Below are 134,848 nucleotides of genomic sequence, written 5' to 3'. Positions count from 1 at the left end.
CATTCTGTTAAGAGCGCACTAGCGTTAGCCCACAGGTGCCAAACAGGCGGCCCGCGGGCCAGATCAGGCCCGCTAAGGGATTGAATCCGGCCCGCGAGACAACACTCAGAGAAGCGCAAGAGAAAAACAAGCTGCAGGTTGAAATATGTCAACTCGATGTTGCCAAAGCCAGGTGCCTCGAACAAAGACACCATACTTGTATTTATTTGTATTTATTTATCTCTCTCTCTCTCTCTCTCTCTCTCTCTCTCTCTCTCTCTCTCTCTCTCTCTCTCTCTCTCTCTCTCTCTCTCTCTCTCTCTCTCTCTCTTACTTTTCTACCCCTTTTCTCCCACTCTGTCTCTGTCTCTTTCACTCTGTGTCTCTCTTTTTCTCTTCCTTTGTTGCTCTGTCTCTTTCTTTATCTGTGTCTTCTAACCTCTTTTGCTCTAACTTCCTTTTTTCCTTTTCTCTCTTTTCTCTTTCTCTCTTCATACCCTTCGTGCTTTCTTTTCTCTTTTCTCTCCTGTCTTTCTATTTCTCTTTGGATTTCTTTCTTCCTCTCCCTTTCTTTTCCCCCTCTCTCACGACTTTTTATCTTTTTTTTCTCACGCTCTCTCCCTCTCTCTCTTTTTCTTTCTTTGTCCCGCCCTCTCTCCTTTTCCCTCCCTCTTTCTCTTGTTTCTTTATCGCTCTTTTTCTTTCTCTTTAATCTACTAGTCCGGCCCCCGACAGAATGTTTGTTCGATCGAGTGGCCCTCGAGTTCAAATGAGTTTGACACCTCTGCGTTAGCCTAACCTTAGAGATGCTAAGGTTTAAATTAACCAATTTAAACCGTGGCTAAATCAGGTACAAATAACCCCCCCCCCATCGCCCAGCCTCTCAGGATACCTCGTATTAGATTTGCATATACCCCATGCACAGTTATAAAATACGAAATGTAAGAAAAAAACACACAAAAAAAAAAAAACAACACTCAAAAACTGCAATGCCATTGAATGGACAAGCCATTAGAGCATGTATAGAGTCTGCTATGCGGACTGTGATTGGCTTATGGTATTTGAGGGCGGGGCTTAGCCATATCGTCTCTAGAGATGATTGACTACTGCAAGCAACCACTCACAACTGGGAGATACTGGGAATTTTGGTATCGATCCGAACCGAGTAAAAACAGCATAGTATCGTTCAATACTGATATTTTTTTATATGATTGAACTATTTAACATCTCCCCTCGTGATGTCATTTAAATGAAAGCACTCACTTTTAACTACTCAAAAAATAGTTTCTTTTAGATTCATTACTAGGATACAAACTTCAACAAAAGGCAAGAAATGTCACGGACCAGGAACGGAACAGGAACCGATTGCGTTTGTTTTACTCAGCTTTAGTTAGAAGGAGGAAAGGACGGTCACAGGTAGCAGATAGCTGGGCAGTGTCGAGAGCGAGAAAAAACAGGTCGGTGGCCGGGGCGGAAGAGAAGAAAGATAAACGAGTCCAGAAACAGGTCGGGGACGGGAATCAGACAGAAAACAGGGCAGGATACAATCAGGAGTCACAAAAGTTTGCCTAGCGTGTAGCGAAGGTTCACAGACAATCTGACAAATGTTGACAGGAAGGCGGGGGTTTAAAAAGAGAGGGGCAGCCAATCGGCGTCCGAGGCAGGTGCCATGATTCAGTAATCATGACCAGGAAGTCAAACCAAAATAAGCTACAATGTAACAAAAATGCTCACGAACAAAAACTTTTCCCATGACGACTTGAGCTGCTACAAATGATATGGGAAATGTTGTATCGATCCGATCCAAGTAAAAACAGCACGTTATCTATGAATACCGATCCAATATCGATACTTTTTGATTCGTAATGTCTTGATGATCGAATCATTGAACCCCTCCCCCATTATTTTGTATAAACTTACCAAGAACAAAGATATTAGGCACTAAAAATGTTCTGGTTTTATTATGAAATGACTACAATACTGTAACAGGATACAAATACTTCTATTACAACTGTTTCTGAACAAAAATAATCTGCAATGTCATGAAAGTACGAATACTGTATAATACAATACCTTCGATTGCACAATATTTTGAAAATCAAGACAATAGTATCAATCCGATCCAAGTACTCATTCAGTATCGACGATATCAATATTTGGATCGATTCTCCCACTATTACCACCACGAGTTCCAGAAAACAACAAGTGAACACTAACAAATCACACGTGACCGCTAACGGCTAGCGGCTAACGGCTAGCGGCTAACGGCTAGCGGCTAACGGCTAACGGCTGCTTCTGCGGGTTAACGAGCAATTGTGGCTGCAAAAAACTGGTCAGAATTATGAAGACTAGCAATACTATTCATTTATCAACGATCGCATCGGTTACAGACCGCTAGTTACGATAAATTATCTACCACAACTGCTAGCAACTACAAAGACCATTAGTCACCGCTACAGCATAACACTAAAACACTAACTGTTTTTTACCAGTGTTGGGAAGAATGCCGTTATAGATAACAAATGATTGATTCTGTCACGACCAGCACACAGGGTGAACCCAATCGCATAACGTTTTCTCACAATTTCATCCGATGCTCGTTGGACGTGGGAAGCAAGTCGCTCTCGTACTCAGTTTGTGATCCGAACACGGAAATGGATCTTCCGTAGAGGGCGGTGGCAGGAATGGGAAAAAAGGTCGATAGTTGGGACAGGAGACAAAAATGTGGTCGTGAACCGGGACGGGAGAGTAGACGTAGTCGGGATCAAGAACGGGCCGTAAGTCGGGAAGGGAGAGCAGACGTGGTCGGGATCAAAACGGGTCGTAGCCGGAGACGAACGGGAGCAAAAACAGGACAGGTGGGAGTCACGGTTGAAAAAGGTTTGCTTAGTATACACAGAGGTTCGCAGACGGACTGACCAAAGGGGACGGATAGGAGAGGGTATAAATAGGGACAGGGAGCCAATCAGAGCCCGCAGCGGTTGGCGCTGACGGTCAAGATCGGTACGGGACTTTGCACGCCAAGTTACCCTGCAAACCATTTTCAGGTTTTTCGAGTTGTTTATGTCGCATCTTTTCTTATCGTTTCAGCATTCAAACAAGCCACTACTACGTAGTTGTTTAATGATGACGAATATAGTAGTTATTGGGGTTCTCTAACGTAGTGCCCACTAAGGACATTTGGGGTGCATGCGGACCTGTTCTGAAAATAGTTCATTAGTGCTGGGTCAATGTAATTTCCTAGTAAAATTATTTTGTATTAATTGACAAAGGTTGATTTAATCAAAAAATGAATAAATAGATAAAATAATTAACCTGATGGTAAATTGTTAATCTAGAAACTCAGATAAATGAGTTCATGGGTTTCATGCATTGATCATTTTGATTTGTATTTATTTATTCATCTTTTTATTGATTCATTTGACAGGAAATACAACAAACTAAATTCCAATTGATGGGTTTCATGTCAGAACCAGAACAGGATCAGGACCCAAACGCGTGACATTTCTCACAAAAGCCTACTATTTTACGGGAAATGGGGAGTCATGCACGTTAGACAGCGGTCTGGCGTGGAACGACAGGAAGCCAGAGACCAACAAGATCGATACCAATTGCCGAAGCAGATATCGGACAGATGGGGTCGATACCAGGCAGGACAGGACAGACAGGGTTGACACTGGAGATCGATATCAAACAGGAAAAAATAGACGGGAACGATACCAGACACTGGAGATCGATATCAAACAGGACAAAATAGACGGGAACGATACAAGACACTGGAGGTCGATATCAAACAGGAAAAAAATAGACAGGAACGATACCAGAAACTGGAGACTGATATCAAACAGGAAGAAAATAGACAGGAGCGATACAAGACACTGGAGGTCGATATCAAACAGGACAAAATAGACAGGAACGATACCAGACAATGGAGGTTGATATCAGACAGTACAAAATAGACGGGAACGATACAAGACACTAAAGGTTGATATCAGACAGTACAAAATAGACGGGAACGATACCAGACACTGGAGGCTGATATCAGACAGTACAAAAATAGACGGGAACGATACAAGACACTGGAGGTCGATATCAAACAGGACAAAATAGACAGGAACGATACCAGACACTGGAGATTGATATCAAACAGGAAGAAAATAGACAGGAACGATACAAGACACTGGAGCTCGATATCAAACAGGACAAAATAGACAGGAACGATACCAGACACTGGCGGTTGATATCAGACAGTACAAAAATAGACGGGAACAATACAAGACACTGGAGGTTGATATCAGACAGTAAAAAATAGACGGGAACGATACCAGACACTGGAGATCGATATCAAACAGGACAAAATGGACAGGAACGATACCAAACAGGAAACACAAGCAGGAAACCGGACAGAGTCAAAACACACGTTTTGCGGGTGCAGAGGTTTGTTGACGGACTGACAAAGGGTGAGTGAGAGCACTGAGCCTAAATAGGAGGGAAGCCAATCAGTCAACAAGTGAATGAGCAAAAAATGGGATTTTTTTTTCACAACATATTTTAGCGATTTTAAACATGAAAAATGCTCCAAATAGCTGAGGAATAATATCAAAATAAAATATAATTACAAAAAATATTGATTATATTATCATATTTGTAACAGAAGTCCTATTATCATGAAGGCAATACAGGCAATTCAGTTTTTCCTCTTAAATTTGTAACAAGTCATTCAAACATGACTGGTGAAATTTTAGCGGATTCAGAGGAATTTCTTTCAAAGGAATATTAGCATATTAGCACGCACAATGGTAGAGGGAAGCTAAGCATACAAGAATGAAGTATAGGCCCATATTTACACAAAATGTACCATTTGATGTCCCTGGAACTCAAGTGGGACCAGGAGTGACCCATAAATACATACATAAGCGAGTATATTTCCCCATCCGAGTATTCTCCAGTCTGCTTCGGGTACCTTGAATCAAAATACAGGATAGCTCGCTTCACACTGGCAGTTGGCGAAAATAGAGTCAGATTTGGCTTTTGTTGCATACGTCGTTTGAAGCCGAGTCAATTAATACATGAGAGACGAGCGGAAGATTGAAATTCCCTTTTAACCCGTAGAGGGGGAACGGAATCCAGAACGGGAATCGCCACGTTTGATGTCACTCGTTTCACGAAAGGCATTTAGAAGGTCGCTGTTAATTTCAGATTCTAGTTCCGTGTTTTTAACCGCTGTGCCGGGGCACAATAGTGTGCCGTCAACAATTGTCCGGTGCCGGGGTCTACGACCTTTCTTACTATTAGCGCAAAGGGCATCCACCTTAATATACATTTCTTAAATAGCAACTTAGCTCAAAGGCTTGCTAAAAAGCTAAAAAAGTCAGCTTGATAATTGGCTAGAAAGGTAAACAGGTAAAAACAAATCAGACAAGAGGGCCAAAATTTAGCTTGATAACTGGCAAAAAAAGATATAATGTTAGCTCGATAGCATAGAAGAAAATAAAAAAGTCTAGCTAGATAACTTGCTAGATAGCCAAAAAGGCAGGACAATAACTAGCTTCAAAGCTAAAAATATAGCCAGATAACTAGCTAGCAAACCTGCACATTTTAGCTCATTTGTGTCACGGTTGCCAGGGCGCCCAATTGGCCCCGCCCGTGTGGCGCCAGCTGCGGCTCATTGACGGATTGGCTTTCCGTCTATTTAACCTCAGTGCTCTCATTTTTTCTTTGTCAGTCCGTCAACTTCTGCACCGCAAGACATGTGATTCGACTCAGTCCTGTTCCTGTTGGTATTTCCTGTCCGGTATTGTTCCCGTTTATTTTGTCAAATGGTAAATGGTCTGCATTTCTATAGCGCTTTTCAAGTCAATGAAGACCTCCCAAAGCGCTTTACAATGTGCTTCACACTCCACCATTCTCCCACACACACTCACACACCCAAAGCGGCCATGCAGCCCTGCAAGGCGCCAACCTGCTTATTTGGGGCATTAGGGGTTCAGTGTCTTATTAGTTTACATTATATTCATTTTTTCACAGTTTTGTGCGTAGTTTAGGGTTGTGATGGCCCTGGGGAACAATCAGATGTGTACTGTCAATTCAGTCATAGTTTAAGCTTTAAAACCATAAAACTGGTGCCGGGAATACCTTTTCAAAATAAGTTTGATAGAAAGTGTGTCAGGAAGGAGACAGGACCCACTTGCGTGCGTTTCTCTTAGTTTCATTGGGAAGAAGGGATGGGATTGCACACATGACCCGGTGATCGCTAGTTGCGGGGAGCAGGTTGCGATGGCGATGTCGAGAGCGCAAAAAAACAGATCAGAAGCCGGGACAGGGGAGCTAAAATCGTGGTCGAGATCGGAAAAAGGGTCAGAGACAGACGGGAACCGGAACAGGAGAGAGTCAGGGTCGAAAAGCTTGCCTAGCGTGAGCTGAGGTTCGCAGACGGACTGACAACTGGTGACAGGAAGGTTCGAAAAAGTGTGTTAATCCCTTTTCCAGTCGGTCTCCTTGAAATATTCTTCGGAATGTCCTCCTCTCTTCTATCGGACTCTCTCGCTTCACTTTATGTTTTCGCCGTGGCTTTCATTCGTCTCCGTATCCCCTCCGGGATGGAATCGACTCCGTGCAGCTGCATAATCCGGCGGAGTCGCTCGTTTATTTGCGGAAAAACAAGCGCCCCGCGGCCCTGTTGTCGCATTCAAACAGTCCCCCGCGCCACAGAAGCGACACTCTCCTTCGCCGCGGGCGGCCAGTAAATGCTCAAAACAAACATTTTAATTATCCGCGTGGGCCAAATGCCAATAAGCGCCTGTCACCACTTATAGCTTGGAGCAAAAGTAACTGTTTAAATGACTCGAAAATGCAACTAGTAACAGCTAGTGACTGACAACCGATGCTAACCTCGGCTATTACCTAGTTAGTTTCCTCAATCTATTCAAAGTAAAGAACCATTTGTGACTGTCAGTAACGATAACGGCGTTGTAAGGGCAAAAAATCGTGAATTTGATGACCCCATTACTGAAAAAACAGAGTTTCTTATAACAATGCTATTCCTAACATTGCTGCTAACCAATGCTAACTAAAATCACTGATACCCAACCTCATGTGACTGCCATTGACTACAAGTACCGACTACTGGCCCATCATGACCTCTAATCACCACTAATGACAGCCAATGACTGGAAAAAAATATATAAATCACGAAAGATCTTGTTTCCCTCAAATGAATGCTAGCTAGCTGTAGAAACGTGTTATTCCCAACACTACTACTGCTAACCAATGCTAACAAATAACGGAACTAAATCACTGACATCCAACTCCCTGTGACTGCCATTGACTACAAGTACCGACTACTAGCCCATCATGACCTCTAATCACCGCTAATGACAGCCAATGACTGAAAAAAACTATATATTTTTAAATATTGAATCTTGTTTTCACTCAAATGAGTGCTAGCTAGCTGTAGAATGGTGTTAGTCCCAACACTAGTGCTGCTAACCAATGCTAACAAATAACGGTACTAAATCACTGATACCCAACCTCCTGTGACTGCCATTGACTACAAGTACCGACTACTAGCCCATCATGACCTCTAATCACCACTAATGAATGCAAATGACTGAAAAAAACTATATATTTTTAAATATTGAATCTTGTTTTCACTCAAATGAGTGCTAGCTAGCTGTAGAATGGTGTTAGTCCCAACACTAGTGCTGCTAACCAATGCTAACAAATAACGGTACTAAATCACTGATACCCAACCTCCTGTGACTGCCATTGACTACAAGTACCGACTACTAGCCCATCATGACCTCTAATCACCACTAATGAATGCAAATGACTGAAAAAAACTATAAATCACGAAAGATCTTGTTTCCCTCAAATGAATGCTAGCTAGCTGTAGAAATGTGTTACTGTATTCCCAACACTACTGCTGCTAACCAATGCTAACAAATAACGGTACAAAATCACTGCTATCCAACTCCCTGTGACTGCCATTGACTACAAGTACCGGCTACTTTCCCATAATGACATCTAATCACCACTAATGACAGACAATGACTGAAAAAAACTATACATTTTCAAATGTCTAATTTGTTTTCCCTCAAATGAGTGCTAGCTAGCTGTAGAATGGTGTTATTCCCAACACTAGCGATGCTAACCAATGCTAACCAATGCTAACAAATAACGATACCAAGTCACTGATACCCAACCTCCTGTGACTGCCATTGACTACAATTACCGACTACTAGCCCATCATGACCTCTAATCACCACTAATGACAGCCAACGATTGAAAAAAAAAACTATAAATTACTAAAGATCTTGTTTCCCCGCAAATGAATGCTAGCTAGCTGTAGAAATGTGTTACTGTATTCCCAACACTACTGCTGCTAACTAATGCTAACAAATAACCGTACCAAATCACTGATACCCAACTCCCTGTGGCTGCCATTGACTACAAGTACCGACTACTTTCCCATAATGACCTCTAATCACCACTAATGAATGCAAATGACTGAATTTTTTTTTTATAAATCACTAAACAACTTCTTTCCCCTCAAATGAGTGCTAGCTAGCTGTAGCCTAAGCATCCGTCAAGCATGCCAGGGAGAGAAAAATGTTACACTGTGAGATGTTTTCTGGAGGTTTAGTGCTTGCAATAAACACAAAGTCTGTGTTTGGAGGTTTTATGCTAATTTATTATCGTTCTCGGCATAAAAGTGGCGTGCATGAGATTGTTTGGTGGTTTTTGCATGTGTTTACATAACTGCTAGCATGCTAGGTCCAAACATATCCTACTAGAATTTGGATGAAACGTCCGCTAACGTGATATGAGGCCTAACATCTGTTAGCATTTCAAGTCCATTCAGAACATATCCCCTCAATCGACGCTAGGTTTTTTCACAACCGACATTAATCGAAGTATTTACTTGGATACCTTTAGTAGGCGCTATTTCTTCCTTGTGGTTTCGTTAGCGGTTAGCTTATCCAGTCAAACAATTAAGTGTAGGAAATAAATGTGTTTTCTAATGCTTTGCTAAACCACAGTGTAAAATTGAAATGCTATGTCGGTAAGTATATGGTATATAAAGTGTTCCGTCAGCCCAAATGTCAATGATTTCCTGACAGAACAGCCACTAGAGGGCTCTTTAACGGAACAGTGCGTATTATTTAGCGCTTCTCGAGGTAAAAACGTAATTCATTCTAAAAAATAAACAATACTGCTTTACGCGATAAGCATAATACACTGGAGGTCATCATTGGAGAACAATTTACAAACAATTGAGTAATTCTGAAAAAATACCATCTTCTCTGCTCAACAGGACATTTTGTGTCAGGACCAGAACGGAAACAGAACCCACTCGCATAACGTTACAGTTTTATTGGAGGGAAGGGAAAGGATTGCACACACGATCTGGAGATCGTGGGGAGCGGGTTGGTCGGGAGCGGAAAAAACGGGTCAGTTGCCGGAATAGAAGAGTGAAAACAGAATCGGAAACAAGTCGAAAGCCAGGAGAGGAGAGTAGACGTGGTCGAGATCAAAACAGGTCGTAATTCGGGACGGGAGAGCAGACGCGGTCGAGATCAAAACAGGTCGTAATTCGGGAAAGGAAAGCAGACGTGGTCGTCACAGGAGACAAACAGGAGCAAAAACACGGGACAGGCGAAAAAGGGCTTGCCGTGTAAAAACAGATTTGTGGACGGACCGGCAAAAGGGGACTGACAAGACAGTTTAAATACTGACAGGGAGCCGATCTGTCAACAAGCTGCAGCTGGCACCACATGGGCGGGGCCAATTGGGCGCCATGGCAACCGTGACACACAGGGGCGTGGCCAATTGGGCGCGATGGCAACCATGACATTTTGTGGTATATATACCATTGGATTACAACACTTTTTCACAAAATGGATAAAGGCATTTCAACAAATACCCTGTATTCAGCCACACTACAACTTGAATTGCTCACCAGTTCAGTGCTGAACGTGGTCAAGAACTTTCTCGCCATAGAGTGCCTCGTTATTTAAGAGCATTTGGACCGAATTCTCACACTGCGGTGACCAAACCTCGTGTTAGCAAAAAAATATTCTAAAAAAGCTAGGCTAAGCTTTGCTGAGGAGCACGTTGTGTGGACAGGAGAACTGGTCCGGAGTTCACTTCAGTGATGAAAGCAAATTTTACGTCAGGACCAGAACAGAGACAGGACCCACTTGGGTACGTTTCTCTCGGTTTTACTGATCGCTGGTTGCGGGGAGCAGGTTGCTCTGAACACGGAAGTGGTATTTCCAGGGCGAGCGATGGCGGTGTCGGGAACGGAAAAACGAGTCAATAGCCGGGACAGGGGAGCAAAAATCCGGGAGCCGGGAAAACAGACGGGAGCCAAAACAGGAGTGAGTCAGGGTTGAAAAGCTTGCCTAGCGTAAACTGAGGTTTGCAGACGGACTGACAACAGGTGACAGAAAGATGGGGGTTTAAATAGTGACAGGGAGCCAATCAGAGTCCGAGGCAGTTGGCGCCAAAGGAGCGTTGTCAAAACTATGGTCAGGAAACCGACTACAATTAACGAACTGTGGAGGAGGCTGGAAGAAGAATGGGCCAAAATCACACCAGAGCAGTGCCAAAATAATTCATATTTTGGTCTGTTTTCTGAAAAACAGTTTTGTTGTAAAATGCCATTAGTCATTTTGTAAAAAAAAAAAAAAGGGTTACTGTACCATGATATATAGACACAGTAAATTACAATTTAACCATGGAACAGTGAAGATGGTATAGTTTCCAAATTATTCCATTTATTTGTAAGTTGGTCTCTAATTTTCATCTCGAGTGTACATAAACTGTTGGAAAAACGTGCCTTTTAAAATACTTACGGGACATACCACCATTGTCTGCCATTTTGCTACTGCGAGTACCCCAAAAAACAAAAAAACTTGAAAGGTGCAACAAAAAAATCGTCCGGTTTTGTCACTTTGAACCTTCATAGTTTGTATTTTTCCTTCTGCTTTTTAGCATTTGTACTACGCAATACAGCGGCATCAAATAATACACACTGTTTCTTTAAATATAGGTGGCTGGTATGGTCATACTTCACCAATACCTGCCATATCAATAGAAATCATAAATGATACCAATAAATTATAAATATGCAAAAAAAATCTACATTAATACTTAGAATATCTAAAAATAACTTATTTTAAAACATATTTGTAACATTTGATGGCTCCAAAAAATCCGGTTAGGTGAGAAATAGTGCTACGCAAATGAGTTGGATTTCGGATAGCATGCTAGCTCAACGCAATATTTTATGAATGCTCGTGTCGTGTGAAAAGATACCCAGACATTTTTAATGACTTCTACCGTGATGTGATACTGTAAGATAGAAATCCTGCTAGCATTTTAGGATGGGATGTTTTGGATGTGAACATTAGCCTTTGCTAGCATGCTAGGTCCAAAACATCTGTTAGCATTTTAGGTTATATGCTATGCTACAAGAAGTCTGCTAGCAAAGTGTTTTGCTAGTTTGACATGCAAGTATTTCAAAGCACAATGTGATATACACATACATGTATATATATATATATATATATATATATATATATATATATATATATATATATATATATATATATGAAATGTTATGTTTGATGTGTTAGGATATTTTGTCTTCCTGGTGGCCATTTTGAAGCCTCGCTGACGTGTGCCTGTTTGATACAAAATGGCGGACGGGTCATGTGACCTGAGGATTTTATTACTGTCAATGTGAAGCAAACTTTGTGTCTCAGTCACACTTTTCACTTCATAAACTGATATTAAAACTTGTGTATTCTTTTAATTGAAATGCGTACTTAGATGAAGTACCGAAGCAGTAACAACCACATTCAAGTAAAAGTCAAAAGTATTCATCCAAATTATTACTTCAATGAAAGTTAAAAAAAGTACTTGAGAAAAACACTACAATACTCAAGAAGCAATGTCTTATTTATTGATTTCTTTTTTAAGCAACCATTCAATCAGGTCATCAAATCAATCAATCATTTACATTCAATTTCAAATTAAAACTGTCACAGCCAGAACAGACTGTAGACCCAAACGCGTAACGTTTCACACCAAGCTTTATTGCGGAAGCAGAGAAGTCAGTCGCGGGAAAACCAACGCCAGCGATTCGGTGATCGCCGGGCAGGAGAAGCAGGAAGCCCTCGCGAACGAAGCATGGACGAATATCGGAACGAGAACGACAGGAGAACACAGCGTGGATCGATACCGGAAACGGAATCAGGATACGGGTAGCCGGGACAGGAGAACGGAGTTTGAATCGGGGATTAATAGAGGAAACAGAATCAGGATACGGGTAGCTGGGACAGTAGAAAGGAGCTCTGATCGATACAGAAAACAGAATCAGGATACGGGTAGCCGGGACAGGAGAACGGAGCTTGGATCGGTGATGGATGCAGAAAACGACAGGGAAACAAACGCCAACGATTCTGTGATCGCTGGGCAGAAGAAGCAGGAAGCCCTCGCGAACGAAGCGTGGTTGGAGATCGGAATGAGTCGGGCAGCCGGGACGGGAGAATGGAGCTTGGATCTGGGGTCGATACAGAAAACGAAATCAGGATACAGGAGAACGGAGCTTGGATTGGGGATCGATACAGGAAACGGAATCAGGATACGGGTAGCCGGGACGGGAGAACAGAGCTTGGAACGGTGATTGATACCGGAAATGGAATCAGGATATGGGTTTTATTCTGAGGATTGAAAAAAAAAAAACAACAAAGGTGCATGATGTGCCCTTTACCTGGGCAACAAAAGGTGTGCAATAAAACGCCGGATGCATTTATAAAAATTAAATAGCAACCTGTCTAAAAAGTATAGTGAATAAAATCAAATGAATACGGTTTGATTTTGATTTGTGTGCAGTGCAGTTATTATTCTCTTTTTACCTTTGAGGTACTTGGCCAATCACACACACACACATGCCAGTTTGCTACCAAGGAGAAATGCGCGTACTGACGTGGACGGGATTTAAGTATCAGGTTCAAGGTAGCCTAATGTAGCGGAGAAGAGTACATTTTCTTTACAAAGCTAAAGGTCTAATGATTTAAAACACTCATAGAAGTACAGAATCTCCCAAAACATACTCCAGTAAATGTAACTCGTTCCTACGCACCTCTGCTTCATAGCGTAGGTTCAAATCTGCGGTCTCCAAGGTGAAGCCCGCGGGCACCAGGGTGTCCCCGCAAGGACAGCTGATATGAACGCGGACCTGTTCTAAAAATAGAAACAAAATGTTTGAAAAAGCTTGGAGACCCCTAATTTAAATCGTCTTAGCTAGTGATGTGTCTTTTGCAAACGTAACGGCATTTTGAGCAGACTCTTTAGAGTGAACGACGGGAGCCGGCTCCCCACCAATCGGGAAGGTGTTTTCTACTGAAGGTGCACGTGATTGGTCGATATGTGTGGATCTTACTACGGAAGAGGATATAAAGTCAATGAAAAACAATACGAGGAAAAGTGTAACGAGATGTCTGACGGACCCAAATGCAGAACGCAAGGAGACATAAAGAAGGGATGTGAACAAACCCAATAAAAAAGACTTCACTAATGATAAGGGAGAACGGTACCGGCACTGCTGAGGAGGGAAGACTTGAGAAGGAGACTAGGGAATACCTTTAAGAAGATGGTTAAAGTGGCAGTTCGTGGAGTGATCTTGGAACGAGGGAGGAAGAATTGGGAGGAAACGCTTGTCATTTTTTATAGTGGATTTCTTCATTTCTCATCTCATCTCATCAGCTGCACCGCTTATCCTCAGTAGGGTCGCGGGGATGCTGGAGCCCATCCCAGCAATCATCGGGCAGTGGGCAGGGGACACCCTGAACTGGTTGCCAGCCAATCGCAGGGCACACAGAGACAGAAAACTCACTCGCTCATTCACACCTAGGGACAATTTGGACCGGCCAATTCACCTGACATGCATGTTTTTGGAATGTGGGAGGAAACCGGAGTGCCTGGAGGAAACCCACGCAAGCACGGGGAGAACATACAAACTCCGCACAGTAAGGCAGGAAGCTGGATTTGAACCCACTCAGGAGGTTCTCACGAGCTCATAACTGTGCCGCACACGGGCTAACCACTGTGACGCCGTGCTGCCTAGTGGATTTCTTTAGGGATTCAAAACGATTCAGCAAGGTGAAGTGGGAGCCTGGAGTATTTAAGGTAGAGGTCGGCTTTGTGAGGAGGAGTAGAAAACAGGGTAAAGCTGCCATCTCTTGGAGAAAGAGAAAAACTGCTGCTGATTTTTTTTATTGTAAAATGTTTTAGGGAGCTATTAAAGTTTTATTTGAATCCATAACAAATATTTATTGTTTCTTCTTTGATGTTTCTTACGGCAATCGACAGCAAGTGAATATCGGCCCCAAATATGGGTTATCGGCCTCTTCTTAGCACTAATAACGGATATCGGACCTGAAGAACCCGTATCGGTCGATCCCTACTTTAAAAAAGCAAACCTACCCGCATCTTGACCTTTCACAATAAAAGCGGGCGGTGAAGGTGAAAAGAGAGGGAGGCGAACGGGAAGGTTTTTGTCTTCTGCGTCTCGGGAATAAAGGAGCGGGGTTCAAAGTTCATCTCCATCGCGCCGTCTTTCTGCTGCTTCGCAGACGTGGAAGCTAATTGGATGAAAACAGACGCACATGCTACCTTGCTAGCGGCCAGGTCACGCCCAAGGCACCTCGAAGCTACCTTGACACGCTTTCTCCTTCGCTTCATCAAATTGGAAAATAAATCACTTCACCCCCAAAAAAATGGACAAATATATGTTATTAAAGATACTCTTTTTCTAGAACCTTATTAAAAAAAACTATTATATCTAGACTTGTCAGACAAAACAAAAAAGAAAGATTTTTATTTTATGTGTCATAAAATATTCAATACTCAAAAAATTTTAGGTCGAAAATGTGAACCCACATTTAAAAATGTTGTCGACAAATTTGTTTTTTGGGTTAAATCTTTGAATAAGATAAACATTTCCGATATAAAAATGATATCGAATTTGTCAGAAGCGGAACAGGCGGTGGACCCAAACGCGTAACGTTTCACACAAAGCTTTATCGGGAAATCCAGGAAGTAAAACGTGGGGAAACAAACAACAGCGATCCGGTGCTCGCTGGGCAGGAGGAGCAGGAGACCCTTGAGAACAGAACGTGGTCGGAAGACGGAAGCAAGTCGGGCAGCCGGGACGGGAGATCAGAGCGTGGTCGGAGATCGGGACAAGTCCGGTAACCGGAGACGATCGGGAATCTAGGGACGGACGAGCGAGAAACGGGACAGGACGGAAGAGACGGGACCCAAGTCAAAGAGCCAGAGTCAAAAAGTGCTTACCTTGCATATGCGGAGGTTTGCTGACGGACTGACAAAGAGTGAATGAGAATGACGTGTTTAAACGGGAGGAGAACTGATAAGGGAACGAGTGGCAACTGGGGCTGAACGAGTGAGCGCAGGTGAGAGCAATTAGCAACTCATGACAGAATATGCCCTCGTGTCGGGTTTAGCATGTCATTAATATCCCCCCCGGTGTCAAACAGGCGGCCCGCGGGCCAGATCGGCCTGCTAAGGGATTGAATCCAGCCTGCGAGACAACACTCAGAGAAGCACAAGAGAAAAACAAGCTGCAGGTTGAAATATGTCAACTTGATGTTGCCAAAGAATGGTGCCTCGAACAAAGACACTGTACCTCTCTCTCTCTCTCTCTCTCTCTCTCTCTCTCTCTCTCTCTCTCCCTCCCCCTTTTCCACCCCTTTTCTCCCACTCTTTATCTCTGTCTCTTTCACTCTCTGTGTCTCTCTTATTCTCTTCCTTTGTTGCTCTAACTTCCTTTTTTCCTTTTCTCTCTTTTCTCTTTCTCTCTTTGCGCTTTCTTTTCTCTTTTCTCTCATTCTGTCTTTCTATTTCTTTTTGGATTTCTTTCTTCCGCTCCCTTTCTTTTCCCCCACTCTCACAACTTTTGATCTCTTTTGTTTCTCACGCTCTCTCCCTCTCGCTCTTTCTTTGTCCCACCCTCTCTCCTTTTCCCTCCCTCTTTCTCTTATTTCTTTCTCTCTCTTTTTCTTTCTCTTTAATCCACTAGTCCGGCCCCCGACAGAATGATTGTTCTATGGTGTGGCCCCCTAGTTCAAATGAGTTTGACACCACTGATCTAATAAGTGGCCAACGCTCTAAATAAATAATTTTGATCGAACTTTGACGATAAGTTGTTGCAGCCCTGAATCGGACTGTATTTACATAGCAATTTACCAAACACTGAGGACCTTTAAAGCACTTTACGATACTCTTCACATTTTACCCATTCACACACACACACACTCACACATAGGGGGAATTAGGGGTTTAGTGTCTTGCCCAAGGACCATGGGCATGGCCAGTCCATTTTGGGGGGAGCTCAAGATGGAATGTAAACAACGCAGTTTGGGAAATACTCCACTATTTTGAAATGGTTCAGTCCATTTGATTCCTAGCATTGCTCGGCCAGTGTCACTTGCAGCATGGCCGAGGAGTCTGTGGAGGCTCCGGCGTATTACGGTGAGAGCAGTGTTCCCTCTAAGCTGCGCGCGTGCAAAATCTAGCCGGCTCACAAAAATCAGGGCTCCAAATTGCTCATTAAGAAGCCAATTAAGTCAAAGTGACAGTGCATGAAGGTCAAAATACACAGGTTCCCCTGACGTTGTGTCCTAAATGCGGTATTTTGAAGTCGAGTCAGAGTAGTTGAGTAAAGTTTGTCAAGAACCGGCTTCTTCGGCTCGGCTCACTAAAAGGAACCGGCTCTTTCGGGTCCTAAACGGCTCTTCAGGTTGTTTTTGCTTCTTTCGTCCCTACACGACCAAATATGATGTAAAATTGTGCACAAAATGCCTTAAAGGAAGGGGGGATTGAACAAAAAAGAAAAAAATAACAAAATGAAAAAGGAGTGAAAAGCTGAGAAAAAAAGAAACAAAAGGAAGAGAAAAAAAAGAAGGAGAAATTCAGAAAAAAGCCAGAAAAAAAGAAAAGAAAGAAACAAAGGAAAAAAAGTAAACGGAGAACAAAAAGAAAAAAGTAACAGCTAGGAAAAAATAAACACAATGACGAAGTGGAGTAAAGTGAGTGGAGTTTGTCGAGAACCGGCTTCTTTGGCTCGGCTCACTAAAAGAAACCGGCTCTTTCGGGTCCTAAACAGCTCTTTGGGTTGTTTTTGCTTCTTTCATCCCAACATGACCAAATAGTATGTAAAACTATGCACAAAATGACTTAAAGTAAGGGGGGAATAGAACAAAAAAGAAAAAAATACCAAAATGAAAAAGGAGTGAAAAGCTGAAAAAAAGAAACAAAAGGAAGAGAAAAAAAGATGGAAAAATTTAGAAAAAAGCCAGAAAAAAAGAAAAGGAAGAAACTAAGGAAAAAAAGTAAACGGAGAACAAAAAGAAAAAAGTAACAGCTCGGAAAAAATAAACACAATAACGAAGTGGAGTAAAGTGAATAGAGTTTGTCGAGAACCGGCTTCTTCGGCTCGGCTCACTCAAAGGAACCGGCTCTTTCGGGTCCTAAACGGCTCTTCAGGTTGTTTTTGCTTCTTTCATCCCTACACGACCAAATATTATGTAAAATTGTGCACAAAATGCCTTAAAGGAAGGAGAGAATAGAACAAAAAAGAAAAAAATACCAAAATGAAAAAGGAGTGAAAAGCTGAGGAAAAAAGAAACAAAAGGAAGAGAAAAAAGAAGGAAAATTTCAGAAAAAAAAGCCAGAAAAAAAGAAAAGAAAGAAACATAGGAAAAAAGTAAACAGAGAACAAAAAGAAAAAAGTAACAGCTAGGAAAAAATAAACACAATGACGAAGTGGAGTAAAGTGAGTAGAGTTTGTCAAGAACCGGCTTCTTCGGCTCGGCTCACTAAAAGGAACCGGCTCTTTCGGGTCCTTAACGGCTCTTCAGGTTGTTTTTGCTTCTTAAATCCCAACATGACCAAATATTATGTAAAACTATGCACAAAATGACTTAAAAGAAGGGGGGAGTAGAACAAAAAAGAAAAAAATACCAAAATGAAAAAGGAGTGAAAAGCTGAGAAAAAAAGAAACAAAAGGAAGAGAAAAAAAAGAAGGAAAAATTTAGAAAAAAGCCAGAAAAAAAGAAAAGAAAGAAACATAGGAAGAAAGTAAATAGAGAAGAAAAAGAAAAAAGTAACAGCTCGGAAAAAATAAACATAATGAGATTTTTTTCAAAGGAATTAAAAAAAAACTAGAAAAAAAACAGGGAGAGTTTGTCTTTCGAGTTGTTTACATCACGTCTTTTCGGATGATGTCACCTTTCAAAATAGCAACGAGCATATCGTTAAATAACCATGACCGATACAGTGTACCGATACAGGCGTCGAAAACAAAGTGATACCAGTTTCAGTATCAATGTGGCGAACCGCTGTTGCTAATTCAATGGAAGAAATCGTTTTATCTCGGTCACAGCATCGAGTCATCACGGCCCCGAGGGTTCGACGGAACTTTTTCCGTTACGGTTGGGGGACGAAATATCTTTGAAGAATTTTTTTCTCATTTTCTTCTCTAGCCAATCTCTCTCTTGGCCGAGTGACTCGCTGATGCAAGTGACTGCAAGCGTTGGACACGCAACCGTAATAATGGAGACGTCCGTTTCCCGTTCAACTTTAATATTTAAAACTTTGCAGTTTTATTTTCTCCTCTTTACTACCGATTACCGTAATTTTACGACTATAGGGCCCACATAAAAGTCTTGGGTCTTCTTTAACCGAGGCCCCCTATGGGTGTTGTGAGGCGGACGTAAAGCATGAGACTGCTAAAGGGTGAAGCGGTTGTTCAAAAGTAAGAACGAAAGTGGCGTGAGATTGATGGACATGTAGGGTTTTTTTTCTAGCTTTAATTTTGAAAATCGGATTGAGACAAATGATTCTTTGCTGCAATCAATAAATAAATTTGCCTCTAGATATTTCTTGTGCTCCACCATATATCTTTTTTTCTCTGAAGGATGCTAGAATTTCCTACACTGATAAAAAAATACGTTATTACCTTGAGTTCTTTGAGTTCTGATATGAATTACTAATCCCACGAAAATGGATTCAATGAACCGGGCCGATTGAAATAGGACACACGATTTATTAACACGGAGAATTAATGATAGGGGAAAAAAAGGGGAGGGGGAGGTGCCAGAGATTATGGGAGTTTTTGACCTCTGAAAGTAGTTACTAGCATAAAAAGAACGTTTCCTGCTATAATGCTCGTCAACTGGGGGGGGAATTCCCTTGTGCGGAAAAAAACGCTCATTCCCAAAAGCCAGCAAACATGGTGTTCAATTTGAAACCATCCTCTTACTTGTAGTGGAGAGATTTGTTCTCGTGCTCCAGCTAGTCTCAACACGTGGCCCACGTGCTGAGCTCAAGGCCGCAGAGCAGGCTACGCGGCCATCACGCGAGGCAGTAGAAAAGAGAACGAGTTATCGATCAGTTCCTTTTTTTTTAATATGAACCAGGTCCGCCAGATCATGCCTCTATGGGCCCGGTCTTAGATATCTGATACTCGCAGTATCAGGTGACGATGTTTCAAATTGCTAAACTTGTTGTAAAGCCAAAGATCTGAGAAATTTTGCATAGTAGAATAGAATAGAATAGAATAGAGAATAGAATGTACTGTTCTGAGAATAGAATGTAATTGTCGTGTCCAGCATGGTCGCCGTGGCAACCGGCTGGCCCCGCCCCCTGGGCAACAGCTGAAGAAGATCGCCTAATTTGCGCGTTTGCTTCTTAAGGGGGGTTTGGGGTTTTGCGGGGGCTGGCTCATTGCATTTTCTGTCTGCATCTCCCTGTTTTGCTCTGTCCTGTTTTGTTTGAGTCGGAAGAAACCTGTGTTTGCACGTTTTTTGTTAAAGCCTGTTTGTTCTGTCTTGTCCCTGAGTTTTGGACGACTTTTATTTTGGTAAATAAAAGTTTTGATCGTCAACGCAATTGAGTTCTCCCTTCCTGCCTCCTGCCTCCGTTCTGGTCCGGTCTCCTCGTGACAGTAATGTTCTTTACTTGCCCCCGAGTCGCCATAATTGTGTACGGTGAGAACATTATTTTTTCAATCCATAGCCTTGGATGTTTTAATTAGATTTCATCATGGTATATGGTGAAATGGTACGTTCGGGAACTGTCCAAAAGGGGACGCCGTCGTTCCATCCATTCCAGAGCGACCCGAAAGAAAGAAAGTGGAACTCATGTTTTTGCTGGGCTCTTTTGCTCGACAGATGACTGAAGGAGACCACTATTTTACTAAAATTCGATGACGTCACGGTTACGCTTGTGTTTGGCTAATAAGGATAAACATGTGAGTACCAATCTCAGTTTTGTTTTCTGTAGTGTTCCAGGTGCAGTCTTTTAAAGTCAACGTTAGCACAAGATTGAGTAAATGGAAGCCAGCCTAGACTAGGGTTATTGTGGGAGAGAGGCGGCGAGTGGAGAGGGTAGGAGGGGTTGATAGTTTGTTTAAAAAATCTATATATTGTATTATTATTATGAATGAATGAATGAAAACTTTATTCGAACGTCAAAATAAAAACAGAACAAAAACAATAACTCAACAACAAAGTCATTTTACATAATATGTTCGAAAAGGGGTAGTAAGAAGCAAATGCTTCTATTCCCTACCCATTCATCTTTCCTATTAAATACATTAATGATAATAACAACAATAGCAATAATAACAGTTATGATATAATAGTAACAATAACAAAAAAGTTAACTATAGTTGTAAACACAGTATTTCCAATCTCTCGTATCACTCCTACGCCATTTTCTTCATCTCTGTATTCTGCCAGGAATGTTTTTTCGTATTTTTATCTGAATAGTTGGACATTGTTTGATCTGGTCTTGTAACTTGTTCCAAAGTTTGACTCCACACACAGACACACACATACTTTTCCTGGTGGTTCTCACCTTTGGGATTAGGAATTGACTACAGCCCCTCAAATTATAATTTCCCTCTTTCCGAACGAATCATTTTTGGATTTTTTTCTGGCACTTTGTTTTTGTTGACCTTCAATAGCAGTTGTGCAGTGAAAAAGAAAAAAAATACCAAAATGAAAAAGTAGTGAAAAGCTGAGAAAAAAAGAAACAAAAGGAAGAGAAAAAAAGAAGGAAAAATTCAGAAAAAAGCCAGAAAAAAAGAAAAGGAAGAAACAAAGGAAAAAAAGTAAACGGAGAACAAAAAGAAATTTGACTAAATCTTCCAATTTTAATCATTTGAACTGCAGGAATAAAATATGAGTACTATTATCATCACTAAGAGATTAGAATATAGAGGGACAAGAGTGGTTTACTTTAATTATCGTTCTGGAAGCGTGGGCTGAACATTGCTCCCCACCCTTGTTTCAAATCCATCTTTAAGAGCGCTTGGAAACGAGGCCTCAAAACAACGGCTCTTTACAAACGGCGAGTCGCTCGACGGCGAACTTTCGGACTTCGGGGCGTAAAGATCTGAGCACGAGAGCGGAAAGTACAGTGAGTAAAGACGTATCGATCCCCCTAAAAGCGCCGCTAAACCGGAGAGCACGGGCGCTCGGAATCGGCCGATCGTAACGCGTCGGAAAGGCCCCTCGGCCGCTCGTCGTGATTAATGACGGCGGATGGAAGCCATGTTCCGAAACAAAACAAGGAAAGAAAGTGTGGCGGCTAAATGCCTCCTCCTTAATATTGGCTCACACACACTTTAATTACTGCTCATGCCAACACTCTGGCTCGTGCGTACCCGACGGTGTGTACCGGGTACTGGTGTGTATTGGGCGGATGAGGTTGCTATGACGACGGGAGCGGAGACACTTCTACACTCTGTTTGCCGTCCGACCGACCTGAAAAACAGGACCAAAACGTCGATGGAGCCTTCTTTCCTTTCTCTCCGATACGTCGAAAACTACCGCTGCGGTTCATGTCACAGAGGGACGAACACACCGAGAGAGAGGGAGACGGAGGGACAGAAAGACGGAGCGACAAACACAGGGAGACAGAGAGACAGAGAGGCAAAAAAAACGACAGATGAGAGAGACAGAACGAAAGAGGGACAGAGAGAAAGGCTGACAGAAAGACAGATAGACAGAGAGAGGCAGAGAGAAACAGAGACAGAGAGAACGACAGATAGAAAGAGACAGAGAGAAAGAGAGACAGAAAGAAAGACAGAGAGACAGAGAGACAGAGAGACAGAGAGAAAGACAGTTAGACAGAGAGAGGCGGAGAGAGACAGAGAGACAAGGAGATAGAGATCGAGTGACAGAGAGACAGAGGGAAAGACAAAGAGACAGAGAGAGGCGGAGAAAGACAGAGAGACAGGGAGACAGAGAGACACAGAGAGAGAGGGACAACGAGACAGAGAGTCACAAAGAAAGAGAGACAAAGAGAAAGATGGAGAATCAGAGAGAAAGACAGATAGACAGAGAGAAGTGGAGAGAGACAGAGAGACAGATATAGAGAGACAGAGGGACAAAAAGACAGAGAGAAAGAGAGAAAGACAAAGAGACAGAGAGAAAGACAGAAAGACAGAGACACAGAGAGACAGAGAAACAGAGCGACAAATTGACAGACCAACAAGGAGACAGAGGGACAGAGAAACAGCAACAAAGAGACAGAGGGACAGCGAGACAGAGCAACAAAGAGAAGGAGAGACAGAGAGAGAAAAAGAGAGAAAGAGAGATAGGGAGATAGAGATAGAGAGAGAAATAGAGACAGAGACAGAGAGAGAGTGATAAAGAGAAAGAGAGAGAAAAAGAAATAAATTAAGAAAGAAAGAAAGAAAGAGAAATAGATGATAGATAGATGTCTAGATAGAAAGATGGATAGATAGATAGATGTCTAGATAGATGTCTAGATAGATGTCTAGATAGATAGATAGATGTCTAGATAGATAGATAGATAGATGTCTAGATAGATAGATAGATAGATAGATGTCTAGATAGATAGATAGATAGATGTCTAGATAGATAGATAGATAGATGGATAGATAGATAGATAGATGATAGATGGATAAAGCGATAGGGAGATTATCAATGAATGAGCGAATGCATAAAACGCGACTATTGTCCATTGAAAAGATGTCCTCTTGCGTTTGTCTCTGCATCAAAGAGAGAAAAAGGAACGGATACAAATATAACACGGTTGAGTTTCTGTTTTTTTTAGCGTGAAATCAGCCTTTGATGTTTTGTTTACTTTCCATTCTCACGCGGATTTATTTGCATATATTTACACGAGAGCGTCCGCTAAAATTCTTCTCGGGGCGGCAGTAGCTCAGGAGGTAGAGCGATCGTTTTAGGATTAAGGGATCCCAGTTCGAATCCCGGCTTGTCCGTGTTACATGTCGAAGTGTCCTTGGGTAAGACACTGAACCCCTAATACCCCCAATAAGCAGGTTAGCGCCTTACATGGCTGCAAGGCCGCTATTGGGAAATGTGAAGCACACTGTAAAGCGCTTTGGGAAGTCATTGACTTGAAAAGCGCTATATAAATGCAGATCATTTCATTTCATTTCATTCTCTTAATGATGGCAAAACGCGACATCGCTGATTATTTTCATCCTTCGCTTCTCATAACAAGCCGGTCATTTTTCCGTTGGAAAGGAAGAAAGAGAGAAGGCTTAAGTACAAAGTCAAATCTAGAAATGTATTTTATTATTATTTAGAATCAGAGGTGGGTACTAACGAGTTCCATGACTGCGTACATCTGAGACCTTTTCTAGGAGTATTTTTCCGTTAACTTTGACTCGAGTCCATTGGTGAAGAAGAAACTGTACTCTTACTCCGCTACGGGAGGCTACCTCGAAGCCGTTACTTAAATCCGCTTGGCGTAAGTACGCGCATTTCTCCGAGTTCTCCGCTGGTTTTCTTCTTTCCTGCGTCTGCTGCGTGAGAGCCGCAGTGTCACATGCCACACTGGTTGTTCTGGGGCTTTAAATCTGCTATTTGTGCTTCATTTATTTCTTTGGTTTATACAATTTTTGTTGTACTGTTTATTAAAGTATTTCAGAGATTGGATGGACGACGATTTAATGATTTGATTAAATAGGACATTTAACAGTTACATAGTACTTGAGTTGTTTTTTCACCAAGTACTTTTTTAGTTGTTGTCATGATTGCCGCTCATTTGGCCCCAGCTGCTGTTCGTTTCCCGATTGTTTCCCCTCCTATTTAAACCCAGTACTCTCAATCACTCTGAGTCAGTCCGTCAGCGAACCTCTGCACTTTCAAGGCAAGCATTTTTCGACTCCTGTGCTGTTCCTGGGCAGCCGGGACAGGATATTTGAGCGTGGTCAGAATCGGGACAAGTCAGGTCACCGGAGACGATCAGTAAGCGAGGGACAGACGAGCAGGGAAACAGGACAGGACGTAACAGACGGGAGTCAAAAAGTGCTCGGCTTGCGTGTGCGGAGGTTCCCTGACGGATTGACGAGGAGTGAGTGAGAATGACGTGCTTGAATAGGAGGTGAACTAATTAGGAACCGAGTGGCAGCTGGGGCTGAACAAGTGAGCGGAGGTAAGAGCAATTGGCAAATCATGACAAAAACACGTGAAGCCTTGCAGGAGGTGTTCAGGGACATCAAGTAGAAACATCAGCCATCATTTCCAAATCTACACTGAAGAAAAATTCAATTGTCTTATCAGTGTGATTCGATAGCTGAATGAATTTGGCTTCATGCTGTCTGCTGCCAACCAATTTAACATAGCAAGCACATTGGTTTTTTTGCTTGTCCCCTCCAAGATGGCAGTGATGCGCAACGGGAGACTTTTGTTTATCTCTTTACCCCCTTCTCTCTTTGCCCGTCTCTGCATCCGTGTTAAATATTTTTTCCATGGGGTCACTCGACGGCCTGCTATACTTGGAGTCTACGGATCATACTCAATGCTTATACTTTTTTTAAAAAACACAATTTCAATCTCCTCCTCTTTATTCAAATATTGAAATTTTAGACAGAAATAAAAATAGCGCGCGAAACAACTGAAGATTTTCTTTTTAAAAAACTTTATAGGTAGGGTATGTCGTTTGAGGTGTCCTTAAAACGTTAAAATGAAATATTATCTCCATTAAGTGTGTGTTCATAATGACCAACTGAGTTTAAAGAGCCTTTATATTTTTTATTGCGACTATCTGCTTTTATCTTACTTTTACCATGGGTGTTTTGACCACTCAGAGCATTAGGCTGCATGAAAGAGAGCGATTTGACAGGCATGCTGTTTAATTGAATTTGAGATGAGATGAAAATGGTGGAAGCAAGAAAAGGACTGTTTCAAATACATGCCAAGTACCAACCCAAACCCTCAAAAAGATGAAAGAAAAAGAGTTTATTCTGGCGGGTCTAAGAGTGACACGTACGTGCACGCGACACACAGGCAGCTTGACACAGGCTGCAATCATGATTTCAGCCAGAAGATGGCGTCAGCAAGTACAAATGTATGCTATACACTCGCAAATAAGTAAGTTTTCCTAAAAAAAGGCGCCCTCTGTTGGACCAAAGGGCTACTAGAAGTTCATCGCAGAACCAGATGTGGTCTCAAGTAGCCCACTGCTGGATCAAAGTGGTACTGCAAGCTCTCCCCTAAATGTCACTAATATTTTAACCGATTTGTTGTATTAATTGATTGTTGCAGCCCTAAATCCATTATTACCATGATATCTCAGAATCAATCAAAGCATTGTCAGAATATTATTTCTGTATCAACAAATCCCTCCAAAAGTATCATTCTATCATAAATTCAACACGATATCACAATATTGCATATCATGGTATCACTCCAGTATCATCTAATACTCGTGTATCATAGTTTTACTCCAAACCCAGAAGGAAAATTGAAATTCTATGGTTTTTTTTATGCTGTTTTTTTCAATTCTCTTTAATCTTTATATTTGGTGCACCGTTATTTTTTTTTTCTTTCTTTATAGAATATTTTGTCACGGTTGCCAGGGCGCCCCATTGGCCCCGCCCGTGTGGCACCAGCTGCGGCTCATTAACAGATTGTCTTTCCATCTATTTAAGCTCAGTGCGCTCTCTCTTACTTTGTCAGTCCGTCAACGAACCTCTGCCTTGCAAGACGTGGGTTTCGCCTCGGTCCTGTTTTCCTGTTGCTATTTCCTGTCCGGTATTGTTCCTGTTTATTTTGTCCTGTTTAATTTCGGTTTCCAGTTTTGTTTCCGTCTATTTTTGTCCTGTCTTATATTTTCTCCAGTTTTTGTACCTGTCTAGTTTGTCCTGTTTATTTTCGATATCCGGCTTTGATATCTATCCTGTCTGTCCTGTCCTGTCCGGTATCGACCCCATCTGTCTGATATCTGCTCAGGCAAATGGAATCCATCTCGTCTGTCTCTGGCTTCCTGTCTTTCCACGCCAGACCGCTTGTGTGAGAACGTCACGCGTTTGGGTCCTGTTCCGGTTCCCGACATATTTAAGTCTTCTTACTCAGTGTTCTTTGGTTGTCGTTTTCCTCGTTCATTTTGTGTTTTCCTTTTTTACATTTGTATCTTTTTGTTTGTTATATTTCCTTAGCATTGATTTCTTTTCGATTTCTTTTTGAGCTTCAGTTGTGTTTTATCGGTCTGATATAATCTTATGGAATTTTTACAGGAACAGAGTTTATTTAGCGCCTTCTAGTGGTAAGGAAAACGAAAAAAAAAAATACATGAATTATTATATAAAAGTGCGTTTTTTAAAATACTCCTAGGTCGAGAAAAGTATTTATTTTACATAACGGCGACTAACTAGAGAGAGCTGACATACTGCTCCACCGTCGTGCTGCTACGGGTGGCTGGGCAAGAAAATGAGAGGAAAAAGGCTGCAGTTTGATCACTTTGAGTTAGCTTAATTTGTGTTTTTCCTTGCGCCCGGTAGCCCATGTTTTACAGTTGTCACTGGAGCACGTGAAATGCAAAACAAGATGAACATGAGTCTCTGGTACCATGACTAAAAATAGAGTGACGAGGAGATAAAACTCAATGCCGTTTCATATGTCATCTATATCATTGATGGTTCAGTGTGTGGAGGTGATCGCTTTAATCTTAATTTTTGGGGTTTTACACTCAACAAGCAGAGTGCGCTAGTGGTCTACCACAAAACCACGAATCTCATATGAATCTGAAGGGCATATCCTCAATACACATTTGTCATTTTATTTTTAAGTCATGCATTTTTAAATTTAGAATTATTGAGCCTGTCACGGTTGTCATGGCGCCCAATCGGCCCCGCCCGTGTGGCGCCAGCTGCAGCTTGTTGTCGGATTAGCTTCCCTGCTATTTCAACCCAGTCCTGTCAGTCTGTTAACAAACTTCTGCCTGGTAAGACATGGGTTTTGACTCTGTTCTCCTGTCCTGTATTGTTCCCGTTTATTTTGTCCTTTTTAATTTCGGTTACCAGTTTTGTTTCCATCTATTTTTGTCCTGTTTATTATTTCTCTAGTTTTTGTTCCCATCTAGTTTCTCCTGTTTATTTTCAATATCCCGATTCATTATCTATCCTGTCTGTCCCGTCTTGCCCGGTATCGGCCCCATCTGTCCGATATCAACTCGGGCAATCGAAATCGATCTCGGCGGTCTCTGGCTTCCTGTCTTTCCACGCCAGACCGCTGCCTAACGTGCATGAGTCCCCATTTCCCGTCAAATAAAAGGCTTGTGTGAGAAATGTCACGCGTTTGGGTCGTGATCCGGTTCCAGTTCTTGACGGATCCGAAAGAAAATATGGGCACAGACAGAAGAACACACGGTTTGAATCTAACAACTACGATTTGTCATACAAGGCAAGAAAGTCAATTAACAAAGAAAATGTTGCATCAACAAACGGTAACATATGGTAAAGGGGAAGCGTTAGGGGGGCGGCAGTCCGAAGTCAGAAGGTGGTTGTTGTGTACTGAGGTTTTTTCAAGGTTTTGTAGTGAGTCATGGAGTTTTGGCCAACCACAATTGTTACCGTTCGAGTTTTAAAAGCGCCGACCAATCGGAGGCAAGTTTTAATAATAGTACAAGCCAATCAACGCAATTCAAAGTTTGCAAGCCCCACACTATGCCAAACCCACCGTGTGAGCTCATTGAGTGTCATGGCGGACTCCATAAACATAGTCCAAGAGTCAACAAACGAGGGGGGCGCTTGTAATACTGTCACGAACCAAGACAGGGGACAGGAATGGAGAACCCAATCGCGTAACGTACTCATAGTTCATTAGGGAGAGTAGGAATGCGCGCAAGTGTATTAAAATACGAACCAAAAGAGTGGTCAAAATCAAACAGATCAGGCCAAAAATAAAACGCCAGATACCAAATGAAAAAGTAGTGAAGAGCTAGGAAAAAAAAGAAACAAAAGGAGAGAAAATGAAAAAAAAAGAGGACAAATTCAGAAAAACGCCAGAAAAAAAGAAAAGAAAGAAACAAAGGAAAAAAGTAATTAGAGAACAAAAATGAAAAAGTAACAGCTCGGAAAAAATAAACACAATGAGATTTTTTTTAAAGTTTTGGACATGTTTGATAATGATTTAGTCGCCACACTTGGGATTGCCGTTGCTCACTGCTGTTTCAAGCGTTGCTCACCGACTTTGTGTCAACGCCCGGACCCCTAAGGAAAATGACAGGGAACATTGTTCAGGGGCCCGTCCTAAATGTGAATATTGGCCGTATCGTACAGTGGAACCTGGGTTTTCGAACGCCTCTCAGTTCGAACAAATCGGTTCTCGACCAAAAATTTTGAGAAATTCTTGCTTGGCTTTTCGTTCAAAAAAATCGGAGTTCCAACGCCGGTACGCTAGGGGGCGACGCTGAGCGGTGTACGAGTGTAGATTGCCCCCACCCCTCCTGAAGAACCGTTGTCACGGCAACGCGCACTCCTTTTCTGTTTTTGTTTTTCAAAAGCGGGTAAGGGAGTGTTTTAACAGTTTTTACTCGAGTGCTGTCTGAATTTTTAATCATTGTAAATTATAATTTCTGTTTTTTTTTATATTCGGAATGTTGAATGTTGTTACATTTTAAAATTCGCACTGAGCCGAGACCACGAGACAATTTCCGATGATTTTGATGTGAAGATTATTGGTTGAATAAACTAACAAACAAAACTAACCCCTAATTATGCCTCGGAAGGAGATCGGTGCAAGCAGCAAAGTTGCTACAGATGAAAAAAGAGGAGTAGTGCGTACGACTATTGCATTTAAGAAAAGAAATAATAGCAAAATATGAAGAAGGTGTGCAAGTTTCCCTTCTTTCAGGAATACAGCATGGCTTCTGCCGACCGGTGAGAAATCCTATTCATAAATCTTGTCTTTATCCTTTAACCGCTCACCACTTGTCGCGGAAACCCGGGTGCTAAATGACGTGTAAACGACCTGATTTTTTTATTTTGACACGTTGACGTTAGCGTCATCTTTCGTACGAAAGATGACGCTAACGCGAACGTACGATTAGCCTGGGTTAGCTTCATGTTTACTTTCGTGGTAAACATTTAGGGTGTTGGAACGGATTAAAACAATTTGACATTACTTTTAATGGGAAAAAACGTACAAATCGGTTTTCGTACAAAGAAATGGAACGGATTATGGTCGAGAACCCAGGTTCCACTGTAGTTTGAAGTACCGTATTTTCCGCACTATAGGGCGCACCGGGTTATAGGGCGCACCCCCAAAAAATAGTTTTTGGTCCTATATCTTCCATAGATAAGGCGCATCGGATTATAAGGCGCTACAATGAGAATGTGGACAAAACAGTTAGATAGTTCAGTCCAATTTATTACCCCCTTAACATTCCCAAAGCTTGCAAAGAAGCAAATACGTGTCGTAGACACGTGCGGATGCGATGTCTGTACCATGTCACTCAAATGCATCGTTCCAAATATCATTCGGAAGGTTAAAGTCTTGGGATTCGAGAAATGCCAACCATTCCTTAGTTTCTATTTTCTTTTTCGCTCGCAACTTTACCGTGCATATGACAATAAACACTTGGAATTGAGTTGAATTCAATCAACGCATCACAGCAACATCAAGATCGTTCTAAAACAAGATACCGGGAAAATAGAAAGCCGCATAGCTCACCTCAGTTCTCACGTTCTATGATGATACGTAATCATGGTCTTTTTACAACCGTGAGTGAAGTAAATCCAGGAGAGTAAAATGTTTACAAATACAGACTAATGAAACATGTTTCTTTATGGCGTACTTTAGCAAGCTTGCTAAGCTTGCTACGCCATTGCTAAACTCGGCCAATTGCTGGGTTTGTTTCGGCCATCTAGCCAATCCGAGGCTCCGAATAACTTCAGCCAATAGCGATCGATTTAACGGATGATTGACACAATTTTTTCGGCCAATTGCAGGGTTTGTTTCGGCCCTCTAGCCTATCCGAGGCTCCGAATAACTTTAGCCAATAGCGATCGATTTAACGGATGATTGACACATTGGTTAGCCAATGAAACGCCGGTAAATAAATCCCAGCATACACCGCAGACGACTTGGCGTTCGGGGGAAAATCTAGTCGGTGGCTGCAAGTTAGTTGGAAAACTTTGCAATTTTAAAATTGATCCATATATAAGGCGCACTGTATTATAAGGCGCATGGTCAGCTTTTGAAAAAAGTAAAGGCTTTTAGGTGCGCCTTATAGTGCGGAAAATACGGTAGTTTTGGGTAGTTTTAATGAAGAGTTAAAACACCTTCGAAGCTTTTCCGAACTGTCATTGTTGCGAGCACAGATATAAAGTGTAGCGATTAAAAGGAAAGTCACGATGACGTCGCATAAATCCTACCCAGCGGTTTCCATCCGATGGTAAATCCGCCCTGCCGGGATGTCGCAGGAATCCCGTGAAGCGTATCTCGCCGGTTACCACGGCAACGTGTCAGCGCCAAAAAAAACAACGCGATATCTATCGCGCCGGCCGGTGCTTGGCGGTACGACGCCGAGTCCCGACCGATGACCCCGTTTGTCACACTCTCGCTTGTGTTTGCAACTGCAGATTTTTTTGTTAGATTCTTGCCTGGAATGGGCCCAGCTAGCATCCATGTTCACTTGACTTATGGTAGAAACGTTATGCAAATCAAACAAATTGTTGTGATATCCAAATGTGACACTTCATAAACACAACGCATTAGTCAATCCTTCATCACAAAAAGTCTCATAGGGCTGTAAAGACTACAGACTTACCACATAGAATAGAATAGAATATCCCTTTATTGTCATTGTTACAAACTGGGTTGAACATATTGTGATAACGAAATTGGACGTGGCACTCCAGTTTCACAAATTAACAGTGATGATAAAAGAAAACAACAAGATAAAGGAACAGAGAAGATAAGGTTATACCGTAAATTCTTGACTATAGAGCGCACCTGATGATAAGCCGCACCCACCACATTTTAAGAGGATTACCGCTTTTGTACTTACACAAGCCGCACCTGTACATAAGCCGCATGCGCCCACATTAAAACATGTAACACAATCACCAAATCAACAGAAACCCGACCCGCGATTCTAACTGAATATAAAGTACACAGTCCAAAATCCACAGCCGGCAAAATGAACGGAAAATGATACCGGTACTTAAGGTTTGCCGCAGACCTGCAGAGTCCGGGTCCCGTTGAAAATAATCCAAGGAAAAAAAAATGTATATTTCCAAAGGTAAGGGTGGGAAAAATATTTATCCACTATTGTCCGCTGCGTCCACAAACACGTCTCACCTTTACTCCACTTCCCATCAGCCCCCGTTTTTGATTCCCCGTGGAAAACATATCAGAATAAGTCTCTAAAATAAATACATGACAAAAATATACAGTTGCAAATACATATTATACATGGTTAAACATATTTACAAAGAAAGACGGTACACCGAGAGAGTTTTCAAAGCTTTAATAATAATATTATGACTTTCATCCCAATCCGTGCCTGTGAAGGGTAGCAAAACGCTACGAGCAACACGCTCGCTAGACAGTAAACGGCTCTGTTAAAAAAACATAGCGTATTTGTAGTAATCACGGTTAACCATCCTCATCTTCCTCCTTTAAACTGACGTCATCAAAGTTGTCTTCCCCAGTATGGGAAAGAGACTTCGTCGTCCCACGCTCTGTTATTCCAAAACAAGCTAGCAAAGCAAAGTTTACGTGCAGTAGCTCTGTTTCCTTCTTTATCGGACTGTTCGTTTGCTTTTAGCTTGAAAGCTACGTCGTGTGCCTTTCTTTTTGCAATTTGCATGATGAGGATATGTCTACGCTCATTTAATTTGTGCACAAGCTAAGAAGTTGCAGTCTTCCTCGGCGCATATATTCCACCGGTCTAAATCTTACCTTTTGTACTGGAGCGCCGCTGGCGGCCGTTAGAAAAATGACATCAATTGGCCGCATCACTGAATAAGCCGCAGGGTTGAACGTTTGGAAAAAAAGTAGCGGCTTATAGTCCGTAATTTACGGTAATTTACACAATATAAAGGAACCAAGAAGATAAAGGTTGTAATTGACACAAAGAGTTTCAGTTTTTTGTGCGGTGTGTGTTAAGGGTGCTAATGGCTCTGGGGAAGAAGCTGTCTCTGAGTCTCTTTGATTTTGTTTTGCGTGACCTGTAGCGCTTGCAGGAAGGCAGCAGGTCAAAGAGGAGGTGGCCGGGGTGAGAAAAGTCCTTGATGATGTTTTCTGCTCTGCTGAGGTAGCGAGAGCAGGCCATGTGCTCCAGACTGGGCAGAGAGCAACCGACGATTCTCTGGGCTGTGTTGATGACCTTCTGAAGTGTTTTCCTGTCTGCTGTCGTGCACCCAGCATACCACACCGTAATGCAGTATGTTAGAATGCTCTCCACTGTGGCTTTGTAAAAGGACACCTGCAGCTGCCGTTTCAGATGATTTTTCCTGAGTACTCTCAGGAAATGGAGTCGCTGCTGGGCCTTCCCTACCACCGCTCTGGTGTTTGCAGACCAGGACAGGTCATCCGAGATGTGCACACCCAGGAATTTGAAAGAGTGGACTCTCTCTACACAGTCTCCTTTTATAATGAGTGGTGCTGGGTTCCTGCCTTTCCTCCTGACGTCCAGTATGTTTGTATATATATATATACAGGGAGTGCAGAATTATTAGGCAAGTTGTATTTTTGAGGATGAATTTTATTATTGAACAACAAGCATGTTCTTAATGAAGCCAAAAGTCTCATTAATATCAAAGCTGAATATTTTGGAAGTTGGAGTGGGGCTTTTTTAGTTTGAGCTATTTTAGGAGGATATCTGTGAGTGCAGGTGACTATTACTGTGCATAATTATTAGGCAACTTAACAAAAAACAAATGTATACCCATTTCAATGATTTTTTTTCATCAGGGAAACCAATATAACAGCTCAACATTCACAAATATACATTTCTGACATTCAAAAACAAAACAAAAACAAATCAGTGACCAATATAGCCACCTTTCTTTGCAAGGACACTCAAAAGCCTGCCATCCATGGATTCTGTCAGTGCTTTGATCTGTTCACGATCAACATTGCGTGCAGCAGCAACCACAGCCTCCCAGACACTGTTCAGAGAGGTGTACTGTTTTCCCTCCTTGTAAATCTCACATTTGATGAGGGACCACAGGTTCTCTATGGGGTTCAGATCAGGTGAACAAGGAGGCCATGTCATTAGTTTTTCTTCTTTTAGACCCTTTCTTGCCAGCCACGCTGTGGAGTACTTGGATGCGTGTGATGGAGCGTTGTCCTGCATGAAAATCATGTTTTTCTTGAAGGATGCGGACTTCTTCCTGTACCACTGCTTGAAGAAGGTGTCTTCCAGAAACTGGCAGTAGGACTGGGAGTTGAGCTTGAGTCCATCCTCAACCCGAAAAGGCCCCACAAGCTCATCTTTGATGATACCGGCCCATACCAGTACCCCACCTCCACCTTGCTGGCGTCTGAGGCGGACTGGAGCTCTCTGCCCTTTACCGATCCAGCCACGGGCCCATCCATCTGGCCCATCAAGACTCACTCTCATTTCATCAGTCCATAAAACCTTAGAAAAATCCGTCTTGAGATTTTTCTTGGCCCGGTCTTGACGTTTCAGCTTGTGTGTCTTGTTCAGTGGTGGTCGTTTTTCAGCCTTTCTTACCTTGGCCATGTCTCTGAGTATTGCACACCTTGTGCTTTTGGGCACTCCAGTGATGTTGCAGCTCTGAAATATGGCTAAACTGGTGGCAAGTGGCATCTTGGCAGCTGTACGCTTGACTTTTCTCAGTTCACGGGCAGTTATTTTGCGCCTTGGTTTTTCTACACGCTTCTTGCGACCCTGTTGACTATTTTGAATGTAACGCTTGATTGTTCGATGATCACGCTTCAGAAGCTTGGCAATTTTAAGAGTGCTGCATCCCTCTGCAAGATATCTCACTATTTTTGACTTTTCAGAGCCTGTCAAGTCCCTCTTCCGACCCATTTTGCCAAAGGAAAGGAAGTTGCCTAATAATTATGCACACCTTATATAGGGTGTTGATGTCATTAGACCACACCCCTTCTCATTACAGAGATGCACATCACCCGATGTGCTTAATTGGTAGTAGGCTTTCGAGCCTATACAGCTTGGAGTAAGACAACATGCATAAAGAGGATGATGTGGTCAAAATACTCATTTGCCTAATAATTCTGCACTCCCTGTATATATATATATATATATATATATATATATATATATGCATATATTTTAGTTGAGGCTCATTTAATGTAACATAACATGTCCAGGTGCAGCTAATTTCTATCTATATTTTCTCCAACAATTTAACTCCGTGGACTCCATCGCAAACGGCTGAATTAGTGTCGTTGGCGTCTCTGGGAAGCCCTCTTCTGAAGTCCTTTAGTTCTCTCCTATTGGCCATCTCCTCCCCGCACAGTGGTGTGCCGACTCCTCCCATGGGCGTGCCAATGAAGCCCCCTGGGCTTCACCATCTCAGAGAAGAGCGTCGCAATGTCTGGAATACTCAAAACAACACCGACCGTTTCCACATAATCAGGGCCTTGTTCTCCAAACAAGGCCTGCTGTCCTCCGTCTGGATTTGCTGATTATCTTTTCAGCAGTATGTCCCGTTCTGTAAACATCTTCCACCACTCATGCCTGCCCTGAACTTTCACTGCTCATTGAATAAAGGCCCAGTCAGTAAGTAACTACAGCATTTAACTCAATAAATGTAACTTGTATTCAATCATCTAAAATCCTTTAGAGTCAAATGTATAAAATCCTTCAATGCAATCAAACGTTAAACGAGCTTCTTTCTCGGATCGAAATTTCGAACGTCCCGTTTTTGATTCCCGTACCCTTCGAAAGGCTCTCAACTGCGTTCTCACTGAAGCGTCCCGCCCGGATAGCGCGCTAGCACGTCGAGCTGAAATGCGGTCGGGAGCTGTCGAGTTTGCCGCCTTCGTTAGCGAGATGCCGCCGCTAATGATCCACTAACGGCAATCATAACTTTTGGGCGGCAAAGTTAACAAGCGGCAACGCCGGCCTCGTCATCCTCATCATCTCTCGCTAATTGCGACGTCTGGCCTTTGTGTGTCAACACGCGTGTCGCTGCGTGCTATCGGTGTGTCCGACTTTCCGCCTCGTTAAAAATCTGCACAAAGGGAAACCTTAAGACTTGTGCCGAAGTGTGATAACCCCTTAACGGTGCTGTCAAATTGGCCTTAAGTCTATTGAATGCTGTTCTTGAACCCTTTTACTCTCTCAGTCTGAAGTCTAGTCCCAAACTGAAATCATCGCTACAAGTGCTAGCAACATCCATTCATCTGAGTCGGAACAAAGAGTACCGTATTTTCCACACTATAAGGCGCACCTAAAAGCCTTTATCTTTTTCAAAAGCTGACCATGCGCCTTATAATACAGTGCGCCTTATATATGGATCAATATTAAATCGCAAAGTTTTCCAACTAAAGGAAGCAGCCGTCGACTCGATTTTCCCCCGAACGCCAAGTGTATGCTGGGATTTATTTACCGGCGTTTCATTTCCTAACCAATGTGTCAATCATCATTTGAATCAGTCTCTATTAACTAAAGTTATTCGGAGGTAAAGGGGGCGGATCCTTTTGATCATTGAGAGGCTCGCATTGGCTAAAGGGGCGAAACAAAGCCTGCAATTGGCCGAAAAAGATGAATGTGAATCACACGTCGGGTTGCGCTATGGCATAGAGAAAACATGTTTTACTATTCTGTATTTGTAAATATTTGACTCTCCTGGATTTACTACACTCACAAATGTAAGAAGACCATGGTTACGTATCATTATTGAATGTGATGGCTGCAAGAGAACTTAGGTGAGCTACTCCGGCTATATATTTTCCCGGTATCTTGTTTCAGAACGATCTTGATTTTTCTGTGATGAGTCTATTTTTAAACTAAATTCAATTCAAAGTGTTTATTGTCATATGCACAGTAAAGAACCCCGTTTCTCTGCACAATCAAATTCTTACTTTGCTGTCCACACAGTTGCCAGCAAAAAATAAAATGGAAACTAAGAAAGGTTTGTTTGGTGACATCGTACGGACACCGCATCCGCACGTGTCTATGACACGTATTTGCTTCTTTGCAAGCTTTGGGAATGTTAAGGGGGTAAGAAGTTTGCACGATCTGACTGTTTTGTCCACGTTCCCATTGGAGCGCCTTATAATCCGGTGCGCCTTATGTATGGAAAATATAGGACCAAAAACTACTTTTGGGGGGGCGCCCTATAACTCGGCGCGCCTTATAGTGCGGAAAATACGGTAACAGATTTTTATTTCAGTTTTGCAATCACTTGCCTTTAGATGAGTGTAGCGTGATCATCTTAGCTAAAAAGGCAGGTGAGACAATAGCTTGAAGCCTTACCTGTCACGACCGGTAATAGCAGCGGACCGTTTTCAAACGAAAAGACGTTTTTCCTCTCCAATCTTTTTCAACGTGTAAAGAACCGCATCCGACTCCAGAGCCGCGTGTTGCCGACCCTCGCACCTTTATACAATGAAGTTGAAAGTGGAAAGATAAGCATGCAATTATACTTAGCGGGACGCTCAGGGAGTGCATGTTGCCATAGCAACCACTCTCCTCACCTGTCATTTTTGCAGCAGAGGCCAAAGGGCTCCTCGAACAGCCAATCAGAAAGCATCTTTTTTTAGGGGGGGAGGGGTTGTCAGGTGAAGGGGTGGGACTCATGGGCCTTTGTCACTTCCTGATGGACATATATGTTGAGCTATGGCTAAGCCCCGCCCCCTTTATTCACTGGGACAAAGATTGAATATTGAGTGAAGAGCGCGATGTGTGTCGCTAAGCTGCATATTTTACCAAGACATGTCTAGACCAGAACGGAGACAGGACCCACTTGCGTGCGTTCCTCTCAGTTTTATTGGGAAGAAGGGAAAGGATCGTAGACATGATCCGTAGATCGCTGGTTGCGGGGAGCAGGTTGCTCAGAGGCGGAAGTGGTATTTCCGTGGCGAGCGATGGCGGTGTCGAGAGCAGGAAAAAAGCAGATCAGTACCCGGGACGGGGGGGGGGGGGGGGGGGGGGGGTGGCTTAATTGTGGTCGAGATCAGAAAAGGGGCGGGGAAACAGACGGGAATCGAAACAGGAGAGAGTCAGGGTCAAAAAGCTGTCATGATTGCTGATTCAGGGCACCTGTAACTGCCAAATTGGCACCAACAGCCCTGAGCGCTGATTGGTTCAAAGACTCTTTTTAAACCCCCGGCTTCCAAGAGGAAGCTGTCAGATTGTTTGCGGATCTATGCTCCCAGCTAGGCAAGCTTCATACCTTCTGACATTTTTCTGCCCTGTTTTCTCCCGCCTGATACCTGGTGCTAACCTGTTTCTGGACCTGTTTCTACCCTGCTCTTCCATCCCGACCATCGACCTGTATAGATAGATAGATAGATGTCTAGATGTCTAGATGTCTAGATAGATAGATAGATAGATAGATAGATAGATAGATAGATAACCTCAAGATGGCGGCTGCGCATGGATACATGCTCGCGGCTAGCTCTCCAGCTAATCTTCTATTTATTGCCGTTCTCTTGTCTTTTTTGCTTTCACTTTTGGACACATGTGTGGCCAAAAACACTTACAGTAGGGACGAACTTATTCGGTTGGGTGGGCGTCTAAATTTCGATTTTTCGGGCACTTTTTATACCGCCCATGATATACCGAGCGAACTTCAAAGAGACCCGGCATCCTCGTGGACAACTATTCCTCTTAATAAACGTCGCCGACGGCGCCGTAAAGAAAGGACAAAGAAGCGTGGTTGCCGTGCAGGTAGATGTGTGAAACGTGTGAAGTCCAAGCAGCAAGATGGACGCGAGGATGGACGCGAGGATGTAACTAATTCCACCATTTATTCCTCGCCGGACAACCGACGCTTTAAACTCAGCGCTCACGAGCGGCCACAACGCCGGGAGCTTTTGAAGATCTCGACAAAGACTACAAAGAGTTCAGCTAAGTCAAATGATTCAGCAAAGCTGAAATTTGGTCTGTTAAATATTAGATCGCTTGCTCCAAAAGCTTTACTTGTTGATAACATTATTCGTGATTATAAACTTAACTGTATGGGTCTTTGTGAAACGTGGTTACGCCCGGATGAGCACTTAGCTCTAAATTATGCCTCTCCCCCAGACTACGAGAGTAGTCATATAGCACGCACGCTGAAAAGAGGTGGTGGTGTTGCGCTAATCTCTGAAAAATCGCTCAAATTTAATACACGTACCTCTAATAATTACAAAACGTTTGAGGCTCTTGTGATGCGGTCCCCTCAATTGTCAATTGATGTAATAACTATCTATCGTGCACCTGGGCCATACACAACTTTCTTAGACGAATTTGCTGAACTTTTGTCTGAACTAGTAACCTATGCAGACAAAATTATAATTATGGGAGACTTTAACATTCATATGAACTCCCCACACAGTTCACTTACTATTGCGTTTAGTTCTCTAATTGATGCATTTGGTTTTACCCAACTGGTTGACTTGCCAACCCATAAAAATGGGAACACGCTAGATTTGATTCTGACTCGAGGAGTTTTAACCTCAAACATTATGGTTCTACCGTGTACTACTGTTATCTCTGATCATTATTTAGTGACATTTGAGGTGCTAACTAAATGTAGACTTAATATAGCTGAGGGATTTAGCGGACGCAATATAAGCACTGGCACAGTTTCTGAGCTCTTTGAACTCCTTCCTGGAGCAGTTGCGTCCTTTCCTAAATACAATGGCTCGATTGACTCACTCATGAATGAGTTCAATACCACCCTGACTAGTGTGCTGGATTCAATAGCGCCCATAAAACTAAAATCACGTCCTAAAAGACGCACACCTTGGTTTACTGATGAAACTAGAGCCCTTAAAAAAGAATGCAGGAAATGGGAGAGAAAATGGCGCGCTACCAAGCTTGAGGTTTTCCATCAAACCTGGTGTGACAGCTTGTTAAAGTATAAAGCGGCCCTTGCCTCTGCAAAATCGGCCTACCTTTCGAAGGTGATTGCGTCTCAAAAGAACAACCCCAAAGCCCTTTTTGACACTGTAGCATCGCTTACAAGGCAACAGGCTATCGCAGACAGTTCGACACACTCTGCTCAGGACTTAATGGTCTTCTTCACTAAGAAGATTCAATGCATACAGGAAGAAATTGCAAAAGATATTGTTAGTACCACACGTATTAAAGGACTGAAATTTACAGATGCACGACAGGGTGGCTGCCCTGGGAAAATGGCCGGTTTTAGTGAACTGTCACTTGATGATCTCAAACAAGTGGTGAATGCGGCCAAACCGACAACTTGCCAGTTCGACCCTCTCCCAGGTTCACTTATTAAAAGTCTTTTTAGCGTCCTTGGGCCTTCAGTTCTAAATATTATAAATACATCACTCTCCTCAGGTGTAGTTCCAGCAGCTTTTAAGTCCGCCGTTATTAAACCCACACTGAAACGACCCAACCTTGATCCAGAAATATTAAGTAATTACAGACCTGTGTCAAACCTACCTTTCCTCTCTAAAGTACTCGAAAGAGTAGTGGCACAGCAGCTGAATGCTTTCATATCGGAGAATAACCTTTTTGAATCCATGCAATCTGGATTCAGGGCTAACCACTCTACTGAGACAGCTCTGATCAAGGTAACAAATGATCTCCTAATGTCAATGGATTCTGGCGCTTCATCACTTTTGCTGCTACTGGATCTTAGTGCTGCTTTTGACACAGTGCGCCACAATATCCTACTAGAACGGTTGGAAAAATGGATTGGTCTCTCAGGAGCCGTCCTCTCGTGGTTCAAATCTTACCTCTCAGATAGGACGCACTGTGTTAAATATGGTGAAACGACATCTGAGCCCTTTAATGTTACCTGCGGTGTTCCGCAGGGTTCAGTGCTCGGCCCCCTACTTTTCAACATTTACATGCTTCCATGAGGTGACATTATTCGCAAGTACAATATCAGCTTCCACTGCTACGCAGACGACACTCAACTATATCTTCCGTTGGAGGAATCTTCCACACTAAACTGTGGAAATTTGGAGGCCTGTCTCACTGAGATAAAAGAGTGGATGTCACTCAATTTCTTGCGTCTTAACTCTGAAAAGACCGAAATGTTAGTCATTGGTCCTTCTAAATGCCGGGACTTATTCGCAAAAACTGCTGTGAACATTGACAAATGTCACATCACACAGAGTGACTCAGTTAAAAATTTAGGTGTCATATTTGACCCTGAACTATCCTTTGAGATGCATGTAAAGCAAATTACTAGAACTGCCTTCTTCCATCTTCGCAACATTGCTAAAATCCGTTCAATACTGTCTCAGTCTGATGCGGAAACAATAATTCATGCATTTGTTACCTCCCGTCTCGATTACTGCAATGCACTACTCTCCGGTCTCCCGAAGTCCAGAATCAAGTCTCTTCAGCTAGTACAAAATGCCGCAGCGAGGCTTTTAACTAGGACAAAAAAGTACGATCACATAACACCGATTTTGGCTAACCTGCATTGGCTCCCAGTTAGCCAAAGATGTGACTTCAAAGTTCTCTTAGTATTGTACAAAATCATACATGGACTTGCTCCCTCTTATCTTTCAGATCTGATTTGCCCCTATGTCCCGGTCCGAAGCCTACGATCTGAGAGTGCTGGTCTTCTGGTGATCCCGAGAGCAAAGAAGTCTTCTGCTGGTTCGAGAGCGTTCTCCATCCGGGCACCGGTGCTGTGGAATGCTCTTCCCCCTGAGATTCGATCTGCAACCTCAGTGGAAATGTTTAAATCTAAACTTAAAACTCACTTCTACTCCATTGCATACGAATAACCTACTCCTCTTGTCGGTTGAAAATAGTTTGTGTAATATAGTGTAACAATCTGTGAAGCCCTTTGAGACTCTTCGTGATTTAGGGCGTCACAAATAAAAATGACTTGACTTGACATAGATAGATAGATAGATAGATAGATAGATAGATAGATAGATAGATAGATAGATACTTTATTCCTGCCTGATACCTGTTGCCGACCTCTTTTCTGGACTCGATACCGCCCTTGCTCTCCCGCCCCGGCTAGCGACGCAGAAGTGCCACTTTCGCGTTCCTGCCACCTGATACCTGTGTCTGTTGATCATCGGATCGTGAAATCAAACACTGCTCTCTCTCTCTTTATCGATAAAACGGAGTAAACGAACGCTACTGGGTCCTGTCTCTGTTTCTGGCATGTGACAAAAGCTTGCCTAGCGTAAGCTGAGGTTCGCAGACGGACTGACAACCAGGACAGGAAGACGAGGGTATAAAAAGTGGTAGCCAATCAGCGTCCGAGGCCAAAGGAGCAGGCTCAGTTGCCTCACATCAGTAATCATGACAAGACAAGCAATTTTACCGCCTGTAGGCTACCAGTTTGACGAAAACCCTTTGGACAACAGCTAACAATCTGTCGTGTCCAGCATGGTCGCCGTGGCGACCGGCTGGCCCCACCCCCTGGGCATGGCTGCAGTAGATCAGCTAATTTGCGTATGTGCTACTTAAGGGTGGGTTGTGGGTTTTGCGGGTGCTGGCTCATTGCATTTTCTGTCTGCATCTCCGTTCTGTTTTGCTCTGTCCTGTTTTGTTTGAGTCGGAAGAAACCTGTGTTTGCACGTTTTTTGTTAAAGCCTGTTTGTTCTGTCTTGTCCCTGAGTTTAGGACGACTTTTATTTTACTAAATAAAAGTTTTGATCGTCAATGCAATTGAGTTCTCCCTTCCTGCCTCCTGCCTCCGTTCTGGTCCGGTCCCCGTGACACAATCATCATTTGCAAAATACAAAAACTAACATAAAACAGGCCACTCAACTCTCAGTAAACAAAGTGAGCCAAGCGCTAACGTTAGCTAACGTCAACATTATGAATCATTTGATATTTCTCCCTAGCAAAGTTATCCACCTTGAGTTGGTGCCGCGGTCTACCTGTCCTGATTTTGTTCTGGCTATAGAAATGGTAAAAGATACCCCCCATCGCCAGTCTCACGGGATATCAGATTTGCATGTACCCGTATTTTCCGCACTATAAGGCGCACCGGGTTATAGGGCGCATTCCCAAAAAATAGTGCTTGGTCCTATATTTTCCATACATAAGGCGCACCGGATAATAAGGCGCTACAATGGGAACGTCGCCAAAACAGTCAGATGATTCAGTCCAACTTCTTACCCCCTTAACAATAGGTGCGCCTTATAGTGCGGAAAATACGGTACCCCGAGGAAAAAAAAAAAACGAAAACGAAACGAAAACTGGCGGACAGTGATGCATTTCAATCGAGTCGGCTGGACGCACTGCGATTGGCTCGTCGCGTTTGAGGGCGGGGCTTAACCCTAACTTAATGTGAAGTGATGCCGAACGGCGAGCGCTACAGAAATCAATAGCAATCGGCTACTTCCTGTTTGGCGATCCAGTTATGTTGTCATGGCAACAGCCCGAAGAAATCCCAGTGCAGGTTTGATTTCCGGACTTCTTTTTCGGTCTACTCGGTGGTAAAGGTTAACGCTCATTTGGGAAAGTACACCATGTCAGAGTCAATCAGTGTGGGATCGTGGGAGTTTGCGCGTGTATGCGTGTCGACCCACAGAGTGCCTCTTTGTTTTTTGCCGTGTGTGCGAGTGTGTTTGTGTGTATAATATTCTGGGATGTCGAGTGGGGAGGGTTTTTTTTCTTGTTTTACATCGAATGCTTGTATACAGCGCTTTAGGCAGGGCTGCTCAAATGGTGGGGCGCGTCCCTCCTGGGACCCTGTCAAGGGGTAGTGCGGGCATTTAAAGGAAGTTTTCTTTCTTGATTTACTTTTTTTAATCAAGTGCAATTACATCTTCAACACACTAGGGAGCAGTGTAGAGCTGCGTATTGCCAAATGTACATATTCGACGATATCATCCTTCATTTAAAAGATATATAATAATAATAATAATAATAATTTCCTTGTATTGTCATTCTGTGTAACAATGTACACAGAACGAAATGTCGATTGCACCTGACCCGTTGTAGCGAGCCGATGCAGCCGCAGCCAACAGAGGGCGCCGCCGACCACTTTTTAAGTCTTAGGAATGACTCGGCCGGGGCGCGAACCACCGACCTCCCAGTCTCAAAGCGGGCGCCTTACCATCTAGGCTACTGAGCTGGTTAATATTTGTTTTGCAGTTTTTTTTGTGAAGTGCTAAAGTGCCATAACATATAAATATGTTTCCAGAAGCATTGTTCCAAGTGCCAAAATGTAAAAATATGTTTTTTTGGGAGTATTTTAAAGGCTTTGGTGCAACTCTTTCGTAAGTATCAAGCCTCTGGGAATCACATCAGTATGATAAATCCTCCCTGTCACTATTTGAACTCAGTCCTGTCAATCCCCTGGTGTCAGTCCGTCTGCGAACCTCAGTGTATACTAGGCAAGCCTTTTTCGACCCTGACTCCCACCTGTCCTGATTTTGCTCCCATCTGTATCCGGCTACGACCTGTTTTTGCTCCTGACCACGTCTGTTCTCCCGTCCCGGCTTATTACCTCTTTTTGTCCCCGACTACGTCTACGCTAACGTTCTGGCTTACGACTCGTTTCCGACCCCGACCACGCCTTGCTCTCCCGGTCCCGGCTACCGACCCGTTTTATCCGTCCCTGACACCGCCATCGCTCACTACGGAAGATCCACTTTGGAGCACAATTTGAGTACGAGAGCGACTTGCTTCCCACACCCAGCGAACACCGAATCGTGGGCGCAGCCCTTCCTCTCTCTTTCAATAAAACTCGTGGTAAACGTCACGCAAGTGGGTCCTGTTTCCGTTCTGGTCCTGACATTGAGGGCATGAGTAGCTATGATAAAATCAATCAATCATATGAGTACAGACTGCTAACGCTTCGAAGCCTTTTTAAAATAAAATAAAAAAGGATGAGGGGGTGCCTTCATCATTGTCGAGACAGAGAGGGATGACGTTTTGTGCGCGTCCGCAATCGTCATGACAACCCGAATCATGTGATCACGTCACTGGAAACATCGAGAAATCCATAGTTCTGGTAAAATCCACGCATAGGTTTAGCATTCTTGCAAAAAAAAATGTTGTTTTGAAGGAAAGTGCCCGTGTGTTTATGGAAAATGTTGTTTAGATATTGGAGGTATCACAAATATATATTAAAAACGTTCTGCAGAGAGCAATTTTTCTCAGAAGTTTACTTGAAAACAAGTATTTTTCATGGAACGCCATTTGCTGTGGTGTGTCTTGGGCGCCCTCTCCAGGCCAATATACGTTTCCAACCCGGGATCTTTCAACCGTTGCACCACAATACTTAAAGCAAGAAGAATATTTTTTTTTTCCTGATGAAAGATGAAAAGATTCATGCTTTCTTTTGGTGTGTCCTGTGCCTATTAATAGCATTGTTTATGTTTTCATCAAATATTATCAATTTATTTGATGTCATTTCATTTTTCAGTACAGGGTTTGACATGGTCGGTCAAAAATGTTTAGAGTTTAAGGAGTTTCATTTTATTTTTGAATTTCAGATGCTTTTTATATGTTTTCTGGTACAATAAATAAAGCTGTTCTTTAAGTTGGTTCATATTTCTCTCTTTTTTTAATTCTCTTTTGCGTTCATCAGAACGGCCGTGTACTTTGTACTGCAACGCGGCGTCTGTCATTACAATTAAAGTTGCGCATTTCTCAAGCATTGGCAAAAGTCGGCAATAGCAGATGTCGTTGGATCGGTTTTTCAAACAGGGAAATGAATATTTTTGTTTTTTTTCTTTATTCTTTGTTCTTTTTACATCATGTGCCTCTCACAGCATATCCCATGTTGTACAATGACAATAAAGGCATATTCTATTCTATTCTATTCTATTTTGTATTTATTGTGTGCTTATCTCATTTTAATATGTGTTTGTTTCATGTTCTGTTGCTCGTTTATAATTCATCCCAAAAATATAGTGTTCTTTTGCAGGGTTTGGAACGGATTAGCGAATTTACATCCAACTTGCGTCTCTACTTACAAAGTCCTTTTCGGGTAACCGTAGCAGCAAGATGGCTGAAAATGATGTCATCTCTGTCTGGCTGAGGCCTATGTCATGTAAAATTAGAAATTCTAGAACTACGAGTATTTTCTAAAAATGCTCTTTTATATTTTTGCTAATTACTCCAATCCAGGGGTGTCAAACTCATTTCAACTCGGGGGCCACACGATAGAATAAACATTCTGTCGGGGGCCGGACTGGTAGATTCAAGAGAAAGAAAAAGAGAGATAAAGAAAGAAGAGAAAGAGGGAGGGAAAAGGAGAAGAGAGGGCGGGACAAAGAAAGAGAAAGAGAAAGAGGGAGAGAGCGTGAGAAACAAAAGATAAAAAGTCGTGAGAGAAGGGGAAAAGAAAGGGAGAGGAAGAAAGAAATCCAAAAAGAAATAAAAAGACAGAAGGAGAGAAAAGAGAAAAGAAAGCACGAAGGGTATAAAGAGAGAAAAGGAAAAAAGGAAGTTAGAGCAAAATAGGTTAAAATAGAGAAAAGAGACAAAGAGCGACAAAGGAAGAGAAAAAGAGAGACACAGAGAGTGAAAGAGACAGAGTGGGAGAAAAGGGGTGGAAAAGAAAGAGAGAAAGAGAGAGAGAGAGAGAGAGAGAGAGAGAGAGAGAGAGAGAGAGAGAGAGAGAGAGAGAGAGAGAGAGAGAGAGAGAGAGAGAGAGAGAGAGAGAGAGAGAGAGAGAAATACAAGTACAGTGTCTTTGTTGGAGGCACCTGGCTTTGGCAACATCAAGTTGACATATTTCAACCTGCAGCTTGTTTTTCTCTTGCGCTTCTCTGGGTGTTGTCCCATGGGCCCGATTCAATCCCTTAGCGGGCCTGATCTGGCCCGCGGGCCGCCTGTTTGACACCGGTGCTCCAATCCATTTTCTTTAAAGACATTTCTTCCCACTAGGAACAACTGAGTCATACACACTGTCCCTTTAATCTCAGTCCTACCGGATGACGGTTGAATTCCTGGATGAGTCATTTTTCATCCATATTTATTCTTCATGTTTTGTATTTGTAGGGAATTAAAAAGCGATATTTGAGAATGTTTTAATGAAAAGTGTTTTTGGGCCCACCTCACCAAGACCCTAGCTCCTGTGGCCCCTCGATAAAATGAGTTTGAGACCCCAACATTTTCATTTAACACAACCGGATGTTGAATTGAAAGCTTATTCAACAGTGACCTCTGTCGTTAGATAGTTGCTATTGCAGGTGAATCGATTGGGCTTCTATTCTTTCGAATCGAGAAGCGATTTAGCGATGTCGTAAACATTGTACAAAACGAGATTAGACATGGCACTCCACGGTAAAACATGTAAACAATTTGGAGACAAAAAAAAGATAGAAAAAAATCATGATAGATAGGTAAAAATAATAATAATAATTGCAATGTAGCGTTTAGGCTTATAATGATTATGATGCAGGGGTATCCAACCTCTCCAGAGTGCCCCCTAAAGGACAGTTGAGGTACTTGCAGACTCGTCCTGAAAATGGCTCACCAGTGCTGGGTCATTGTGATTTTCTAGTACAGTACTTTGATTTTTATATTGGTTGACTGAGTCTATTTAACCCTACGTCCAAAAATTAACCTGGTTACAACATAGTAATAACATAATAGTATTACTGTAGTAATACTATAAGACAAAATACAACTTCAGTGATACTGCAGATATACTACAAACATAAAGTATTAATATGGAAACAATACCACAGATTTTTTGCCAAAATACTAAAAATAGTAAAAATGTACGACTGCAATAATACTACCCAAAAAATACTACAGAAATATGTTGAAAATCAAACCGCACAATTACTCCAAAATTACTAAATAAATGCAACTACAGTAATACCACAAAACATCTACAATTATACTACAAAATACTACCATGGAAATACTACAAAAAACTGCAAAAAATCAAATTGCAATGATTTGATAAAACTACTACCAAAATATAAAAAATCCAACTGCAGAAATATGACCAAAAATACTAAAAAATTATAAATGAGTAATGCTACAAAGAAATACTACAATAATAAAATTAAAGTGATCCTACAAAAATACTACAGAAATAATACAAAAAACTGACTGCAGAAAAACTACGAAAATACTACAAAAATACCACAAAAATGCAACTGGCCTTATACTACCAAAACTACAAAAAAAATGTATAAATGACAACAACATACTAACGACTACTTGCTAACTGCTACATGCTAATTGAGAATGAGCAGCCCCACTCGTTTCCATTCATTTTATTATTATTGTGTTATTCCACAGTGTTTATCTTGTAGCTAACTCCTGCAAGCTAACAAATATATGCTAACGACGACGTGCTAACAGCTACATGCTAATAACTCCCTGCTAACCGCAAGCCAAGTCATCTTTATTTGTTTGGCCCTCAAAAGGCTGCACAGACTACAGATTATTTTGACACCATTCCCTGATCTAAAACCTACATGAGGGCAAGAGAAAACTCAAAACCTCAGCATGAGGAAAATAAGAAACGGGGGTTGCACATGGCATGCTAATAACAACAACATGCTAAAGACTACATGCTAATGACAACATGCTAATTGAAAATGAGCCGGCCCACTCCATTCCATTCATTTTATTATTACCGTGTTATTCCACAGTGTTTATCTTGTAGCTAACGACTGCAAGCTAACAAGTAGATGCTAACAACTACATGCTAACAGCTACATGTTAATGACTACATGCTAACCGCAAGCAAAGTCATCTTTATTTATTAGGCCCTCAAAAGGCTGCACAGACCACAGACTATTGTGACACCATCCCCTGATCTAAAGCCAACATGAGGGCAAGAAAAACTCAAAACCTCAGCATGAGGAAAATAAGAAACAGGGGTTGCACATGGCATGCTAATAACAACAATATGCTAACGACTACATGCTAACGACTACATGCTAATTGACAATGAGCCGGCCCACTCGATTACATTCATTTTATTATTACCGTGTTATTCCACAGTGTTTATCTTGTAGCTAACGACTGCAAGCTAACAAATAGATGCTAATGACTACTTGCTAACTGCTACGTGCTAATGACTACATGCTAATTGAAAATGAGCAGGCCCACTCGTATCCATTCAATTTGTTATTACTGTGTTATTACTGTGTTATTACTGTGTCATTACAGAGTGTTTATCTTGTAGCTAACGACTGCAAGCTAACAAAGAGATACTAACGACTAGGTGCTAACTGCTACATGCTAATGACTACCTGCTAACCGCAAGCCAAGTCATTTTTATTTGTTTGTCCCTCAAAGGGCTGCACAGACTACAGACTATTTCGACACCATTTCCTGATCTAAAACCGACATGAGGGCAAGGGAAAACTCAAAAACCTCAACATGAGGAAGAAACCCACTTCCGGGATGACCGGGCCAAAATGGATGCTTGTACCAAGGACAGAATAGCAGCCCAGCTTCCCAAGTAGTGCATATGTTCAACTTCCAAAAGCAGCGCTTGCATTTCTCGTGAATTTCAGAGAAAGCGGAACAAACCACGTCACACTTTCCTATTTTGAATTCGTAGACTGTGAAGCAAAAGTCCTCACCCCCCTCCCCCACCTTTTTTCATTTTCGCCTCGTCAACAGGAAGCCGGGCCGAGCGGCGCGGCAGGCTGTCACAAGACCCCGACTTGCGAGTCTCCACTCGCCCGCCCGACTGCCTCGCGCCGCTTTCGTCCCTGTTCGGAACGAGACGGAAGGAGACGGACTCCGGCCCACCCGAGGGTCCCGCCCGTAACCTCCGACCGCCAGGTAAGATTTTTGCCACAAACGGGCAAGCGACCTCTGTCGGACCCTCCGTCTTCTTCTTCCTTCGCCAAAACCCTCGGGCCCCCGCCCACCCGGTCGTGACCCGGCGTGGCCGGAATGCCGATCCCCGAACCAAAAAAATGAAGATTTATCGACAGGAAAGGATTTAATACACAGAAACACAACAAGAAAGTTTACTCGGTTCTTCAAAATCAGAAGATGTCGAAGCGATGAGAGACTACAAAAGACGAAGCCGGATAGGTCGGAATCCCGGGTGATCCTAACCAAACAAAACATAAAAGTAGGAATTCAAACAAGGCTCTAACTGAACAAAACATGAAAAGATGCAGCATAGGGTGGACTACCGACTGATTTTAACTTCACAAACCTGAAAGAATTCAACACAAGAAACATTCTCGTGCATGGACAGGAAAAACCAGAGTGCTACGAGGACAAGACCATGAGATATGACGTTGGAAAAGGTACTGAGCGAAACATTAAAGTAAGGTGACTCAGGGTCTACAAACTCAAGTCAACATGAAAAATGATAAAAGATATATTGGAACACTTACTAGCTCTTACTGAACAAAACATAGAACAAAGACAAAGCAGGACATGTACTCTCAAGTGCATCTAACAATGACAAGAGTGCCGAGGTGACAAGATCATGAAACAACGTTGGAACGCTCACTAACTCTAACTGAACAAAACATGAAAGTGGGCAACACAAGATATATTCTCACACGTGACAGCAAAACTAGGGTGCTACGAGGACGAGGCCGTGAGATATGACGTTGGAAAAGGAACTGAGCGAAACATTAAAGGAAGATGACTCAGGGTATACAAACTCAAGTCAACATGAAAAAAGACAAAAGATATATTGGAAGACCTTACTGAACAAAACATGGAATAAAGAGAAAGCAGGACATGTACTCTCAAGTGTATATAACAAGAGCGCCGAGATGAAGAGATCATGAAATAACATTGCAACACTCACTGGCTCCAACTGAACAAAACATGAAAGGATGGAGAAAACACAGCAAAGGGTGGACTACCGACCGGTTTTAATTTAACAAAACCTTAAAGTAGGCAACACAAGAAACATTCTCACAAGTGGACAGGAAAACTAGGGTGTTACGAGGACGATGAGAAATGACGTTGGAAAAGGTACTGAGCAAAACATTAAAGGAAGGTGACTCAGGGAATACAAACTCAAGTCAACATTAAAAAAGACAAAAGATATATTGGAAGACTTACTAGCTCTTACTGAACAAAACATGGAACAAAGCCATAGCAGGACATGTACTCTCAAGTGCATATAACAAGAGCGCCGAGATGACGAGATCATGAAATAACATTGCAACATTCACTGGCTCCAACTGAACAAAACATGAAAAATAGCATAGGGTGGACTACTGACTGGTTTTAACTTAACAAAACCTGAAAGTGGGCAACACAAGAAATATTCTCACACATGGACAGAAAAAATTCGGGTGCTATGAGGACGAGACCGTGAGTAATGACGTTGGAAAAGGCACTGAGCGAAATATTAAAGGAAGACGACTCAGGGTATACAAAACATGGAAAAATGACAAAAGCCCTTACTGAACAAAACATGAAACAAAGACAAAGCAGGACATGTACTCTCAAGTGCATATAACAATAACAAGAGCGCCGAGATGACAAGATCATGAAACATTATCAGAACGCTCACTGGCCTTAACTGAACAAAACATAATAGTAGGAACTCAAATGAGCTCTAACTAAACAAAACATTAAAAGATGGAGAAAACGCCGCATAGGGTGGACTGGTTTTTACTTAACAAAACCTGAAAGGAGGCAACACAAGAAACATTCTCACGCGTGGACAGGAAAAACTAGAGTGCTATGAGGACGAGGAGATACGACGTTGGAAAAGGCACTGAACGAAACATTAAAGTAAGACGACTCAGTGTATACATGAAAAAAGACAAAAGATATATTGGAAGACCTTACTGAACAAAACATGGAATAAAGACAAAGCAGGACATGTACTCTCAAGTGCATATAACAAGAGCGCCGAGATAACAAGATCATGAAACAACGTTGGAACATTCACTAATTCTAACTGAACAAAACATGAAAAGATGGAGAAAACGCCGGATAGGGTGGACTATCGCCTGTTTTTGACTTAACAAAACCTGAAAGGAGGCAACACAAGAAACATTCTCACGCATGGACAGGAAAAACTAGAGTTCTACGAGGACGAGGAGATATGACGCTGGAAAAGGTACTGAGCAAAACATTAAAGTAAGACGACTCAGTGTATACATGAAAAAAGACAAAAGATAAATTGGAACACTTACTAGCCCTTACTGAACAAAACATGGAATAAAGACAAAGCAGGACATGTACTTTAAAGTGCATATAACAAGAGCGCCGAGATGACAAGATCATGAAACAACGTTGGAACGCTCACTAACTCCAACTGAACAAAACATGAAAAGATGGAGGAAAATGCAGCATAGGGTGGACTGGTTTTAACTTAACAAAACCTGAAAGGAGGAAACACAAGAAACACTCTCACACGTGGACAGGAAAAACTAGAATGCTACGAGGACGAGGAGATATGACGTTGGAAAAAGTACGGAGCGAAACATTAAAGGTAGACGACTCAGGGCATACAAACTCAAATCAATATGAAAAAAGGCAAAAGCCCTTACTGAACAAAACATGGAATAAAGTCAAAGCAGGACATGTACTCTCAAGTGCACATAACAATAACAAGAGCGCCGAGATGACAAGATCACGAAACAACGTTGGAACGCTCACTAACTCTAACTGAACAAAACATGAAAGAAGTCAACACAGGATATGTACTCACCTGTCAAAATAATTCTCTTTTTCCACTTTCAGACTTGTCGGGGTGGCAGGGGCCCCCGTTCCCCCCCTTCAGCCAGATATTAGTGGCGTGATGGAGAGTGCCGAGGGGGTCACACGCTCCCTGCTGGACGCCGACGGCACCGCCCGTGGAGAGACGGATCAGAACGCTTTCCAAATACAGGTGAGGGTTCAGTTCCAAGTTGACGTCTTCAGGTAAAATCCCAGTGACTTCTTAGTGCTTACTTCCCGTCAAAAATCAGGCTTTCAAAATAAAAGCAGAACTCTCTCAGACTTTGAGGACAGAGGATGGTCAATTGCGGAAGATTCTGCGTTTTTGGGCGTCTTCAGCTAACATTTGGATGAGTTCTGCCTGGATAAAAGTGCTGACTTCCTCGCTCAGGCCTTCAAAATGAAAGCCAGTCGATGAGGCGTGACTAGAAAGGGAAACCAAAAACAAAAACCGCCAAATCAATGAAAAGTAGGCATTTTGGGTGTCTTCAAAGAACACATGATTGACTTTCACCCGGATATTAGCGCTCACTTCCTGTCGGGGAATCAGGACTTCAAATTAAAAAGCACCGCGCTTCAAAAGAGTATCAAAAACTGTCAAAATGCAGGAGAATTTTGTGTCAAAGATAAGGACTTCTAAATAAAAGTCTTTGAGGATAGTTAATGAGTCTTGTTTCAAAAGAAAACCAAAGCGGCCATATTGAGATAAACTTGGCGTTTTGGCACCTTCAGGTAATACTCAGGTGACTTCTTCCTGGATTTTAAGATTTCACTTCCTGTCATACGTCAGACCTTCAAAATAAAAGTCTCAAAGGACAGCTGATGAACACATTGAGGCAACAATTTACGTTTTAGCGTCTTCATATAACACTGACTTTTAACGTTGAGCCTTCAAAATAAAAGCTTTTTAGGACAGCTGAATTGTGTCTGTCATGAGAACCAAAAATGCCAGATTAAGGTAAATTTGGGGTAACAATTGATTGACTTCCATCAAGTTATTAGCTTTCACTTCCCATCAAACGTCAGGCTTTCAAAATAAAGGCCTTTCAGGACGGCGAGTAAGGCACTATCCATAAGAGAATCAAAAAGGGCCATCTTGAGGCGAATTTGAATTAACGCTCGGAGTACTTTTGACTGCGTGTTAGCTCTCACTTCCTGTCGGGGAAACGGAACTTCAAATTAAAAAGCCCCGAGCCTCAAAAGAGTAGCAAAAACTGTCAAAACGAGGAGAATTTTGTGTCAAAGATAAGGCCTTCAAAATAAAAGTATTTGAGGACAGTTAGCGAGTCTTGTTTCAAAAGATGAACTTGGCGTTTGGGCACCTTCAGGTAAAACTCAGGTGACTTCTTCCTGGATTTTAAGATTTCACTTCCTGTCATACGTCAGACCTTCAAAATAAAAGTCTCAAAGTACAGCTGATGAACTCATTTGAGGGAAAATTTGACGTTTTAGCGTCTTCATATAACATTCCGATGACTTTTAACTGGATGTCAGCGCTCATTTCTTGGCAAACATCAAGCCTTCAAAACAAAAGTCTTTTAGTACGGAGAATGAGGCAATATTCATAAGAGAAACAATAAGGGCCAACTTGAGGCAAAATTGCACATTTTCAGGTAACGCTCAAAGTATTTTTGCCTCCTTGTTTAATGCACACTTCCTGTCAAATGTCGGGCTTTCAAAATAAAAGCCTTAGAGCACAGCCGCTGAGACAAGACTCAAAAAAGAATTTTGCATTTCTAAGTCTTCATCTAAAACTCTTACGTGTTCAAACTGGACTTTAGCACTCACTTCCCGTCAAACGTCAGACTTTCAAAATAAAGTCTTCATTTTCCGCAGGCCAATCTGACGCCAACGTCGGACTTCCCCGATTGGTTGTACGAACTCCTGTGCACGCTGCAGGAAGGCCGACGCCTCAATGACCAGCGCTGCTCTTTTATTGTGGAGGGCGCCAGCAGGAGGCGCTGTTACTCCGAGCCCAACAACACCAAGCTTGCACGTGCAGGTGAGCGTGACGAGAATTGCTTTTCTTGTTTTTCTGGATAATAATAATAGGTCACTTTGAGTCTCTGCCGTTTGCATTCTCCTTTGTGCTTTTTAGCACTCCTTTTCAGTTGCACAATACATGACAGTGGCCTCTGGTAAGGTTGAAAAAAAATCACACTGTCCCTTTAAGTCGTTGGAGTGACCAAACTTTGTCTTTAAGTCTTCTCTTCCTTTCTTTCTTTCTTTCTTTGTTTTTCTGCTCTTCTTCCTTTCTTCATGAATATTTTGTCTTCCATTTTCTCCCTTGCCTCCTTTCTTTATTTTTTTTATTTTTTATCTTCCTTCTTTAGTTTCACACTTCTTTTTTTCCTTTCTTTCTTCCTTCATTTCCTCATACACTCTTTTTTTCTTCACTTCTTTTTGTATTTTCTCTTTTCTTTATTTCTTTCTTCCTACTTGTCTACCTTCCTTCTTTTTTGTCTTCCTTTCTTCCTTCCTTCCCCCTTACTCCTTTCTTTGTAGTTTGTATTCTTCCTTGTGCTTTGTAGCACTCGTTTTCGGTTGCAACATCACGTGGTCCAATACTGCACTCTGTCCCTTTAAGAAATTAAGAAAGTCTGAACATTTGAGTTTGGTCGCCAATGATCTCCTCCATGACGTACTTTTCCCCCCTTTTCTTTCTCTTTCTTTCTTTCTTTCCTTCTTTCTGTCTTTCTTTCTTTCTCTTTTTTTCTTTCTTTCTTTCTTGCTTTGTCTTTCTTTCTTTCTTTCTTTCTTGCTCTGTCTTTCTCTCTTTGTTTCTTTCTTTCTCTTTCTTTCTTTCTTTCTTTCTTTCTCTTTTCTGCCTTCTCTTTGTTTCTTTCTTTCTCATTCTCTCTTTCTTTCTTTCTGTGTTTCTTTGTCTTTGTTTCTTTTTCTTTCTCTCTCTCTTTCTTTCTTTCTTTCTTTCTCTGTTTCTTTGTTTCTTTATCTTTCTTTTTTTCTTTCTATTTCTTTCTTTCCTTCTATTTCTTTCTTTCCTTCTATTTCTTTCTTTCTCTTTCTCTCTTTCTTTCTCTTTCTTTATTTATTTATTTCTCTTTCTTTTCTTCTATTTCTTTCTTTCTCTCTTTTTTTCTCTCTTTGTTTGTTTCTTTCTTTCTTTCTGCTTCTTTCTTTCCTTCCTTTCTTTTTCTCTTTCTTTTTGTTCTTTTTTCTTTCTTTCTCTGTTTCTTTGTCTTTGTTTCTTTGTTTCTTTCTCTTTTTTTCTTTCTTTCTTTCCTTCTTTCTTTCTTTCTTACTTTGTCTTTCTTTCTTTCTTTCTTGCTCTGTCTTTCTCTCTTTGTTTCTTTGTTTCTTTGTTTCTTTGTTTCTTTCTTTCTTTCTTTCTTTCTCTTTTCTGCCTTCTCTTTGTTTCTTTCTTTCTCGTTCTCTCTTTCTTTCTTTCTGTGTTTCTTTGTCTTTGTTTCTTTCTCTTTCTCTCTCTCTCTCTCTCTTTCTTTCTTTCTTTCTTTCTCTGTTTCTTTGTTTCTTTATCTTTCTTTATTTCTTTCTATTTCTTTCTTTCCTTCTATTTCTTTCTTTCCTTCTATTTCTTTCTTTCTCTTTCTCTCTTTCTTTCTCTTTCTTTATTTATTTATTTCTCTTTCTTTTCTTCTATTTCTTTCTTTCTCTCTTTCTTTCTCTCTTTGTTTGTTTCTTTCTTTCTGCTTCTTTCTTTCCTTCCTTTCTTTTTCTCTTTCTTTTTGTTCTTTTTTCTTTCTATCTCTGTTTCTTTGTCTTTGTTTCTTTGTTTCTTTCTCTTTTTTTCTTTCTTTCTTTCCTTCTTTCTTTCTTGCTTTGTCTTTCTTTCTTTCTTTCTTGCTCTGTCTTTCTCTCTTTGTTTCTTTGTTTCTTTGTTTGTTTCTTTCTTTCTTTCTTTCTTTCCTTCTTTCTTTCTTTCTTTCTTTCTCTTTTCTGCCTTCTCTTTGTTTCTTTCTTTCTCATTCTCTCTTTCTTTCTTTCTGTGTTTCTTTGTCTTTGTTTCTTTCTCTTTCTCTCTTTCTTTCTTTCTCTGTTTCTTTATCTTTCTTTATTTCTTTCTATTTCTTTCTTTCCTTCTATTTCTTTCTTTCCTTCTATTTCTTTCTTTCTTTCTTTCTTTCTTTCTCTTTATTTATTTATTTATTTCTCTTTCTTTTCTTCTATTTCTTTCTTTCTCTTTCTCTCTTTCTCTCTCTCTTTGTTTGTTTGTTTGTTTGTTTCTTTCTTTCTGCTTCTTTCTTTCCTTCCTTTCTTTTTCTCTTTCTTTTTGTTCTTTTGTCTTTCTTTCTCTGTTTCTTTGTCTTTGTTTCTTTGTTTCTTTCTCTTTTTTTCTTTCTTTCTCTGTTTCTTTCTCTATTTCATTTTCTTTCTCTTTCTCTCTTTCTTTCTCGTTCTTTGTTTCTTTATCTTTCTTTCCTTCTCTTTCTTTCTTTCTTTGTTTCTTTATCTTTCTTTCCTTCTCTTTCTTTCTTTCTTTCTTTTTTCTTCCTTCTTTCTTTCTTTCTCTTTTTTAATTTCTTTCGCTCTCTTTCTTTCTCTCTCCCTCCCAGTGATCTTCTCGTCGATGACGTCGCTGCAGCGAGAAGAATTTTTCGAACTGGTGGCCCGAGCGCAGGGCCGCCGCCTGGACGGGCAGCGGGCCACTTTTGGGCAGGCGGAGCCGAGGGGGGCGGAGCCAATAGGGGTGGCGCCAAGAGGGGAGGAGCCAAGAGGGGCGGAGCCAAGAGAAGCGTCGCCGGCCACTAAACCCAAGGGCCGCAGCATCCGAGGGAGCCTCAGGCAGCTCTCGTTGGCCAGGAGGCCGACCAAGATGGCCGCCCGGGACCACCTCTACCGCATGATCTTCACCTCGCAGGTGAGAATTTTCCCAGAATCCTCGGGGGGAAAAAAACTGTTTGAAATGGCGATAGCGCCGATAAGTGCAGGCTCGGACGAATGACAATCTCATAGGATGCTTCAGCTGGCTCAAGGGGTGGGCAAACTAGGGCCCGTGTGCCGTATCCGTTTAAATCCAACCCCTTGAATAAAAAGTAAGAAAAACGATACAGTGGTACCCTACTTGCGAATTGAATTCGATCTAGGAGAAGTTTGTAACCTGAAAACTTCATAAGGTGAGACGCCTTTTGAATGTAAATGCGCTAATCCGTTCCAAACCCCGCAAAAATAGATGTTTTTAACAAATCGTAAAAGAGCATCGGAACATAAAGCAAATACGTGTGAAAACCAGATTACCGCACATCATGTAAAAAAAAAGAAAGAATTAAGGGTATGTTCAGAATTTATATTATTAAAAATGTAGCGTTGACCGAATGTAATTATTTATCTGACTCCATGAACCAAACACAACCCGCATTCTCCTAAAAATGCGTGCTCACTTCTTGATGTGAAAAGATGGACAAGAGACCAGCATTTCCACACGGGGGAAGATTTAAGTTTTTAAACAATTTAACTAAGTGAACTCCATCGAATTAGCCAAATTAGTGTCGCTCCAGTCTCCGTCAAGCCTCCTCTTTCGATTCTCCCTCTCGATCTTCTGAAGTTCTTGAAATGAAATGAAATGATCTGCATTTCTATAGCGCTTTTCAAGTCAATGACTTCCCAAAGCGCTTTACATTGTGCTTCACATTTCCCAATAGCGGCCGTGATCTGTGCAGCCATGTAAGGCGCTAACCTGCTTATTGGGGGTAATTGGGGGTTCAATGTCTTACCCAAGGACACTTCGACAAGTAACACGGACAAGCCGGGATTCGAACTGGGATCCCTTAATCCTAAAACGATCGCTCTACCTCCTGAGCTACTGCCGGCCCACGTTTTTTTCCACAAGCTGGTGTGCCGGCTCCTCCCATGGGCACGCCCGGAAAGCCCCCCACGTGGGCTCCACCATCCCGGAGAAGAGCGTCACGATGTCTGTCCTTGTGCGTCTGGCCTTCTCCGTCAGAGGCCTGTTATCAAAATTCCCCAGCCAAAACATCCCGCATTTGGAACGGCGTGACCTGAAGCTCACTCAGTGAAAATATTCATTGCACTTGATAAATGTAACTTGTATTTAATAAAATATTTTATAGTAAGATGTATAAAATCCTTCAGGTATAACAAAAATATTCATTTTTCTTTTAACTGACCTCTTTGTTCACTGGTCCCCAGCAGTGTTTTTATACCTTGCGTTTCTTAAAAAACTGATCCAAAGACGTCTGCTTCTGGTCGATTATCGTTGTGATATAGATATAGATATATTACAGCCGTATTCTTTTGCGAGATCGCACAAACGCTTCCCCTTTTCATACCTTTCTATTATGCTTTCCTTTGTTTGATGGCCAGAAAAAGTCTCTTCCTCTTTTTTTCTCCTTGTCTTTGGAGGAGTCCATTGCAAATGATAGCTCTCTGTCGCAGATCATACAGTAGACCGTTTACCGAGCTGGAAAGGGGACACGAAGAGCATGCTGGGATTTACGCATATAGAACGGGTGGCCAGGTAGAACTACGAGAGCGGCGAATGGCGACGCGTATCGTACTGTATTTTTGACTTTTGTTAGGAAATAATATCAAAAATGTATCCTAGACCAAATAGTATGAATGAGTTATCTGACTCCATTAACCAAACACAACATACATTCTGTCCTAACAATGCGTGCTCGTTTATTTTTGTGAAAAGACAGACAAGAGACCGGCATTTCCACACGGGGCAGATTTAATTTCTTAAACAAATTAACTAAGTGAACTCCATCGAATTAGCTGAATTAACTGAATTTGTGTCGCTCGAGTCTTTGTGAAGCCTCTCTCTCGTTCTCCCTCGATCTTCTCTCTCTTCCTCTGCCCACTCCCTCCTCTATGAGCGGGCCAGAGAAAAGCCCCCACGTGGCCCTACCATCTCAGAGAAGAGCGTCGGGATGTCTGTCCTTGTACGTCTGGCCTTCTGCGTCAGAATCCTGTTATCAACAGAACGCAACAAAACATTCGCGTTCGGAACGGCGTGACCTGAAGCTCACTCAGTGAAACTCTTCATTGCACTCGATAAATGTAACTTGTACTTGATCGTATGAAATATAAAATCCTTCACTTTGTATCCTGAATCGCCTTTGTAACTAGGGGCAATATTATCGCATTCATGTACTTTGTAACTTGAAACTTTCATAGGTAGAGACATTTGTAAGTAGAGGTACCACTGTAGTAGGAGCGAAAACAAAAGTTGTTTTGGTGCGGAACACGTGTCCCCTTTCTGTCCCCTCCCCCGTCAAAACGTATTCCCTTTTTTTGGGAATTTGAATGTCGGAGCCGAGCTGAGGCAACGCGTGTGCTCGCCTCGCAGGCCCAGGGTCGGCTGGAGGATCAACGAAGCCGGGCCCCGGGCCCCACCGAGGACGACGGCTTCCTGTCGCTGCTGATGAGGGTCCAGGGGACCCGCATGGACGAGCAGAGGACATCCCTACCGCGCCTGCTGCAAACGTGACCCGGAAAAGAAAAAGACAAAACGTCATCCCTCTTTACGGACATGTATTAAAAGACATTGATCAGTTTTTCATTTCTATATCCATCATCAGGGGGTCTCAAACTGAATTGAGTCGGGGGCCTTGGGAGCTAGGACCTGGGTGAGGTTGGGCCCCTTTTTCACAAAAACATTCCGCTCTTCTTAAAAAGTCAGTTTCTGATATTTGTCCACAAAGACAAAATGAAGTGAAAACAAGAAAGGAAAATGGAAACATAGAAAAGTAAGAGATAAGAAAGCAAGAAAAGGGAAAGAAAGGAGACAAAGAGAAAAAAAGACAAAAACGGGTGGGGAATGCAGTTTTCTCCTTTTCTATTATCTTTTTCATGTTTCTCTTTTTAATTTTGTTTCATTTTTATTTTTCTTTGTTCTCGAAGACCAATTTTTGTCTTATTTACTTTATTTACGTCAGTGCTGTTGGCGATCTTTTCGGTCGCCGTTTTACGTTGCCAAATATTGCGTGAAACTCAGAGTAATGTGAGAGAGGAGCAATAGGCAACGCAAGATGGCTGCCGGTGGAGTGTCCTTTCTATACGGCGTCGCCCTCATGAGAAAAACAACATAAAAACAACTAAAACAGAAGTAAAAATGTTATGTAACAGGAAAGTGTCAGTTTTTGTGGACCTGAAGCTAAATAAAACAAGAAGGAAAACAAAAACCCGTAGAATCCACTTTCACTTCCGTATTGACAAGTGTACTGACGTCAGCCCTGTTGACCAAAACGTTTCGTCGCCATTTTACGTTGCCCAACATTTGCTTGAGACGAAGCGTGATGCGAGGGAGGAGCAATGAGGCAACGCAAGATGGCTGCCAGTGAAGTGTCCTTTCTTACGTCGCCTTTATGAGAAAAACAAAATAAAAACAACAAAAACTGGTGTGAAAATGTTCTGTAACAATAAAGAGTCACTTTTTGGAGACAAGAAGCTAAATAAAACAAGAAGTAAAACAAACGCCCGTAGAATCCACTTTCACTTCCGTATTGACAAGTTTAGTGACGTCAGTACATGTGACCAATTTTTATCACTCGTCATTTTACGTTGCCAAAATTTATGTGAAACGAAGTGTGATGCGAGAGAGAAGCAATAAGGCAACACAAGATGGCTGCCATGGAGCGTCATTTCTCTACGGTGTCGCCTTTATGAGAAAAATAACATAAGAACAACAAAATACTGAAGTAAAAATGTTCTCTAACAAGAAATAGTCACCTTTTGTTGACCAGAAGCTAAATAAAAGGAAAACAAACAAACGTCCGTAGAATTCACTTTTACTTCCGTGTAGACAAGTGAACTGACATCGCCGTTTTACGTTGCCAACATTACCTTAAAACTCAGTGTGATGCGAGGGAGGAGCAATGAGGCAACGCAAGATGGCCGCCAGTGGAGTTAACTTGTCGCCTTGATGAGAAAAAACAAAAAGTGGAACCAAAAAATTGAGCAACATAACTTATCTGGGAAAAATGCGCCTTTCGAAAACAGGAAATAAAAGACGTCAAACGACAACTCCATTGAGGACAAAACAACAAGTTTGAAGGCAAGTAACACGTTCATTTCTTGTCTGAGTGTGATTAACAAGAGAGAGTAGTAACTTATGATTGTAATTTAAGTACGATTAGTATTATTTTAGTTTGCACTAAAATACAAACAGTATTATGACGAGTACCGGTACAAAGAACTAAAAACAGTTCTTTCGACTACTTTTAGGCTAGAATGTACGAAAAGCAAAACATTTACGGAAGCCCACGAGTGCCATCATATGCTCAGATATAAACAACCGAACGAATTCCATCCATCTATTATCTGCACCGCTTATACTCAGTAGGGTCGCGGGGCCGATCGAAATACATTTCGTAATATATATTGGCATTTCGTGTTTTTACTACAAACATACTGATACACTATAAATAATACTACGAAATTACTACAAACTAAATACAGTGCTTAAAAAAACGAATTCATACCCTATTTGGTTTGCACTCTGAAAAAAACAAATACTATAAAATACTACTACAGTAGTATTGAAAATGTACATTGCTGAAATACTGCAAAAATACAACTTCAAAAACAGTACTACAAAAACACTCCTACAGAAATGCCACAATATTACTACAGAAATACTATCAACATAAAACTACAGTAGTACTACAGAAGTACTGCAAAAATCTCACGACAGTAACGCTATAATACAAAAATACTACAAAAATACTACTAAGGAAATACTACAAATACAAACTACAAAAACACAGCAAAATACAACTACAGAGGTGCTGAAGGAGTCCTATTGTGGAAATACTACAGGAAAACACCGACTGTACTGCAGTATTTTAAAAAATCCGACAGAAATACTGCAAAAGTATTCCTGAAGTCCTGCGGCAGTGGTACTACAAAATGTTGCAGAAATACCGCAAAAAATGCTACAAGACTAATACTCGAAAATCCTACTAGGTCGCAGGTTCGATTCCCAGCTCCTCTGAGATAAATGCCGAAGTGTCCTTGGCAAGACACCGAACGCCTGATTTTCCTAATAAGCTAATGTCGCCGCTATTGGTGCGTGAGTGTGTGTGTGCGAATGGGTAAAGTGTGAAGCGCATTATAGAGTGCTGGTCTTGGGTCCCAGGTTGGATTCCTGGCTCCTCTAAAGTCAATGTTGATGTGTCCTTGGGCAAGACATTGAACCCCTAATGCCGCTATTGGTGTGTGAGCGAGTGTGTGTAGGGGTAAAGTGTGAAGCGCATTGCAAAGTGCTCGTCTTGGGACTAAGAGGTCCTAGGTTTGATTTCTGGCTCCTCTAGATTTAATGTCGAAGTGTCCTTGAGCAAGTCACTGATCTCTTAATACCTCTGAGAAACAGGTTGCATGGCTGAGGCCGCTATCGGTGTGTGTGTGTGTGTGTGTGTGTGAATGGGTAAAGTGTGAAACGCATCGTAATGGGTACATTGTAGAATGCTTGTCTTGGTACCAAAAGGTCGCAGGTTTGATTCCCTTCGAGTTAAATGTGGAATTGTCCTTAAGCAAGGCACTGATCACCTAATGCCTCCGATAAGCAGGTTGCATGGCTGTCGCTGCTATCGGTGTGTGAGCGTGTGTGCGTACGGGTAAAGTGTCAAACGCATTGTAGAGTGCTCGTCTTGGGACTAACAGGTCCTAGGTTCGATTCCTGGCTCCTCTAGATTTCATGTCCATTATGTTATCGTATTCATGTATTTTGGATTCAAACCTTCTCCGGATGACAGAAAAACTGTCATAAAGAGCCCAGGGGCCGGAGCTACAGGACAAATGACAAACTTCTGGGAAAAAAAACCATCGATCTTAAAGAGACAGTGCGTATTATCCAAATGCTAGATGTTGCCGTATCGTGCGATGCAACAGAAATCCAGCGCCTAAAAACACTAAAATATAAACTAGGGAGACTCAAAGAGACGTTTTTCAATTTTTAGCCCTTTCACGTGTTAGCAGCAAGATGACGGACAAATAGGTCAGCTCCGTCCAGGTGAGCCTGCTTTTATATCCTAAAAAAGAAATACATCCCTTGATTTTTGAGTTTCTATATAATGCCCGTTGATATGGTAAAAAAGAGATTATTATTCAACACAAGGAGGCGCTAAATCAAGGGTTTCCAACTCACAGCCCAGGTGCCAAATGCGGCCCTCACGATGATAGTATGAGACAACCCCCACCCCCAATTGATTGAAAAGTTACAGTGACAATGTGTACGATTTAACCACTAGATGCCGCTGTATTATTTTGTGCAACCGAAGAAGAGTGCTACAGGGCACAGGGAAAAATACAGACTACAGGGACTCAAAAGATCCATAAAGCAGATTTTTTTATTTTTTTTTTTGCTCAACCTTCCGCAAAGAAAAGATCAAAAAAAGAGAGAAGGAAAAAAATCTTGAGAAAAATACAGAATTTTACACCATTCCTGAGTTTTTTTATTGTATTTTGGCACCTTCGAGTTTCCGTACTCTTTGATATCAAAAACGTCCCATCTTTCTTGTTAAAGACGTCGGCCATTTTGTTTTGCAGATGTTTCGCCTGCTGCCGTCGCTACTGTTTTTGGTCCTGCCACAAGGGGGCGACGCGTCTCCCATCAGTTGCTATGACGACCAGGGAAAGCCCACTGACTGGTAATCTTCGTTTTTGATGCCTAACTGAGAAAATATCAACCAGGTAATCCCTAGTAAGGGTAGCATCTTCAGAATTCATCGTTGTGTTCTTCTTGGGTTTGTGCGGGTGCTTGAAATCCTTAAAATGCTTGAATTTTAATATTGTGTTTTCTAGGATTGAAAAGTGCTTGGATTTGGGGTGAAGTGCATGAAATTGTTGCCGTGTTTCTCAACAACACTGTATTTTCCTAGTATATCTGTAGTATTCCCGTAGTTTATTGTGGTAGTGTTTTTATAGTACAGTATTTCTGTAGCATTTCTTTGTATTTGTGTTGCAGTATTTCTCTAGTAGTGATTTTGTTGTAATATTTTTGTGTTATAATAGTACTGTCGTAGTATTTTGTAGTATTTCTGTCGATTTTTTGTTATATTTCTGTTGTAGTATTTTTGTAGTATTTATTTGCATTTCTGTAGTAGGATTTTTTTCTTTTTTCTTCTTTTTCTGGAAATTTGGTATTAAAAGTCCTTCAAAAGTGCCTGAATTCGCCATGAATAACCCTATCTTTTATTCTTGAGTGGTCCTGATTTCCACAGTTTCCTTTTCCAGCGTTTTATTGGTTACATGAAGTCTTTGTGCCACGCCCCCTTCCGCGATTCGTCGGCCTTTCTATTTTGCCGCGCCGGCCGCCGCCCACAAGCTCACGAGAGGGCGCTGTTTTTTTTCCAGGTTTCACATGTACAAGCTACCCAAGGTTCATGGCTCCGCCTCCTCCGGTCTCAATTATTTATTTCTGGGCGTGGACAGCAGCGATTGGACAGCCGGCCGGCAGAACATCAACAGCACCGCCGGCGCGCTCGGAAAGACTCTCGCGCAGCTCTATTCGCAGATTTCGGTGGGTCTGGCGATCATTTTTGTGGAAATAAAATCTCCTTCCAACCTTCTTTAGCTGAGTCAACGAAGCCTACTTTCATCTCCAGCCAGTATGTCTTTTTTCCTTCCAGAGGGCTCGTTACCAACTTTTGCCATGCATCCCATAACCCTACACTAGCGTTATTATCACTAATCCTTAAAAAAAACTTTAGACGGGTGCCAGTTTTCTTGGAGGCTTCAGCCCATTGGCTCTGGTATCCTTTTGTAGCGAAATAAAATCTCCTTCTAACCTTCTTTAGCTGAGTCAACCAAGCCTATTTTCATCTCCAGCCAGTATGTCTTTTTTCCTTCCAGAAGGCTCGTTACCAACTTTTGCCATGCATCCCATAACACTACACTAGCGTTATTATCACTATTCCTTAAGAAACTTTAGACGGGTGCCAGTTTTCTTAGAGGCTATTGCTCATTGGCTCTGGCATCCTTTTGTAGCAAAATAAAATCTCTTTCCAACTTTCTTTAGCTGAGTCAACTAAGCCTACTTTCATCTCCAGCCAGCATGCCCTGTTTCCTTTCAGAAGGCTCGTTATCAACTTTTGCTATACATCACATTACAATACACTGGCCAATGGAACAAGATTAAAATTATAGTTTGAGAATTACTTATTTATATTTGATTATATATTGTTATGACATGTAAATCATGCAACCAGACCATACAAAAATGAGCCTTCCAAATTATCTGCTGTGTCAAAAAATGCACAGGACATCACTTTGTTTGCATTCTGAAACATTATTTTGCATACAAAATGGTGTCGTTTATTTCTTATTCTTCTTGTGCATTCCAAAATAAGCCAATTATTCATGAAAAGCGTACCCTAAATAACCACACATATCCAAAATATGACGAAAAAGTGTACCCCAACAACCATAACTACCTGACAGCAAAACGGAAGCAAATTTTGGGGTCAAACCCTGATTGTTTGACTACAGATTTATGACCGTACCTCAATTTTTGGCCAGAGCGAGCGATCGGCATTCGTGCTCTACAACGACCAGGCCAAACCCGGAGACAACCACCAAAGCGGTCACACCAAAGGTGCCGACTCACCAAAAAACCTCACGAAAACCCCAGACGATGTCTGAAATGGACATGTTGGTCTTGTGTCTGGATGCCGCAGGCGTGGTCCTTCTGGACCGGACTCGGGGATTCTGGCTGATCCACAGCACGCCCGCCTTCCCTCCTCGCCGGCAGGACGGCCGCTACCTGTTCCCGGCCAGCGGCGCCATCTACGGACAGAATTTCTTGTGCGTCACTTTCCCTCTAGAGCGCTTCCGGACCATCGGTAAGGCTCACCGGGACTCAAATACTGTAAATGACGGACTACAAGCCGCTACGTTTTAAACACTGTTGCTTTAAATCCAGAGCAGTCTATTCAAATTTTTTTTGTGGCTGCACTGGAAAAAACAGCGAGATGCTCTTGTTCACCACGGTGACATCAGGAAACATTTATGATGCCCTTCTAGAGAAATAAGTCTAGGTTTTTGCTCTCTTTATTTATAATACATAACGGGAGTAAAATCGGAAGGATTGACTGTACTTTAAGGTTTTTACTTGTTTACCTTGTAATTATTTTTGCCTAATTATCATGACAAAAAAATGAAAACATGAACATCCCCCCCCCAAAAAAACCCAGAAAAAAACTAAAGAAAATCAATAAAAAAACACATTTAAAAAAAAAAAAGTAAAAGGCCAAAACGACCAAAAGAATATGATTAAAAAATGGCCCAAAAATTACCCCCCAAAAATGGACAAAATAGGACCAAAAAAGACCTAAAACACAACCAAAAACAACCAGAAGTAAATGAAAAAAGGACAAAAAAAAATCAATCACAAAAAACACACCCAAAAATGACAAAAAATATATTTAAAAACAAGAAAAGAGGCCAAAAGACAAAATTGTCAAAAAAGAAAATGAACAAAAACATGATCAAAAAAGATAGATGACAGAAAAAAACTAAAAAATGTATTTAAAAAGAGAAATAACCCCGACCAAAAACACAACCAAAAACATGACCAGAAAGAAGCCAAAAATGATCAAAAACATGACCAACAAAAAGAACTAAAAAATGACCTAAAAGACAACCCCCAAAAACAAATGACCTAAAAAAGCTAATGAAAGTCGACCAAAAACAACCAATAAAAGCCCAAAAGTCGACATAGGCAAAACAAATAAACTATTACAAAACATAAAAATGGGGAAAAAAACAAACGGACCCCCCCAAAAATGGACTAAAAATAGATGTAAAAAAAGGAAAAACCTTGACCAAAACACAACCAAAAAAATGACCACTAAAAGGCTCAACACGACCAAAAACGAATGAAAAAAAGGCCAAAAGAGACCAATAATGGACCCGAAAAAAATAACGATAAGCAATAACCCAAAAACAAGACTGGAAAAACAGCCCAATCGAAAAAGGTCCAAAAACGACCATGTCTCATCTCCTGGTCAACAATGTCCACAACGTCATCAATGACCATAAAAACAATTCAATCCTGGCCGAGACACCATTTCCTCTGGTGTGTCTTGGGCAAGTACAGCCTGGTGGGGCCCATCCCAAATGCTCACCATAAATTTCAACTTTTTCAATCAGTCCTCAATTTCTCCATCTGAATGGAACAGCGGTGGAGGTTCTCTCTCATCAACGCTAAACTTCTCTTTCTTCCGTATCATTCTCAAGTGGCCGGTGATTTCCTTTAATCCACCGGGATCGATGACAAGCAAATGCAATTCGGTGCATATCTGACTTTCACATCTGTGTTGCAATCTGGCACTGTTCTCCACAGCATGGCTATAGAAATATAGGGCTCCAGTGTTACTCTTATATGGTTTTCTTTCGGCGCAGTAGTAAATACGTGCTCGCCGGGAATTTTCAGTCATCGATGTGCGATTTTAGTGACCGGCGCCGATTTTTTTTTTCAGGCGAGCAGCTGCGGATCAATCAACCTCACGTTTACGACTGCGACGTCCCTGCATCCTTTGTGGCGGCGGTGCCGTCTTTGGCAGCCGTGTGCAACAAGAGCCGCACTCCGGCTCCGCCCACCAACCGCAGTGTCACACTGACGTCTTTAGGCGGCGCCGTTTTTGTCAGCTTCGCCAAAGGCGCCGCTTTTTGCGACGGTACGTTTACTGAAAACCGGCTCGAAGGACCAAAAGAGCAAGTAAAAATGAAAATATAACAAATATCTTTCAGAAATTAAAATATACATGAAAAAAAATCTATATTTGCCTAAATAAATATATGAGAAACAAATAAAATGGACTCAAAGGACAGAAATGCATGATTAAAAATAAAAGTGAAGATAAAATTGTCATAAATAAAATTCCTAAATTAAAATGTATATGAAAATAACATTATGCCAAAAAAAAAGAAAAATGAAATTCCAAATAACAGCTTCTTCTAAATCTTCAATGTGTAATATTGGACCACTAGATGGCACCGCGTGGTCTGGTAAGAGCGAGGGCCAGTAATAGACGGCAGAGTGGCAGCAAAATGCCGGACAAACGTGGCACCAACTAAAGTGGGGATTCCACAGTGTAAATGAAATACAAAGTTCTCTACTTATAATCAGGGTTCGTACGGGTGCTTGAAATCGTTAAATGATGGGTTTTCATGGCCGGTAAAACGCTTACAAAGTCCTTGAAAGTGCTTGAAATTGTTGCCATTGCTGTGTTTCCTGGCAGTCTCAGTCGATCGACCGCACCTTAAAATAAAGAAAAATCAAAAAGTTTGTAAAAACAACGCTGATAGTGGTTCCAGTTCTCCTTCTCAAGTTGTCATGGGAAGCATTACTGCCCCCTACTGTCGCATCCAAGAAGACGGCTTTATCAGACGCGTCATCGGGAAATCGGTCTCTATTTCAAGAAGCGGCTCTTTCGGCTCAGCTCACTGTCACTGAGAAGAGGCTCTTTTGGCTCCCGGATAACTCCTATATTAAAATATGAACTTTTCATAAGTGATAGGATTTTTATTGTTTTTGCATTTTATTTGAACCAATTTGGACAATATCCTCTGAAAAACATGCAAAAAATACAATATGTTTGATATTGGAGGAAACAATATCATTAAAATGAGTCCAAATTAGACTCATTTTGGGGTTTTTTATGCATATAGTTCTTTCTTTTTGTCCTACCTATTAAACTAAATTGTTAGCCACCACCTATAGAGCCCTTTCCCAGAGGCAGAATTCCTGTCAGTTTACAGCAGCCCACTGACACAAAAGATCCTAGAAAAGTACAAATGATGTGCTAGCAGCAAGATAGCAACTTTATTTTAAAGTTCACAAAAAACGTTCTTCATGTATTTTTGCTAGTAAGTCTTTGTTTACCACTAGGAGGCACTCAATATTACACGCTGTCCCTTTAAAAAATAACAGGCAAAAAGAGCATCATCTAAATGTTGACGTAACGTGATGAAGGGAGTTGACATGGTTGTCGGCCATCTTGGCAGCTGAAAGTCTGAAAACACGCCACTAGTGATGGGTCATTGTGATTTTCTAGGAAATAGGATCCATTTATTTCTATTTAACCCTAATTCTTTATCGTTTTCTCTCTTACTCTCTCTCACTTTTTTCTTTCACTTTTCCTTTTTTCTTCTTTCTTACTCCTCCCCCCTTTATTTTCCACTCTTTCTTTCTCCCTTTCCTTCTCTTGGTCTCCTTTTTTCTCCTTCCGTCTTTCTTTCCGCTTTTGTTTCCCCTTTCTTTACTTTCTTTCACTCTTCCTTCCTCTGTATTTTTTATTTACACTTTTCTTTCTCTGTTCCTCTTTCTTTTACCCTTTTTTTTGTTTTTGTTTTTTCCTCTCTCTTTCTTTTCTATTTACTTCCAATGATTTTTCCGGTAACAACATCGTAGGTTGTACAAGAAACGTTGGTATTTTAGAAGCGCATATGAAAGTGGGTGCTTCTCTCAGCTTGAAAACCCCCTGACACACTATAGCGGCCTCTAGTGGTCAATATACTGTATGGCAGTGTCTCTTTAAATAGTGATCATTTTGGGGGAAGTTTTGGTTAGGAAAAGGCCGACTGAAAGTCCGTTATTTTATCTGGCGGCCATGTTTTAAAACCCTTCTCTTTTTGAAAATATTGGCAAGGTGCAACAAACTGTCTGGAGGTGGGGACAAGTGGCAAGCGCCTGGCGGCCGGACCCAGGGGTCTGGTTTTTGGGACAGCTCATGTCACTTTCCTGGCGACCAAGGAGCCTGAGCTCTGGTTGAGAGTCCAAGACGAGATACAGATGGACTCTGGTTCCGGTCCTCTCGAGAGAGGTTGGACTCTCTGCCGCTTTGGGGTGGCGAGAGACACAGGGTTACTGTGGGTACGGTGTATTACAGGGTTCGTAGACCTCTTTCGTGGCCTAATTCAAGCACGTTCAAGGCCATTTTTGTATTTTTCCACTACCTTCAAAGGAAGAAATCCAGCGGCGCTCAAAATACCATAATTTTTGTTGGCTTTAATGACCAAAAAGAAGTGGCTATCGAGCCGCCAGCAGATATTTGATGCTCTTTTGTGCTGTTCTTATCTAGGATGGGCTGCTGTAAACTGAGAGGAATTCTGCCTCAAAAATGCTTGCGCGGCTTGGCTATGTGACACTTGTTTAGAAACAAGGAAAGGACTCTATATCATTCAATATGGACAAAAAAATAAGAAATGGATGCATAATAAGCAGAAAAATCTCTACTCATTTCAAGGATATTGGTTGCTCCAAAGAGTAATAGGTTTTTGCATGTTCTAATTATAGCACTGAAGAGTTAATGGTTTTAATTTATGTACCGTATTTTCCGCACTATAAGGCGCACCTAACAGTCTTCATTTTTTTCAAAAGCTGACCATAATACAATGCGCCTTATATATGGCTCAACATTAAATCGCAAGGTCTCGCAACTTACGCAACAGCCGCCGACTCGATTTTCCCCCGAACGTGGAGTAGTCCGCGGTGTACGCTGGGATTTATATACCGGCGTTTCATTGGCTAACCAATGTGTCAATCATCATTTGAATCGATCGCTATTGGCTGAAGTTATTCGGAGCCTCGGATTGGCTAGAGGGCCAAAACAAACCCTGCAATTAATTGGCCGAAAAAGATGACTGAATAGCAAGCTTGCTAAAGTACGCCATAAAGAAACATGTTTCATTAGTCTGTATTTGTAAATATTTGACTCTCCTGGATTTACTTCACTCACAGTTGTAAGAAGACCATGGTTGCGTATCATTATTGAACGTGAGAACTTAGGTGAGTTATGCGGCTTTCTATTTTCCCGGTATCTTGTTTTAGAACGATCTTGATGTTGCTGTGATGAGTTGAGTGAATTCAACTCAATTCCGAGTGTTTATTGTCATATGCACGGTAAAGTTGCGAGCGAAAAAGAAAATAGAAACTAAGGAATGGTTGGCATTTCTTGAATCCCAAGACTTTAACCTTCCGAATGATGGAACGATGCATTTGAGTGACACCGCATCCGCACGTGTCTACGACAAGAATTTGCTTCTTTGCAAGCTTTGGGAATGTTAAGGGGGTAAGAAGTTGGACTGAACAATCTGACTGTTTTGTCCACGTTCCCATTGGAGCGCCTTATAATCCGGTGCGCCTTATCTATGGAAGATATAGGACCATAAAGTATTTTTTTGGGGGTGCGCCCTATAACCCGGTGCGCCCTATAGTGCGGAAAATACGGTAAATTGAAAATATTACTTCAGAATCTAATTCGGTGGTTTTCTGATTCGGCCAGCAGGTAGTGCTAGAGGTTTCCCACGCGAATTCGTTTAACATAGCCTCATATTCTCTAGCATTTTTTACGAAAGAAGCAATACTTATTTCAATCGTAGCTTTAAATGATCCATTTTCAGTTCATTGACATAGATAATGATCAGGGTTGGGTAGGGTTACTTGAACTGGATTACTTTCAATGACTTTTGGATGACTCCAATAGCAAATATGCTCATAAAAGACAAAAGAAACTAAATAGGAATCAAATGATGACTCACAACACGTGGTAAGCTTTCTCTCCTGGCTTTGATCTCTGGCAAAACTAAATAAATAAAATAATAAAAACTAAAATAAATCCAAACAGCTTTTTGCCGTTCCATGAATTCCGTTACTCCCCAAGCTTGCACAAAATGGAGTCATTTTATTCCTATTTCGTTTCTTTTGTCTTTTATTAGCATATTTGCTATTGGAGTCATCCAAAAGTAATCCAGTTCAAGTAACCCTACCCAACCCTGATAATGATGGACCAGTCCAGAAGGAGAATAGACACACAAATAATGAATGCATGTGTTTGATACTAACAGTGAAAAAAAAGATAAGAAAGAAAAAAGGGACGTTGTTGACACAAGCTCTTGCATTCTTAGAAAACAGGAACAGAAATTGGGTAGCAATAATGAAATCATTCAACCATAAACTGTGTTAAAACGCTCAATCTAGCTAAGGAAGTATCATAGCATTTCTGAAAAGTAAGACTGTTTGCCCCCGCAGCAAAACACTCTATTGTGAAACATTTTCTTAGTTTACCTCAAGGGAACCCAAAGGTGTCTTGTTTTTCTGAAGAAACAAAGCCCAGTCTGTGTTCTCCCAAGCCTCCTCGAGGATGTGGCTTCAACTTCCGGAGCAGCCTGTGAAATATGCCCCAGAAATATGCACAAAGAGTAGTTTTGACGGGAGAGGGAGAAGTTTATCGATATTTGTCAGCGTTCAAGACAGCGTTCTCATTCGTCTAAGAGTCAATCAGCTTTCTTATACCCTCCGGAGTAAAAACATCACGTCAGAAATATCACATGTTGCTAAGTGGGTCCTTCGCGATGACGCGCTTGTTTTTCTCAAAGGGTATGCTCCCAGGAATTGACAATGTTTTTCCCAGAATGTTTTCGTCCTCTTTTGATTCTCCAAAATGACGCCGATTTCCAAGAAAACCGTTGGAGTCGGCCCGACCCAGCCAAATTCCGGTCAGCTTGCAAGCTGTTCCAGACCAAGGCGAGTGTTATTATTAATAACACTTGCTGACATTTAAAGTCGGGAGAAACAAGCCTGGAATTTCCTGTCCAAACCAATGTGTCCTCATTATGTCGATAAGCTCTGACTCCATTAATCCACAACACAACATGATTGGTTGACCTCAGACCAACGCATCCCTTGGGGAGTTCAGTCACTTCCTGGAATTGGAGTCGGCGGGTGGCATTTCTTCTACATTTCTATTTTATTGTGATGCTTTTCCAGCGATTTTGTGATATTGTTCGACTTTAAATCTGTTCAGTTGCATAAAGCTTCAATTGCTTTTTATTTCACAATTTGTTTTGTAGATCTGTGAATATTTTACTTTATATTTAATGCGCTTTTCAGGATACCCTGTAAAACACATGAAATTACCAAATACTAAATCATTTGGTGCATAATGTTTTATTATTATTGATAATAGATCACAAAAAACAAAATCTAAGGATCTGTTTGGGATCCGGGAGTCTGCTCTTCTCAGTGAGCCAAACCAAAAGAGGTTTTCTAAATAGTGCTGTCCTCCTGAGTGCAGCCAATAGGGGGCAGTGACGCTTGACATGAAAACACCACAATGACAAGCCACCAGGGTAGGCATGTCACTGTCAATTTCACGCGCTTTTTAAAAATCTTTTTCCATTTATTGCACGGTCAATAGAGTCAGACTGCCAAGAAACATGGTCTTGGCAACAATTTCAAGCACTTCACCCAAAATTCAAGTGACTTCCTGACACTGAACGTGCAACATTAAATTCAAGGATTTCAAGCATCTGTACGAACCCTGCCTGCTGAGGCTGCTGCTTCCATGACCTGATCCTAAATAAGTGCTAGATAATGGATGGATGAAAACAAACTAAACCTTGGGCTGACCCAAAAAAAACGTATCGGGTCCAAACCAAAGGTTCCACACCAGACCCAAAAACCGTGATGCAAAGGAACTCACTTCCGTTCTTTTCTCTGTAGACTTGTACCACTCTTGGGTGGCCCCCGTCCTGCAGTCGGACCTTCTGGTCCAGTTCTGGATCCACTCGGGCGGCATCCTGCCCTCCAACTGCAGCCTGGAGCGCCAAGTCCTGGACGTGACCCGGATTTCCCCGGGCGAGCGCTCGCCCTTCGACGCCAGCAGGGACCACTCCAAGTGGGCCGTCAGCCTGCAGGGGGCGCCACAGGGCGGCTGGATCTGCGTCGCCGACATCAACCGCAACATGGCCGAAGAAAAACGAGGCGGCGGGGCACTCTGCCGGCGTCACCCCGCCGTCTGGAAAGCCTACCGGAGCGCCGTGCTGGACTGGAAGCCGTGCGGGGGCTCGGGAGGTGAGGCGTTGTAGTGTCTTGCCTCAAATCGGGAATCATGCAAAAAAAAGGGTCTGCATTGACTTCAGTGTCATTTTGACTAGAAATGAAATCTCCTTCCAATCTACTTGAGCTGAGTCAACAGAGTCTTCTTTCATCTCTGTCCAACATGTCTCATTTCTATGTAGAAAATGGTGCATTGACTTCAGCATCATTCTGACTAGAAATAAAATCTCCTTCCAACATACTTGACCTGAGTCAACCGAGTCTTCTTTCATCTCTGTCCGACGTGTCTCATTTTCATACAGAAGATGGTGCGTTGACCTCAGCATCATTCTGACTATAAAGAAAATCTCCTTCCAACCTAATAAGAGTCTTCTTTCATCTTTGTCCAACGTGTCTCATTTCCACACAGAAGATGGAGAGTTGACTTCAAATCTCCTTCCAACCTACTTGACCTGAGTCAACAGAGTCTTCTTTCATCTACGGCCAGCGTGTCCCATTTATTTTAAAGATCTTGTATCGACTTTAGCATCAATCTGACTTGAAATGAAATCTCCTTCCAACCTACTTGACCTGAGTCAACCGAGTCTTCTTTCATCTACAGCCAGCGTGTCCCATTTTTTTTTAAAGATCTTGAATCTACTTTAGCTTCAATCTGACTAGAAATGAAATCTCCTTCCAACCTACTTGAGCTGAGTCAACCGAGTCTTCTTTTATCGCTGTCCAACGCGTCTCATTTCCCTACATAAGATTGTGCGTTGACTTCAGTATCATTTTGACTAGAAATAAAATCTTCTTTCAACCCACTTGAGCCCAGTCTTCTTTTATCGGTCAGTCGGATTTCCTTCCAGGGGACATCCGACCAACTTTTGCTATGCATAAAAAGACATTTCCAAAAGTATAATTGACTCGGAATGATGAAACTTTGGAAAATATAAAACATTTCAATGAAATCTTGTCATCAAACAATGACTTTACAGAATGTTTTAAAAACATAAAAGCACATTCGGTAGGAGCTGTCCAAAATATTAACAATCTCGAAAGACACAAAAAGGGCGGGGACGGACGGTCAAAACAGGAAGGAAGCATCAGAAGAGACTCCCGGCCAATCTTCGGCCCCTGGCCTTGACACGGGGGTAAGTGGCGGCCCCGCCCTCGGAGGCGGCGTCCTGGCCCGCCTTCCTTCGAAGCAGGAAGTCCACGCTGCACGGCGTCATGGCGTAGAAGACGTTACCCGTGGCCGGGATCAGCAACTCTGTCGGAGGGAGCGCGCCGTTTAGCTCGGTGCCGCGCCGCCGGGTGGCGCTAAAGGGGAGCCGGCTCACCTTTCCCTTCCGGCAGAAGTTGGACCAGCTCGTAGGCCGAGGCCCTCCCCGGGTCCTGGTTGTGCTTTTCCAGCGCCGCGCTGATGGCCGCCGGCGTCTTGTCGTCGCTTGTCACCTGGGCGAAGGCACCCGATTCGACGCCGTACCCGGAGGAAGATTTTTAACAACGTGCCGATAACAAAAATCATTTTTGACATATTTCGCTATTTTAAAAGACATCGAAAACGTTCATCTCATCTCATTAGCTGCACCGCTTATCCTCATTCGGGTCGCGGGGGTGCTGGAGCCCATCCCAGCAATCATCGGGCAGGGGGCAGGGGAAACCTAAACCGGTTGCCAGCCAATCGCAGGGCACACTGGGACAGACAACTCACTCGCTCATTCACACCTAGGGACAATTTGGACCGGCCAATTCACCTGAAATGCATGTTTTTTTTGGAATGTGGGAGGAAACCGGAGTGCCCGGAGGAATCCCACGCAAGCACGGGGAGAACATACAAACTCCGCACAGGAAGTCTGGAGCTGGATTTGAACCCACGCAGGAGGTTCCCAAGACATGAACTGTGCCGCACATGCGCTAAGCACTGCCCATCGAAAACGTTACATTTCATTATTTCCAATTTTAAAAAACAAAACGAAAGCTCTTTTAATGTGTATTTAAATAAGTATGTCCTAAAACGGTTGCCATGGCGCCCAATTGGCCCCACCCGTGTGGCGCCAGCTGCGGCTCGTTGACAGATTGGCTTTCCGTCTATTTAACCTCAGTGCTCTCACTCTTCGTTTGTCAGTCCGTCAACGAACCTCTGCCCCGCAAGACGTGGGTTTTGACTTGGTCCTGTTTCCTGTTGAATATTGTTCCAGTTTATTATTTGTCCTGTTTAATATCGGTTTCCATTTTCGTTCCCTTCTAGTTTGTCCTGTTTAATTTCAATATCCTGTTTTGATATCGATACTGTCTGATATCCGCTCGGGAAATTGGTATCAATCTTGTCGGCCTCTGGCTTCCTATCCTTCCACGCCAGACTACTGCCTAACGTGCACGACTGCCCATTTCCCGTAAAATAAAAGGCTTGTGTGAGAAATGTCACGCATTTGGGTCCTGATCCTGTTACGGGTCATGACATGGTCTGATGATTTTTAATATATGTACAAATGCTGTTGTTAAGATAAAACTTTGACTAAGTGGCATGCCCCCAAAAAATCAAAGGAAACTTTAAATGTAAATTTATGTAAATAATAAATGTAAATTGATCAGAAAACCGTGAATGGAAGCCATTGAGTCATTTATTCGGCCATATTGACAAAACAGTCCATCATAAAGCTTTGACTGAAATGAAATGATCTGCATTTCCAAGTCAAGACTTCCCAAAGCGCTTTACAGTGTGCTTCACATTTCCCAATAGCGGCCGTGCAGCCATGTAAGGCGCTAACCTGCTTATTGGGGGCATTAGGGGTTCAGTGTATTACCCAAGGACACTTCCACATGTAACACGGAGGAGCCGGGATTCGAACTGCGATCTCTTGATCCCGAGACGAGCGCTCTACCTCCTGAGCTACTGCCGCCCTATGGTCTCATTTCTTCAACTTTCTGTCATGATTACCAATGTGAATCAGCTGTGCCCGCTCCTTTGGCACCAATTGCCCTGTCACTATTCAAACCCACTCCTGTCTGTCCCCTTTTGTTAGTCCGTCTGCAAACCTCAGTGAACACTAGGGCAAGCCTTTTTCGACCCTGACTCCCACCTGTTTTTTTACTCCTGTCTGTCCCCCGGCTTCGACCCGTTTTTGATCCTGACCACGTCTTCTCTCCCGTCCCGGCTTTGACCTCTTTTTGTCCCCGACCACGTCCACTCCCCTTTCCAGGCTTACGACGTTTCTGACCCTGACCATGTTTGTGCTCTCCTGTCCCGGCTATCGACCCGTTTTTCCGTCCGCCAGCGCTCGCTAGATCCACTCCCGTGCTCGGATCACAATCCGAGTACGAGAGTGACAGTTTACAAGGGTGCAGCACGGCAGCGCAGTGGTTAGCGCGTGTGCGGCACAGTTCTGAGGTCATGAGATCGAACCTCCTGTGCGGAGTTTGCATGTTCTCCCCGTGCTTGCGTGGGTTTCCTCCGGGCACGCCGGTTTCCTTCCACATTCCAAAAACATGCAGGTTAGGTTAAATGGCCAGTCCAAATTGTCCCTAGGTGTGAATGAGCGAGCGAGTTGTCTGTCCCTGTGTGTTCTGTGTGCAACCAGTTGAGGGTGTCCCCTGCCCACTGCCCGAAGATAGCTGGGATGGGCTCCAGCAACCCCGCGACCCTACTGAGGATACGTGGTGCAGATAATGGATGGATGGATAGCTTACAAGGACACGGATTCATCATCGATCTAGAATCTTGATTTTACTCTAAAAATGTACCCGAAAGATCCATACCTTTCCATTTAAAATGTATAAAAACAATTAGGGGATCATGACCCCCCGTGCCGCCTAGACTAGGGTCTCACAAAATTGTACGGGAAATGGCAGCGGGCGAGCAGGGTGTCAAATCTCTCACCAGGATGCTGCGGTACAAGTTTCCGTCGTGCAGGTCCATGCGGATCCTGACGATGCGCATGTCGGGCCCCTGGCGCTGCCGGGCCCCCGCGCCCGCCGCCCCGTTGCCGCAGGAAGCCGACCGGCGGTGAGATTTGGACGGCGTCTCCGGAAGCAGTTGGGGGGCCGCGCACCCGTCCGCGGCCGGCGGCGAAGACGACTCCACGTCCAGGCACGACACGGACGGGGATCTCATGTGCTGCGCGCAGGAAGAGAGAAAATGTTACGGCTGCAACAACTCATCGATGGCATCTATGGACAACGAATTCGATTTGTGATTCGTTGCTTCGTGTGAATTATGAGCCGCTAAGTACATAAAATCGATGCAAATAAGAGTGCACACCATTCGGTTGTGATGCTACAAGGTGTAGTACCAGTTAGGTCCGGCAGAGGGCGCCTAGACTGTTTTTATAGAACAGTTGTTTCATTTTTTAAAAATCTTTTTTCATTTAGCATTGCATCATAACAAACAAATAGGCATGAAACTTTTTAGTGTTGTGTTGTTGAAAATAAATATCATTTTTCGAAGGAAATGATGTTACTTAATTTGAATTCAACTCTATGGAATCATTAGTTTTGATGATAAACCCTGAAAAGAATCAATATCTGTAGGCGGTCCTGATGCTACAAAGTGTAGTACCAGCTTGGTCCAGCAGAGGGCGCCTAGACTGTTTTTATTGAACAGTTGTTTCATTTTTTAAAATCTTTTTTCATTTAGCATTGCATCATAACAAATAAATAGGCATGAAACTTTTTAGTGTTGTGTTGTTGAAAATATATAATTTTTCGAAGGAAATGATGTTACTTAATTTGAATTCAACTCTATGGAATAAACCCTGAAAAAAATCAATATCTGTGTGCAATTTCAAAATGTTGTTTTCTCAACAGTATAACTGTTTTGTGCACCCCAAAAATAGATTTATCAGAAAACGTATTTTTTTATTATGTACCTTTAAAGGAATCGGATCGTGTACAGAACAGAACAAGGAAGGAAGTTTATTAGGACCTCCGAAAGATTCAAAGCTACTCAAACACAGGCGAGACTGCTAGATCGTGTTGAAACACTAGGTCGAACAAAACTCACAAAACATGAAAGGAGACAAAGGATATGTAGGAACACGAGCTAGCATAACTGAGTAAAACATGAAAGAAGGAGGACGCAGGGAAACATTCTCACACAAGGACAAAACAATTACATAAGGTTTGACTGCCAACCGTCTCTACGTTAGATAACATACGATAGATTGAATGAAAACATGAAAGAAAGAAGATATGGACATAGTGTTTGGACACCAAGTAGCTCTACCTGAACAAAACATAAAAGAAAGACGCTACAGGATGTGTTGGAATACCAACTATCTCTAATTGGAAAAAAAAAAAAGAAAAACATAAAAGGAAGACGATGCAGGATATGTAGAGATACCAACGAATGCTAACTGAACAAAACATGAAAGGACGATGACAAGAAACATTCGGACACATGGACAAAACCAACGACTGACCTTTGTGAGCCGAGAAAGCAAGCTATTGACGGGCGAAGACCAGTCGGGGGCGCTGTCCGAGGCCAGGCTTCCGGCAGAACCGGAGCTGCTTCTGTCGGAAACAAACGAACGCGAAAAGTTTTGATATCGGGTGAGAGGGAAACATAGTCTAAAACTGGGGGTCTAACCGCCAATATAGTCTTTTGGCACTACAATTCCCACAATTCAATCCGGCCTTTTCAAATAGTGCTGAGCTGCAGCCCGAGTTGCCGACTTACTCGGGGCAGTGCGTGACGACGACCGTGGGCATGTGGTGCGGCGCCTCGGAAGGGGCTTCGATCTCGTTGGACAGTCTGTAACTGAGACACAAGGACGGATTCAATATTTCGGACTATTATTTTCACGTCCTTTTCCGGGAAGTAGCGTCAACCTCTGTTCCTCGCTGAGCGTGGGAACGCTGCGGTACCAGTGCAGGAAAGCTGCGTCGGGCACCAGGTTGCAGTTTTTACAAGAGGACTGCAGCAAGCGGATCTGCGCCAAGACCTCAAACTCCTGCCGGGGGATAAAGAAGATCCGTTCGAGGTGGAAAATCCGGGAGCGTTTTCGAGGAAGGGCACTGACCCGTCGGCGCTTGTCGAAGTTGACGTAGCCGCTGTCCAGGCGGTCCTTGACGGCGGTGTCCAGCATGGTCAAGTCGGTGAGGAACAGGCCCAGGTAAGGAACCGTGCCCTGGCAGGTGCCCCACTCGCCCGGGCGCTGTGATAAAAAGTCTCGTGCTAACAACGCCACGCGCCGAGCTTTCGGATCAGCGGTTTAGATGGTTACTCACCCCGGCGTTGTGTTTCCCGGCCAGGCGCTCGTCCATGTTGGCGTACTTGGAGGTGCCCTCCTGCACAAATATCATTATCAGTGCGCTCCGTACAGAGATCAAGAAGATCCCGACGTCTCCTCACCTCCTTGAGCAACTCTCGGCTGTGGGAGTAGTTGTCCTTGTCTGAGAAGATCTCGGAAAGTTCCTCGTACTTCCTTATGGCCTCCCTGAACACATATGCCATTTTCTATCAAAATATCTATCCATCTACTTTGGTCATATCCCTCAAGAGGGGTGACCGACAGCAAGACAAACACATACAATACCAAAGAAAATAAAAGGGGAAAAAATAGCAAAAAACACACACAAAGATTTTTGGACCATGGCCAACCCAAATGCCCAAACAAGTTAGGCACCTCGGCACCCAAGTCGGTCATGCTTTCGTCCCTCCAGATGAAACAGGACATGGGAAAGCAGCCATGTCACTCGGGTCAGGGTGACACAACACACTCTTCTGTTCAACAGCAGGGCCCGACAGCTTTCACTGGTTTACCCCTGCTGCATCATGCAGGTGCCCTGCCCATCCCTTAGAACGTGCCCAAACATCCCACTATCAAAATAAATATCTCATAAATTGTAAAATACAGAAAGGCCTGAAAATATTTGGAAAGTGACACAAGTTCTGTTATTTTAGCTGTTCACGAAACAAAAATATAAATAATACGGGCTTATCAAGGTCAGGTAGCAGGGACAGCAGCCTCACCAGGAAAGCCCAGACCTCCCTATCCCCAGCTCATCTGACGGGATCCCGAGGCCTTCCCAGGCCAGCCTGGAGACGTAGTTGTCCCCGGGACCTCCGGCCGGTGGGACATGCTTGGAACACCTCTTGAGGGAGCCATCCTTATGAGATGCTTGAGCCACCTCAGCTGGTCCCTCTCAATGCGCAGGAACAGCGGCTCTAAAATGAGTCCCTCCCGGATGACCGAGCTTCTCACCTTATCTCTAAGGTAGAGCACAGCCACACTGGGGAGGTAAAACATTTTAGTCGCTTGTATCGGGAATCTAGTTCCTTGACCATAGGTGAGGGTAGGAACGTAGATGGACCGGTGCATTTCGGCTCAGCTCCAAAGACTGACCGCAACAGGGTCCGCGTGACGGCAGACGCTGCACTAATCTGACTATCGAGCTTAATCTAGCTTGTGAACAAGACCCTAAGATACTTGAACTCCTTAATTGCGACAGGACTTCGTCCCCGACCCGGAGAGGGCATCTGACCCTTCCCCGCTGGGAACCACGGTCAACTGAAGATCAGCTGAAGATCAGGGCTTGAGTAAGGCAAGAGGACCGCGCAGAGACTTCCCTGACAATAGTGTTTATTGGTGTACCTGTCGGTGTCCTGCCAGGTCCTCCGGAGACGGTGTAGGGGGTTGCTCTGCAGCGCCGACACAATGGCGTACAGCGAAGAGAAGTTCTTCTGGATGCGGCAGGCCTGGGCACAGACCGGGTCAGGTGGGCACGATGCCCGACGCGAGAATACGCCCGGCCGCCGGTGCTCACCTGCGCCACCGCGATCCATTTCTCCAGCAGTCGCGCCGTCCGGCGCCCGCCGGCACCGGCCATCAGGCAGGAAGCGGTGACGGCGTTGGCCAGACGGTTAAACTGCCGGACGGTCGCCCGCACCGAACGGCAAGCGTCCTCGCGGCCTTTCTTGTCCCGCTGAGACCACAGCGAACCCAGACAGTGGTACGGAACCAGACGCAAAAAAAGGTCCTGGCGGACAAATGGACAATCAAACGGCAAGTATTTTGTGGCGTATTCGACCGCGTATTTTGTCCTTTGTGTTGCCGTTTTGAGGAACAACGAGAGGCTCATGAAATGGGGCATGGAGGAAATGGCTTCCGGTACATAGAGGCGCAATCCTGCCATCTGTAATGAAATGAAATGATCTGCATTTCTATAGCGCTTTTCAAGTCAATGACTTCCCAAAGCGCTTTACAATGTGCTCCACATTTCCCAATAGCGGCCTTGTATTGCAGCCATGTAAGACGCTAACCTGCTTATTGGGGGTATTAGGGGTTCAGTGTCTTACCCAAGGACACTTCCACATGTAACACGGACGAGCCGGGATTCGAACTGGGATCCCTTGATCCTAAGACGAGCGCTCTACCTCCTGAGCTACTGCCGCCCCTCATCCGTAGAAATGAATGTCAAGTCAAATCAAGTCATTTTTATTTGTATAGCCCTTATTCACAAAGAGTCTCAAATGTCGAGATACATAAACAGCTATGAATATATGCCATATAAAAACGTCAATAGATCATGTACTATTAAATGTATAATATATGATGACTGTAATGCACTACTCTCCGGTCTCCGAAGTCCAAAATCAAGAGCCCTCAGCTGGTACAAAATGCTGCAGCCAGGCTTTTAACTAAGACAAGAAAGTTTGATCACATGACCCCGATTTGAGCTAACCTGCATCGGCTCAAGGTTAGCTTAAGATGTGATTTGAAGGTTCTGTTGGTAGTATATAAAATCATGCATGGACTTGCTCCCTCATATCTTTCAGATTTACTTTCCCCCTATGTTCCGGTCAGGAGCCTTCACTGGTCTACTTGTGATCCCAAGAGCCAAGAAGAAATCCGCAGGTTGGAGAGCGTATTCCATTCGGGCCCGGTCCTGTGGAATGCTCTTCCCCCTCTTCTATTCTATAGCATACGAATAACCTATATTTTATGTTGACAATATCTGTGTATTATTTGCCCTCATGTAGGTTTTAGATCAGGGGATGGTGTCATCATAATCTGTGGTTCACAATCTGTGGTCTGTGCAGCCCTTTGAGACTCTTTGTGATTAAGGGCCAAACAAATAAACAGGACTTGACTTGACTAAAGAAATGCAAACGAAATGCAGACCGTCAGTAATTATTTTGCGTAATTGTCATGTATTTTCTCGTGTATTACTTTGTGTGTTGTTTTCTTTGTTTATTTTGACAAGTATTTTGTCATTTATCTATTTTGGTATTTATTTTGTCATGTATTTTGTTGTGTATTCTGGTGTGTATCACTTTGTGTATTTTGTTCTGTATGTTGTTATGTTTTGTCATGTATTTTTGGCACTACAAACATTTTTCAAATAAGGGGGCAGGTCCAAGTGGCTGAACTTTTCACCCAAGGAAATGAACGTTCAGTGTGCTCGTTGATCAACCAATAGGTGAAAAGCCCAGCCAGTTTGACCTGCCCCTTTATTTGAATAACATTTAATCGTGACAAAATACGTAAAACAATAAAGAAATAAATGACAAGATGAATAAATAAAGGAATAAATTGCATGTATGCCCCCAGATTTGTTGATATGTATTTTTATGATATCTCATCTCATCTCTAGCTTATCCTTATTAGGGTCGCAGAGGGGCTGGAGCCCATCCCAGTCATCTCCAGGCATTGGGCAGGGGACACCCTGAACTGGTTGCCAGCCAATTGCAGGGCACACGGGGACAGACAACTCACTCGCTCAGTCACACCTAGGGACAATTTGGACCGGCCAATTCACCTGAAATGCATGTCTTTGGATTGTGGGAGGAAACCGGAGTGCCCGGAGGAAACCCACGCAAGCACGGGGAGAACATACAAACTCCGCACAGTAAGGTCGGTAGCTGGATTTGAACCCACGCAGAAGGTTCCCACGACCTCAGAACTGTGCCGCGCACCCGCTAACCACTGCGCCGCCATATCTATTTGCAGCTATTTATCTATTTCTCCTATCGGTTCTAAAAGACGGCAGGATCAGTCCTCCACACCTCTCGGGGGCGCCACTCACCGTCTCGATAAGAGTCAGCTGCTCGGCAACGACAATGGAGGGGAATCCCAGGACGGCGGCCGGCTCGAAGTGGCCCGATGGCGGAGAGGGCGGGCTCTCCCCCGCGGTCTGACGAGCGCGCTCGGGCAGCAGGGCTTTTTCGCTGAGCTCCTCGGCCAATCGCAGGACGCGAGATCGCAGCTCGGCGCCCGACGGCGAATCCTGGGGGATGAGCGGAGCCAGGCGAAGGAGGCGCGACGGCTCTTTCAGGTTGGCGAAGTCTTCGGGGTATTCGGAAAGCCACGTCCCGAAAACTGAGCGAACGGTTCTGAAGGGGGCGGGGCAAAAAACATTGCCAGACATGAAACTGGTGTGCGGAACAGCAGACTCGCAAATCCAGATTCTGAACTGAATAACGAGAAATGCAAAGTGGGAAGTAATTCGGTCGTCCCGCAAGATATAAATTAACGCGTGGCCGCAATTATTCAAAACGCCATGCCTGCCATTAGGGGTTCAGTGTCTTGCCCAAGGAAATTTCGACATATAACACGGAGGAGCCGGGAATCGAACTTGCGATCTCTTGATCCCAAGACGAGCGCTCTACCTCCTGAGCTAATGCCGCCCAAGGCTTTTCCCTGCAAGTGCGACTTATCGTCCGGAAAACACAGTAACTCCCGAGAAGACGTAACGGCGAGCCGACCTGTTAAAAGATTTCCCGCGATGGGCGTCGCCAACGTCGGCGGGCGGGCGCTCCAACCTGCCCGGGTGAGAAAGAGGTGTCGCTCGGGCGGGTGGGTTTCCACGGCAACGGTGGGCTTACCTGTGGAGGAGAAGGTCTAAAACCCTCTGCGTGGTGGTGAAGGAGCGATAGGTGGCCAGGAAGACGGCCAGGAAGGACGAGTCGCCCGTGTGGAAGGAGCGCAGAAGGTGCAGCGCCAGCTTCTCCTCCGTGCCCGCCTTCACGCATTTGCAGCGGCGGGGCTGTAACCACGCCAGAGGGAAACTCAACTCTCACACGTTCTCGGACCAAGAAATCCTCTCACATATTCAAGAGAAACCCGACGAACCCTCATCCCTCACTCAGTGTTTCCCGTACCGTATAAAAACAACGGCGGGCCACCAGGATCTCATTGGTCCCCGCCAGGGTCTCAAACTTGTATAATTAAAAGATAGATATATTTTCTGTAGTTTTATTATTTTGGTCTGCTAATATGAGCGTTTAGAGACAAATGTTTTTTTTTGTTCAGGTTATAAATATTTTATTTAGGATTTTTTGGGAGGTTCTGTGTTGTTCCAGTTAACATGAATGCATGAAAACTTGATTTCGAACATTATAAAATAAAAACAAGACAAAAACAAGAACTCAACACCAAAATTAAGTTATAACATGTTCGAAAAGGGGTAGTAAGAAGCAAAGGCTTATTTTCCCTACCCTTTCATCTTTCTTACTAATTACATTTAACAGATAGCTCCTCTTTTGTGTCCAAAACCTACATGACGACAAGGAAATACTCAAAAACCTCAAGTCAAGTCAAATCATGTTTATTTGTTTGGCCCTTAATCACAAAGAGTCTCAAAGGGCTGCACAGATTATTGCAAACCATGGACTATTATTACACCATCCCCTGATCTAAAACCTACATGAGGGCAAGGAAAAACTGAAAAACATCAAGTCAAGTCATGTTTATCTGTGACGCCCTTAATCATAAGGAGGGCTGCCCAGATCACAGACTATTGCAAACCACAGACTACTATGACACCATCCCCTGATCTAAAACCTACACGAGGGCAAGGAAAAACTCAAAAACCTCAACATGAAGAAAATGAAGAAACCTTTCTAGGAATACAAAATTTGACCTTAAATACTTCAGTAAGGTAAGAATAGCTTTTGAACATAAAAGCAAGGTAAAGGTATGCATATTTTGTCTATGCATTATAGTAAATTTTCAGCTATTGGTGCAGGAAATGCTTTTTATCCTGAACATCAAAAAGCAGCAAAAACCCAATTAGTCATTTAAGTAGTTTTTTGGGCACGTTTTTCCTAAAAGCAATGCAATCTTAACGATTACAAATGTTTACAATATATAGAGAGTGCTGTAAACGTACAAATCCTGGTGCAGGTGTACCGTATTCATTCGTGTACGATTGCACTTTTACATTTTTTTACCTATAAAAGACCTTAACGTCTGGTTGTGCATTTCTCATGAGGTTTTACGTTAGTATAGTATTGTATTTGTACATTAACTGATCAGTTGAAATAGACACTGACCGCAATCCCATAACATTGGATGCAACAGAAATCGAACCTGGGATGCGGTGGTGAGAGTGCAAAAATCTACTAGACTATCTGTGATAGAGATGATATATGAAAAGGCATTTTGCTCTAATTTTAGTCAGGGTAAACCAATGTTAGAGAATAGAGAAACCAGAGAGTCCCCCAGAAAGATATGAATAAACGCAAAAAAAGCTCGAAGAGGGAAACCTCTTTGGTGTATCTGATTGTCAAGCGCTTTTTGACAGACATTAAATACCTCTCTTTTGTTATTAAATACCATCCCTCTTTTAAGCTTCTCTGCCTTCAGTTCCTGCTTCCCCCACATGGGTCTACCATCCTCCAAAAACATAAAATGTAGGTTTCTACTACCGTGGATAGGTAGGGCTGCAACAAACGATTATTTTTTTCGATTAAACGATGACAGACATTTCGAATGTCCTCTTCCTTATTCAAATAGTTTTAGACAAAAGGAAAAAATAGTGCACAAAACAACAAAAGATTCTATAATATAAAACAATCAAGTGTTTGTCAACTCACTTGACAATAAACAAAAATACAAACAAATATATGCTACAAATATGGAAGATACTCTTCCTAGCACCTTATCCAAAGATCAGAATATATTTGGAATTATACAAAACAAAAAAGAAAGAGCAATACCTTTCATTTTGTGTGTAGCTAAATTTGTATCCACCAAAATATAGATGAAAAATATAAACCCACTTTTCAAAATGTCAAGAAATTTGTTTGTTTTTGGTTAAATCTTTGAATATGATAAACATTTTCAATATGAAACTGATATTGAATATGCTTAAAGAATATGTCCTTATTATTGTTTTGTCAGGACCAGAACGGAAACAGAACCCACTCGCGTAACGTTTACCACAAGTTTTATTGAAGGAACGAGGAAGGGGTGCGCCCACGATCCGGTGTTCGCTCTCGTACTCGGCTTGTGATCCGAACACGGAAGAGGATCTTCCGTAGCGAGCGATGGCGGTGTCAGGGGCGAAAAACTGGTCGGTAGCCGGAACTGGGAGAGCAAGAGGTGGTCGGAAACGAGTCGTACGCCAGAACGAGAGAGCAGACGTGGTCGGGATCAAAAACGTGTCGTAAGTCGGGACAGCAGACATGGTCGCAATCAAAACGGCTCGTAGCCGGGGACAAACGGGAGCAAAACGGGACAGGTGGAAGTCAGGATCGAAAAAGGCTTGCCTTGTATAATGGAGATTCGCAGACAGACTGACATTAGCAGATTGACAGGACTGAGTTCAAATAGTGACAGTGAGCCAATCAGAACCCGCGGCAGGTGGCGCCAAATGACATATTTTTATTTTACTTTAGTCAAGTCATGTTTATTTATATAGCCCTTAATCACTTTATTCATTTTGTTTACTTATTTTCAGATTTGTACTTCTGCAGCACTTTCTGTTCCCTTGAAAGTTTTTAATTTGTGAATCATTCAAACACTACAATGCTAAACTTGTTTGGAATGATGTAATATTTAATTTAAAAAAAGCTTTTTGCAAATTGTAAGATAACTATTTTTTTTTTTCATAAAAACGGTCTTGGTGCCATCTACTGGACTAAAGTGGTACTACAACTCTAAGCGTCACAGCGGAATTGTGTACACTCTTATTGCGATTGATTTACCTTACATAGAGACTCGTGTATCGCCTGATACAACAAATTGAAGATCTAATTAGTGGCCAACGTTTTTAATGTAATGAGTTGTTGCAGCCCTAATCATGGGACCTTTTAGGACACAACCAGTGCGAAAATCCAGGATAATGGATATTTAAAGGGAAAACAAGGTTACCTGGGGAGAGCCAGGCACTTGTTTGAGTGCCACCGTGTAGACGAGTCCGTCCTCTTCCTCCTCCTCCACGGTGGTCTAAAAATCAGAAAATCTGATGTTAATTCGTTGGCTGAAGATGTCGTCCATCATCCCAGAAGGACGGACGTGTCCTCACCAGATCCAGAGGACAGTACCACGTGGTCTTTACGGGCGAAGACTCCACCTGGGGGTCACAATCGGGTGGTCAAGAACTGAATGTGAAGCTCATCATCCTTCCTGTCAGGATCTTGCATGCAATTTTGCCCCTAGAGGGCACCAACTTGGGGGGAGTGGCCAGAGAACACCCACATGCACCTAATCAGTCCCCACACCCCTTGATTTTTTCCCTTTTTGTCTTATTTTCGGCTTCAAATAAATTTTTCATTTTCATTTCGACAATACGATGGACACCTTCCTTAAATGGAACAAAAATTATTGGATAGGTTACGGCTTTCTAAGTAGTAAAGTGCAGCAATCTCACTTTGTTATTTTTAAATTATGATTAATATTCTTCTTTATGTTTTTTTTTAAATATTATACTTTATATTTTTTAACTATTATCATTTTTAGTATTTGCTTTTTGCGCAACACACTATTTCTATTACATATATTGTATATATACATATATTTTTTTTAATATACTGTATCTCTCATATTATATTTTATTTTTTGTTCATTTATAATCTATGTTATATGTTGTTATGCTAAAAAGTCCTTTTATATATTTTTGTATATTATTTGTATTTATTGTTTATTATTATTTCTGTTTTTTGCACTAAAAAGTCTTTTTATTTATTAATAATATTTCTTGCTAGAATTTATTTTTTTGACTTACTTTTTAAGTATCATTATATATTTGCCCTACTAGATAACTTTTTAAAATCATTTTGTACAAAGCTGTATTTATATGTATAAAAATTGTTATTTTAATCATTTAGTAATTCCTTTTCTATTGTTATTTTTTGGGGGGGATGATGACTTTTGCAAGGTACTTTCAACACAGGACCAAAAGGTGATGTTTCATATAGGAAGTTAGCAATAACTCTAAACTAGTATATCTATGTTAGTTTGAAAGTAAGACCCAGATCAAGACGAGCAGAGCGAAACCCTGTGGTCGCCTAGGCAACGCTCGCCAAACAAAGCGGCGCCATGCCAACAAGTTCGCCAAGGTCACTAAAACGGGAAGCGGTGAGCCCCTATCGCCTTTCGCCTGCCGGCCACAAAGACCAATGAGAAACCAGGGCACCTGCAGCAAGCCCCGCCCCCACCTTCACCTAATCCCGCCCCTTGCCGGGCACACCTGTTGCTTAAACAAACACGCAACACCTGTCACTGGCTACCAGTATAACTTTCAACTGACGCCGATACCGTGTACAGAAAGCACATTGGCATTTTTCAGACACTTGAAAAGACAGGATGCTATTTGTGGATTACGGTTTGGCTTCTAATACCATCTTTCCGGAGATACTGTTCAAATACTGGATACCCTAGGCCAGGCATGTCAAAAGTTCAGCCCGGGAACTAGTTACGACCCGTGATTGACTGGAACTTCGTCATGAAATTAATAATAAGGAGAAATTTGACTTGTTTGCCTGACTGCCCATTTTGCACATCTGGTTCGCTGCTCCTCTTGCACTCTTTGCACTACTGTATAATACTATACATAGCTATAATTATTTGGTATATTATTAGTACTTCAATACTCCAACTCAATACATTTTATTTATATCTGTACATTCAAGGAAACTGTGCGGGTCAGATGTATCGGCATTTCGTTCTGTATACACGCGTACAAGAATGACAATAAAGTAGATCTGAATCTGAATCTGAAATTGGTGTATTTTTTTCACCGAATTTCGAAACAACTGCCCCTGTTGCCAAGAGACTGTGGCTCTTTTCAAAGAATAGAATATCAAAAGGCAATGCCAGATGAAACATGCTAACAACAAAAAGCTAACCAGAAATGACCACTGTGAAAAGGTGAAACAACTGGAAGCTGTTTTAACAACACAACGGCGCTTTTTTTTTGTAAGTACACATAATTGATATATATCATATATTGTTGTTTGTTTTTTTTTTACATTTTTATCCTTTGCATATTTTTACCTCTATCATTTGCAATGTTCCCTCTAAGCTGCGTGTGTGCGCAATTGCGCACAACCCAGAGTTTTTCCGCGCACAAGAAAATCGAGCCAGCTCACAAAATTCAGGGCTCAAAATTGCTAATTAAAAGGCAAATTAAGTCAAAGTTACAGTGCATGAAGGTAAAAATACACGGGTTCCCCTGACGCTGTTTTCTACATGCAGTATTTTGAAGTCAATGTCGAAGTAGAACGAAGTTGAGTAAAGTCAGCAGGGTTTTTCGAGAACCGGCTTCTTCGGCTCGGCTTACTAAAGAGAACCGGCTCTTTCGGGTCCCAAACGGCTTTTCAGGTTGTTTTTGCTTCTTTCATCCCTACACCACCAAATATGATGTAAAATTGTGCACAAAATGACTTAAAGGAAGGGGGGGTGGCGCGTTGGGCGGGGGGAATAGAACGAAAAAAAAAAAAAAAAAAAAAAATGTTGTGAAAAGCTGAAAAAAAGTAACAAAAGGAAGAGAAAAAGAGAGATAGATAGATAGATAGATAGATAGATACTTTATTCATCCCCGAAGGGAAATTCACTTTTCCAGCAGCATCCCTGAGCTGAGAACAATCGAAAAATAACTGAGAACAATGGAAAATAACACGGGAGCTGCTGGAGTGGCTGCCATTCGTGACGGCGCCGGAGAAACGATTCAATTTGAATCATGTACAAACAAACAAACAATTGAATCATGTACAAGAAACGATTCAATCTGAATCATGTACAAACAAACAAACAAGCAGGAAAAATTCAGAAAAAAAGCCAGAAGAAAAGTAAGAAGCAAATAAAGAGAAAGAAGGAAATAGAGAACAAAAAGAAAAAAGTAACAGCTCGGAAAAAATAAACACAATGAGATTTTTTTAAAGGAATTTAAAAAAAAAAAAAAAAAATAACAGGGAAAAAGAAAAAAAAGTTTGTGTTGCATTCAAATAATTTCCAATGATACCAAGTCAATCTTGTTGCCAACATTGTACTTCCACTGAAAAAATGTCATGAAATACAGTTGTGTATCGCGCAACCGACTCAATAAGCCCCCCAAGTTCTACGATACCAACAGTATCACGATAACACTGTATGTAACATCCGACATGCCGACATTTCTCGTGTAAATACCATTTAAATTATAACTATAGCCTTATCCCCCTTGTTTTATAATCTTATCTTCTCTGTTCCTTTATCTTCTTGGCTCATACCTCACTGTGAATGTGTAAAACTGGAGTGTCATGCCCAATTTCGTTGTCCCAATATGTTAACCCATTTTGTAACAATGACAATAAAGGTATATTCTATTCTATTCTATTCTATTCTAAAATGTTAGTATTATGCGACAAAAGATACCAGGAAAAAAAAGAAATGGAAATCTTGTGAAAGAAATGTAAAAACAAGTGACGTTTTGTAGGCCGTACAAGCTTTGCAATAATACATGAGTCGATTCATTCAAAAGAGAAAAATAATTTTGCATTGCCGGAAACTCCGCAAAATGTCAAGTTTTGGACATGTTTGATAATGACTCAGTTGCCACACTTGGGATTGCCGTCGCTCACTGTTATTTCAAGCGTTGCTCACCGACTTTGTGTGAACGCTCTGACCCGTAAGGAAAATGACAGGGAACAAAAAGAGAAGCCCTCCAGTTTCATTAGACTTATATAACGACAATAAAGGCCAGAAAGCAACAGTGACAAAGAAGCTCGCCCGCAGGGGTGGGCGTGTCTCTCGTTTTGGCCACGCCCACACAGCCAAAACAAAATGACAAAAGAAATACAAGGAGATGTACACTCAATAGACAAACACACAGTGCCTGCGGCGTGCAGGATTTTCACAATAAAAACCTTCTCTTGTTTCCTTCTCCAATGCAAAACTATGACTCATAATTTGAAAGAAATATATATATGTGTAATATATATATAGCGCCCCCCCGGATGTGTCTAAATACTATACTATTAAATAGAAAAACTCTATTGATTCAAATAATATCAGAAACACATATCATAAGCATTATTTTAGGTTTAAAAACCTGGTACACAAATTAAAGAAATAGTCAAGTTTGGGCATCATTTTGATGCTACGGAAGCCTGAATGAAAATTCTGCCGAGCGAGCTTGTCCCAATTTTTAGCAGCCAACAAGCACATACCGCAACACAGAGTCCTGCGATCCAGGCATTTTCCACCTTTTCAGCTGTTTCCTTCTCAAGCCACTCATGTTAGCAACCTAGCTGCAGGCAATGGCTGGCCCCTAGCTGCTACATGTGAAAAAAGCTTGCAATATTTTACAAATGAATAATTAACAGGCACATTACTAAATACTCATTTAAGCCCTCAACGTTCCTGTAAAATTGGGTCAAATTCGATGATAATTCGAAAGGCTAAACATTGCGTTTTAAATATTTTTCTCAAGGTATGTCAAGGCGTTTCAAATGTTGCTATTTGGAGACGACCAGTTTATATCCACTTATTTTACTCTGGGCGATTATTAGACATTGTGAAAGAGTTGTAAATGTTTGACCTCTCTTTCAAAAAGTAAATGAATAATTGTGAGGTCTTGCATGTTATAACGGTGAGTAATGATGAATGACGATTGGCTTTGAGCAAGTTTACTTTGAATACACACCGTAAATATGTTTTTTTTTTTTTACTTTATATCCACGTATTTTACTTTGGGCGATTTTTAGACATTGTGAAAGAGTTGTAAATGTTTGACCTCTCTTTCAAATAGTAAATGAATAATTGTGAGGTCTTGCATGTTATAACGGTGAGTAATGATGAATGACGATTGGCTTTGAGCAAGTTTACTTTGAATACACACCGTAAATCTGTTTATTTTTACTTTAGGAATTTCATCGGCTAACCCATGTGTGAATCAACATATGAATTGGCTAAAGGTTTTTGAAGCTGAAGTTTTCATGTCTTTTTGTTTTTTCAATAAAGGCCATAATAGGTTGTCACAGGCTCAGGATTGTTAGAAAAAGCTTGCAATTGGCCAATTGTGGTGTCAATCAAAAGGTCAGAGGCTAACAGCCATATTGGAAATCATGTGACACGTTTATTTTTGAAGGGGGAATTATGTAGCGAACCGAACGGATTACTAAAAAGATCTTCAAACTGTGCAGAAATGCTTTTAGACTGATTTTTGTTAGCGTTATCGTGTTTTTTGGAGTCAATATTTTAAACGGTTGGATTCAATAAAATCATGTAGATAACCTTATCTGTAGATAACCTTATCTGTATAGAACGGTTTCATGAGTGGAGTTTCCCAGCACTTTCAGGTGAGTAACGCCGCCTTTATAGTTTTCGGCTATCTTGTTTCAGACTCATGGTGATGTTTCCGTGATGAGTCTGTTTTAGAATGGTCCTCAAGTGCTAAAGGAAGAAGTAAAAATCCATAAAGATATAAAATGCAAATAACACAGAGGTTTCCAACACATTTTTCAGGGCCAAATTCAAGGCCAATTTTTCAATGTTTTCAGGAATTGCAAAGGAAAAAATCCACCACCGATAAAAAGAATGTTTTGTTGTTGTTGTTGACCAAAAAATTGCTATCTTGCTGCTGGCACATAATTTGTGCTATTTTGAGCTGTTCCTATCGATGATCAATGATGTTTCGTGTCAACGGGCTGCTATAAACCGACATGGATTCTGCCATTCAGCCTTAACAATCCACGCGCAGCTTCAATACGTCACATTCGTTTACAAACACAGAAAAGGCTCTTTAGGTGTTGGCTACTAGTCGTGAATGTATAAAAAATAGAAAGATAAGACAAATTGTGACTCATTTGAATGATATCAATTGCTCTGAAGCAGAGACTATTTAATTTTTCAATCGACAGTTGATATTTTTGGTCTGTTTGACTTTTTTGAATTTATATTCCTGCGTGTTTTTCAGAGGATGTGTGTCTTAATTGGTAAAATAAATATGTAATTTATCATTTTTAGAGCACTGAAGAGTTCATATTTTGAATTATAATTTATTGTTTTGCATTTTCAGGGATTTCGTGCAGTTCTTCTACTTGAAATCTGTTCAGTGTGTAAAAAGCTAAATATGTTTTGGATTTTACAAAAAACATTTTTGTAGATCTGTGAATACTTAATCATATAGTGAATGAAGTTGTATTGTTATTGATCATATACCATTAAAAAGACAAAAAAATCTGAGGAGCCGAGTCAAAAGAGCCGGTTTTCTGAATAGAGCTGTCCTCTTGGGTGCAACCGGTAGGGAGTGGTGGCACTTCACATGACAATGCCATTTTTTTAAAAATCGGCTTTGTTTATTAGGAGGTCTACGGAGTCAGACTGCCAAGAAACACGGCAATGGCAAGATTTTCGAGAATTTTTGAAGCGCCTCACCCAAAATGCAAGCATTTTCCCGACCATGAAAACAAACAATAACATCCCAGCATTTTCAACGATTTCAAGCACCCGTACGTACCCTGAAGTCATCTGTTGCATTTTGAGTTAAGACGAAGGAGGCCAGACAAATAGAGGAAGCGCCCCGGCTTTGCCACTACACTCCTTTTCCTTTTTTGCGACCCCCCCGAACGGCTGTCCAGTCCTCCCCCGTTTCCTTCCTGTTCCTCAAAATAGACCAAAGTTGAAAGATACGACCGGCCGATCGGAAACGTTCGGCGAATTTCACATTCAAATAAAATGAGCGAGTCCTGAAAAAGAAGATCACATCTCGGGGATGGGCGAAATGTTTTTGTAGTATTATTGTAGCATTTATGTGGTATTTAATGATATTTCCGTAATAGTTTTTTTTTGCAGTATTTCTGTTGTAGTATTTTGTATTTTTGCTGTATCTCTGTAGTGATGTATTTTTGAAATATTAAGGCAGTAATATTTTTATACCATCATTCGAGTATTATTTCGAAAGTATTTTCGCAGCGCAGCGTTTAGCACATCTGCCCAGCAGGCGAAAAGTCCCCAGTTCGAGACCGGGTGGGAATATATGTTGGCCCTGGAGAGGGATGGGCCCCACCAGGCTGTACTTGCCCAAGACAAACCACAGGAAATGGTGTCCTGTGTGCATTGATCTTGACAAACGATTTTAAGATATTGAGTAAATTGTCGATATATTTGTTTTTGAGACAAATCTTTCCCCGTATAGGTTTTGTGTTAAAACGATAATAACTAAGATAATATGTATCTTCCATTTTCAGGTGCAGGAAGTTCTTACTTCTACAATTTACCACTGGAAAACACTACCTTTATTTTTTTCACGGCCCATGATTAATAGCCATTATTGATATGTAATCCTTGCAGTAAGACACATTTCGTAGTGCCCTGTTTAGGTGTAGCAACCTGTAGGCCACGGGTGTCAAACAGGCGGCCCGCGGGCCGGATCAGGCCCGCTAAGGGATTGAAAATCTTGCCCGCGAGAAAACACTCGGAGAAGCGCAAGAGAAAAACAAGCTGCAGGTTGTCAACTTGATGTTGCCAAAGCCAGGTGCCTCGAGCAAAGACACTGTACTTGTATTTATTTCTTGCTCTCTCTCTTTCTCTCTCTCTCTCTCTCTCTCTCTCTCTCTCTATTATTTTTTTATTCTTTTATTCTTTAATTTTTTATTTTTTTTAATTCTTTTATTCTATTTTATTCTTTTATTTTATTCTTTTATTTTATTCTATTTTATTTTCTTTTATTCCATTTTATTTTATTTCATTTTATTTCATTATTTTATTTTATCATTTTATTTTATATTATTATTTTATTCTTTTTTTTATTCTTTTCTTTTCTTTTCTTTTCTTTTTTTCTTTTATTTTTCTTTTATTTCTTTTTTTGGGGCGGCAGTAGCTCAGGAGGTAGAGCGATCGTTTTAGGATTAAGGGATCCCAGTTCGAATCCCGGCTTGTCCGTGTTACATGTCGAAGTGTCCTTGGGTAAGACATTGAACCCCCAATTACCCCCAATAAGCAGGTTAGCGCCTTACATGGCTGCACAGATCACGGCCGCTATTGGGAAATGTGGAGCACATTGTAAAGCGCTTTGGGAAGTCATTGACTTGAAAAAGCGCTATAGAAATGCAGATCATCATTTTTTTTCTTCTTTTTTATTTTATTCTATTTTATTCTATTTTATCTTATTCTTTTTTCTTTCTCTTACTAGTCCGGCCCCCGACAGAATGTTTGTTCTATCGTTTGGCCCCCGAGTTAAAATGAGTTTGACACCCCTGATGTAGGGGGTGATGGCGCTTCCAGGACAATGTCACACAAACTAAAGTCAGCTGCCGTTAATCACGAGGGAAGAAGAAATGCCACCAGAAAGCAGCGTCTGAGTCATTTGTTGAGAAACATGGCAACAATTTCAATAATTTTCAAGAACTTCACCCAAGATTCAAGCACTTTTCAATCCTTAAAAACACAACCATTTTCAAGGATTTCAAGCACAAACTCTTCAAATTATCGGTGTAAGAAAAACGGACCTGCGGCACAAATGGGTGGTCCGGCGTGTGGTCCGAGGGTCCGGGGAAGAGCGGGCGGTAAGCCAGGAGGGGTACGGCGCTGGACTCGGAGCCCGGTAGCTGGTGGGCGCCCCCTCTGGTGTGACGGGGAAGCATGCCGATGGGCCGGGCTAAATTCATGAAAACAAGAAACGTCGGTCACGAGCAAACATGCTTCGGAAGTGAATGCTACACAGATCATGCTTTCTTCTCCATTATCTCAAATGTACGCATTAGTAGGTAGAACATGTCAAAGGAAACTAGACAATTCCCGCGGCAATTGTAAGAGTTGTGATGGATCTGACAGATGTTGGGAGAGAACCGGTAGCGCTGAGTTGTTAGCATTATGAGTTAGCATAAAGTTTTTAACTCGGAGAGATGTATTTGTAATTTTTAACTTTTTGAAAAACATGTACTGTAGCTCTTTAGCGCTGCCCTAGTGGCTCTTAGGACTTTCCTTTTTTCGAATGTATGAAAATGGAAAGCGACGGGGGAGGGAAACATACATTAGAGGTCGACCAATTATCGGACAGGGCGATATTTGGGAATTTGACGGACATTTTTATCCATTCGACTGGCATATTCAATTTATTTAAAACTTGATTAAAGGAGCAGGAGAGGGATTTGCTTTGAAGGCGCTCCCTCCTCGTCTCTACCCAGCTCGCGTCTTCTGATTGGACAAGAGATCGGGGGCGGATCTACCAAAACAAAAGCTTTCCAGGCACCACACGCTGCAGACCGGAATGAAGCCGTTCAGAATATTGGGAGTTTAAAAAGTCCGTGCCTTGGTAGAAGAGCGTCTGTGTGATTAAGAGATAGCGTAATTGATGCAGGTTTAGGTGGAGACTGATAGATTAGCTCTTATCATAACATGAGTTTGTCCATCTAGCGTGTGTGTTTGTGATTGAGAGAGAGGGTAAAAAGCAACTGTGACGAAGAGTTAGAGAGGAGAGATGACCAAGTTGTGCGTAGTAGCACAAACTAGTAGTAACTAAAATGAAAATATATTCTAACGAGGAACATTCATGCTTGAAATCTTTCTTGCAAGTGGTGAAGGCTGATTTGATATTATGGTGTCTGATTTGGTCATTATCGTGTCTCTGGAGAGGATACACGACCAACTACTTCTGTACAGTATGTCACAAAAGTGAGTACACCCCTCACATTTCTGCAGAGATTTCATCATAATGTTTAATAGAACATCACTGAAGCAAATTCACTTTAACAAAATGAAAAGTAGTTTTTCAACAAAGGCCACGGCTATCTGGAAAGGTTTTGTGGTCTGATGAGACAGATATGAATTGATTTGGCTCAGGTGTGAAACATGTGTGGTGGCCACCAGGTGAGGAGTACAAGCATGTTTGTGTCCTGCCTAATGTCAAGCAGGGCATTGGGAATGTCATGGTTTGGGGCTGCATGAGTGTAACTGGAGTTGGGGAGTTGCATACAATTAAGGGAAACACAAAATCAAGCAGGTATTGTGAAATACTAGAGTAAGGAATGATCCCGTGCCTTCCAGGAGTAGGGTCGCAGGGCCATGTTCCAGCCTTTCAATGAGCCCAAACAAACCTCTAAGATGGGCTAAGGGTAAAGGGGATGGCCATCCTCCAGATCTAAATCCAATAGAACAGCTTTGGGGCATTCTCAAGCAGAAGGTGGAGAACCACAAGATCTCAAATATCCCCCAGCTCATTCATGTTGTCATGGAGGGGTAGAAGAGCATTCCAGTGGCAATTTGTGAGGCTCTGGTGAAATCCATGGCCAGGCGGATTAAAGTGGATCTGCAAAATCAATTTTGAACTACAAGAACTTTTACTTAAGGGTGTACTCACTCATGTTACAAAGGTATCGGCTACTAATGGTTATGTTTTAAGTTTTTTGAGAGGAAAATACACAAATTAAACATTATGATGAAATCTCTGCAGAAATGGGAGGGGTGTACTCACTTTTGTGACATCCTGTAGAAAAATATGAGGGGAATGAATGCCTAGAATCTTATTTTTTCACTGGATGGTCTATTAAGAAGCTCTCCGGTGACTGGCGCGCATTACGGAAAGGTAAAGAGGAGACACGACGGAGTGTTCCGACTAAAAAATTGAAATCTATTGTAATCTGGATGCGGTATTGTAAAGGCTTGCTTTCAAAAAAATTTTTTGTATTCTTTTGTCGGTTTATTTTGCTGCTAGCAGACGTTCGCCAGTGTTTTCCTCTAACTGTGAATAGGCGCTATTCATTTAAGCTCCAACGGCTCCCAGATGACTCAACTTTTTTTCACCGACTCAAGAAAAAATGTCGTTTCCCCCCCCATCGGGTCCTACGATTTTAGTTTCAAACTTGAATTTCAGGAGTATTGCTCATTTGCACCTTGAATTGGAATCAAGGAGAAAACAATGGAAATGAATGAAGATGGCCTGCCTAAAATTTTGGTGCAGTTTCAGGAAAATAAAGATACAACAGTCATAATGTTGACAGTACTTCATGGATCCTCACCCAGTGAGATAACTAATGCCAAAAAAACTCTTCTGCTCCATTCATAAAGCATTTAAATCACGATGCATGAAAAAGGACTTTTGGCTCCAGTGTAACACTTTGGAAAAACATAATATTCATCACCATTTTTGAGCGTAGCATCATAAAAACACGTGTTTGGGGGAAAAAACAAAAACAATGACTTCCTGGATAAATATGTCACAGTCTTGTTCCACAGACAGACTGAGGAGATAATTTCTTCCTCATGCCATGAGGCTTTTTAACTCCACCCGGGGAAGTAAAAGTACACATTAAACCCCACCCCCACATTTGCATATTACACTATTTTTATGACAGTGTATATTTTCTGTAGCAGTATTTAAATACTCTATAGCAAAACGTTATATTGGGTATTTTTTTATTCTATATTTTTTATTTTATTATTTTATTTTTCAACACAAGGATACTGCTGGAAGTGTGATTTTCCCTACGGGGATGAATAAACTATCTAACCATCTATCTATCTAGACATCTATCTATCTATTACTAAATCTATGCAAATTTTTAAGACTCAAAAACTGGATTTAAGACCTTTAAATGCCAATTAGGTCTTATTTTTAGAAAAATGAATTCAACGACAGCAGAGTGGTTAGCGCGTGTGCAGCACAGTTCTGAGGTCATGAGATCGAACCATCCTGTGTGGAGTTTGCATGTTCTCCCCGTGCCTGCTTGGGTTTCCTCCCGCATTCCTTAATCATCCATGTCAGGTTGATTGGCCGGTCCAAATTGTTCCTAGGTGGGAATGAGCGAGTGAGTTGTCTGTCTCTCCGAAGATGGCTGGGGTTGGCTCCAGCACCCCCGCGACCCTACTGAGGATAAGCCGTGCAGATAATGGATGGATGGATAGTTTACAAGGACACACATTCATCATCAATCTAGTATCTTGATTTTGCTCTAAAAATGCACCCAGCTGATCCATATGTATTAATTTAAAATGTATAAAAAAATGTAAAGAATCATGATCTCCCCCCTAGACTGTTCACCCACTCGGATATGACAAAGATAGCTGGAGTGGGCTCCAGCACCCCCGTGACCCTACTGAGGATAAGCGGTGCAGATAATGGATGGATGGAATTCAATGCCTTTAAAGACTTTTTAAGGTTTTGCAGGAACCCTGTCAGGGGTCTCCAATGTGAGGCCCAGGGGCATCGGGTTGACAGCTAGGGTGCACTGTAACGAAAAAAGCTGGGTCATTGTGATTTTCACATGAAATATTTTTTCTAATCGTTGACTGAGTCTGTTGAACCCTACTTCCAATAATTCACCTGGGAATAACATAGTAACGCTATCAGTTGTTATTTTAGAAATGCTTATCAAACGAGGTGCTCTTTACGCTAAATTAGTAGCAAAAAGTAGCTCTCAGCTTGAAAAAGGTTGACGACCCCTGATCTAAATGATAACACCAAGTAAAAATAACAAGTTCCGCGGAGTGAGAGGTCATGTTGGGGGTCCAAAAATTATAGATGTTTTCGTAGAGGTTCAAATCCATCCATCCATCCATTAGTTGCACCGATTATCCTTAGTAGAGTCGCGGGGGTGTTGGAGCCCATCCCAGCTATCTTCGGGCAGTGGGCAGGGAACACCCTGAACTAGTTGCCAGCCAGTCGCAGGGCACACAGGGACAGACAACTCACTCATTCCCACCTAGGGACAATTTGGAGCGGCCAATGAACCTGACATGCATGTTTTTGGAATGTGGGAGGAAACCGGAGCGCCCGGAGGAAAACCACGCAAGCACCGGGAGAACATGCAAACTCTGCACAGGAAGGCTGGTAGCTGGATTTGAACCCATGACCTCAGAACTGTGCCACGCACGCAATAACCACTGTTCCACCGTGCCGCTAGAGGTACAAATCGACATCTGAAAATTGTCCGTTTCATGCTTGAATAATTTTGGCTCAGTCAATTACACATTAGTCTACATTGAACCTGTTATTTTAATAACCCTCCCTGCCAGTACATGTCTGCTAAGATGCATTTATTTTGTCAGAAACCTCGTTTATTTTGACCAGTGACCCAAACTTGTAATCATTTGAAATTTGTTTTTAATAGGAGGGATTTTGATGAATTGTGGAACTAACTGATTATTTGTTTGATAAAAAAATAAACAAATGAGACGTTGCTACCGTTACTCAGTACTCAGCACTCAGCACTTTTTTACTTTTACTCAAGTCATTATTTGGATGACTACCTTTTAATTCTACTTCAGTAAAATCTTTGGCTACTCTGCCCACCTCTGGTCAATCGGCACCATCCCAATTGTGTCTGAGAGGCACCACATCTCATTTTATTTGCGATTTGTTTGTTTTGTTTCCTTTTTTCTGCCTGTACTTTTTGGAAGGAAAAAGTAGGTAACCATAACTAATGACCTTCTTAAAGTAACAAGCCCAACACTGGCTGCAAGTGAAAGTAATACGAGCGATTTGCATTAAGCAGTCCTGGATGCAGAATGTTGACCTGCCCCTCACAGATCATTTTTCTGATCTTTATCCTCTCATCCGTGGACTCCAAATCCATACTTGTCTCAATCCCAGACTCCATTCGGAGCTTTAAAGAAGTAAAAGTTGTCTTTTTATTTGGACACCTGGTCACGTGACCCCAACAACGCCTGACGTCACAGGGGTGAGCACTGATCGGCGGAAGAGCTTATTTAAAGAAAAACATACAAACAGAAATAAAACATTTACTACTAGTGAATTTAACTTAGTGTCAGCGTATGGACTGAATATGAATTTAGATACTAAAGTACAATTTCTCTTCTTGTTGTGTAGAAGCCTGGTCACGTGACCCCGGCAACAGCCGACGTCACAAAAGTGAGCTACGGAAAGCGGAAGAGCTTCTCTATAAACAAAACAGCGAAGGCGGAAAGAAAGAAAAGGAAAACGCAACAGGAAAAAAGGAGCCTCACCCGTCTTACACTCGGCCTCAGCGACATTAGCCGAAAGCGGTTAGCCGACTTCCCGGTGACGACGACCGCGGAGAAGGCGGCGCGCCCATCCGGAAGTGAAGACTGGCAAGAGTGAGCGTGAAGGGGAGGGGAGGGAGTTTGGAGCAAGGGGCGCGGCCGTGTAGGACAGGCCCCGCCCACTCAATATGAATGCCACGCCCTCTCCGCCGAGGCTGCTGGTAACTGATAAAGAAGCAGTGACAAGGGATGATTCAGTTCTTTCTTTTTCATTTTTTTAATTCAATGATAATAATGTTCATACTATTACCCTTAACTTATTATCATTATTAAACTGCAGTATTTTATCTTGTAATAGTTCTTTCGTGTCCAGGATGGTACTTTTTAATTTCGTTGTTAAATGAATGGTAAATGATCTGCATTTAAATATATTTCTTGTCATTATTTTTAAACACATCAACATCTCGAAAAAAGTGTAAAGAAAACTATACTTTCAATGCTTAAAAGTTAAAAGAAAATTATAAAAACACGTTCGACTGAAATAACAATCAAGATGAAAAATAACTACAAAAATAAAATCAATTTTAGGAACATATTGACCTCTCATACAATTAGAAAGAAAACTATATTTTAAAAGGATCAAAGGAACTAGACAATTGTATAACAAGATAATGAATAAATAAAAAAACAAATTGACACAAAATATATATTTTTTCATCTTTCATATCATTCAACTATTAATTGTTTTTCTTTTTCTTTATTTTTTTGCATTTAAACTTTTTCTTGTTATCTTTTTTTCCCGTCCTTGAAAAAAGCTGGTCAAATAAAAGGTCCTTTTTGATCACCTTGAGTTTCCTTAGTCTATGTTCTTCCTTGTGCTTTGTAGCACTCATTTTTGGCTGCACAACACTATACAGCCACATCTAGTGGTCAACTTATACACATGTTCTCATTATATGAGAAAAAATAAAAAAAATACAAAAAAAGAAAGAGAAAGAAAATACTATTCAACAAATTCCTAACAAATAAATAATATAATAAGCAAGTCGAATGAAATTTCAGCGTTCCCTCAACCGCCAGGGACGTCGGGGTACCACTTGCCGTGATGTGTCTTGGGCAAGTACAGCCTGGCAGCGCCCATCCTTCTCCAGGCTTTTCTTTTGGGTAGGGGTTTTCGCCCCAATGTGAAACGGATAATACTGGTTTCCACGGTGACCAGTGGCTAGAGAAGCCTCCTGATCCGACTCAGATACAGCACCTTCATCATATAGTCCCCGTTTTTTTAAGGTGTTAATTGCCGGAACGCAGCGACACGTGACAATGCTAAAAGGCTCATAACAAAAATCTTTGGTTGTTGTTGCATGTTTCTGCCTCTAGGGGCAGGGTTGAGTAAAATTTTGCATTTTTGTCACAAATATTACCTTTTAAATAAGGAGCATATACATTTGTTTTCATCCGGAATATTTCAGAACAGGGGCGATTTTAGGTTCACAACTTTGGGGGGCTGAGCACTGAGCAAATCAGGTGTGGAAAACTACGGTCCGCGGGTCACATGCGGCCTATTGGGTTTTTTCATCCGGCCTGCAAAATTAAAATGCTTAATATAGTATATATATATATATATATATATATATATATATATATATATATATATATATTTAAATATACATACTTCAAAATCTCACCCTTGCAGTGAAATAAACATGTCATAATCTTGATTTATTTTATTTATTTATTTACTATTACTCTGTATCAACACATGACTTGTATGTTTTCTCTGTATTGTTCTTTGGCTTTTCCATGCCAATGTTTTTGTATTTGCAATGTTCAATAAAGAAATAAAAATAAACCCCACTGACGATCAAACAGCGTTTGAATGAGTCCAACGCCTCCCGATGGACATGTTGAGTATTGCAGCAGCCCCCCAGAGACAGCCGGGGGCCATTTTGAAACACGCACGCAACAAGCAAGACAATAACGTGTTTTTTTCATCTTCCTCCTCTTCCTCCCCTTCCTCACTTCGCACACCTTCTAGTTCATTTCAATTCTCATGCATTTGACGGTCCAAAAATTTGATTTTTTTATCGCCGAGAGGCTCAATCCAAAATGATGTCATTTGCAGAAGAGGGAGGGGCAGGGGGGTGGGGGAGTTTGGGGGACCCCCTTCCGATTCCCCCACCCCAAGATAGATTTTCCTCCAGGCAGCAATTAACGAGATGTGTTTATATGTCTCCCCCTAATTGGCTGCTTAATTGGCCGTTCGGAGGCGGGGCCTCCTCATAAAACCACGCCCACCGTGCCATGTGCCAGCATCATCATCACCCCCCTCCCCCCAAATTTGGGGGTGCATCCTCCCCCCTATCTGTATCTCGCTCCCTCTCCATCTCCGTGTTTTATGTCTGCGTCACAACAAGTCGCTCGGAGAGAGAGAGAGAAAAAAAGAGAAAAAAAAAGGAGGAGGAGAAGGATGAAGATGGCGTCTCTGGCGGCTTGACAGACTGGATGCTGGAAATTAAACAGGGGGGGCAAGAAAAGAAGGGGGGCGTATTGAGGCAAAACACAAAGCAGAAAGAGAAAGCGCGTGAGGCACGCCGCTTCCTTGCCTCCTCTCTCCTCTTGATTGACAGCTAGCGAAGACGACAAGGATGCACATCAAAGGCGCTTGCATATCCCAGTGACCCGACGACGAGGAAGGAAGAAGGAAGGAAGGAAGGAGTTGCGCCCGAGAAGGTAGGCAAGTTTTCTTGCGCCTCAAAGTCCATTTTTGTCGTCCCGGTTTCCCGGCGAGAAAAAAAAGAAAAACGGGGGAGAGAAATCAGGCGTTTAACCCCACTGGCGACAAGGATAAAGGGGGTGGGGGGTGCGAAAGGGGGGAACCCATTCCCCCCCGGCCATGTCCTCCCCAGAGATGTGTCTTTCGCGAACAAGACGGCTCTGAGAGGCGGCTCTTGGAAGTAAACGACGAGAGTCGGATCCCTTACAGATCGTGATGCGTCGTTGGTGAACGTAACGGCTCTAATAGTCGGCTCTTTATAAGAAATGACGTGAGTCGGCTCCCTTTGAGATATGGTGTTTCCTCGGTAAACATAAAGGCTCAAATAGTAAACAATGTAGTCAGGATAGCGATGTTAGGTTGGCGATAATAACATGTGGTGGATAACTCCACGAACCAGCTATTTGAAGACAGCTCTGTGAGGAAGTGAGGGACAAGAGTCGGATCCCTTTCAGATAGTGATGCGTCGTTGGTGAACGTAACGGCTTTAATAGTCGGCTCTTTATAAGAAATGACGTGAGTCGGCTCCCTTTGAGATATGGTGTTTCCTTGGTAAACATAAAGGCTCAAATAGTGAACAATGTAGTCAGGATAGTTATGTGAGGTCGGCGATAATAACGTGTCTTTGCATAGTGAACAGAGTGGCCGGCTCCCAACTGATCAAGAGCCGGCTCTCTCCGAACTGGTGATGTGTCTTTCGCGAACAAGACGGCTCTAAGAGGCGGCTCTTGGAAGTAAACGACGGGAGTCGGATCCCTTACAGGTCGTGATGCGTCGTTGGTGAACGTAACGGCTTTAATAGTCGGCTCTTTATAAGAAATGACGTGAGTCGGCTCCCCTTGAGATATGGTGTTTCCTTGGTAAACATAAAGGCTCAAATAGTAAACAATGTAGTCAGGAAAGTTATGTGAGGTTGTCAATAATAACATGTGGTGGACAACTCCACAAACCAGCTATTTGAAGTGAACAACGTGAGCCGGTTCCCAACCAATGAAGAGCCAGTTCCCTTCGATAATAGTAGTGTGTTGATGGCGATCGTGACGGCTCTATAAAATGACTTTTTAAAGTGAATGACAGGAGCGGGCTTCCTTCGTGATAATGATGTGTTGTTGGCAAAATAGCAGCTCTATAAGCCGACGCTCTGAAGTGAATGATGAGAGCAGGCTCCCCAGCCGTCAAGAACCGTCTCCCTTCGAACTGGTGATGTGTCAATGGCGGACAGCACGGCTCCACGAGTTTTTTCTTCTTTATTCTTGCTTTTTTCCATTATTTTCTTGTATGTTTCCCCTTTTTGCTCATTTCGCTTTTTTCAAGAACCAGAACAGGATCAGGACCCAAACGCGTGACGTTCTCACTCAAGTCAAGTCAAGTTTTTTTTATATAGCCCATAATCACAAAGAGTCTCAAAGGGCTACACAGACCACAGATTATTGCAAACCACTGACTATTATGACATCATCCCCAGATCTAAAACCTACACGAAGGCAAGGAAAAACTCAAAAACCTCAACATGAGGAAAATGAAGAAACCTTGAGAAGGGACTGCACATGAGGATGACCAGGCAGCAGCGGATGTTGCTAAGATATTGTCAACATATTACGAAAAGTGGGGAGTCATGCAGCAGTCTGGCGTGGAAAGAGAGGAAGCCAGAGACCGAAAAGACCGATTCCAATTGCCCGAGGTGATATCGGACGGATGGGGTCGATACCGGACAGGGCGGGACACACAGGATAGATAATGAATCAGGAAATCAAAAATAAACAGGACAAACTAGACGAGAACGAAAACTAGAAAAAATAAAAACAGGACAAAAATAGACGGAAACAAAACTGGAAACTGAAATTAAACAGGACAAAATAAACGGGAACCATACCGGACAGGAAATACCAACAGGAACAGGACCGAGTCGAAACCCACGTCTTGCGGGGCAGAAGTTTGTTGACGGGCTGACAAAGGAAAAATGAAAGCACTGAGCTTAAAACGACAGAAAGACAATCTGTTAACGAGCTGCAGACGGCGCCACACGGGCGGGGCCAATCGGGCGTCATGGCATCCATGACACTTTTTCCCCGTTATTTTTTCTCCTTTTACTCATCTAAGTCTTTTTGGCCTTTTTTTGCTGTCTCTTTTAAGTCATTTCATGCATAATATTAAATAATAATCGGTAAAATAGGGATGAAAGCGACCAAAACAACCCAAAGAGCCGTTGGTGAGACCAAAAAGCCATTCTCTTGAGCGAGCTGGAATTCCCATTACTGATTCTTCTAGTCATGAGTATTGAGAGCCCTTGTAAGGAGGTGTATGTTTCTTGATTTCATGTTTTTGGGGGTGTGGGGTCCTCAGGATGGGGGGTGTCAGCGAAGGGGAGGACGTCCTGGCCAGATGGAGCGACGGCCTCCTTTACCTGGGAAACGTCAAAAGGGTAAGAAGCCTCCTTGTTTGTTTTGTTTCTCCGTAATTTTTTCTCCTCACGGATTTGATTGGCCGCTGCAGGTCGACGGCGTCAAGAGGTGCTGCCTGGTCCGCTTCGAGGACAACTCCGAGTTTTGGGTCCTCAGGAAGGACATACACTCGTGTGAGGAAGAATTGACTCTACTTGCCTTCACAAAATCTTCTCGACCGGGAAATGAACCCTCCTCCCCAACTTTTTTGTTTACGGATGAATTTTACTTACCTATCTAACAAAAATAGATGATCGCATCTGCCAATAGTTTAGCTAGCTTATCCAGCTATCTAGCTAGATAGGTCGATAGATGTCTGGATAGATGTCTGGATAGTTGCCTGGATAAATGTCTAGATGGCTGTCTAGTTAGATAGATGTCTAGATAGATGTCCAGATATATAGATGTCTAGATAGAGATAGATGTCAAGACAGATGTCTAGATAGATGTCTAGATAGATGTCTAGATAGATAGATAGATAGATAGATAGATAGATAGATAGATAGATAGATAGATCTCTAGATATATGTCTGGATAGATAGATGTCTAGATATATGTGTGGTTGTCTGGATTGTTGTCTAGATAGACGTCTAGATAGATGTCTAGATGGATAGATGTATAGATAGATAGTTAGATGTCTAGGTGTATAGATGTCTAGATAGATGTCGAGACAGATCTCTAGATAGATGTCTAGACTGTTGTCTAGATAGATGTCTAGATGGATAGATGTATAGATAGATAGTTAGATGTCTAGATGTATAGATGTCTAGAGAGATGTCTCGATAGATGTCCAGATATATAGATGTCTAGATCGATGTCTCGATAGATGTCCAGATATATAGATGTCTAGATAGAGATAGATGTCTAGATAGAGATAGATGTCTAGATAGATGTCAAGATAGATGTCTAAATAGATCTCTAGATAGATGTCTAGATAGATAGATAGATAGATAGATAGATAGATAGATAGATAGATAGATAGATAGATAGATAGATAGATAGATGTCTGGATAGATCTCTAGATATATGTCTGGATAGATAGATGTCTAGATATATGTGTAGATTGTCTGGATTGTTGTCTAGATAGACGTCTAGATAGATGTCTAGATGGATAGATGTATAGATAGATAGTTAGATGTCTAGATGTATAGATGTCTAGATAGATGTCGAGATAGATCTCTAGATAGATGTCTAGACTGTTGTCTAGATAGATGTCTAGATGTCTAGATGTATAGATGTCTCGATAGATGTCTAGATGGATAGATGTTTAGATAGATGATCTGTCGGTGAGTGAATGGTCGCTTTTCCGCTCCGCCCGCCTTTAATCTTGTCCCCGCCCCCTTTTCTTTTTGTCCAGTCGCAGGAGGCGAAGAAGAAGTTTGCTGTGTGTGCGAGGCCCCGCCCCTTAAAGAGCCCCTCATCAATTGTTTGAAATGTCGCCACGGTGAGAAAGAGCGCCTACTTGTTGGCCCTGAACTTTGAAGATGACGCTCGGGAAGGAAAAGAAATAAAGGGGACGCTGTCATAAATCAACCCAAACCCCCTCACGGGATTGAAGAGACGTAATAAAAACAAATGGCGGCGTAAATCTTGTATATAAGATTATGATATTATATCACACGAATCAGGGGTTGCCATGGTAGCCTACTCAGAACACCTGAGTAGCCCACTGGCTGCGTCATTGTGATTTCCATCCCAATCCTAGCTCTTACTTCTAATAATAATGACACCTATAACATTAAAAATATGAATAATATAACAATAACATAGTAATAACATAGTAATAACATCATCAAAACACTGATAACATAGTAATAACAAAGCAATACAAAAAATAACAGAAATAACGTTGTAACATATGTCCCTAACACAGTGCGTACTTCAAGTAACGGCTTCAATGTAGCCTAATGTAAAGGAGTTAAAATGACTGTTTTTTTCTTCACAAATCTACTCAAGTAAAAGTAACTTACTTACTTATACGTAACAGAGTAAATGTAACCCGTCACTGCCCACCTCTGCCTCTTCACATCATAATGCCTCTGGGAATGAGCGTTACCTTTAAGCCAGTCAGCTCGTAACACCGGCACATTAGTTCCCCCTAATGGTTCCTACCAATATAGTTATATTAATCATCTCAAGTTTTACAAAATGCACCCCTTAAAAAACCTGGGTTCTTTCAATGAATTGACTTTTCTTCTCCCAGTTTTATTTTATTAATGAATTGTAACCCCCCCAAAAAAACCTAAGCCGTGTGTTCAAAGTCAGGGGCTGTCATTTATCGAAAAAAAAACGGGGATGAATATGACGCGGTGTTTTTTTGTCGCCAAAAAAGGTTACCACTTGGAGTGCCACACCCCCAGCATCCATCCCGAAGCCGACAGCGACTCCTGGATATGCCGGCAGTGCGTCTTTGCCGTGGCCACCAAGGTAACTTTGCCCGTTTCGTCGCTCGCTTTTTATCCAAACTTATCTAGGTCACACATCTTCTAACATTCAAGATGGCGATTTCATAACCCCAGCACATACATGATTTACGAATGCGGGGAAGAAAAAAGAGAATGAGGATTGCTTTTTGCATTTGCTTGTCACCGTTCCTGGTGGATGAGAGGAAACTCCAGTGACCTTGCATCGACGGCGATGATACAGAGAGAGAAGCGTATCTGTTTAATTCAGATGTAGAAATTAAGGACTTGATTTGTGAGTGCCTAAAGCCAAATGATGTCAAGACCAGAACAGAGACTGGACCCACTTGCGTTTCTCACAAGTTTTATTAGAAGAAAGAGAAAGCGTTGTGTCCACGATCCGGTGATTGATGGATGCGGGAAACAGGTCGCTCTGAATGCGGAAGTGGGACTTCGGTGGCAAGCGATGGCGGTGTCGGGAACGGAAAAACGGGTCAGTAGCCGGGACAGGAAAGCAAAAACGGGGTCGTAAGCGAGTCGTAAGCCAGGAAATGAGAGTAGACGTGGTCGGGGACAAAAAGAGGTCGAAAGCCGGGACGGAAGAGTAGACGTGGTCAGGATCAAAAACAGGGACAGACAGGAGCAAAAAACGGGACAGGTGGGAGTCAGGGTCGAAAAAGGCTTGCCTAGAGTAAACTGAGGTTCGCAGACGGACTGACAAAAGGGGACAGACAGGAGTGGGTTTAAAATCAGATTTGCCATTCACCGCATCACCCATATGGTAAGGCTGAAGATCCGCCACCAGAAATAGTCCAAGATAGATAATTGTTAGGTTCACGTTTCCAACATTTATAATAAAACGCTCTGCAATATAGGACAAAGAGAATCGGTTCTTTATAATTAGTTACTTTATTAATCATCATATTGAGAGCCCCGGAGATCGAGCTGTTACGAATCTCCGCCTCGCTTGCTCGCTAGCTGGGCTCTGAAGAAATCTCCGAATCTCCTTCTTTTTATTATGTTTTTTGCCCTGTAATACATGAGTCTCTTTACTGAGGGGCGGGGATTCTATCTAACAAAGGAGACTGTATTCTAACTTTTGCTACGTAGAGTTAATCAGTCTTCTTTGGAAAGCCTGGTTTCCTTTTGTTTTGGGAGAGACTTCATTTCCTTCTTCTCACGGCTCTTTGGTGAAAAACAATCTTGAGTTATGGCATGAAGAGGTCATAGGTCAGGGTACATCCGTTGGTATGTGAGAACAAAACACAGTCTGTATATCAAAACACAACTCATGGCCTTGGAGCGTAGTTTACAGGCTGAGAACTCTTCAAAATGGCTGAGAACACATATAACATTTTAAATATCAACTGTAGGATAAATATAATTATACAATCCTAACAATAATCAACTCATTTCAAATGATCCGGAATGACTTCATAGCGTGTCAGAATATTTATGACCAGCACCAAACGTCCTGTTTTTTTTCCGTCTTACTTTTTGTCAGACAAAGCATCTCAATAACAAACTTTGAGGGTCCAAATCTTTATTATATAGTTGGAGGGTCTGCTCACTTCCTGTAACTGAAGAAAATGTCTTCTTTTGAGCTCTGGGGTGCAGTTCGGTGTGGTTTATGTCATCCAATATCCCCAGAAAAATAAAACAACAGACAAACAAATTAAAAAAGAGCGAAAGGAAAGGGGCCTTGTAAATGGTAAGTGGTCTGTAGTTCTATAGCGCTTTTCAAGTCAATGAAGATCTCCCAAAGCGCTTTACAATATGCTTCACACACACACTCACACACCAATAGGGAGTCAGCCTCCAAATGTTTTGAGGATAATCAAGATGCTAAATGGTAAATGGTCTGCATTTACATAGCACTTTTCAAGTCAATGAAGACCCCCAAAGCGCTTTACAATATGCTTCACACTTACTCATTCACAAACACACTCATACACCAATAGGGAGTCAGCCTCCAAACGTTTTGAGGATAATCAAGATGCTAAATGGCAAACGGTCTGCATTTTTATAGCACTTTTCAAGTCAATGAAGACCCCCAAAGCGCTTTACAATATGCTTCACACTTACTTATTCACACACTCATACACCAATAGGGAGTCAGCCTCCAAACGTTTTGAGGATAATCAAGATGCTAAATGGTGAATGGTCTGCATTTCTATAGCACTTTTCAAGTCAATGAAGACCCCCAAAGCGCTTTACAATATGCTTCACCCTTACTCATTCACACACACTCACACACCGATAGTGGCCATGCAGCCATGCAAGGTGCCGACCTGCTTATTGTGGGCATTAGGGATTCAGTGTCTTGACAAAGGACACTCCCACATATAACACGGAGGAGCCTAAATGTATTTTATTTTCTGGGGTTGTATTAAAATCAGAGCCGAAAATAAACATGCGTAAACCCAACCCAAAATGCAATATTGCACACCCCTCACTGTTAATGTGTAAAACTGGAGTGTCATGCCCAATTTCGTTGTCACAATATGTTAACCCATTTTGTAACAATGACAATAAAGGTATATTCTATTCTATTCTATTCTATTCTATTTTTATGGAGGATTATCACGCGCAAGTGGATTGACTTCCGGAAAGAGAAGTCAGACATTTACAACCCTTTCACGATGTCTAAAAATTGGCAAAAGTCAAATACAAGGTCCCAAAAGTTTAAGGGCTGTAAACTGGTCGCCTCCTATGAATCACTTTTGGAAATGCTTTCACATGCCTTCGGAAAAATGGGTAAAATACAAAGTTCAGTTTTTCGAATTGTGATGAAATGAGAACCTTTTATTACTGTGCGTTCCAACTTGGATGACTTGATTGTTTCAGTTTGGGGCAAAACTTCAAAGTTTTACCTTTGAAGAGACCAAAATCGTTCCTATTCCCAAAATGGTTTAACAAAACAGCATTCCTGTATGACGGATTGTCAGTCTTTCCTTGTGTTGGCAGAGCCTGTGGTTGGAAAAAACTGTATTTGTGCCAGTGTCATCTGATATTTGTCAAGAGCCAGAACAGGATCAGGACCCAAACGCGTGACGTTCTCACACAAGCCTTTTATTTTACGGGGAATGGGGAGTCATGCACGTCAGGCAGTGGTCTGGCGTGGAAAGACAGGAAGCCAGAGACCGACGAGATCGATTCCAATTGCCTGAGTGGATATCAGACAGATGGGGTCGATACCAGACAGGACGAGACAGACAGGATAGATAATGAAACAGAATATCGAAAATAAATGGGACAAACTAGACAGGAACGAAAACTGGAGGAAATAATAAACAGGACAAAAATAGACGGGAACGAAACTGGAAATGGATATTTAACAGGACAAAATAAATGGGAACGATACCAGACAGGAAAGACAAACAGGAACAGGACTGAGTCGAAACCCAATCCTGCTCGTGCGTCCAGTTTCCGGTATCGATCCTATCCTGTCCGGTATCTTGCTTGTGAATCCTGTATCTTAAAAAAATAAAAACAGCTGTAATCCTGTCATATTCCAGGTATTCCTCATCAAACATGTTTATGACATGTTGCCATTAGTATTGGTTTCCTGAGTAATTTACGACCCCACTCATGGAAGAGTGCATATGCTGGTAGGTCATGGATTCAAGGATTACGCACAGAAAATGCAATTTAATTTTAAAATCAAAAATCGCATCGAAAATGCAATTCTGTGTTAAGAACCAGAACAGGATCAGGACCCAAACGCGTGACGTTCTCACACAAGCCTTTTATTTTACGGGGAACGGGGAGTGGTCTGGCGTGGAAAGACAGGAAGCCAGAGACCGAGAGGATCGATTCCAATTGCCCGAGTAGATATCGGACGGACAGGATTGATTTTCAAACAGGATATCGAAATTAAACAGGACAAACTAGACGGGAACGAACACTGGAGAGAATAATAAACAGGACAATAATAGACGGAAACAAAACTGGAAACTGAAATCAAACAGGACAAAATAGACGGGAACAATACCGGACAGGAAATACCAACAGGAACAGGACCGAAACCCACGTCTTTTGGGGGGTAGAAGTTCGTTGACGTACTGACAAAGGAAAAATGAGAGCACTGAGCTTAAAAAGACAGAAAGCCCATCTGTCAATGAGCCGCAGTTGGTGCCACACGGGCGGGGCCAATTGGGCGCCATGGCAACCGTGACAATATTACAGGTGAGTATTTTGTTACGGTCCGCTCCAGTTCTGAGCCAGCCTCTAGGAACCAGCCAGCAGTGTTTAAAATGTGAAAAAAGTAGCAGCTTGTCGTCCCGAATTTACAGTCATTTTCTCATTGCTCCTCCCACAGAGAGGCGGAGCCATGAAACGTGGCCGCTTTGCCCGCCTCCTGCACATCATGAAGCTGCGGCTGCCCTATCAGCTGTTGTCCTTGGACTGGGACGCGCAGCATCTGTCCAATCAGCAGCAGTGTTACTGCTATTGTGCCGGACCCGGAGAGTGAGCATCCGCCCGTCGGGCGCCGTCGGACGCCGTACCAACCTCTTTGTCTCTCTCTCGGCGTGTAGGTGGAACCTGAAGATGCTTCAGTGCGGGAGTTGCGGCCAATGGTTCCACGAGGCTTGCACCCAGTGCCTGACCAAGCCGCTTCTCTACGGGGACAGGCAAGAAAACGCGATCCTCCGCGCCGTTTTAAGATAAGACTAGACAATTCCCGCGGCAATTGTAAGAGTTGTGATTGATCTGGCAGATGTTGGTAGAGAACCGGTAGCGTTGACTTGTTAGCATTATGAGTTAGCACAAAGTTTTTAACTCAGAGAGTATTTGTAATTTTTAACTTAACGCCCCCCCCCCCCCCCCCCCCCCCCCCCCGGTACTGGCAAGTTCATTTTAATCGTTAGCAACAAGGATATGCCTTGTGGAGGTCTAAAAATCACATTCATGTAATAACATAGTAATGACACTGTTATTACACTTTAAAAACTTTTAAAATATACAAGTTCAAATAGAATAGGCCGTTCGATTTGAATTGGTCCACCCGGAATCCATTGAGCTTATTCATTTTGCTGATTCGTTAGCATGTGGCCATTAGCATACATTTTTAGCATGAAGCAGTTAGCATTTAACCATTAGCATCACTTTTAAGCCTGTAGCCGTTAGCATAACCCATCAACATGTATCCATTAGCATAGTTTGTAAATATGAAGTTGTTAAAATAAAGCCATCACCAAAATTTCGAGTCTGGCTTTTGAGGGCGGGGCTCGATACGCTCGGACAAGCTCTGGTGCAAAGTCCGATCGAACTTTAAATTGGTCAAACAGTGTGCATGGGGGTCGGTGTCACAGGCCAGAAACGGAGACAGGACCCAAAAGCGTTTGTTTTACCGATGGCAGGAACGCAGAAGTGGCACTTCCGTGTCGAGTGAGTGTCATCGTAGACAGCGGGAAAACAGGTCGATGGCCAGGACAGAGGACCAAGGCAGAAACGGATCCAAAAACAGGTCGGCAACAGGTATCAGGCAGGAAACAGGGGAAAACCGGTTGATGGCCGGGATGGAGGAGCATAAGCAGAAACGGGTCCAAAAACAGGTCGGCAACAGGTATCAGGCAGGAAACAGGGCAAGACAGGTCGATGGCCGGCACGGAGGAGCAAGGCAGAAACGGGTCCAGAAAAGAGGTCGGCAACAGGTATCAGGCAGGAAACAGGGCAAGACAGGTCGATGGCCGGGACGGAGGAGCAAGGCAGAAACGGGTCCAAAAACAGGTCGGCAACAGGTATCAGGCAGTAAACAGGGCAAGACAGGTCGATGGCTGGGACGGAGGAGCAAGGCAGAAACGGGTCCAAAACAGGTCGGCATCAGGTATCAGGCAGGAAACAGGGGAAAACCGGTTGATTGCCAGGATGGAGGAGCATAAGCAGAAACGGGTCCAAAAACAGGTCGGCAACAGGTGTCAGGCAGGAAACAGGGCAAAACAGGTTGATGGAAGGGACGGAGGACCAAGGCAGAAACGGGTCCAAAAACAGGTCAGCAACAGGTATCAGGCAGGAAACAGGGCAAGACAGGTCGATGGCTGGGACGGAAGAGCAAGGCAGAAACGGGTCCAAAAACAGGTCGGCAACAGGTATCAGGCAGGAGAAAACAGGGCAGGATTATGTCGAATAGTACAGAGCTTGCCTAGCTGAAAGCATAGGTTCACAGATGGTCTGACAGCTTCCTCTTGGAAGCCGGGGGTTTAAAAAGAGTCAGGGAACCAATCAGCGACCAGGGTTGTTGGCGCCAACGGGGCAGCCGCAGGTAGCCCGAATCAGTAATCATGACAACGGGAGAATCTAATCTGAGGTATCCTTAGAGGCTGGGCGATGTTTTCCAAATGGAGACAGTGTCTACTTTGGATAAAGTTGTGCTGCAGACCACAGCACCAACTCAACGTGGATAAAGTAAATAAGGTTTTCTGCCTCTGTTCGAACATAGTATTTGAGGCGACATATTGTCATTTTGCTGAAAAGAAATATCAAGTTCATTAGAAGATTAACATCTCTAATGTTAGGCTGACACTAGCTAACGTTAGCTCTTGGATTCGCTATACATCGTGTTTGTTTACTGGGAGTTCAGTGGCCTGTTATGTGCTAGTTTTTGTACGTCGCTAATCATATGATTGTTAGCTGTTGCCCAAAAGGCTCTTGTCAATGTCAGATTTCACCTAAAAATCACAATTGCGTATTAAGCCCTGCAGCCTGAACCTTGTTTATACTTTAACTTTTGGAACTACTTTGGAACTCCGTTATTTACCCAGCAAAAAACTGGCAATATTATGCTGAACGATTCAACATAAATATTGTAGCACCTCAAGAACAGTGAGGCACTCCTGGTAGCCTACAAATGCTAAAAAGTCTCTCCTTGAGAAAAAAAATGCAACTTAGATTTAGACTAGCTAAAGTTTTTCATGGATTTTTTTGACAATATGAATAAAAGCCTCCAAGTCACAGTTCAGGCCCTTTTGGTGACTTTCAGCCAATATGGGATCTTATTTTTCATGGTCCGCACCAGTTCTGAGCCAGCTGCTAGGAACCAGCCAGCAGTTGGGGCGGCAGTAGCTCAGGAGGTAGAGCGCTCGTCTTGGGATCAAGGGATCCCAGTTCGAATCCCGACTTGTCCGTATTACATGTCGAAGTGTCCTTGGGTAAGACACTGAACCCCTAATACCCCCAATAAGCAGGTTAGCGCCTTACATGGCTGCAATTAAAGGCCGCTAATGGGAAATGTGGAGCACGTTGTAAAGCGCTTTGGAAAGTCTCCATTGACTTGAAAAGCGCTATAGAAATGCAGATCATTTTCATATCATTGACAGTCCTAAAATTGTCTCCTGCCAAATGTCTCCTAGTCTGACCCTCGACTTAGCGCTCTTCACACAATCTTTGTCCCAGTTAATATATACACTTCCCGTGTCTTGTGTTATCCCTTACAGTTGGAGCATGTCCTAAAGTCAGGGAAATTATTGAACCGAGCGCAGAATATGGTCCACATATTCATTTATTTAGACGAATCCAAGAGTTGAACAAATCAGGTCTCTGCCTGTACCGATTTTGAAATCGTGTGCAGAAGACGACGGGGTTTCAGGGTCTTCCCATGCCGATGAAATGTTCACGCCCCATGACCAAGCTTCTGGCTGATTGGTCCGCGGTCGTCGATGCATATTTCCCAACCATGATTGCAGAGTGGGAGGAGGGGTGATAGGACGTGCCAGGCACATACTCCCAACACCCCAGGCCAGGTGATAAGTCATTGTTATCTGCGCAGAATGGAAGGAAAGGCAAATTCGAACGCACATTCCAGCTCGGTAGCCAAGATGGTAGGGTGCCCGCTCCGAGACTGGGAGGTCGCTGGTTCAAGCCTCGGCCGAGTCATACCTAAGACTTAGAACATTGGTACTCATTGCCTCCCTGCTTGGCGCTCGGTATTAAGGGTTGGAATTGGGAGGTTTGCTCACCTAATGACTCCCGACACAGCAGTTGGGTCTAAAATGGCGGCGCCCTGTTTGGCTGCGGCTGCATCGGCTCGCTACAGTTTAACTGTACGGGTCAGGTATATCGACATTTCGTTCATTGTGCATGGTTACAAAGAATGACAATAAAACTAAATTCTATTTCTATTCTATTCTCCAAAATGCGGTTTACGACAACCTTCTTAAGAAATGCACTCAAGGCTGAGGTCAAACTTAGGACAAGTATTGTTTGAGTAAAAGTGGAATAAAACAGCGTATGAAATAATATATAACTTCTCTTGACATCATGAGGAGGCCAAAAGACTGAAGCTCATTGATGTTTAACCATCACACACCATGCACATCTTGTGGCACCAGCAAGAGGCCAAGATGAATGAGGCCCCGAGTAATAATAGTAAACAAATTAATGTACAGTAACTATTTGCGACCCCACACATCTTGTGACACCAGGAGGACGAAAAAAAAAAGATGAAGTCCGTAGTACTACTACCAAATGAGTTCATATATACTGAAAGCCTTGTGACACCACAAAGAGGCCAAAAGAATGAAGCCATCATACACTCTGCACATCTTATAACAACAGGAAGAAGCCAAGAAGAATCAGGCCCATAGTAATAATAGTAAATGACTTTGTATACAATAACTATATGCAACCCTGAAGGTCTTGTGACACCACGATGAGGCCAAAAAGAATAAATTTGACCATCAAACACCCTACACATCTTGAGACACCAGGAAGAGCCCAAATGAATGAAGCCCAAAGTTATAGAAGTAAATGAGTTATTTTACGATAACTATTCCACCCTGCAAGTCATGTGACACCAAGAAGAGGCCCAAAATAAAGAAGCCCGTAATAAATTTAGTAAAAGAGTAAATATATGCTTACAATATAAAATCTATGATATTGAAACAATCATTTTTTTACAAAATCTTGCTTTTTTTGGACAAAAGCTTCCCCCGCAGCCTAGCAAACACGTTCATGCTAATTATGCCCTTCTGAAACCTTGACGCATCGCAATGTGGTTGCCACGGCAACCATCAAAGGAAACGGCAACGACGATCACAACTGATGTTCTTGAAAACATGCATTGTTGAGTTTTGATGGTAGATGGACCCATGTGGGGGAGGCAGGAACTGGGCGCAGCGGTGGTGATAGGACACACCTGTGCCCAGTTCAAACCTCAGTTGGGGCCATCTGGTCAGAGAAGGTGTCTCAGATCCTAGCAGAATCTTCCCCCACGGGCCCGATTATAGACGGCCGCAAAAAACAAACACACAAAAAAATGATTTATTGGCTGGTGTTTAGTTGTGTTAAATGGACCCATGTGGGGGAGAAAGGATAATTTGGCACAAGTACTGATAGCACACACCTAGGCCCAGTTGGAACCTCGGTTGGGGCTCTCTGGTCGTAGGAGTCGTGTCAGATCACGCATAGCTTTATCATGCAATGCCCTCACGTAAAAGCGCTTTACAAAGTAGATTAGCATTAGCATGTTAGCATGATTTTCACATGTGTGTTTGTTTCAGGTTCTACGACTTCCAGTGCTCAGTGTGTAATAAAGGAGCAGAAACGGTGAAAAGACTGGCCATGACCTGGTGAGTACGGACGATCACGTCGGGGAATCGGAGCTCCTCACTTCACCCCTCGTCTCCTTTTCCACACAGGGTGGATTTGGCCCACTTGGTGCTCTACCATTTGTCCCTGTGCTGCAAGAGGAAGTACTTTGATTTCGACCACGAGATTTTGTCGTTCGCCAACGAGAACTGGGACTCCTTGCTCCTGGGCGCGGTATTGTCAATCCTCCGCTTAAAGGGGCAGTGTGTATAATATAGCGCCCCCTACCGGTGTAAATAAAAAGCTTTATTTATTTCAATAGAACAACATTCAAATCCTAAGCTTAAACAAATGTACTAGCTCATGAACATCATTTTAGCTTACAAAATGTGTATTATTTTTTTGCCAAGCTATCTTGTCCCACTCGGGCTTTCAGCATGCAACAGCTAGACACAGCACACATCTCCACGTCTTCTGCTTTTTTTTCCCTCTGTTTCATTCTCTAGCCACACATGTTAGCCACTTGGCTCACGGCTAGCTGCTATTGTTATTGTTGGCTGCTCCTGCTTCATCTGTTAGTATCACTCAACTTCCACCGTTCTTCATGCTGGCAAATGATGCTGAGTTCTATCATTCAGGCATCTTTTCCTTTTTTTCACTTATTTCTTCTCTAGCCACTCAAGTAAGCCACTTGGCTGTAGGCTATGGCTTGCTGCTTCCTGCTCTTGTTATCGTTACCTGCTGTTGCTTCTTCTTTCATGTCTTTCGCTGAACATCGCTGAGCTGATTTAGGCCTCTTTCACCCTTTTTCCACTGTTTCCTTCTCTAGTCATTCATGTTAGCCATTATGTTGCAAGCAGTGGCTCATTGCTAGTTGCTATTCTGATTGTTAGCTCCTCCGTTTAAACAAAGCTTGTTTCGTTCTTCAGTTTTGGACTATTTTTACCCACTGTTTCCTTCTCTAGCCATTTGGCTACAGGTTATGATACGAGCTAACCGCTCTTGGTATTGCTAGCTCCTACTGCTTCATCAGTCAGTGTAACTTGCTTTCCACCGCTGAGTTTCGGGATTCAGGATCTTGGTGCTTGGCATATTTAATTTTGCCATCTCATATTTTTGCTTCTCCCTTTAGCATCACTGCGCATATGATATTTTATACAGCACTTTGAGTTACATTTCAATGTGTAAGAACGTTCTATGAAAATACAATTTGATTTGATTTGAAGGACGGAAGCTCTTGCTCGCGCTAAACATCAAAGTGATCCTCGAAAACGGGATGTCTCACTTTGACTATTCTTAACTTGAAAACAGTAACTAAATGATCTCATGAGTCAAGAATTAGGAATTGTTCATTTCATTTGTCACAATTTGGAACCGAGGCAAGTCTTGGAGTGGAGAAACTGGAACATTGAGGAAATTGAAGGAGGAGGTCGTGGGAGGTAAAGTTTGTCGTTGTTGTGAGTGAAAGTCGTCAGGAATCAAGACGGTTCAGCATCGTGAGGTGGGAGCCCGGGCTATTTATAGCAAAGGTGGCGGATTGCCTTATTGAAAACACCTAGGGAGAGGAAAAGTGAAGGGGGCTGGGAAATGGGGTAAAACTGCCATCTTTTGGGGAAATGAGGGAGTGCAGGCACCAAACCCTGACACAAATATTGTTTTTTGAGTGCAGTTGTCAGATACACCGAGGCAAGAGCGATGTCACAACCTCCTCAACGCGCTCAACTCGCAAAAGGACCGGTGAGAACCTTCAAACTCTGACATATATTAGAATAATTCTAATAATATTTCATTCTTCCACCCGATCGAGCTCACTCTGGTCCTCTGGGCGCAGGTTCGTCTCCGGGAAGGAGATCAAGAAGAAGAAGTGTCTTTTCGGGCTCCAGGTCCGAGCCCCGCCCCCGCTGTCGTCCGATTCGTCGCCCCTGGTGGTGGAGCCGCCCGTCAACATCTCCCAATGCGGAAGGTCAGTACTTGCGAGATTCTTATTATTCATTTCGACTTCTTTCCATGCATAAGTTTTTCTGCTCCGATAAATCGGATTATCGAGAATATCTGTCATCATTTGGTAAAGCGGAAGCCGTGAATGTAGACAAATACAATGTAAAGAAAAGAATCAATAAACGATCGCATACTAAAACAGAACAAGGAAGTTTAGTACCTTCTTCAGAGCTCAAAAACAGGAAAACTACGACAACACAGGCATCTCTGCCACATTATGTTGAAACACTAACGAGATCTTAAAGAACAAAACAAGAAAGTTGGATGACGTGAGATACTTTTTAAATCTTACTAGCTCTAAAGAGGATGCAAGGAAAACACGCGTGCACAAAACAGTACGAAACTGTTCCAACCCGGACCGGCCTTAACAGAACTAAACATGAAAACAAACGACATAAGATACATTTGTGTATGTGGACAAAACAAAGAGGGCCACAAAATGTCATGCAGGCACAATTACTAACTGCAACTGGACATAAACATGAAAGAAAGACAATGCTACAGTATTCAAATCCGAACGACCAAAACATAAAGGTAAGAATACCCAGGATATGTTGGAACTCAAACAAAGAAGGGAACATACTCAAGCATGAATGGAACAATGACTTAGTGTACCAGCGTTAACAGAACAAAACATGAAAAGAGGATGGCGCAAAAAAATTGCCACATGTAGACGGATCAACGAGTGTCACGACGACACGAGCATGAAGTAAATTACAGTTACACGTACTAGTTTTAACAAAACATAACATGAAAGGATGAAAGTGCTGGATATGTTGTAACACTAACTCTCTGAACCAATACTCACTGACCCAAACATGAAAGTAAGATGACAGAAAAAGGCTCGAACTGAACAAAACATGGAAGAAGACGACAAAGGGCATTCACCAGTTTCGAAAACATCAGTCATTTAGCCGAGAAAAAACATGATGGCACTGAGCGAGAGGGAGATACGACATGACCAGAGAGTAACAAGGTATAGAGTAAAAAAACATGAAAGAAAGCTGTGGAAACTGTGAGTGCCCTCCATTGCTCCCAACAAGTCTTTGTGACATCAGGTCGCGAATACATCAAAAAGCCAAATTGCAATAGAAGCCCAGAAACACAGAATACGACAGCACAAAAAGCACAAAACATGAAAGTAGCGTTGAAAAATTTCGGGATACTGACATTCAGTGTTTTCTCCCGCTTCAGCCCACTGTCACTGGGGTGCCCGAGGAGGCCGTCCGGGCCCGAGTCGCGCAAATCCAAGCGGCGCATCGTGGAGACTCAGGTCGGAGTCCCAAAATGATTTTTCTTTCAATAGTTTAGAAAGTCTTCTTAGCGGCCTCCTGAAAATGTGACTAGCATGTTTGGTTCCTAGAGATATTTTATTTGGTTCAGAAACTAAATCGATGGTTACAGATTCGGTCCAGCGGGTGGTGCTCACGGTTTCCCACACAAATTCATTCAAAATAGCCTTCTATCGTGTCTTTATCATGAAGGAAGCACTTCTTAGCTTTAAATGATCGATTTCGCAGAAGGAAAATAATATCGACACGCAAATAAATAATGGGAGTGTTTTATTTTCATGTCAGGAAAATGTCACGAAACGGAACGGGACTGTCTTGAAATGGGTCGGGAAGCAGGAAGTCGGAACTCATTTGCGTAGACGATCTGTCACTTTAATTGAGAAAGAAAAGTTGTCCGACACACAAACGGACCAAAAACAAAACAAAGCAGGCTCAAATGTAGGCAAAACTACAGACTGGGCATTTAACGGGATTAAACAGAATTTGCAGGAATCTCTCAGAATGTCCAACAAGCACAACAAGAATAAACAGGTATCAACAAGTTTTCAACAAGGGTAAACAACCATCTGGCAAAGGGCAGTTCCAAAAGGCGCGTTTAAGTACCCATAGGAGTCATCGAGAAATGCGGGTCAGCCGGTGTCAAGGGACGGGCCAGCTGGGCGCCATGACAACCATGCAGGACATGACAGAAAATCAAATGAAAGAATAAAGAACATTGTTGACAAGAGAAACTCGCATTTCTACTTAACAAAGGAGGAATAGTGGGGGGGGGGGGGGGGGGGAATGGGGGGAAAGAGAGTTAAAGTTGAATAAAAATGACAATGTAGTTGTCGCAAGCCAGAAACGGAGACAGGACCCAATAGCGTTTGTTTTACTCAGTTTTTAGAGAGAAGTGCTTGCTTCCACGATCCGATGATCGTCGGACACGGGTAGCCGATGGCAGGAACGCGGAAGTGCGACTTCCGTAACGAGCAAGGATAGTCATAGGCGGCAGTAAAACAGGTCGATGACTGGGACGGAAGAGCAGGGCAGAAACGGGTCCAGAAACAGGTCGGCAACAGGTAACAAGCAGGAGAAAACGGCAGGCGATTGTCGGAAGGTACGGAGCTTGCCTAGCAAAAGCGTAGGTTCGCAGGACGGTCTGACAGCTTGCTGTTGGAAGCCGAAGGTTTAAAAAGAGTCAGGGAACCAATCAGCGACCTGGCAATCAGCAATCATGACAGTAGTATTTTATTAGAGAAACACAGTATTTTGTATCGCTGTGAAAATTTGAGACATGTACCTAACCAATGCATACTAACAGGGTTGGGTAGGGTTACTTTAAATTGTTTACTTTCAATGACTTTTGGATGACTCCAATACCAAATATGCTAAGAAAAGACAAAAGAAACTCAATAGGAATAAAATGACTCAGTTTTTTGCAGGCTTGGGGAGTAACGGAACACATGGAACGGCAAAAATGATGTCGGCAAGCTGTTTGGATTTATTTTCATTTTGTTTCTGTCGCATTTGATCTTCGTTTTGCCGGAGATCAAAGAGATCAAAGCCAGGAGAGAAAGCTTACCACGTGTTGTGAGTCATCATTTTATTCACATTTAGTTTCTTTTGTCTTTTCTGAGCATATTTGCTATTGGAGTCATCCAAAAGTCATTGAAAGTAATCCAGTTCAAGGAACCCTACCCAACCCTGCATACTTAGCTTCACAGCTACTTAAAAAACATATGGCATATTCTCCATTTTGTGCCCAAATTTCCTTGATGAATGAGGCCAGGTTTATGGGTCACGTTTTGGCCAGTGGCAGGAAGCATTTGGAGCCCACGGGAGCCTCATGGGCCCTGCACCCCAAAGGTTGGGTGGACCATGGCTGTGAGCCAATGCTAGTCCCTAATGCAGCAGGAGAAAGAGACTAAGGGGTGGGTGCCTCCACCTCCAGAGCTGATGTGACTTGAGTCCACCTTGCGGGCCAGCTGAGTATTGCACGTAGAAATTTGATGTGATTAAGAAAATGAAAATCCACCATTTGGTTTCCTACCATCCATCCATCAATTATCTGCGCCGCTTATCCTCAGTAGGGTCGCAGGGATACCCTAAAGCAGACCTGGGCCATCCGGTCCTGGAGGGCCGCATGTTCTGCATGATTTTTGAGGTTTCTCTGATCCAATACAGGTGATTCCAATCACCAGTATCGTTAATGAGCACTTGCTAGCTTGCTAACGAGGTTATCATTTGTATCACCTGAGTTAAAGAAGAGCAAACTTCAAAATCTGGCAGGACGTATGGCCCTCCAGGACCGGAGTGCCCAGGTCTGCCCTAAACCGTCCCAGCTATCTCCACGCAGTGGGCAGGGGACAACCTGTTTCCAAGGGTTGAATTTCTTCTGCGTGCGTCTGTCCGCGAATGTCTTAAACTGAACATCTTATGACCGGGAACGGTCAAATATCGTTCTATCAAGACACAACAACAAAGCCATCGATTTTTTTTTAAATTTTTGATGCGAAACTTTGTCAGTCGGCTTCGGTAATCCAATCGACAAAATCAACCTGTTGTCTTGGCGGAGGTAGGAGGGTTTTTTTTTGTTCGGAGTCAGAGAATCTATCCATAGGTTCTAGTTTCCCTTTACCAATTCCTGGGGCTTTGTTCAATCCAGAACATCAAATACAACAGATACTCAAACTGGCATCTCACACTTACACTTTGTCTCCGGCGTTTTGTTGACAAAATTTGAAACATAGTAACATGATCCGAACACGTCAAATAATTCACCCCGTTGATAAGGAATTTCCGAGCCATATCTCAACCCAGCAAGTCTTGTGACCCCTGGAATAGGCCAAATGAATGAAGCCCAAAGTAATACGACTAAATGAATAAATAAATGCTCATGATGTATATCATGTATCCTGGAAGTCGTGCCACATCAGGGTCTTGTGACATTAGGAAGAGACACAAAAATAATTTGGACCGATAGTAAAACCCTGCATGCCTCATGACACCATGAAAAAGCCAAAAAGAATAAAGCCCATAGCAATACTAGTAAATAAGATTATATATGATAACTTCATGTATTACTCACTTGTGGCACAACGAGGAGGCCAAACATAATGAAGCCCAATTTAATTGAACAGTCAAACACCCTGCACTTATTGTGGGACCAGGAAGAGGCAAAAAAAATGAAGTATATAGTACTTTCAGGAAATGAGTGAAAATACGATAATAACATGCGTCAAGCACCCTGCAGGTCTTGTCACACCACGAGGAAGCCCAAAAAAATAAAGCCCATCGTAATTGAACAGTCAAACACCCTGCATTTATTGTGGGACCAGGAAGAGGCAAAAAAAATGAAGTCCATAGTAGTCTAAGGAAATTAGTAAAAATACGATAATAATATGCGTCAATCACCCTGTAGGTCTTGTCACACCACGAGGAACCCAAAAAGAATGAAGCCCATTGTAATTGAACACTCACACACCCTGCATCTACTGTGTGACCCCGAAGAGGCCAACAATAATGAAGCCCATAGTAATACTAGTAAATAAGATTATATATGATAATTACATGTATTACGCACCCTGCAAGTCTTGTAACACAACGAGGAGGCCAAACATAATGAAGCCCATATTAATTGAACAGTCAAACACCCTCCACTTATTGTGGGACCAGGAAGAGGCAAAAAAGAATGAAGCCCATAGTAGTCTAAGAAAATTAGTAAAAATATGATAATTTCAGGTGAATTGGCCGGTCCAAATTGTCCCTAGGTGTGAATGAGCGGATGAGTTGTCTGTCCCTGTGTGCCCTGCGATTGGCTGGCAACCAGTTCAGGGTGTCCCCTGCCCACTGCCTGGAGATGGCTGGGATGGGCTCCAGCCCCCCGCGACCCTAATGAGGATAAGCGGTACGGCTAATGAGATGAGATGAGATGAGATGATAATAACATGCATCAAGCACTTTATTAATTCCCGCAGGGAAATTCACACAGGGCCCTGGAACAGGCAAAAAAGAATGAAGCCCAGAGTAGTTTTAGGAAATTAGTAAAAATACGACCCTGCAGGTCTTGTCACACCACGAGGAAGCCAAAAAGAATAAAGCCCATCGTAATTGAACACACCCTGCACCTACTGTGAGACCCTGAAGAGGCCAAAAATAATGAAGCCCATATTAATCCTCGGAAAACAGTAAAAAAAAATTGACAACTACATGTGTTAATCACCTTGGAAATCTGGGAATTGAACCTCCTTGCTAATGTTGTGAGAACAGGAAGAGGCCCAAAAGAGTAAAGCCTATCGTAATACTAATATATAAGTTTATATATGAAAATGACATGTACTACGCACCCTGCAGGTCTTGTGACACAACAAGAAGGCCAAACATGATGAAGCCCATTGTAATTGAACAGCCCTGCACTTATTGTGGGACCAGGAAGAGGCAAAAAATAATAATAAGCCCATAGTAGTTTCAGGTAATTAGTAAAAACATGATAACGACACGTGTCAAGCACCCTGCAGGTCTTGCCACACCACGAGGAAGCCAAAAAGAATAAAGCCTATCGTAATTAAACACTCACACACCCTGTGAGACCCTGAAGAGGTCAAAAATAATGAAGCCCATTTTAATCCTAGGAAATGAGTAAAAAATAGGATAACTACATGTGTTATGCACCTTGCAAATCTGGTAATTGAACCATCACACTCTCTGCACTTACTGTGAGACCCTGAAGAGGCCCAACATAATGAAGCCCACATTAATCCTAGGAAATGAGTAAAAAATATGACAACTACATGTGTTATGCACCTTGCAAATCTGGTAATTGAAGAATTGCACTCCCGACTAATGTTGTGAGATCAGGAAGAGGCCCAAAAGAGTAAAGCCTATGGTAATACTATGAAATGATTAAATATGAACGTTTTTGACTGCAGGCTTGCCCACCCCCAGTGACGCCTGACCCTGCGGAAATGCTTCCCTGTTGCCACGGTTACATGGGCGGGGACGGCCTTTATCCACCTACAAAGTCGGGGGAGGAGCTACACCTCAGGTGACCACGCCCCTTTCACGTTTTTGCAGGCAATGTTATTGTTAGCGAGTTTTAGCTAGCAGCAAAAAATATTTTTTTAGGATTGATTTAAAATGATATATGTAAACATTTAAAGCATACATTAAATCAGGGTTCTCAAACTCGCAGTTCAAGGGCAAAGTGCAGCCCCATGAGTATTAGTATGCGGCCCCCGCCCCTATATTAAAGTTTCATGTCAATGCAAACCACGATTAATGGATTCCTTCTTTACTGATGAATTGATTTATTTTGATAGGAAAAGAAGATATACAGAAAATTACTTTAAATTATTTTTCAGAATCTCATTCGGTGGTGACCGATTCAGCCAGTAGGTGGTGCTCACGGTTGCCAACACGGATTAGTTCCCAAATTATCCTCTTTTGTCTCTAGTATCATTTATCATGAAGGAAGCAATACTCTCCACGTATTGTGTTTTAGATGTCTAGATAGATAGATAGATAGATAGATAGATAGATAGATAGATAGATAGATAGATAGATAGATAGATAGATAGATAGATAGATAGATAGATAGATAGATAGATAGATAGATAGATAGATAGATAGATGGATAGACGGATAGATAGACAGATAGACAGATAGATAGATGTCTAGATAGATAGATAGATAGATGGATATAGAAAGATAGATACATGTCTAGATAGATATAGATAGATGTGTAGATGTCGAGATAGATAGATAGATAGATAGATAGATAGATAGATAGATCCTTGTGTTGAAAAATAAAATAATAAAATAAAAGATATAGAATACAAAAATACCCAATATAACGTGTTGATATAGAGTATTTAAACAGTGCGACGGAAAACACACTCTGTCATAAAAATAGGGTCATAAATATGGTATTTTAGCTTTGAGTGATCAATTTTGCAGTTCCTTGACAATGATAATGATTGATCAGTCAAAAAGAAATGGATATATAAATCTACACACAAATAAATGATGCACCTTTTTTGATTCGAACAAACTACGATTTATTTACATGGCAAGGAAAATCGAATCAAACAAAAGAATAAAGAATGTCGTTGACACAAGAACTCGCGGTGTTAGCAAGGGGGAGGAGGAAGAAATTCTGGATCAGGAATAAATGAAAAAAAAAACTGTAAACCCAATTTTAAGATCATCAAGTCATTTAAACAATCAGGAATTATTTTATGTCGTGTCTAAATGATATTTAGACTTTTCATGCATACCTGAGGATCACGTGGGGGGGGAGTAGGGGGGATGCCTGGGAACCCCTGTATTAAAGAGGCAGTGTGTAATATTTGACCGCTAGTATTCGTAGTGCTACCGAAAATGAACGCTACAAAACGCAATCAAGAATACAAACTACGGACACTCAAAGTGACTACACTTGCAAACCGTTTTTTTTTCTCCCCAAGCAAATTTTTTTATTTTATTTTTCCTCTTGTTTCGGGTACCCTGAGCAGCAAGATGGCTTACAATGATGTCAGCTCCCTCTTGTTTTGTCAAATAAATACGAATCTCTTAAATATTAAAAAAATGCGTGTCTATATGAAAGTTAATGTATATTTTATCATTTGGCAAATCAATGTTGTGTTTATGAATGAATTGTTTTTTTAACTGCAAAATATTACACACTGCCCCTTTAACAGTTGGTTGAAAACATTGGATCTTGCGTTTAAATGGAGGTGCTTTGAATGTACTCGCCACTAGAGAGCGGTAATGGTTTATTATTGGGCATCAAAGTCTTCGAGACGGACACAAAGAATAATAATACAGGATGTCGTTTGGTTAGAATTTCACATTAAAAATTCACCAGCGTTTTATGCGTTGGACTGCGGCTTTTCTACCCTTAAAAACATCTATCACATTTTAAATAAACACCTCCTTCTTTTTTTCGAATTCAAACAGCAAAAACCAATAAAATCGACGTGTATCTTAGTGAACCGCTGCTTTATTTTGAAGTTGGACCAAGTAAGAAGTCGGAAAACTCAAAATCCTAATAAGTCTTTTTCGAATATCAAAAGTATATTAGGCGATATTTGTTGAATAATTCTAGCTGTAAGAATATTATGAATACAAATGATGATAATGATAGCCAAGGTTTGTTAATCACAAGAATTCTAAAAAGGCTGTACAGTCTACTATGACAGCATCCCCTGATCTCAAACCGACATGGCGGCAAGGAAAAACTCAAAACCTCAGGATGAGAAGAATGAATAGAGAGTACACAGACATTTTCAACATGAAATTTAGGTAATAACAGAACATCCGGTTGATAGCTTCCTACATCATTAATGAGCTATGGAGAATAAGCATCAGGGCCTGAATAATGAAGACTCTTCCACCTGCAGATTTCTTCTTGGCTCTTGGGATTAGGAGGTTATGGGGCAAAATATCCATTGAAGTTCTCCCTCTCACTGGTTTCTCTTTCTTTTTCCTCTATCTATTCCTCTTTCTTACTTGTTCTCTTTCTTGTTTCTCTCTTTTTCTCTATTGTTCTTTCTTTCTTTCTTTCTTTCTTTCTTTCTCTCTTTCTAACTCTTGTTAATTGTTATTCCTTCTCTCTCTGTGTTTTCTTTTTCACTTTCTTTCTCTTAATCTTTTTCTCTCTCTCACTTTCTTTCACTTTGCCTTTTTCTCTTTTTTACTTTTTTCTTTCTTTCTTTATTTCAACCTCTTCCTAACTTCATTAATTGTTACTTTTTCTATTTCTATTTCTTACTTGCTCTCTTTCTTTTTTTCTCAATTTTTCTCTTTCTTTCTTTTTCTTTTTCTTTCCCACTTTCTTACTCTTTCTCTTTGTGTCTTTCTTTGTTTCTTCCTTTCTTTGTATCTTTCTTTCTTTCTTTCTTCCCACCTTTCTCTCTCTCTCTCTCTTTCTCTTTCTAACTCTTTTTAATCATTACTCTTTCTCTTTGATTCCTCTTTTTTTCTCACTTTCTTTCTCTCTATCTTTTCTCTCTTTTACTCTTTCCTCCTTTTTTCTCAATTTATCTCACTCTCTCTCAATCTATTTATTTCTCTCTTTCTTATGCTTACTCTTTCCTCCTTTTTTGCTTCTGTCATTCTTTTGATCTTTATTTCTCTCTCTTCTCCTTACTCTGTCTCCCTTGTTCTCTCCCTCTCTATAATTTTCTCTCTCTCCTTCTTTCTCTTTTTCCCTTAAAGTTACAAGTTATATATTTTATTTCTCAAATGAGACCCCGGTGACATGGAAGAAGTGGGATCATTTCTTGTTTTCTGATTGGTTGGCGTTCTGTTTCTGTTTTTTTTTTTTCCTGGCTGGCGCAGTTCTCCTCCCAAGCGGCTGTACACCTTCTACCACACGACGGTCTCCAGGGATCTCCATCACTGTAACAGGTTCTTGCCTTCTTACCTTTTCTCCTCAAAATCCTTCTCTGAGGCATTAAAAAGGGGGGAAGTGAACCGGCAACCCTCTCGCTCGCACCTCCAAACGTCCATTTTTGTAGTTCTCTTATTAAATTTACGGAGCAGGGCCGGGCAAAATCTTTTGATTGGTGGGCCGGATTGGGTCCAAAAAAAGTGGAGACGGGTCCCATTTTTCCTCATTTTGGAATAAATGTACATCTTGCATTTGTTTTCATTTGTGATTTAAAGAAAAAAGAAGGGAGAAAAAAAACAATCATGAAAAAAAATTGGAAAAAAAGAAGAAAGAACAGGGGAAAAAAGAAATCAAAGAAAAAAGGAAAATAAAGAAAATAGATGAACCCAAACTGTCCCGGAAATGAGTTCATTTTTTTAAATTTTGCTACAAAAGATTAAACCTTAGTGCAGGGGTGTCAAACTCATTTGAACTCGGGGGCCACACCGTAGAACAAACATTCTGTCGGGGGCCGGGCTAGTAGATTAAAGAGAAAGAAAAAGAGATAAAGAAATAAGAGAAAGAGGGAGGGAAAAGGAGATAAGGCGGGACAAAGAAAGAAAAAAGGGAGAGAGCGTGAGAAACAAAAGAGATAAAAAGAGAAGTCAGGAGCGAGGGGGAAAGAAAGGGAGAGGAAGAAAGAAACCCAAAGAGAAATAGAAAGACAGAAAGGAGAGAAAAAAGAAAAGAAAGCGTGACGGGTAGGAAGAGAGAAAGAAAAAAAAGAGAGAAAAGGAAAAAAGGAAGTTAGAGCAAAAGTTAAAAAGACACAGAGAGTGAAAGAGACAGAGAGTGGGAGGAAAAGGGTGGAAAAGAGAGAGAGAGAAAGAGTGAGAGAGAGAGAAATACAAGTACAGTGTCTTTGTTCAAGGCAGCTGGCTTTGGCAACATCAAGTTGAGATATTTCAACCTGCAGCTTGTTTGTCTCTTGCGCTTCTCTGAGTGTTGTCTCGCGGGCCGGATTCAATCCCTCAGCGGGCCTGATCTGGCCCGCGGGCCGCCTGTTTAACACCTGTGCCTTGGCGTAAGACAAAAATGGAAGGAAAAGAACCTCAATAATGGTTTTATAATCAATTCTTACATCTCAGAATCATAATATTGACTGTGAGCCTTCTAAAAGACCCCCACCTGAAAAGACATACCTGACTTGCCGATGGGTCACTAACTCTTATCCGTCCCTCCGACTCCTCCCCCTAGCGCGGGCGACAGCTGCCGATTGGCCCCGCCTCGCTTCCCGTTCCCGCCGGACTCGGTCGAGCCGGACGCCATTTTGCTACGCGACTTCGCGCCCTACGCGCCGACGGAATCCTGCGAGGGAGGGGGCGTGGCCGGAGGCGGAGCCCAAGAAGGACCTCTTCCCAAGACCTGGGGCGGCGGCGAGGCGGTTCGGATCCTGGCTCGACGGATCACCCCGGACGGGAAGTTGCAATACCTGGTGGAGTGGGACAACGTGGGGTTGTACTGAACGCCACGACGGAGGCGATCCTTTCCGCCTCCTAACTCGGGGAACGGTGTTCGATTCCCGGAAAACGGCTAGCTGCTTTCCTGGACGGCTAGCCTGGAGATGGAAGTTGTATTTGTAGCCGGGAAGGAACGGAAAACCCTTCCGAGTTGACTCTCCAAATCTTGCTTTTATATCATTAGTTTGTCTCCTTGTATCATCAGGACATTTGAACCCCTTAACGTTCTGACCACCGGCCGGCGATTAACAAAAACGTGTCTTCTGTACTGAAATCCCTCGTGCCGCTTATTGAAAAGCGCAAATTCTCCAAATTGAACATACCATTTCATCATACCATCAGTCTGAAACAAGATACCCCTAAATGAAAAAGCCATTATTGTCAAAAACCAGAACAGATACAGGACCCAATCGCGTGACGTTCTCACACAAGCCTTTCATTTGACGGGAAATGGGGAGTCGTGCACGTTAGGTAGCCGGTCTGGCGTGGAAAGACCGGAAGCCAGAGACCGACGAGATCGATTCCAATTGGCCCGAGTCGATATCGGACAGATGGGGTTGATACCGGACAGGACGGGACAGACGGGATGTCGAGAAACGGACCGGAAGGCAGGAAGTCGGAACTCATATGTGTAGACGATCTGTCACTTTAATTAGGAAATAAATGTTGTCCGACACACAAACGGACCAAAAACAAAACAAAACAGGTTCAAAGGCAATCAAAATGACAAACTAGGCACGACTCAGATCAAACGGGCATGAACGGGGTTTCAACGAGGGTTAAACAACGATCTGGCAGCAGGCAGTTCCAAAAGGAGCGCTTAAGTACTCCAAGAGCAATCAGTCCAATGCGTCTCAGCCGGTGTCAAGGGGCGGGGCCAGCTGGGCGCCATGACAACTGTGCAGGACATGACACAGAATAGATAATGGATCAGGATATCGAAAATTAACAGGAGAAACTAGACGGGAACGAAAACTGGAGAAAATAATAAACAGGACAAAAACAGACGGAAACTAAACTGGAACCCGAAATTTACAATACCGGACTGGAGATATCACAGGAAAACAGGACCTACCTCTTGTGGGACAGAAGTTCATTTGACGGGCTGACAACCGAAGCAAGAGAGCGCCGAGCTTTATGTAAACAGAAAATCAATCCATCAACGAGCTGTAGCTGGCACCACACGAGCGGGGCCTATTGGGCGCCATGGCAACCGTGACAATTATACCTCACCTGAATGTGCAGCGATATCCCACTCATGTCACAATCCTCAGCAAATAGGTCTGGTTACAATCAGGACAGTCCAGTGAATCTAACTATGTAAAATATTTACTCCAAAACACTCCACAAATATAAAAAACCGCCTAAAAGCATTCCCGCATCAATTACGATCCTTGTCATAATCAGTTTGTTTTGTTCCATAATTCCCCTTAAAAAATAAATAGGCTCGTCAGATGATTTCCAATATGGCCGTTAGCCTCCGACCTTTCGAGGGACACAACTCTCGGCCAATTGCAAGCTTTTTACACAGTCCGCACCCCGAATTAGCCCAAATAATGCCATTATTACTACGGGCTTCATTATTTTAGCCCTGTATTGTTAAAACAAACATTGGCTCTTTTAGCTCTGAATATCTTTAGCCAGTACTAACCGTTTCAAATAATGATTGATACTTTGGTTAGACAATGAAATTCTATACGCAGATATACACCGTGTATTCAAATTTAACCCAGAAATAAATGTGTGTAACGCCATTCGTGATTCATTTTTACACACAAGTGTGCACAATCATGGATTGACTGCTGGAAAAAGAAGTCAAACATTTACAACTCTTGCAAAATGTCTACAAAATTGGCTAAAGTCAATGTTGCAAAGATTTATAGTGTTGGAAACTGGTCTTTTTCAGAAACGCCTAGACATATCCTTAGAAAAATGTGTAAAATACCATGTTTGGGTTTGTCTCGCCTGTTTTCCGGCTAGGATGCCTAAGCTACTCTCAAAATGTTGAGAGGGTTCGCTTAGAAAAGGGACTAAAAGCGTCCATTTGGTCTAAGAATTGACTTTGGGTACGTCTCGGATCGGGATTTCGGGGCCAATTTGACAGGAACGTTAAGGGGTTCGTGACTTTTGTGGGATTTTGCTCACCAAGAGATTGTAGCTCGCTAAATTCACGTTTGATGCTCAGACTTTAGCATCGCGTCCCATGTACAGTGGTACTCAGGTCCTCGAACGACGGGATATCGGAACAAATCCACGTTCCACCCGAAAGTTCCAGTCATTTTTTTGCTAAAATTGGAATTTTACCTCCCGAATTCAGCCTAACGAAGGAACGGTTAAGTGTTATGAGCGGCCATCTTGGCTACGCTAGACTCTAGCATAGAGGGTCTCCAACCTTTTTCAAGCTGCTTTTTTGTTCCGAATAGCGCAATACATTTCTAAAATAGCTACTTAGCTAAAAAGTGAAAAGCAAGCTTGAAAGTTAGCTAGAAAATGAAACGGGTAACAAGCTAAAATGGAGCTTGATAGCTAGCTAAAAGAGTAAAAAGCCATCGAAATAGCCGGATAGATCATTTAAAATAAAGCAAGGACACTGAAAAAGTAAAACGCTAGCTAGATAGC

At 42.3% G+C, this 134,848-nt stretch overlaps 4 protein-coding genes across 6 annotated transcripts; 3 read left to right on the top strand and 1 right to left on the bottom strand.

Moving 5' to 3' along the window:
* The first annotated feature begins 21,479 nt into the window (after positions 1-21,479).
* On the top strand, positions 21,480-60,465 carry LOC148373153 (uncharacterized). Its single transcript, XM_088327657.1, has 6 exons — positions 21,480-21,495; positions 49,015-49,179; positions 52,072-52,219; positions 53,884-54,049; positions 56,583-56,887; positions 59,339-60,465. The coding sequence occupies exons 3-6, from the start codon at positions 52,130-52,132 to the stop codon at positions 59,477-59,479; spliced, it is 702 nt and encodes a 233-aa protein (XP_088183783.1). The 5' UTR covers positions 21,480-21,495; positions 49,015-49,179; positions 52,072-52,129; the 3' UTR covers positions 59,480-60,465.
* A 3,065-nt stretch (positions 60,466-63,530) lies between these two features.
* On the top strand, positions 63,531-74,634 carry dnase2 (deoxyribonuclease II, lysosomal). Of its 3 annotated transcripts, XR_015849592.1 has the most exons (7): positions 63,531-63,638; positions 64,345-64,510; positions 65,479-65,584; positions 65,667-65,831; positions 67,470-67,667; positions 73,496-74,139; positions 74,241-74,634. XR_015849592.1 is itself a non-coding variant. In XM_088327656.1 (6 exons), exons 1-6 carry the CDS (start codon positions 63,538-63,540, stop codon positions 73,858-73,860), a joined length of 1,071 nt encoding a protein of 356 aa, XP_088183782.1. In that variant the 5' UTR covers positions 63,531-63,537; the 3' UTR covers positions 73,861-74,634. The 3 variants fall into 3 exon arrangements, 2 of the variants coding, with proteins under 2 accessions (XP_088183782.1, XP_088183781.1); XM_088327656.1 differs by having other exon boundaries at positions 65,509-65,584; positions 73,496-74,634; XM_088327655.1 differs by having other exon boundaries at positions 73,496-74,634.
* Positions 74,635-74,758: 124 nt separating this feature from the next.
* On the bottom strand, positions 74,759-104,826 carry rgl2 (ral guanine nucleotide dissociation stimulator-like 2). The gene is made up of 19 exons (XM_088327652.1): positions 104,671-104,826; positions 101,926-102,147; positions 96,471-96,619; positions 88,067-88,114; positions 87,913-87,987; positions 84,642-84,802; positions 84,522-84,578; positions 83,843-84,149; positions 81,581-81,793; positions 81,409-81,512; positions 80,166-80,250; positions 80,042-80,101; positions 79,834-79,968; positions 79,643-79,764; positions 79,491-79,571; positions 79,234-79,324; positions 77,694-77,930; positions 75,154-75,268; positions 74,759-75,083 (listed from the first exon to the last, which is right to left on the bottom strand). Exons 3-19 carry the CDS (start codon positions 96,603-96,605, stop codon positions 74,917-74,919), a joined length of 2,193 nt encoding a protein of 730 aa, XP_088183778.1. The 5' UTR covers positions 96,606-96,619; positions 101,926-102,147; positions 104,671-104,826; the 3' UTR covers positions 74,759-74,916.
* On the top strand, positions 104,275-133,983 carry phf1 (PHD finger protein 1). The gene is made up of 15 exons (XM_088327654.1): positions 104,275-104,652; positions 107,039-107,117; positions 107,189-107,270; positions 108,494-108,580; positions 109,469-109,563; positions 113,860-114,008; positions 114,077-114,172; positions 119,039-119,107; positions 119,177-119,300; positions 120,736-120,803; positions 120,898-121,029; positions 122,259-122,337; positions 127,267-127,382; positions 130,679-130,747; positions 131,967-133,983. Exons 2-15 carry the CDS (start codon positions 107,040-107,042, stop codon positions 132,232-132,234), a joined length of 1,512 nt encoding a protein of 503 aa, XP_088183780.1. The 5' UTR covers positions 104,275-104,652; position 107,039; the 3' UTR covers positions 132,235-133,983.
* Positions 133,984-134,848: the final 865 nt, after the last annotated feature.

Source organism: Urocampus carinirostris, chromosome 2 (assembly GCF_059441175.1).
Source record: "Urocampus carinirostris isolate Australia breed hairy pipefish chromosome 2, RoL_Ucar_1.0, whole genome shotgun sequence".
Classification (NCBI taxonomy): domain Eukaryota; kingdom Metazoa; phylum Chordata; class Actinopteri; order Syngnathiformes; family Syngnathidae; genus Urocampus; species Urocampus carinirostris.
Note: the sequence above shows the minus strand (reverse complement) of the source record. Positions and strands in the feature narration are given on the sequence as shown.

Excerpts from the sequence above, each read along its gene's own strand:
- rgl2 (XM_088327652.1), bottom strand. The coding sequence starts at position 96,605 with ATGCTTCCCCGTCACACCAGAGGGGGCGCCCACCAGCTACCGGGCTCC. Across the intron at positions 81,794-83,842 it reads AGCTGACTCTTATCGAGACG|GACCTTTTTTTGCGTCTGGT; the intron begins GTGAGTGGCGCC and ends TTTGTCCGCCAG. Across the intron at positions 80,251-81,408 it reads ACCTGGCAGGACACCGACAG|GGAGGCCATAAGGAAGTACG; the intron begins GTACACCAATAA and ends ATATGTGTTCAG.
- phf1 (XM_088327654.1), top strand. The coding sequence starts at position 107,040 with ATGGGGGGTGTCAGCGAAGGGGAGGACGTCCTGGCCAGATGGAGCGAC. Across the intron at positions 107,118-107,188 it reads ACCTGGGAAACGTCAAAAGG|GTCGACGGCGTCAAGAGGTG; the intron begins GTAAGAAGCCTC and ends TGGCCGCTGCAG. Across the intron at positions 130,748-131,966 it reads GATCTCCATCACTGTAACAG|CGCGGGCGACAGCTGCCGAT; the intron begins GTTCTTGCCTTC and ends TCCTCCCCCTAG.
- LOC148373153 (XM_088327657.1), top strand. The coding sequence starts at position 52,130 with ATGGAGAGTGCCGAGGGGGTCACACGCTCCCTGCTGGACGCCGACGGC. Across the intron at positions 52,220-53,883 it reads AGAACGCTTTCCAAATACAG|GCCAATCTGACGCCAACGTC; the intron begins GTGAGGGTTCAG and ends CATTTTCCGCAG. Across the intron at positions 54,050-56,582 it reads CACCAAGCTTGCACGTGCAG|TGATCTTCTCGTCGATGACG; the intron begins GTGAGCGTGACG and ends TCTCCCTCCCAG.
- dnase2 (XM_088327655.1), top strand. The coding sequence starts at position 63,538 with ATGTTTCGCCTGCTGCCGTCGCTACTGTTTTTGGTCCTGCCACAAGGG. Across the intron at positions 63,639-64,344 it reads CAGGGAAAGCCCACTGACTG|GTTTCACATGTACAAGCTAC; the intron begins GTAATCTTCGTT and ends TTTTTTTTCCAG. Across the intron at positions 65,585-65,666 it reads CCAAAGCGGTCACACCAAAG|GCGTGGTCCTTCTGGACCGG; the intron begins GTGCCGACTCAC and ends TGGATGCCGCAG.